This window comes from Suricata suricatta, chromosome 4 (assembly GCF_006229205.1).
Source record: "Suricata suricatta isolate VVHF042 chromosome 4, meerkat_22Aug2017_6uvM2_HiC, whole genome shotgun sequence".
NCBI lineage: Eukaryota > Metazoa > Chordata > Mammalia > Carnivora > Herpestidae > Suricata > Suricata suricatta.
In genome coordinates, this window is record NC_043703.1 from 101,276,078 (window position 1) to 101,384,654 (window position 108,577).

Below are 108,577 nucleotides of genomic sequence, written 5' to 3' on the forward strand. Positions count from 1 at the left end.
CATGGCCCATTTTTGAAATAAAATTATTAATTTTTTTGTTAATGAAATGTAGGAGCTCTTTATATGCTTTTGAGATTAACTCCATATCAGATACATGGTTTGTTAATATTTTCTCCCATTCCATAGGTTATCTTTTCACTGTATTGATTATTTCCTTTGCTGTGCAGAAGCTTGTTAGTTTGATGGAATTAAGCCCACTTGTTTATTTTTGCTTTTGTTGCCTGTTGCCTGAAATAATTGTCAGCACCAATATCATGAAGGTTTTCTTCTGGGAGTTTTACAATTAATTTTTTTTAGTTTACTTATTTATTTTAAGAGAGGGAGAGAGTTATTGGAGGAGGTGTAGAGAGAGAGAGAGGGAGAGACAGAATCCTGGGGAGGCTTTACACTGTCAACATAGAGCCCAATGCAGGGCTCGATCCCACCAACCGTGAGATCATGATCTAAGTTGAAATCAAGAATCAGATGCTCAGCTGAGCTACTCAGCTGCTCTGAGATTTACAATTTTAAGTCTTATGTTTAAGTTGATTTTTAAAAACACCTTTTTTTAAGTTTATTTATTTATTTTGATAGAGAAAGAAACAGAGCTCATGAGTGGAGGAGGGGCAGAGAGGGGGGAGAGAGAGAGAATCCCGAGAAGGCTCTGCACTATCAGTGCACAGCTGATGTGGGGCTTGAACCCATGGACTGTGAGATCATGACCTAAGCCGAAGTCAAGAGCCAGACACCTAACCAACTGAGCCACACAGGTTCCCCAAGTTGATTTTTAAAAAATGTTTATTTATTTTGGAGAGAGAGACAGCAGGCAAGCAGGGGATGGGAAGGGGGATAGGGAAACAGAGGATCTCAAGTGGTCTCTGTGCTGACAGCAGCTAGTTAGCTCGATGTGAGGGTTGAACTCATGAGCTGTGAGATCATGTCTGACAAAGTTGGATGCTCAGCTGACTGAGCCAATAGGTGCCTGATTTTTGTTTATGGTATAAGGGTCCAATTTTATTATTTTTGCATTGGATGTCCAGTTTTCCCAGCACCACTTGCTGAAGAGACTATCCTTTTCACATTGTGTATTCTTGGCACCCTTGTCAAAGATCAATTGTGTGTGAATTTATGTCTGGGCTCTATTCTGTTTCAGTGGTCTATATAGCTGTCTTTACTCTTAGTACCATAGTGTTTTGATTATCATAGCTTCATAGTATATTTGGAGATCAGAAATGTGATGCTTACAGCTTTGTTCTTCTTTCTTGGGATTTATTTGCCTATTTGTGTTTCTGTGGTTCCATATGAATTGTAGAACAGTTTTTTCTATTTCTATATAAAATGTCTTATGGGTTTTGATAGGGATTGCATTCAATATGTAGCTCACTTTGGGTGGTACAGACATTAAACATTTAACAATATTAAGTCTTCTAATCCATGAACACAGAGTGTCTTTCCATTTGTGTCTTGTTTGATTTATTTCATTGATGTTTTGTAGTTTTCAGTATATAAATCTTTCACCTTGTTAGTTAAGTTACTTTGGTGTCTTTACCCACAAAAATGCGGTCAAGACAGGCAAGGGTGAAAGTTATAAGACCAAAAAGTGGGATAAAATCATTTTGGACTTGTTTTTGTATTCTTGGGTGTATCTTATCAGCGTTTAATATGAGGTTCTGTCATCATAGGTATGCTTTGTTTTCATTCTTTTCCAATCACATTTTTACTTTACTTCATTTGAAAAGTGAGTGAAAAACTAACTGCTGGGGTCCATATACTACCTGGAAAGGAAGAACTAACAAGAGGTTGATGTTTCACATTTAGGTCAGTAAATAACCCTTTAATTTATTTCTGCCTGCAAATAATATGGACACTTGTTTGGGACTGCTATTACATATTGCAGTCACTTAATAAATTCTGTTCAACTAATTACCTGATTAAATTATTTTGTGAGTTGGTTGTGAGCTTAATTTTTACTTTATGACAATCATTTATAATTTTACAGGTTAGAGAATTCCAAACAGCTTAAAAATATGAGAAGCCATTGCCTGTCTTGATCATTCAAAAAGAAATTTGGATTCTGTTTCAAAAAGGGCTCACCTGAGGTTATGGTTAATTTCTCATTGGCAGAATGTGAGGTAACTATTGGAGTTTTTCATTTACCCTTAAAAAATAATCCCATTTATAATCTGCATGGGTTGTTCCCAAACCAAGCATAATTTCCACTGATAAGTTATGAGAACAGGAAAAAGTGATGAATGATGACCAAAAGATACAGATGCTAAATGTTTCATTGAGAAAGCAGTCTTCTGGAGTAAAAATTAAAGTTCTTAAAAATATTAAAATAAATGCATAACTGTAGTTCTTAAACTAGATGCAATATTACATTAATTTGTTATAAAAAATCTAGTGAAATGAAATGTGAAAAGGGCATCTTAAGAATTGTGAAGATGTTGAATTCTACTGTTTTAGATCAGCAGTTCCAAGACAAACTAGAAAAAGAAGAAAAATCTAAAATTTTGTATATAGAATGAAACTCTTCTTTTTAAGTTTTGGGAACTCATTTGCAAATTAGTCTCATGCATGTTGTTTATGGTTGTGCATATTAAGCCTGGTCAATATGGCATAATAGCTAATAGGTCTGCCTCTGGGCCTGACAGTTTAGGCTTAGACATTCTTGATTTATCATTTATTAGCTATAGGACCTGTGAATAGTTGGAAAAATTACTTAACCTCTTCCAGCCCTGGCTTCTTCACTTCTAAAATGGGGGTCATAATAGTGCTACCTCACAGGATTATTGTCAGGATAGAAGTGTTAATACATCTAAAAATTCTACCTGTTATTATAATTGTTGTTGTTGTTATTTCTATTATTATTATTATTACTGCTATAGGAGATAATTTTCTGACCTATTAAAAATAGCCTTCTTCTCAATGTAATATGTAGTTGGTGTTTGGAGAATGTTCCTTCCTACCTAAATTATTTTCTATATGTTCTTCATGAAGGCATTCTAGTCAGCTGTGGGCTGTGTGTGTGTGTGTGTGTGTGTGGTCGGTCCCTAAGATTATAAAATGCAGCAGACTATTATAATAGGAATCTAATATTTCAGATATTAAAACAGCAGGAACACACAGAGAATAAAATTAATTATGAGAAGATATTTATAATTATGTGACCTTAGTAAAACACTTTCATGTCTTGGTTTGTTCAAAATTTTTTCAATCACATAAAATGCTGGTATTGGACTAACTTCTTAATTTCCTTCCAAAGCTTCACATCTGTAATGCTCTTCCTCTTGTCTGAAGTGGTGTCCTTACACACCACTTGAATGATGCCATGCATCCTTGTACACCTCTAGGATGGACCAGGGTAGAGTGGATTGTCTGTTTTTAACTCACTCAGGGTTGTCAGTGGAAACCACAGTATAAGGGGTAAAAGCGGGGCACCTGGGTGGTTCAGTTGGCGAAGCCTCTGACTTCGGTTCAGATCATGATCTCATGTTTGTGGGTTCAAGCCCCACATTGGGCTCTGTCCTGGAGCCTGCTTCTGATTCTGTATCTCCCTTTCTCTGCCCCTCCCCCGCTCATGCTCTGTCTCTCTCTGTCTCAAAAATAAATAAAATATTTTTAAAAAAGGGGTAAAAGCATCCAGAAGTTAAGTATGCAATATTGTATGAATATTAATATGGAAGGAGTGCTGATGACAAAATGACAATGAAAATAGGTGGTCACCCAGACTCCTGCAATGCTTAATGTTAATAGGCATTTACTGGCCTCTTATTGAGCTGAAGTTTCTTTAGGTACTGTCCAGATAGAAGCTTCTGGAAATTTTTACCTTTAACTTTTATCTTCAATACTCTGTCTTCTCCCCATTTATAAAAATACAACTGCTTAAATGGCTATTTGTTACCATTGTTGAATGTCACCACCATCAAGGACCCACCATTTTCAAGGTACTCTTCTGGGCATTGAGTCAATATTTGCTAATGATCTAAATGCCAGGGACTCTTGAGAACTTAAGAGGAATGTTGCCTAGGCAGGGGGAGGGAAAGAGCAGATTGATTCTTGGCCATGCAGCTGTGCAATGAATTTTGGAGGTCTGGGCTGAAAGTCTCCCAAAAAATGTACCACTTACTACTGCTTAAACTGTCACTGTGTTAGTGGCTGCGTCTCCCTCAAGCTGCATAGAAATACTCTTTCATGTTAACACTGGAGGAGAGTAAGAGTTCTTCTCTTCTCATTCCAAGAGAATTAAGGGAATCATGGAAATTTGGTGTGTGAGAACATGACAAGGCAAGCAATCGACCTCACAATGAAGGCTCAGCAAGTTGCTTCATGACTTCTATTCATAGATGCCTCTTCTCTGTCAGCAGATTTGAAGCATCCATAAAAAAAATAGGCTCATTAAATATGAAGGGGTAAGTTAAGTTGGCAGTTGTACCTATTCACATAGGCTTTCCTATTTAGATGTTTATACTCTAGAAGAAAGAACAGTCAAAAAATGAACACCTGCTTATCAATGACTTCTCATGGCTTCTCTTTGGAGTGAGTATTGCTCAAAGTCCAGATGTGGGCATTTTGCTCCAGATCTACCTCTAGTCTCATCTATGAAGTTAATATCATAGTGAAAAGGCAGGATGGCCTCATAACCATCATTTCATTCACTAAGTTTGAATAGAAGAGTAAAGACTAACTGTTGCATGTTTCTTTCTAAATAATCAAGCGCATTTCTTCATGACCTTTCCCACATGGGCGTGGGTTTAGTTGTGCCATCTTGCTGACAGGGACAAGCAATAGTTCTGGCCTGTGGACCAGCTCTTCCCATCGATAGATTCTCTTCTTTCATAACATTTTCTCTGCAAATTTGGCTCCCTTTCTGAACCTACAGCATTTTCATGAACTGAGGAGGATGCCAAGATACATAAATGATAGTTTTAATTCTCAAAATCTTACAGTCCATAAATGAGGTAATGTGTGATGATGTTCAGTAAATCACTATGCAAATGTGAGGCAATTTGAGCTGATCCTTGAAAGATGGAAAATGTTATCTATGCCCTTCAGTTGTTGGAATAGTTTGAGCAAAAGGACAAAGATGTTTCTAATCAATAGACACCATTTTTGGTCTTTATTTTATTTATTTGGAGAAATATTTGATGCTGTAGACCACTTGATTCATCTTGAAGGGTTCTCGTGGCTTCTGTGACATCACATTTTACTGGGTTTCCTCCTGCTTTTCTCATAGCTCTTTTCAATCTCACTCCCAGGTTTCTATTACTATATAGGTGCTCATGATGCCTGGTCTGTGCCTCTAACCAGGCTGCTCTCTTAAAGGTTAGACCTATTTATCTGCCGTTCACAGCCATATCTCCAACTCTTACGTAAATACCTTACTTCTAGTATGGCCAAAACTGAACTCACCATCTTTCTCCCCAGTTCTGCATCCCTTAGTCTTTACTATCTTAGAGGATAATGTACATTCAGTTACTCAAATCAGAAACATGGCATAATCTTTGGTTCTTCCCTTCCTTTTACTCTCCATATGATCAACCATCATTTCCTTTATATTGTAGTTTATATTAATATTTCTCGAATCTGTCCAGATCTCTCCATATCCACTGCCCCCTCCTTGGGACAGCTCTCCATCATTTTTGCTTGGGTAACTGTAGTAGCATCTACCTTTGATCTTTCCTCCAGCTAATTCTTTCTTTACTGTGTTGCCAGATGAGCCTTTCTAATGCACAAATATAATCATTATGATTTTTTCCCCTTAAAGTCCTCTAACAGCATCTATTTGCCTAAAGGATAGTGTCTAGGTTCCTAAATAAGGCTACTTGCCTTTCTTGTCCTGGCCTTGCTGATCTCTCTTGCCTCTTCTCTTGTCACCACCATTCAAGGTCCCTGAGCTTCAGCCATTTTGAAATGTACTTGCAGTTCACTGACTCACCAGGTGAATTTTCTTATCTCCAGGACTTTGTGCTCACTGTTTCCTACTTAGCACAGGTTTCCCCCTTGCTCTTTCTGTGGCCTCATCTGGGAAATAACTGTTCCTACTGATTATAATAGCCTGTTTACTTCTCCCTCCTTCTCTCTATCTCTCTATCTCTTTGACAGAGAGATAGTGAGAAGGTGCAAGTGAGTGAGGGGCAGCGAGAGGAGAGAAGGGATCCTAGGAGGGGTAGAGGGAGAGAAAGAGAGAAAGAAAGAGAGGCTCACCTGAAGCAGGGCTCATATTTTACCCGAAGCAGGGCTTGTGCTTACCTGAATTGGGGCATGAGCTCACCGGAAGCCAGGCTTGAGATCATCTGTGAGATCATGACCTGAGCTGAAGTCAGACGCTTAAAGACTGAGACACCCAGGTGCCCTTGCCTATATCTCTTAAGGTCAGTCGATACCTCTTATAGAGTCTGGAACATTTTAGATATTCAGTAGATTTTTTTCTGGATGAATAAGTGGCAACGTATGAAGTATCTTTAAGGAATGAGATGTTACTCAGTTTGACTGGGATGTAGGTTATATGAAGGACAGGAGTAAAAGATATAAAGAAAGATGGTTGGGTGTCTTGGGTTGGGTTCCGCCAACACAGACCCTGAAATAAACATTCCAGTGCAGGAAGTTTATTGGAGAATGCTCAGAGGGTTAACCCTGGTGGGGGAGTTAGCAATGCAGGATAGGACAGAGGGAGAAGTTGAGTTTAAATGAAGTTTCAACAGGTCCCTCAGCTAATCCCACATGACACATAGAAGTTAGCATAACTGTACAAAATTGTCCTGAATTGAGGCAAGGGAGTTGGGCCTTTATATTCCCTCCCACAGTAATCTGTCATTAAATATGGTCTGCCTCTGGGGAGAAAGCAAACCTTGGGCCAAACAGCTTTTTGGTCAATGACAATTTCTGGGGAAGAGTTCAGCTATGATCTGTCAGAAGCCAACACTGCTGTGATACTGAAGGGGGATCTAGGTGGCACACCACATTATCTATGACACTATGCTTACTTCATGCCAGACTGAGGAATTTATACTTTATTTGGTAGGCTTTGAGATGCCACTGAAGGTATTTATAGAGAGTAGTAATGTGATTCAGAGCTGCATGTAGAAAGATTAATCTAGCTGAAGTATTTAGATTGGATTGGAGGTAGAGAAACTGAGATGGAGAAGTCAGTGGGAACTTTTTGAAATAGTCCAGGTGAGGAAATAAAGGTCTGAGTAAGTGTGTTGGTATCAGAAATGGGAAGGGCAAGTGGTTTGTTATAAAAGATATGGCAATGCTAGAATTTGCAGGCCCTGGTGACTGGTTTGATATGGAAAGTATGGAAAAGGAAGAAGACTCAAAGGTGATTAAAAGGTTTTGAGCTTGGCTGAAATGTAAGCGCAATGGTATTGGTAATATTACTTAAAATATAGGCTTGGCAGTAGATTTGTTGAATTTGCAGGATGGCGGCTACTCAAGTAGAAGTGGCTTACAGGTGACTGGAAACTTTTTGGGGAAGGCAAAATACACATAAATGAGAAGTTATATAATGATAGGAGGCTAGTCATGCAGCAATATAAGTATTAAATGGATTTATAAATAGTTAATGCTAAGGGGGTCAAAGAAGAAAGAAATCACTGTGGCCAAGAAGTCATCATGGAGAAGGTGGCATTTGAGTAAGGTCTGGATGGAGATGTGGGATCTCGGAGAGAGGGAGGGAGGAATGATAACATTCTAAGTGAGGGGCAATGGTTTGAGCAGAGGCAGAGAGGTAGGAATATATACCACATGTTCAGGATGCATGAGAAGTTCACTTTGACTAGAAGAAAGGATTCATTGAAAGAAATACTAGTTTAAAAATTATACAATTGATTGTGGAGGGGCTTGAGTTACAGGCTGAATGACAGGGAGTTTAGAAGAATTCAGATTTCTTGTAAAACTTTGGCTCTGTTTCTGAAGTTTGGTACTATCCATTGCTGAATGTGGGTCTCCATAAACCACAGAACTAGAACTTTCCACTTGAGAGATACTCTCTGTGTTTTTTTACACTTAAGTGGTTCTGATGTAGAAGACTACTGGTCATTGGCATTCTTTTTCACAGAGACTATGTGAGGACGCGTTAAAGGCAAGTCCAGCCCGCATGTATTTCTATGGCTTTATATTCACAGTCTTTGCTTAGATTTAATGAAGTGCAAAGAATCTGTGGCCTAATTGGTCAGCTGATATGCTGGCTCACCCTGAAAAGTAAATATTGTGTATCTGCAAGTGGAAAGTCAGTTTGTATAATCTAGCTGCCTAGTCACGCCTGTCCCAAACACTGTTGAAAACTTTGACCAAGGGCTATAAAACAAACTGTCAAGAGCAAAGAGCTGGGGCCCAAGTTTGCTTCCACACTGAATAGCTCCTTACTGAAGCTATTGGGAAGACAATAGGGCATGCAGCATTTGACTTGCTGGGATCCCTTGTTTGTTACAGAAGCATCTGGCAGAGCTAAATAGTTTTGTATTACGTCATTTTTTATTTCTTCTTTTTTATTTATCCTTGATTTCGATTTATTTGACATTGAAACTTGCCCCACCCTCTTCTAAGTACACTCATAGAATAAAAAGGGTGTCTTGATGTCAATGCTGTAACTTCAGAATGGAATCTTCAGATTGACACTGGGACTATTAAAAAATAAAGCAAAACAGAAATTTTTTTGGTGTCTTTGAACAAATGTTTAAAAATTTCACCATCATTGAAGGTGATCATGGATTGCTCTGAGACTTCCCATTATCATTTTGTGACTTTCACAGAATCACTTATTTCCTATTTTCTTTGCATAATTTCATCACAGAGTGTTTGAAACATCTCTTGGGAAAAGGATGAGAATTATTGTTAAAGGCACTTTTTTTTTTTAACAGGAAGTGAATGATATTTACTGAAGCCACATGGTTTCTTTTGGAATGGCCTGCTGGATTTAGAACTGGTAATGGAGGGTATGCAACTGGTGTGTGAAGAGTTCCTAGTCAAGGTAAATTAGCCCACATGTGTCTGTAGCTTTTTGCTCTGCTAATTGTATGAATTTTCACTCAACAGAAGAAAGCATGTCAAATTGACTGATAAAAAAAAAACAACTCCTGGGCATGTTATTAGGTTGCAATTGATATTCATCAGCTCTATATTTATCTCTAAGAAGCAAACAAAAGAATATTTACATTTTTAAATCCATTGTTCAACTTTACATCATAGATTTTAGTCTTCAGTCCACATAAATGTTTATTGCACTATAAAGATTTTTATACTTCTATATTTAACAGCATCCTTTAGACATTTGGTCTAAAAAGGGTATGGTTCAGTGATCCAGGAAGAATCACATAAGAGTTGTGTGTTATGTTTTCGATTTTAATTAGAAATCTTATTTGCTTAATGCCTTACTTATTCCATTTAGATCCTTACTGAATCCAGGCTAATTTTCACCACTGCCTTCGACATCCCTAGTAGGAACTATTCATTTCTTTCCTATTTACCTTGGCTAGAGATGTGGAAGAGTCATCTTGAGACCCCATGGTGTGATGTTAAGGATGTTGAACAGACTTCCTTATTTGCCAAATTTACTCTCATAAATAGTTTTTTAAAATTGAGGTATAAGTGGCGTAGAGCATTATATTAGTTTCAGGTGTATAGCATAATGATTTGATGTTTGTATTTATTACAAAATGATCACAATAAACCTACTTAACATTCATCACCATATGTAGTTACAGATCTTTTTCTTGTGGTGAGAAAATTTAAAATCTATTCTCTTAGAACTTTCAAATATACAATAATTTTTTTATTAGTAATATTCCTTTAATAGGCACCAAAGATCTTGATGCAATTTACTTATCTGTGGTATTTATTAGCCTCACCTCTCGTAGACAGGGTATATTTTTGGTTTACTGACAGGTTTTTTTTTTTTAAAGTACAGAAAATACCAATGGCTACACAAAGTTAGCCACTGATCAATGATGAGGTAGGTGGTCAGGACAACAGGCTTTGGTGTCAAACTGACCTGGGTTATGGATCTTCCTTTATACTTTCTTCTTGTGTGACCTCTATTTCTTATTGCTCTGAGGTTCAGTCTTTTCCTCTTTCAAATGAGATGGAAATGCCCATGTCATAAAATGAGATAATATTTGTAAAGCACATAAAATGTCTAGCACAGCACGAGGCTACACTGTATGACATATAGTAATATAGTAGATACTTACTTAGTAAATGTTAGCTTTCATTATTACTACTGAAATAATCCAGGCATTTAAAAAAATGCCTTCCTTGGAAAAGGCTCACAGATTTGCTGACACTAAGCTATATCTTTCAGCTCTACCTTGATACCTTTTTAAAGGCATACCTTAGATTTTCAGCTGAGTTACTAGCCTAAATCTCATTTGAAGAGTTAGTATAAACTGCCCAACACCTGAATCCTTGCTCCTGAACCTCACTTAAAATATTTGAATCCAAACTGTTCCTGCAGTTTTTGCCTCTTGCATCTACTTATTTGGTACCTGGCACCTCTAACCTCTGCTGTTGTTGTAGCCAAAGTCTGGACTTCCCCCCTGGTTCTTTATTACTGCAAAGTTTGACTTTATTATACCAGCTCCTCTATCCAGGCCTGAATCTCTAGTCTGAGTTCTATTTGTTGGCTTTGCCATACTAGGTCAACATTGTTGGGCCCGTCCCATGGGCTGCATAGAGGACACTAAAATGTTAAAGTTCTCAGTTAATGGGACTGGTGGACTCTATACCAAAGCACTATTGAACAAGCACACATATGGAAGATTCTGGTAACCCACACCCAGACTTTGGATTCAGCCTGTAGCTTTAGTTTAATGCCTGTCTGTGATTATCTACCATATTTCCAAGTCTCCTATGGCTTCCTTATGTTGGCTTTGAATTAGAAAACAACAACTTCTTAATCTGACATGAAGATCCTTGTAAAAAAGAGAAAAGATTGCAGATATAGGAATTTATAGAGAGGAGAATTCAGTGTTATTTCATTTCTATCCTCGAAATAATTATAGTGAACATTTGATATACTTTTTTCTCCTTTTTGGTATATTGTATGTAATTGAGATGGTACCTCTTGCATTTTTTACTTAACACTATATCATAAACACCCCCCACTCCATAACAATCTCCTTTTAAACATTTTAATCACTGAATTATATCCTACTATATAGATGTGCCATAGTTTTAACTTAGCCATTCCCTCATTATTTTGCATTTAAACTCTTTTCATTTGTTTGGTTATTAGAAATAATACTAAACTAATCATATTTGCATAAACATTTTCCTTACCTATTTAATACCCAATTGTAATACCTTTTTCTTAAAGAGTAAAAGAATAGTGCTCTTTTTTTCTGCCATCCTTTAACATGTGAAAGGGGATAACAAAAACAGGCTACAGAAGTACTGGGAGGATAAAATGAGAGACTGTATCCAGGAAGACATATGTTTACACAGAAACCTGTACACAAATGTTTATAGCAGCATTATTCATAATAACAAAAAAGTGGAAACAACCTCCAAGTCCATCAACTGAAGAATGGATAAACAAAATGAGGTGTAGCTATGCCATAGAATATTATTTGTCCCTGAAAAGGAATGGAAAACGGACACACACTGCAACATGGATGAACTGTGAAAAATTATATTAAATGGAAAAAGCCAGTTACAGAATACTGAATAGTATATAATTCCATTCATATTAAACACCCCAAATAGGGACATTTATAGAGATAGAAAGTAGATTACTGATCATTTATTGCTGGGGAGCTGGGGTAGAGGGGAGGACAGGAAGGTGATAGCTAAGGGATAGAAGGTTTCTGTTTGAGGAGATGAAAATGTAAAATTGACTGTGATGAAGGTGGCACATTTCTGTGAATATGTTACAAGCCAGTGAATTGTTCACTTTAGACAGATGAGTTGTATGATATGTGAATTATATCTCAATAAAGCTGTTAAAAGTAAAAAGAAGAGATAAAGAAGAGAGAAGGGATACAGAGGAAAATAAGTAAAGCTCTAAGTGAAACTAAAAATCTGAGAGCTAGAAAATTGTTCTCTGCTCCAGTGGAACACACCATTCCTAGGATAAAAAATATACTTATTTTCTAGCTTCCCCATCAAGGCAGAAACTGCTAGCTAGTGACCAAACCCATTTTCATTTCCTCCTGGACACACAGCTAGACTCTATTTCCCAGCCTTCCAAAGGGGTATGGATATAGCGATGTAAGCCACTTCCAGGCCTGCCCCTTAAAAAGCTTTTACTTTCTATTTGCCGTTGATCCAACTCTTTTTAAAAGTTAACTTATTTATTTTGGGGGGGGGGGTGGAGAGAAGGGAAGGGAAAGAGGGAGGAAGAGAGTATCCTAGTCAGGCTCTGTGCTGTTAGCACAGATCTTGATGCAGGACTTAATCCCACGAAATATGAGATCATGACCTGAGCAGAAATCAAGAGTAGGATGCCTAACTGACTGAGCCATCCAGACACCCTGACCCAACTCTTGATGTGAATAAGCACAGGGATTTTGTAAGCCATTTGAAGATGGTAGAGCCCCCAAATTAAAGAAGTTTAGATTTCTAAATCTCTGCTTAGAAACCATTGCCTGCTTATCAGGTTATAGGAGCCAAAAACCTATATTGGTTCCTTCCTGACATGTCCTTCTCTCTCATTTTCCACATCCAAGCCATCATTTAATTCTTTGTTTTGCCTCCTATGTATATTGAATTTGTTCACTTCTCTTCATGCTTTTCACTAACACTTTGTCCAAGTTAAGATATCTTTTCCTGGGATGCTGGCATAACTTTATAACTTGTAAGCATTCTGGTACTCTTCCAAAACTTGTTTTTCCTTTATCTATTCTGGTGCCAGGTGCTGTGGGACACATTGTATTGTAATAGGACTGTTGGCCTTGAACTTTTGTATATGCTGTCAACACAGAGAGTAGTAGAAATATTTCTAGAAACAATTTCTACACCCTCTAGGAACTGGAGTGTGTATATAGAAGTGACTGTGAATTGTATAGCTATATCTCACTAAACGCAAACTAAATATACTCTCCTAACTCAGCTTCCCCAGGCTGGAGTCCCAATGCTTGTGACCACTCCAGAGCCATCAACATGAGGGGAGATGTGATGTGACAAAGGAGGACGGGCAGGCTGGGGGCGGGAAGCTAAGCTGAAAGAACAGTCTTAATTCAGTTAAAATGTATTACTTTTGCAAATTTTACAAAAATATGACTGATGCAAGGGAAGGGCTTGAAGATTTAGCTTCATTAGCTTCCCTGAAAATTCACCTCTGAAGGGCAACTAGTTTTATACAATAGTTTGTAGTTGGACTTGTGATATGCTCTGGAATTACACAGGCTCATGGTGTTAGCTATATGATGCCACTTTGCCGTCTTGTGTGTCTTTGCATCTAATTTGGAACCATGTGTCTTGGACATGGTTGGTGCCTAATTTGTTATGTGATACCTAGAGGAGAAGAAAACTGGAGTAGAAGAAGAGAAAGACAGAGGAAGAAAGAAAAAAAGATAGAGAACCAACAGGAAAAGTCAAGGAAGAGGTTCGTGTGATTTGAAGCCATTAGGCCAGGTACATGTACTTCAGATGACAGACCCATTACATGTGTGCTGACCTCAGTCAGCAGATTTGCATGCCTCGCCCCCTTATTCCCTTCAGTCACATGGGTTTATTGGGAGCTGCAGTAGAAATTTCTAGCTCATTCCCAGCATCCCACATCAAGCCTTTGTCTCTCTTCTTGTCTGCCTGACAGCTTTCTCCAGTGCTAGGGAGCTCCCTCTCCTGCAGGTTGTTATAAGTTATAACTGGGCATGCTGTTAGTGCCCCTGGGAGCAGCACTCATAAGAGGTTGAAAGTTGGTAGATAAATGGCCCAGCAGAGGAAGCTCCCAGTGGGATGCTTTTGGGGTGAGTTCCATAGGATTTCTCAGAGGATGTGGGAGAAAATGTGTACCAGTTGCCCACAGGAGTTATCTACCCATTAAGTCAGTCATTTACTGGCATCTCTCCTTTCCCGACTCATTTTCCCCACTTCCTTGCCCATTCTTTCTGAGTTAACCTCTCAAACTACCCACACTCAATTCTTGTGTCAGGGTAACACAAACCAAGACACCTGGTTTAAGTCACAAGCAACTAATTTACCACTTAAAGAAATGGAACCTAAATATTAAAATACAAAAACATGGAATTCAGTTTTTAAAGGAAATAAACAATTTGGAGATACCAAAAAACTCAGCAAAATTATTTATTTGTTCTATATGCATCTGTTTAAAAATAATGCTAAGATTCTGCAGAAACTAATTTCATTTCTATGGGAAGATTAAAAAAATTCTTGCATTCAGGTCTTTAAAATTCTCTTGAGTTCGTATTCCAACTCTGGCTTATTAAAGGGGTCTGTGCTCTGTTAATATACACATGCGCTTACAATATAAACAGCTTAACTAGACATCTGTGTTGACTACATATGAGAGGCAGTTAACTTTTTGCCTTGTTTCTGTTCAATGATCTTGATATTTTAGTCTGCTGGCCAGATGAAACAAGATTGGTTTTTTTGGTACCAGATGTGTCACAGTTTGGGTTTGTATTTTGCAGGTGCTCCCCCCAGCTGGGAGGATGGAAACGTGCCATTTCTCTGAGATGATGATTCGGGATAGAAATATAAGTCTGTTAAAAATAATTCAACATATTAATGGAAGGTTTTGTCCCTTGTGGGCTTCTTATGCATACCATATGAGCAGGCCAGCAGCTGTTCTATATTTTAAAAGAAGAGTTAGAAAGTTAGAAGCATACATGGCTATTCAAAACATAAGCAACTCCTTGGAGTCATGGAAACAGGATTCAACAATAAACTTGTATTTGTGAGGCTTCCCCCAAAATAATAATCCCAGTGGGCTGTGTTCAGGTGGTCTTAGGATACTGAACAATCTTTCTATTTCCGTCATTTGGATTCACTAAAACATCTCTGTTGTAGACGTGGGGTTTGGTTTCCAGTTGATTTCTACCCTTCAATATTTATATTATTAAATTACAATAAAAAAGCCCTTACTTGTTTTTGCCATTTTTACTTAAACATATTGTGCAAGAACTAAAAGCCCCACTGAGGACTGAGTTGTTAAAAAAATGAGTCATCTTATCTTATTCTAGGTGATGATGTTCATTATCTGTTCTTTCAAAAATCACCTAATGAATATTACCCAGTGGCAAGGAATGGCAGTAATCTACATTAGCCTCTTATCTTACACTAATCCTGTGGAAGGAAGAACTCTTACAGGGTCTTTTTGGCTCAGCTTCTGAACAAAGAGAGTGTCAGCCTCATTCCCTCCTCACCACTGTTGTTCTCAAAGCTCTCCCATGCAGAGAACTGCGTCTGGATCTGTAGTAATAGACTTTATCTTTTGGGAATTGCTGTCCTTTCCAGTACAGTAAGGTCTACATGATTGGTTCTTGATTCTGAGTTTCTAGAGTTTAGGAGTATTTTGTGTAACATGATTACTTCTGCCTCTCTGGAGTTTTTAAAGAGAACAAGTCAGCTAAAGTTTAAGAGAGTAAATCAGAATCAGGTTGGTATCTGTGTTATTTCAACACAATTGCACATAACAGCAGTGGTGACAACTGGTCATGGCAATCAGCAAAGCTGGTCCATGATTTGGGGTGGATGCTTTGCAAGAAAGAGAGGGATTGCCTGTTGGTGTTGGAATTTGGAGTTTGGCCAGTGAAAAGAGCTCTAATCTATGTCAGAAGACCTGCATTCTAGGCACAGCACTATTGCTCAACAAACTGTGACCTAGAGCTAGTCTTAAAAATGAGATGATTTGACTAGGTGGCATCTAAATTTAGAGTCCTATTATTAGGGTTAAAAAGAAGTGCATGTAATAAGAGATTTTATGTTTGGAGAGGATGGAGATTACAAGTTGTCAATGAGACCAGTTAAGAGAGAAATGTAGCAGCTGAAGGGAACTTATTGTTTTTGGGGGGCAGTCTTAACAACCAAGAGGCCTTTCTAATCACTGTCAGAATGTAACGTGCAGTCGAAGGGCATGGAAGTCTCCAAGCCCAGGTACGGTAACAGAATGGTGAAGGGATGGAAACTAGTTGTGACCTCATTACTGAGACTAAGAACATACTTTTTCCCCCTGGAATCGTTTGGAAGTGTAGAAACTCATGGCTGGACGTTTTCACTGATGAAACAAGACAAAATGACTTTTAATTTAACACGAGTATTTATATTTCAGTATAGGTGAAGAGGAGGAAAAACAGGCATAATTTAACAGATTGAATGGTAAAAAAAGAATTACTTTGAATTTTAATTTAAAAATTTATGGCTAATTTGGTTCTTTGCCTCTATAATGAACCCACATTGGATAGACTTGTTGTGGGGAGGAAACTATTAGTTTTTTCTCCCACTGAGGACAAGTGCTTCCCAATAGCCATTGCATACAAGAATGTTTGGATGCTTTGAAAATTTGGCAAATTGAGCCACTTTATCTCTCTGTGCAGCCACGGGTAGGGGTTAGTTATAATGACTAAAACTGAAGGGATACCTGGGTGGCTTAGTTGGTTGAGCGTCTGACTTCGGCTCAGGTAATGATCTCATGGTTCATGGGTTTGAGACCTGTGTCGGGCTCTGTGCTGACAGCTCGTAGCCTGAAGCCTGCTTCAGATTCTGTATCTCTCCTTCTCTCTGCCCCTTCCCAGATCATGCTCCGTGTGTCTCTCTATCTTTCAAAATAAATAAACATTTTTTAAAAAAGGAAAAAACCTCTTGTTTCAATATCTCAGTTTTGTGGGTAAAGAAACCTAGGGTCCTAAAAGCTAAGTCTCACAGTGGTTAATGTTAGAACAGAGACTAGGAGTCTGCCTGGCTCTTCTATACTACATTACACTCTTAAATGTTGCAAGCGGTTACCATAGAAGTTGCTCAATAAATCTTTGCTGCTGAATAATAATGACTCTGAAGATGAGTTTTTCTTGTAATTCCCATCTAGGGGAGCTGGTTTAAATCAGTGATTCTCACAGAGGAAGGGAGGAGGGAGTCATGTGTAGTTTGAAAACAAAGCAGGTCTTTGTCTTACTGCTTTGGCTTGTTTTTAGTGAAGATGTTTACTTTATTTTGAATTTCAAATTACATTAAAAAGAGAACATGAGATTTTTATATTTACTGAGGATGGTTGTACCTGTAAGAGAGCTCATCTATTAGCTTTCCAAAGTTCTTTCCAGGATTTTGCTCTGTGAGTTGAAAAAAATTTTTTTTCATTTGCTATTTTTTTTAATTAAAAATGAAACTAAGATTGGATGATTTAGGCTGTGAAATGACTGGATGAGTTACCTAGAAATCAGTTTCCTTTTGATAGATAAGAAAAAGGAATGGCAAGTGGAAACAATCTATCAACTGATGTCCATCAAATGATGAATGTGAGTGAGACAGGGAAAATGAAGGATTCCAGAAAAATTTGCTTTTTGCTCCTTTTCCTACTTTTATTCTTGCTGCAACCTGCACCTCCACTTTACACATGTCTCAGAATGTAAATAGTGTATGTCCTCCTTGTAAGGAACAAGGAGTTAAGGATTTCTTTAGAATAGATAACATCTAAAGAAGGACCAAGTGAGAATGATGGGAGGAAGGCATCATATGAATGTTCTAGGTCATGGGAACTTGACTTCTTGATACCAAGACCCCCTGCTTACAAGAATGACAGTGGGCCCTCATCTTTATTTCAACCAGTTCTTGGATGCCTGAGAGGACACATACACCAGACTGCAATCCTTAGTCAAAACCTCCAGACCCCAAGCAAAGACCAGACTCTTTCTTTTCTGGGTCTCCCAGACACTCCATCTGCATCTGTTCTCTCTATATCTTCCATAAACTCTGCTCACACTTCTTGCTGGCTCATGTTTGATTTCCATCCTGTGCAAAGCCAAGGACCCTCTTGGCAGGTTCTACAGGAGCCCTTCTGGGACCTCAGACCTGGCCTGCTAGCCAGTGTGGTAATACAAGGAATACTATTCAGTCATAAAAAAGATGAAGTATGGAAGTACATGCTACAAAATGGCTGAACTTTGAAACATTATGATAAGTGAAAGAAACCAGACACAAAAGGGCACCTACTGCATAATTCTTTTTATATGAAATGTTCAGAATAGGCAAATCCAGAGACAGAAAGTTGACTAGTGGTAACTCTTACCAGTGGTTGTAGGTTCAGGAATGAGGAGTGACTGCTAATGGATATGGGGTTTATAATGGATATGAAACTAGATAGTGTTGATATTTGTGTGACATTGAAATGTATGAGATGGCATTTAATTGTACACTTTAAAATGGTGAATTAGATGTGTATTTTACAATTAAAAAAAGGAATTCTGTAAATGACTCTTCACTATATCAGCCTTTTCCATGTGTTTATGATTTGTGAATAGGGCTAGGCTTTGGGATGAAAGGGAAGCCATCTTTCCTGCAGTTAATGGTTTCTACATGTCCCAAATATACATACACATACACTATTATTTTATTATCATAATAAAAATATATGATATATAAATTATTATATACTATATGTTTTAATTTAATTTTATAATTCTATATTTTCTATAATATATAACATATAATTATATAATAATATATTTAATTATATAAGATATATATCTGTTTAGAGGTGGGGGTAGAGGGTCAGGGCTTGTGTAAAAGTATTTCAGAGAAATTCTGTTTCTTCTATAATTCCCTGTGGTCATAGATAGACCTTGCCTTCTTACATAAGAGCAAAAAATCTGTTGGAAGAAGATCTTCAGCTTTCTTTTTTACTCTCACCATTCCCATTACTGACTTGAGAACTGTGTCTATGTAGAAAAATCAATAGACTGATTAAAACAGAAAAGTTTAGATCAAGTCTCAGTATATCTGGACTGCAAGTAATCATGCAGATGTAGTGAGAGCAATGCACTCGGCAGCCCCGGTGTGCTGTGGCTGGCTGTTTATTCTGCTTTCTCGTATGGCTCCTACTTAGACCTGTTCTCTCATCACTGTTTCTGAGCCCATTCCCTGCTCACACAGAAAGTTTGTTTTGTTTGTTGATTTCTTGGTGAACTTTCCTTTGACAATTACTGCACATTTAGTCAGCTCTTTGAGAAACATTTGTTTCAGTGTGGAGGTTACCTGCAGGTCAGAAGTTTTGCATATGTACTTTGAAACAGGATATAAGAAAGGTTCCTGGGTGGCTCAGGTCATGATCTCTTGGTTTGTGGGTTCAAATCCTGTGTTGGGCTCTGTGTGTTGACAGCTAGCTCAGAGCCTGGAGCTTACTTTAGATTCTGTGTCTCCCTTTCTCTCTGACCCTCCCCTGCTTGTACTGTCTCTGTTTCTCAAAAACAAATTAAAAACATAAAAAAAAATTGAAACAGGATGAAAGAGAAAATGGGCTGCATGCCTTTTTTGGGCATGATTTGGCAGTCTTTTTGTTTCCTTATCTCCTAGATTATCTATTAAAAAATCAAATGGTTGTTCTTGTTTTGGCAGCTATGATTAATTTTTTCCCAGACAAAATTGTATTGGCTATTACTGGTTACATTTAAAAAACCTCCAAAGATAGAGTGATCCTCTAAAAGAATATTTATTTTTATTTAAAATATAATACATCAAAGAGAAGCAGTTACACTTGAAACAAGACATAAAACCTTTTCATTGAATTAGAAGGAGGATAATTTGCTTTAGTTCACTGTCACTCTGGATGCCAAGAATAAGAACAATTTCCATTTTCTTCCTCTGTGAGCATCAGAAGTAAAGATGAGAAACTTTAGTTATAAGTGAAGTCTTAGAATTTTAATTTTACTCAGAAACTAAAACCTCCTCAGTACAATACCTCTTCTTCATTTTGTTCCACATCTTGTGGAAGTCCTGAATTCAGGGATGTTCTTACATTTACTGAGTGTTAAGGATTAAATGTTTGTGTCTTTCCTCAAATTTATATATAAAAATCCAGATCTACTTCCAATGTAGTAGTATTAGGAACTACTATCAGTTAGATAATTGAGAGGTAATAGGTCATGAGGGTGGAGCCCTCATGAATAAGATTAGTGCTCTTAGAAAAGGGACCCCAAAGGAGCTCGCTTCCTGTCTCTCCACCATGGGAGAATATGAGTTTGCAACCCTGAGGACAGCTCTCACCAGAATGTGACCACTCTGGCACTTTGATCTTAGACTTCCAGGTTCTAGGCTGTGAGAAATAAATTTGTGTTATTTATAAGCCACCCAGTCTATAGGATTTTATTATGGCAGCTTGAACTGATGAACATACTGAATTTGCTTCTTCAGGACAACTCCAATATGGTTTAAAAATAATTTATTTTCTCAACTACTCTCTGTAGATTTCTCAATATAATAATTGTTCTATGGCTACCTTATTCATTTTGGAAATTTTGCTTCCTTTTTTGTTTACATCCATAATAAAAAATTCCTGACAGAATTTAAAATATTCAACAGAAACCAGCAAATTATACAATAATTATTTATTACTAAGTAATAAACAACTATGTTTACACTGATAATGAAAATAAAACCAATACAAATATGGCAAATCCTTATTTTCTAAAGAAATATATCTTTATTGACTTTTTCCATTTTCTTACAAAGCAGTTAAAAAATTCATTCCCGAACTTGCATGCTGTTCAATGTTGTGATGGCTGTCTCCTTATGAGACTGTCGGTGAGCTGTAGTAAGTTTCCTTAAGCACCACAGAAAATAATCATTGCTTTGTCCCACTTTTACAGAAAAGAATCCAAGTTTCATTGGATAGAGTATGCTTAGCTCTCTTGAAGAAGACCAGTTTAGTGGATTAATGTATAATTTACATACAGTAATAAAGACAAACTTTGAATCTTTACAGATTAAATGCCCATTTTATACCATGGTGTAATTGTTTGAATTACTGGTGAGTGTACAGCATATAATGTAGATGTACTAGATACGTCTATAAATAAAATAGTGCTTTATGGTAACAATATTCTTTGGCTGATTTAAATGCCTATAGTGGACTCTTTTAAAAGACTAGAAAGAAAATGGCCCCACTATTATTGTCAATCTTAACACTGAGCTTGTGCGGAAGGTTCCTATACTGTTGACTGTTAGCATCTCCAGGTCCACGATATATTCTCTCGGTCCTGACAGCGACTTCACCAGCACAAGCATTGCACTTACAGGACTTGTTTGCTAAAATAAAAGAAAAAAAAGGGAGGGAGAGGAGAATTTTTCTTGAATTGCAGTTTCTGTTATTTGGGAGTATTCTTAGTCCTATAAGAATTAGGGGAAGAATTTTGAGGATACAATAAAAGTCATTCCTTAATTCCTTCTTGGTTTCAACTTTTCTTGGTTCTTTTTCCCTTATCCACACATAGTCATTAGTTCCAAGTTACAGGGACCTGATTTTCTGATAGTTCTGTGTTTTCTATACATCCCTCATTATTAATATTTCTCTTCACTTTTATTGATAGTACCAGTCTTTATAGAGACTGTAGTCCAGGAGAGAATCTGATAATGTTTGAACTGTTAAACAAAATTATCATCTTTCACTTCTTAGCATTATGTGTTTGTTTATATTCTAGTAGGTGAAAAGACATGTTAATAGTTAATTTCAGTAGACTGTGGCAAATGCTAAAATATATGAGGTTATGTAGGATATGTACGAAGATACATTAGGTGAAAAATCAGGGGAAAAGAGGAGGGACCCTAAAGCATTGAGGGAAGACTTCTGAATGTGTGAGGATATTCACCAAAGATAATTGAAAATTTTGTAAAGACGTATGTCCAGGAGAACTGAACGCAGTTTCTTTTGATGAAGGATGTGATGAGGGCTGGAAAGTACAGGGAGATGAGTTTGAAAGGGTAGGTTAGTAGATGTGTGAATCTGAATGCCAGATGAAAGCAGGGATAGAGACAGGGGATTAGGATTTAGCAGTCACTTCAATGGGTGGACATTAAACTAAGGGAGAGAAGGTATATGTGATAAAGTTGGATCTGGGTGAGGCCAATATTTAAGGAGTGGGCAGAAGAGAAGCCATTGAGGGAAGCTGAGAAGAAAATGATTAAGTGGGAAACAGATGAATGGCCAGCGGTGTCCAATAGAGTAGTAAGGCTGAGGGAAATTAGAACTGAAAAATGCCCTCTGGATTTAGCAGTATGGATGCTTCAGGAGGGTAATGGGAACAGAAGATAGAGTGGTGACCAGGAGGTGAGAAAGCAGAGACTGTGTTTACAGACTGTGCTTTAAGAACCTTGGCTGGGAAGGGAGAGGAGAAAGAGGGCAACATCTAGAGGGAGGCAAGTTGAATATGTAGGTGGTAAATGGGAGTATGATGGAGCAAGGTTCTAGAGGAGACAGAAGGAAAACCACAGGTGGTGGATTGACCCTGGTTGACAGAAGTGAAACCTCCTCTTGGAAAAACTCCAGGAAGAAGGTAAAAAGGGGGACACATGAACTTAAATTTGCAGAGGTGAGTGGGAAACTCAGGTAACTCATGTCTGTTGGTCTCAATGGTTTCAGAAAAGTAAGGGAAGGGTCCAAACTGAAAGGAGGTCCAACTGAACTCACCTTCCTCTCTACACTGGCTCCTCCTTTCCTATCTTAATAAATGGCATCACCACCATTTACTGTTTAAGGCAGAAACTTATCTTTGGAGGTTATCTTTGGTGCTTCCTCCTCCACCTCCTCATAGAAAATGACTTATTTAGTTCTTTTTATATCTTCATAAATCTGTTCACTGTTTTTGGACTCACTGCTACCACTACCACCCTACTCCCCCATCTCTTGAAATACTAACTGGTCTTTTCATTTCTATTGTTGTTCTACTCCAATCCAGGCTCTGCAATGTAGCCAGGCATCATTTTTAACATGAAAATCTGATTGCAACTCCTCTAACCTGAATTCTTAATATGATCTGTAAGGCCCTGCTCATCTCTCTAGGCTTCTCTCTAGCCACTCCACTGACAGCACTTGGAGTTTCAGACCAACTGGACTACTTTTATTCCATTTTCTGGTCTTTAATTGCAAGTCTTCAGCTTAAGTCTACTTCTTTCAGGAGGCCTCCAGACCATTCCTGTCTTCTTAGCAGTTGACTTGTTAGGCATCCACGTGCACTTGCAACTCCCTATTGTAACATTCAGCATACTGTGAGCACTTGCTCAGTGTCTTGACTATGAGCTCCATTGGGGCAGGAAGTGACTTGGTTTTATTCACTGTTGTGTCTCTAGGATCCAGCATGGTGCTTGCCCTTGAAGGTAATAGTAATTCCTTGAAGGCTTTGGTTGAATTAATTATTTCATTTAAAAATATTTTTTGAGGGTGCCTGGGTGGCTCAGTCGGTTAAGCCTCTGGCTTCGGCTCAGGTCAGATCTCACGTTTGTGGGTTCAAGCCCCGTGTCAGGCTCTGTGCTGACAGCTAGCTCAGAGCCTGGAGTCTGCTGCCAGTTTTGTGTTTCCTTCTCTCTCTGCCCCTCCCCCTCTCACGCTCTGTCTTTCTCTGTATCAAAAATAAATAAAGCATTAAACAAAATAAAAAAAATATTTTTTGAGCCCCTGCTAGGTGCCAGGTACATTCCTTGTGCTGAGGATAGAAGAGTGAACTGACAGGTGAAGTCTGTTCTCATTACACCCATGCTGTAGTGGGTGACATAGACCAATGAACGCTATGCAAAGTGGTGATTAAGGCCATGAAGGAAATAGGCTCAATAAGGCATAGATACTGGGTGGTATGGGTGGGGAGGATGGTATTCTGCCTCCAAGTTTGTGTACTACTTCTTTCCAATATGTCCCCTTTTCTAGGGAAGAAGGTTTTCTTAGTATTCTCCAACAAGGAATATAAATAAAATCGTATATCTTACAGAAACTTCAAAGACCAGGTCCAGTATCATGACCATCAAAACACATTCTTTGACTATTCCAGTCAATGTTAATTCTTTGATGTCTCAGACCATGGAATTAGACATAAAATTGCTCCCTTTCCCTGCCCAAAGGTGTTACCTTTCACCACACAGCAGTATTTAAAGCTGTTTAAAATAAGTAACTGTGTGTTACATACACATGAAATTAGGCTGAGCACACAGTAGGTGCTTAATTAAGGCCTCCTGATTGATTCTTATGCCTTCTACACAAGTGGGTTTTCAGTGGAGAAATTTTGTAGCATTTAACCCCACTACTTTTTGAATTATGTGATAAGGAATAATCTTAGAATGAATTTTTATTTCAAATAGTTTTTGTTTTAAATAACTTAAAATTTAGTTTGGGATTATAAAAATTGGCAATGTTTTATACCATTTGTGGAAAAAAAAGATTTTACTTGAGAAAAACACTGAGAATTTATATTTGAAAGTATCAAGTCGATAAATGCACTGATATGAGTCATAAAACTTTTAAAGTGCTATGTTTGTTGCAAGGAAAATAACATGCTGGAACTTTGCTTAATTGTCAATTATGCTAGAAATTTTATTTTCTTAAACTATTGCTAAAAGTTCAAAATGGAAAATTATTTTTTAAAAAGATTTTGAGATGAACCTGTTTTATTGCCATGGGTTACAAATAATGTCATTTGTTTGGACCATTAAATTGGTATTATCTTAATGGTATGAAATTAATTTAGAGTAAACTTCTTACAAATATCTAGTATATCTCAAACTGAAAACATCAAATGTTAAAGGAGTTTATTCTTAGCTATTTGAAAAAAAGAATAGTAATAGGTTTGGGGTTGGAATTTTCTCTTCAGAAGTTGGTCATAAGAAATTAATCATTTCTAATTTACTGGCAAAGAAACAGAATCACATAATTCTGGAGTTGGAAGGAAACTTAAAATATCAAAGAACAGGATAAACATGTAAACATTAAAATCTGTAAACTTCACCACAAAGATGGATTTCCCAATTTACTTTTCATGTTCTCAAAATGAAATATTGACTTTAAAATTTGATTAAAAATGAAGAGTGCCCAAAGGAGTTTTGAGAAAATTGTAACTGGATGAATAACATCCTTAGCGTGAAACAGTTACCGTAACCCTGCAAACTGCTTGGTGGGGTGCCATCATTTTCACATGAAGTGGTGAGCCGTATTTGAAATATGTCAGAATTTTAACCTAAAATGAACTTTCTCAGCTTTTGCAGGGGGCCTGGAAGGTTGAGGCATCAGAATCAGGGAGATCTGTTTGGAAGCCTTTGGAAGGATGAGGGGGTGCTATGAGCCAGTTTAAAGAAAGAGAGGCAGGGGATACCACAAAAAAAGAAATGGCAGAATTTAGAGATGGATTTCATCCAGGCAGGGAAGGAGAGGGAAAACACAAAGGTGACTTCACATTGTGTGCCTGGAAGTTTGGTGCAGAGGGTCGGGGTCATTTTTCAGAGACTTCCCACTTTCAGTTTTTGGTGTGAATGGAAATAATTTTGCAGATATGATGAGGAAATTTATGATTTTTGAAAAGTTCTCCAGGAATTATTTTTTCTACAATTAAATAACCATCACTGATTTGTATATCTATTTGTGTGTGTGTAGGCTGTATTTTGCTGGTCACACACAACTCCATTAGAGTCTTTAACTTGGTTCCTGAGTGACTTTAGAGAAGCTCCTAAATCTGAGTCTCACTTTTCTGTAGAGATGGAGGTGAAAAGTTAGTATCTCTCTGACAGTGTTACCAAGGGGATTAAACAAGATAATACACATAGGAAGACTTTCCACAATGCTTACACACAAAAACTCTTTAAATGTTAGCTTTCCTTCCAAGTGAATACCACCAAACAGCAAGAGCAAACTTGCACCTTTCCCAACAGCTATGGCTGCCCTCATGTACTCACTCTTAGGTAGAACTCTCCATTTTCATTTCCAGATTTAATCCGAAAAGTATTTATAGTGTTGGCATAAATGGTTGTGGCCTGTATCTGGAAGATGTCAGATGGCACAGACCTATCAGATCGGATACTCATGTATTTGTAGACTATGGACTGGGGAAGTTCTCGGCACACCGCATTTGAGACTGGGCAAACACATCGGCTGCAGAGAAAAACAGAAATATTTCCCAGTTTAGCCTGGTAAGACCAGAAGCTTCTTACTTTCAAAAGTTTAGATTTTTTTCTTACTTCTCTGATGTTAGAACGTAGGGATCTTGACAAGGATTTCGTGGGTAACAACGGAAGCCACCATGATAATTCCAACACATTTCATCTTCCCGACATTCATTTGTGGTCTCACACTCATTTATATCTGTAGACACATAGGGTCAAAGAATTTACCAATCTAAGTAAATTGTATAAGTGGCAGATTGAGGTTTGCACGGTAAGAGGTATATTGGGGATCTCGGCTAAGTTTAATTTGCTTTTAGGCACAAGACTGAATAGGACCTGAGTTCATTGCATTTAATTCAGGACAGATGTAGCTGAGTCACTCCAGACAGATTAGTATGTGTCATTTCATAATATTTTTTTTTATCAAGTACCTATTGTTTATCTGTTGAATTCAAAGCCAAACATTAGCCATTGACTATGTTTATAAAAAAGTAAAAGACACCAGTTCTTGCCCTCGGGTAGATTGTAATTTAGTTAAGAACATAGGTATGGCAATAGTTAATTATAAAATAAAATGGAATTAAGTAAGAGACAGAAGCAGAATAAATTCTGCCTGGAGAGTTAGAAGACTGTAGGAAGGAAGAGGCATCTCAGTTTGGCCTTGAAGGGTGGTTAGACAGGATTTTCAGGGTTGCGGTGGGGAGAGCCTTCCAGGCTGAGAAAGCAGCAAGCAAAACCTATGGAGAGTGGCTTAGGAGTTTCCAAGAGAAGTAAGGTTTCAGTAAGCACAGCATGCAGGTGGAGACTTGATGCTCTGGGAGTACTGTCCAGAGAAAGCACAGCATAAGAAGTAAAGCTATGACTGTTCTACCTTGGGCAGCATAGCTATTTAGAGACAGTGTGGAAGGAGGGGAAGTAAAGAAGGGGCTCTGGTGAGAGGCCACCCAGGAAAAGGCAGTGCAAAGAAGCCAGAAGGGAAGACAGCCCTAGAGAAAGAGGGCTGTAGAAAGGCCAGGCTGGACAGGGACTGATTTTTAGATTTGGGAATTAGGAGCCGCCAGATGACATCTGAGAGAACACTTTCACTAGAGAGCCATTATATTTACAACAACAACAATGAAAATTATATTAATGTTAACATCCCTGGCTATATCTATTTCCCATTACATTTGAATAATAATTTAGATTTTATCCAGTATAAGCCTTTTCATTCACCCTCATAATCAGAAACTTTCATTTATTAATTTACTCATTCCATAATTAATTTACTGAAACCGTGCTGCAAGCCAGCAATGGGCTAGTCTCTGGGATCTAATCTATTTTTCCTATCAGAATCTCACACCTCATGTTCTTTTTGGGAGACCTCTGTTGCTCTCTGCTTTGCATTATTTGTCTTAACCCTTATATTAGTATATAAACCCCCTGAGGGCAGGGCTATGGTATCCACCTTTATATCCTTTCATCACTTAGCATTAATGTAACTCAGGGACACCTGGCTTTTAAGAAATATTAAATTGAACTAAGTTGTTCTTTACACAAATCATGTAGACATAGGTGAGAAAGATATTATCTCTATTTGACATGGTAGGAAAACAAATAAGGATTTAGTAAGTGGACCAACTTCATACAGTTAGTGACAGGCATCTTCCACTGTAAGGTACTGCATCCTCTAAATGAAAATAATCCCATCCCTTGTCTTGGGAGGAAAAAAAATGTTCTTTTCCCTTCCAAACTGGCCAAAGCTATCTGGAACCCAGGAGAGACTGGAAGTTTCCAAGAGTTTCTAAGAGTCATTTATAAGAAGTGTCTTCTTTTGGAGCAGCTATGGCTAAAGACAGAATTTAGAACCCTTAGAAGAAATTACAATTAACTTGTCTTTTCAATATTCTTCGCTCCTCTGAAAAATAAAGATACTGGTTAGCTACAAGGAAAACTAAGACTGGTTTGTTATGTGGAGACTAAGAAGGGCAAAAGGAAACTTCATGTAATAATTTCATTTATTACTTCCATTAATTTAGAGCCTAGCATAATTAACACCTTAAACATTCTGGAATGTTTTTCAGAAATTACTAATAGTGTTAAAATATTTGATGAATGTGTGTCTGTGTACATGTGTATTCCGTCTGTTTCTCTGTCTTTCTCCTTCTCTGTGGCCTCTCCCACCTCACCCAAACACACACAGTGTTTTCATTTTTGCAAGGCTGTGGAAATGAGATGAGTTATTTCATCCTCAAAATGAACTTTTTATGTAAAGGTAAGAATCTGAACTCTTTTGGTTTTACTTTAGTCTATGGACAAGATTGAGAAGAGGTGATTTTAGTGGAGAAAGCCAATTACTTTGTACCTTAAAAGAATGTTAAGTCTCTTTTATAATAAATGTTTTTGGCTTAACCAAACATTCTGGAGCTGCATATCTTCAAGATATAACACTCATGAATCCCTTATTTGCAATTCTAGTGCATTTTTCACCTTTAATTGTAACAGATACATTTTCATATACATAGAGTAGGCAGGTAAGATTCCACTGTATGTTAATGTGCTTCTGTCTTTTGCTGAGTATCAAATTCATCTGTGATCAAAAACACATAGACATTTTTTTTTGGAGGACTCCAGGGAAATTGGTTAGGATATCCCACTGTTAACATTTTCCTCCATGTAATATTCATGTTAAAAGTCTTAGGCTTTGGAAAACAAAATCATTGGAATGCAACGTTTTCCCACAATTAATATTAAAGTCCCCATCAACCTGAAAAGTGGGATAAAGGTGTTCATTGTGTAATGAATGGCATTCTTATTATGCTCAGATTTAGTGTGGAGTCTAGTTGAATGACCATATGCATACTATAAAATCCCAGGTCATGGATGTTCCTCTGAATTAATATTTTCCTGTAAAATCATGATAAAGACTGAGAATCCCTAGTCTCCTCTTTCCTTGGGCATATCCTTTCTTGAAGGATTTTACTGCCCTTGTATATTCTTTCTCACTTCTGATTAAAGTAGACTTTCTAGAGAATATTTGCTACCAGTCACTTACATGGCTAAGTACATTTTACAAAAATGTCTTAGGGGTGCCTGGGTGGCTCATTCAGATAAGCGTCTGATTCTTGATTTGGGCTCAGGTCATGATTTCACTGTGAGATCATGCCCTGCATTGGGCTCCATGTTATAAATGCAGAACCTGCTTGAGATTCTCTCTCTTCCCCTCTTTCTGCCCCTCTCCTATTCATTCTCTCTCTCTCAAGATAAATAAATAAACTTTAAAAAATTTTGGATTAAAACTTTATAGTTATGTAAGGCTTTATAATTTTTATGTACATTATTTCATTTCATTCTCACAGCTCCCTTTTCCAAATGAGAAAGCTAAGGCTAAGAGACATTTGTTAATTTGTTCAGTATTGCACAGATAGAAAGCTAGGACTCAGATTTTCTGTCTTCAAGTTCAGTCATTTTTTTCACTCATTCACTGGATTTTGTAAATGTAGGGTTTTTTTTTTTTTTGTATTTCTGCTTTACCCAAAGTTTATTTTATAAATTTTTTCAAAAAAATTTCACAATATAAAGGCAATTTCATTTTGTTTCCATTATTTTGTTATTAATATCCATTCTTATAGTATTATTTTTAGAGAACAAAATCTGTATTATTTATTCTTATACTAGCCTTTACTTTGGTTCTACCTCAGCAGACTTTTCCCTGTTAACGAAATTTTAAACTACATGTAGCATTGGAGGTGTATAGGTGTGAAGATCATCTGAATGTTTATTTTAAAACTGGACTCTAGGATATTAGCTATTTTTGGATCAGTAGTTTTTTTTTGGCTAAAGAATTCATGCAAATTTTAATACACATGAGGATGATTTTCTCAGTACCTAAATTACTACCCAATTTATAATCTTGGTGTTTTAGAGAAATGAGACTAGTTTGAGGTTTGCTTAACCCACATATTAAGTTTATTCTCTGGACTCAAACTCATGGTGGAATATTTTAATAATTGAATCTTTTTGGGTGGGTGATTAGAAGACATGTATCATAGACATTCTATAGGCCATATAGAAGAGATATCAGTATTTTATTAAAATTTTTTATATCTTAAGAAAGAAAAATAATTACTTAAAATTTCAAAAAAATCAGTGTTAACTGAATAATACCCTTTTGATGAGATGTGCATGTTGCATGATGAACAAGGGAAAAAAAGAGCTCAAATTATATATGCAAGGTGGAAAAAATGAAAGTCTATTGTATAGAATCCTGTAAGTCTGTCCCTGTTTTTCCTGGTTAAAAATGAACACTTAACAGATATGAAAACAGTAAACTTACCCTGACATGTTCTACTTCTCACCACTTGGTATCCCTGGGGGCACATACACGAGAATTTCCCAGGTTCATTGACACACTGATATTGACACAGATAGCTTGAGGTTCTGCATTCATCAATATCTGTTTAATTAGACAACAGCAAGGACATGGAGTTGAAAATCTTACAGGTCACTACTTTGGTAATATTTTTAAAGATACGGTAAGAGGGTAAACATACTGTAAACTCTAAAACAGAAGTATAATACTTTATAAGAAGTTCAAAGGAAAATTCTACAATATCAGCTCATTTCCCCTAGAATTTTGCCACACATCAGTTTTACTCAATTATTGCTGAGAGTTTGGCAAATCTCAGACCTCACCATACTGACTGAGCAGACTGAATGAATGAATTGGGAATTCAAGTGAAGAATGCTTTTCATTTCTCAATGGTGATGTCCTTATAGTTTGCTCAGAAGGGCAGAAGCAGCTGTCCAGAGCCAGGCTCTTTTGGTTTTGAGTATAGTGGCATGATGTGAGGCCTCTCCAGGTGGGGTATGACCTCCATGGCCCTAAGTAAAGCTGGAAGGAAGTCAAAGACATCAAGTGTCAATAGCATTCCCCTCAGGATGTCTTATGCTTTTTGATTTGCACAGCGGAACACTCACGGGCAATGGACTCTGAAGGTCATCCTTCCAATTAAACAGCCGTTTTTTTTACTCATGTGGAAAGTGAAGCCCAAGGAACTTACTAACTGTGTGCCCAAGTCACACATGGCAGGAATAAGACTACAGGACAAGTCTCTGGGTTTATATTCTAATGTTTCTGACATGTGATCAGCTCTCTTCAAATTTTAGTGTGTGTATTAGTCACCTGGGATTCTCATTAAATCAGTAGCTCTCTGACTCAGGAGGTCTGGTTTGGGGCCCGAGATCTCTAGTGCTTGCAAGTAGAGACAAGCAAGTGTCAATGCTGCTGGCCATCTGATCACCTTGAGAAGCTAGACACTAGAACACTCCTTTTAATTCTTAGACCCAGCCTGCATCCAACATTTCCGTTATTTTGTTCCTCTCCTTTCTACTGATGACATACTAAAAAGCCAATGTTATCACGGAACTTAATTAATTAAAGACTAGAATTTCCATGAATAAAAATTTGTTTTCATAAACAGCTATATAATTGTATTAAGCAACAGCAAGTATAGGGATTGAACTATTACTACAAATTATTTGGAAAATATTTCACCTTCACAGTTGAGCCTGTCACTGCTTAGCTCATATCCTTGATTGCACTGACAGATGAATGAGCCGAGAATGTTGTAGCATTGTTGAGCACATTGATTGCTGGCATCACATTCATTTATATCTGAAAAGAAAAGTTATATACACTCATATATCTACATCTTCAAACGTATCTTAGCTTTTTTGTACCTATGTCTTCTAACAATAAGTGAGTAATTCCCTAGTTTGATTCTTTGCCCTGCAGAAGCTCACTGGAGAACATCCATTCAGGTTTCATATTTGTTGGAATGACTTCAAACGTCTGTCATACACTTCTTTTAGAAATACCAGAATATTTCTTTCTGGGAATGACAGTTAGTTTTGTGTTTGATGAGTCTTTCCAAAAGAATTTAATGATTCTAATAAATATACATTCCAGCATCTATTTTCTTTTATTGTTGTTCAGATGCAAAGTGCCAAGTCTATAAATAATTGATATAAGACATTTGTACTGATACGGTCTCTCAGCATGCTCTGGTGAAGATTTATCTGTGCTATTTATTACTTTTTAAATGGGTTCTGTTAAATTCCATTACAATTATAGCATAAGCCGTTGAGACCCATACAGAGTTTTGCAATGCTCCAAGGCTCTGAAAATATTGTGAAAAGGCATTTTTCCTGCACTAGATTCTTTCCATGTCATGCCAATCTTAAAATTTGTGCCGTGACACTGCATTCTGAAAGGGGAGGAGAAACATGTAAAAATCAGATGCACTTTCAGTGGAAAGTCTATGTACTTGAACTTGCAGTAACCCTTTGGCACCTTCAACGTTTATATCACACACTGTTGACTAATTGGTGTGTGTATATCGGTTGATATATAGTTTTTTATAGTTTTGATACACCCACAGAGGACAGCTAAAAACCAAAGTTAACAAAGTTTCCATTCACATCTTGATGTGTTTTAAGAGACAAATTGGTTATTGTCTTTTCAGCTTTATGCAGGGAAGATGATGGGAACCAGTTCACTCAAGAGCACAGAAAAACTGGAAATAGCACAACATGGCATGACATTTGCTTTTTTTGAAGATAGAAATCAGTCAGTATGGCAGCTCCCCAAAAGCTTACCTACGCAGGTATAGTTGTTTGCGGCCAACTGAAACCCAGGACTGCACTGGCAATAAAATGATCCTGGTGTGTTCACGCATCTTTGGTGGCAATATGGAGGGATGGTGCATTCATCTATGTCTGGGTTATCAGGCACACACAGAAAAAGAACCACATTATTAATTATCCATAGCTGTTAGCTCTTAAGTTCTCAGCAGGACACTATCTAGGAAACCTAGCTGGAGAAAAATCTCCTTTTAAAAGTAATTCTTTCTATCTTTTTAAATTAGGGTAAATGTGCTTTAAATATATACTGCGTTCTGCAGTTGAGTGGGGTTAGAAACAAAGACGTCATAAGCTAGTTGAGTGGGTTAAGATTTAAAGACAAAAGTAATTTTGTCTTTCACATATATATGAAAATGTTAGTTTGGGGATCTAAAAAATTATTTGTAATGACAAAAGTAAAAAACCATGGAAGAATTGAGCAATGTAGCCTAATCTAAGAGATAGGAAGTGCGGTCTGCTGCTCAGCCGGCAACATTGGCAAAGTCACCTAAACATTTGGTATCTTGGTTTTTTCTTTTGTAAAATGTGGATGGTAACACTTGCTATGTGTATCTTATGAAGTTTGTGTGAGAATCAAATGAAAGAACGCCATGGAAGAAATAGGACGCTAAACAAATTACCTCTTAAGAGTGCCCTCTGACACACTGATGAAGTGTTCCAGGCTGTGTTCTTCTCAGATAAATATTTCCAACTCAGTTGAGAACTTGCGGAGTAGGATTAACATCTTAGAAGCGTAATAAAATTTCATTAACTCTACCCTTTGTGGCAATTTTAACATGGAGTGTGTGATTTAAAAGAACAATTATGCACGTACAGTGTAAGACTATGTAGTGACACTAACTTCTGGTAAAAAACAAAAATAAAACTATAATGCTGAACCTTCTAACTAAAACTGTGGAAGGCAGTATGCTTGAGTGGCCTCAGGATAACCTGAGTTGGAATCTTTGTTCTGGCAATTACTAGCATGGTCTTAACCTCTTAAAGCTTTAATTTCATCCTCTGTAAGTGATAATACAATATGGTCGACTTGTTGGGAGGATAACATGAAATTATGTAGGCAAACTTGCTTGCCAAAATGGGTAAAATAAATGGCAGCTATTCCTAATAAACTGCAAAATAGATTTGATTTCACTGGAATATTGAAATTAAAGGTAATGATATTGACATGGCTTTCCACTTCATTTATTGAGGTGTCTGCTCAAATGTCACTTCAGGGAGGCCACCTCTGTCCATCATATAAAATAGCTTCTTCAACGGCACCTAGGTGGCTCAGTTGGTTAAGTGTCCAACTTTGGCTCAGGTCATGTTTTTGCAGTTCATGGGTTTGAGCCCCGCATTGGGCTCTGTGCTGACAGCTTGGAGCCTAGAGCCTGCTTTGGATTCTGTGTCTCCCTCTTACTCGGCTCCTCCCCCACTCACACTCTGTCTCTCTCTCTCTCTCAAGAAATAAAAAACATTAAAAAAAAAATAAAATAGCTTTTTCTGTACCATCTGTTCCCTTTTCCTACTTTATATTTCTTGTAGCCATTGACACTCCTTGGGATTGTGTTATGTGTTTACTTGCTTCTTGTCTATTCTCCCTCACTATGCATGGCAGATCAGACCTGTATCATTTTGAGGTGAAGGTAAAGTATTTTTTGTCTGTTCACTGCTGTGTGCTTAATACCTGGAACAGGGTCTGGCATAGTAGATGCTTGATAAACATTAGTTGAGTGAGTGTAGACTTCATATGAATTAAGAGCAATTTTAGCATAGTTCTTCCTAGTACCCAGTATGATAGCCAGGTGCCAGCATTGACAGCTAATTTGTATAAATGGTACCTTCTAAAAGCTCCATGAGGGCTGTGATTCTGTGCACCATGATGGCCCTGCACTTTTGAACAGTATGTGGCACATAGCCCTCCGTAATACCTGGTGTATGTCTTCTGAACCAGTAAGCATCTATTAAATCACTGTTATTTACAAGTGCTGTGCTTGGTACTGTAGGTTTTAAGGATGATAAATACATGTACATTATACCTGGTCTAGCATGGAAAAAAGGCATGAAAGCATCTTACTGCATGGAATGATAATATCAACAGTAAGAAAGCTATACAAGGGACAGAGAGAGCACCATTTTATTCAAGGTGTGGCCTGCTGACCACTGCTGGTCCATGGACTGTTTGGAACAGTTTGCTACAAATAAGTACAGAAATTCAGAATATGTGTTTAGGAATGGCAATTTGGTGTTGCCACAACATTTTTGTTGTAGCTTACAGTAGTATTGATCCATAACAGACTAGAAATTTACAAAAAAAGATCAATCAAGGAGTGCCTGGGTGGCTCAGTAGTTAAGTCTCCAACTTCGGCTCAGGTCATGATCTCACAGTTTGTGAGTTCGAGCCCTGCTTCAGGGTCTGTGCTGACTGCATGGAACCTGGGGCCCACTTCTACTTCTGTGTCTCCCTTCTCTCTGCCCCTCCCCCACTTGCATTGTCTCTTTCTTTCTCAAAAAATAAGTAAACATTAAAAAAATTTGGAAAAAGATCCATCAAGGTTTGAAAAGTACTGACATAGAGGAGGGGGTAGCTAATCATATCTGGGTAAATCATGGAAGACTTCCTAGAGGAAGTCACCCTGAGATGGGATTTGGAAATTGAACAAGAGTTTGCCAGGGGTACATTTTCCTGGTGCTGAAAGAGCTTATGTAGAGGCACAAAAGTGTGACACTGTGTGATATATGTGGGGAACTATAACTAGCAGACAGACAGGACTGCAGTGTAATATTTTGGGGTGGGGGGAGAAGTGTTGATACAATAGAGCTGGGTAAGGATCTGATGGAATAAGACCTTATATGTTGTGTTGACGAATCTAGAGTTGGTTCTGTGGGTGAGGGGAACACCAGGGAAGCCCCATGATTAGATCTGAATTTGAGAACCTTTATTCCTGCCCTATCATGTAGCGCTATAATGATACATTTTATTATCTTTAATTGTTCCCATAGTAGGTCGAGTTAGTTCTTTTTCTATACCTTTTATATCAATTGTTTATTTTCCTGACTAATCCAGTGGGCAAAACGTTGGTGCCTGTGGAGTTTTCCACACAATCTTTGCCTAAATCAGCTCAGTCCCACAAACCCTGGGCCTTCCTCAGAGGCTGGGCACTAATCCTGGCACTTGGGCATAGCCCCACGGCAGGCAGAACTGGTCCAGGGCCCAGTAGGAGCTCAGTGCTGACATCCTGACGTCAACAGCTAGCATTTTCAGGCAAAAAGTGATGCTAGCTCCCTATCCCCACATCCTTATCCTCCTAAGAGAAAAGAAGGACTCTCCACTGATGTATGGGAAAAGGTGGTATGAAAATCAATGTCAATATCATATGAATGCAACTGACACAGGGAGTCAATTTAGAAAGTTTCATTCCTGGTGCCAGACCTTATGACTGATCCCAGAACACATTTACTTTTTACTGTTTACTTCTTATTTGCCAGGTAGCCTCCTCATACTATGTTCTTCCAGTCATTAAAAAAAAGTACACAGAACATCTATTTGGCAGGCACTCTTCAGGGACTGGGGAGACAGCAGTGACACAAACCAGATCGGGCCCCTGCCTTCAGGTAGCTCAAGTAGAGCTCTCAAGTAGAGGCACATGCTAAACTTGTGTTCCCAGCACTGCAGCCACTTGCAACCTAAAGAATATTTAGTACATGTCTTTTTTTTTTTTTAATGTTTTTTATTTATTTTTGAGAGACAGAGACAGTGTGAGCAGGGGAGAGTCAGAGAGAGGGAGATACAGAATCTGAAGCAGGCTCCAGGCTCTGAGCTAGCTGTCAGCACAGAGCCCGATGTGGGACTTGAACCCACGAACCGTGAGAGCATGACCTGAGCTGAAGCCGGATGCTGAACCGACTGAGCCACCCAGGTGCCCCTAGTACATACAAGTCTCTTAACTCATCACATAATGATAGCAGGCAGCTATTCCACTCAGGACCAGGTGCCGTTCTAAGCTCTCCCACACGTGAGCTCCTGAGGTAGGCGCTAGTATTATCTCCGTAGTACAAAGGAAAAAAAATAACACACAGACTCTGTAAGTCACTTGTCTGGAGTCTCAAAGGGGGTAGAGCTAGGATTTGAACCTCACCATTGCCCTATAAGCTGCTATTTTATGAACCAGTCAATGAGGCTTACATCATTAGTGTTTTAGTTCTATGGCCCCCAAACAACTAATTTAAAATTATCTCCTTGGTTCCTTTGTGGTCCCATTCATATGCCAAATTTCTGCTTTTGTTTAGTCTAACAGGTAACCAACACTTTAATATCCAGAATATGCTCACCCTTTAAGGTTAGCTCTTTCTCGTTAATGTGGAAAATGGACCAAGAGTCAATGAAAGAATAAGCAGTTGTTAGCTACCATTTTCCAAATAAATATGAGTGCTTTGTTTTAAATGACTGAGGTTTAAGCAAGTAAGAGGTTTAGGACAGGATTTTGTTTACTGTTCCGCCGTACTTACCGACACACTGCTCTCCCCGCTTCTGGTACCCTGGGGGGCACTGACAGGCGAAGGAGCCCCGTAAATTGATGCACACTTGGTCGGCTCTACAGTTGTGAGTCCCGGCAGTGCACTCATCTATGTCTGTTAAAGAAGGCAGCACAGAGTTTGAGTTGGTTGGGCAGACGTTGCTGTCTCCCCCATTTTTAAAAAACTGAAGTATGGTTGACACATAAGTTACATGAGTTTCAGGTACACAACACAGTGATTCAACAACCCCACCAGTCATGTTATACTCACCGCAAGAGTAGCTATAATCCGTCACCATACAATGCTATTATAACAGAACTGACTATCTGCCCTGTGCTGAATTGCCATCATACTTTCTTTTAAAGAAATGAAGTTTTTGCCCTATTCTTAAGATAATACTCTGTAATATTATTATATTGGAAATGTTTAAAATGATAAATGATTTCAAGTGTTCAGATAACAATTTTGTAGATGCCAGTGTGGACCACTCAGATTTAACACATGCTAACATTTAGCTGCACTTGCCTTGGTTCACTTTATTTTCAGAAATGAAACATTTGAGATACAGCTAAAGCCTTACTGTATTTTCATCTCTTTACTCACCCACTTGCCACTATCCTGGTAGGTGTGACTCCTTCCCTGAGATGTTTTTATACATTTATTACATAGATGTACATCCATTGGAATATATGGTATTGTTTTCTGTGTTTTAAAGGGTAAATAAATTGTGTAATACTGGCTTTTTCCACACAATATATCGCATTTGAGATAATTTATGTTGACCAATCTCTAAAAATGTGTCCAATATCCAAGTATAAATCAAATTTTAATACTATGCATTTCCTGTTGCCTTTTTTTTTTTTAAAACCTTTCCTTTCAAATTTCAAAAGGCAAAGGATTCAACTTGATCATATTTGTCTAGGGGAGATAGACTGATGTAGTTTAAAATACATATTTTCCCAAAGCATTTCATTTCGGTTAAAAAACAGATATTTCCCAAAGCAGTTGTATAATTTACCAAATGTGCCCTAAGGAGTAGGTATAGTTCTAGAAAGGTAAAAATTGCTCAGTCATAATATAATGAATCTATTATAATGGATTCCTCTGGGAATCCTGATGTGAATTTGTGTGTTGTGTACTCATATTACAGTAATTTATAAGTGAAATTTAATTTTGCCTTTTCAACATTACCTTCGCATCTTTTTTTTTTTTACCTTCACATTTAATTAACTCTCTCACATTATGAAGTTAAATAGAGGAGTTCAGAAGATGAAAGGATGATGTAATTTTGGCATTCCTTAACAACTAAAGAGTCTAAGCTTTGTTAAAAAGTATTGTACAACTTGGGGCATCTGGGTGGTTCAGTCAGGTAAGCATCGGACTCAGGCTCTGGTCATGATCTCATGGTTTGTAAGTTTGAGCCTCATGTTGGGCTTTATGCTGACAGCTCAGAGCCTGGAGCCTGCTTCAGGTTCTGTGTCTCCCTCTCTCTCTGCCTTTCTCTGTTCTCTCTCTCTCTCTCTCTCTCTCTCTCAAAAATAAATAAACATTAAAGAAATCTTTAAAATAAAAAATATATTGTACAACTTGGAATTCCTAGATGACAAATTTTGCATAAAAACTGAGACAGGCTTAGGGACCTTTTGATCATCCCTCTGGCAAACCCAGAGTGGTATTTTGGAACAAACAGTGGGCTAAAATTCAATACAAAAAATGAGCCATCCACGATGAGGATGTATTCCTCAATCCCTGCCTTCCCTTGAAGAAGCTCAGAGAGCGGCGCTTGGTGTGTTGCCTTTCAGCTCTATTTCCAGGGAGAACTGCTGCACTTACGCTGCTAATGAAATAACGTAGGAGGTTCCAGTTAGGAGACTTGTCCTCAGATGTCGGCTTTGAATGATGAAAGAGATTCTTTCCAATAGGAAGAGGGAGGGGAGATGAAAATACTTGAGGGATGTATGTCTGTTTATTGGATAATACCCTATAAAAGCATCTACTTAACGTAATTCTTTGAACCTGATTTTAAACTTTAGTGAACTTCTTTTGTTACTGTTTTTTTATTTTTGTTTTGAAATCCATCATCATCATCATCATCATCATCATCATCACCATCATTTTCAAGTCAGTGATTATAACCCTGTCCTTCTAAGGTCCTATGCAGAGGTGCCACGATCTTTCTTTGGAATTATCTGCTCTTTTTTGTGTCTTCTTTTATTTTCTTTTACGCACTTGATGAAAACATTTCTACTGGGGTTTCTTTCAGAGCTTTATGACTCGCTAATGCAGAAATGACAGCAGAATTCCTATTGTTTTTTGTCAAGAACATTTGCCAGCATCTGCAGTGATAACAGCCCTGAGAGATACAGAAACGTGAGAGTCAGATGTGGCAAGTTCCCTCAGTGCACGCTGGCCGCAGACGGAGGCCCGGGCTCACTGCTGCAGTTCTCAGGGAGGCCTCGCCAGTGAGGGCGGCTCTCCCTCCCAGGCCTCTCTGCAAACCGCCCCACCCCACTGCATTCCCCTGTCCTACGGTTTCCTTCCGACTTTCGTTCAGTTCTAAGGCTTTTTGATAAACAGGCTAATATTTCCAGTGGACTTAACATATCATTAAATAGGTTTTAAACATAAACATTGTGCCACCTGGACCTACTCTGTCTTAAGAGCCAGGTCCACTTACTTTCTGAGAAAGATTATTGAATAAAAATATTAAGTGAGTTAAAATAATTTAATACTAAAAAAATTTCACTGCCACTATAGTCTTTTCCTTTTCTCTATCAAACAAACAGTCAAAACTGCCATAGGAGTCCCTGCACCTAACACTGACTTGTGATATTTTTAACATTATACATCCTTGACTCACTTTAATTTTTAATTCTTTCAGATGGGAAACTTCTTGGAATTCAATAAAACACAATTGCATGAAATGACTTTTACTAAATTATTCCAAAGGAGTTGAGTGCTTGCTTTATCATATACCTAGAGCTGGATCTGCTAGGAGATGAACAACCACATTTTCATTTATGGCTTCTCCACCTCAAGCTTAGAATATTTATCCTGTCCCTTACTCTTAGCAGTTTTCTAATGGTAAAGGACACATGGATAAGAGTTTTTTGAACAATCTTCGATTATACTGTCAATTCATTAGTTTATTAAAATATTTTGTATTAGTTTATTTAAATAACACAATTTTATGATTTTAAAAGTTGTACTTTAAGACCCTTTGTTATTGGGGTGCCTGGGTGGCTCAGTTGGTTGAGCATCTGCCTTCAACTCAGGTCATGATCTCACAGTCTGTGAGTTTGAGCCCCACATGGGGCTCCGTGCTGACAGCTCAGAGCCTGGAGCCTGCTTCAGATTCTGGGTCATCCTCTCTTTCTGCTCCTCTTTTGCTCATGCTCTGTTTCTCCCTGTCTCTCAAAAAATGAATAAAAATGTTTAAAAAAATTAAGACCCTGTTATTACTTATTCACAAAGCATATATTATTTGAAAAAGTCATATAAGAATTGTTATAAATTGTTAAACTCTTTTACTTTTTTTAAAAGATTTGATTTTAAAGTAATCTCTGCACCCAATGTGCAGCTCGAACCCACAATCCCAAGATCAAGAGACGCACACCCCACTGATTGAGCCAGCCAGGTACCCCTACGCTTTTCTTTTCTACTTGTGTGGATTTCTGTATTTCTTAAAATCAGAAAGTTAATGCGATAGTAAAGTCACTAAAACACACATCTATGTCAGAGACTCGGAGCAGAACATGTGTCCTTATGCAGGTATACTAGAAGGCCTGCTTTCCCCAGGCTTTTTGATTATGAAAGGCCTCTGTGGTAAGAATACCTCTAGTGGCAAAAGCACTGCTTTAGTCACACAGGAAATGATTCAGGTCAGCCATGATTTTCCTGGTAATCTACAAAAAAGTACTTGGGGGAGAGGAGATTCTGTTTTGCTTTTCACCTAGCTTACTTGGTTCTTAAGCAGTTAGTTAATACATTCCCTGGGCCCTGGACCCAAGCTCTTTGAGGATGCAGTCTACATCTTACTTCTTTTTTTTGGTATTCCTCTTTAAAAAATGTTTATTAATTTATTTTCAGAGAGAGAGAGAGAGAGAGAGAGAGAGAGAGAGAGAGAGAGAGAGAAAGCGAGCAAGGGAGAGGCAGAGAAAGAGGGAAAGAGAGAATCCCAAGCAGGCTCCTGTCAGTGCAGAGCCCAATGTGGGACTCAGTCTCACAAACTGTGAGATCATGACCTGAGCCAAAACCAAAAGTCAGATGTTTAACTGACTGAGCCACCCTAGTGCCCCCCACCCATATTCCTAGTGCCTAGAAGAGTGCATGAAACACAGTAGGTTTTCAATAAATGTTTGTTCAATAAATGGATGAGTGAATGATAATTGTTTGCTGGAAACTGATGCCTAGAGTTTAAGGAAAGTAGGATCAGTGTTTTATCTCATGGAACTAATCATTTACAAGGCAGGGTAACAGGCAAGATGTGAGAAACAGCAAAACCAGCAAGATGTTAGCAAATGGAAACTGAAGTAAAGCAGCGGTGTTGAGAACTGCTGAAACTTGGAGGAATAAGGCAGCATCAGAGGGGGGCGACTGTGGAAGGTTTGCCAGGCCAAGTGAGTTTTGAGCTGCATTTTGAAGAAGGTGAGGAGGCTATTTCTTGGCAGGGGGCAGGTCACATTAGAAAACACATCGTGAAACAAAGCAGTTTGCATGAGAAGCGTGGCAGCCGCCTGGAGTCAGCATGGCTGGAGGGGCAGTGTGTGAAGAGCCTGGTGCAGTGCCTGCTTGAAGGTGCTCAGAACATGGTGGCTCGAGTCATAAGCAAAAATTCAGGGCCTGAAAGGTGGGATTGGAATTTGAATTGAACACCACAGGGAACTGCGCTGAACTATGTAGACACAGCCTAATGTAAACATAGCCAAAGAACAAAATAATAGAGTGTGCTTCCTAAAATATCACAACACGTAAATCAACTCACATTTCATCATTCTCATGCGTTAAGAATAGCTAATGGCAGTATTTGGTGATTCCCTCATTTTTCAAAAATGTGCCCACACTCTCCATCCTAGTGATTTATACTGTTGTAGGGCCCTTTCTTGCTGACTTTGGCACAATCATTGCTTCAAACAATGCAGTCTGATCTTTGCTCAGCTCTTGCTCCTAGCCTCTTTATCACACTGACCCCCCAGTCTATGGAACCGCATATTTGGTTTCCTCTCAAAAGTTAATGGTGTCCACATCTCTGTGGTGTCCATGAAGTCCCTGCTTAGGCCCTCATTCTCTATGTTTTTGGCTCCTTCCTGTCATTCTGACTCATATTTCCCAAACCCCTGACTCATGCTGCTTTCTCTCTCTTATGCAACATTTTAATCTTTGCAATGTTCTTTTCATAATTTGATAACTTACCACGACATGGACATTCAGTGTGTTCTCACAGGCAAATATTTTCTGTAGTTTAAATGCTTTGGATTACCATTTAGATACTGTTGCTTTAGATTTAAGGAGTAATTCAGAAATACTTTGGAATAAGCCACCACTGACCAGGGATGAGAATACACTGAAATAGGAGGAAGGGGATTGAAATGATTTTGCATCTGTCACTGTCTAGGTGATCCAGGACCATGGCATCAATTTTTTTTCTCTGTTTCTCCATCTGTAAAATAGACTGTCCATCCTTAATGATGCATGAAGATTTTTTTTTTAAAGTTCAGAATCTTCAAAATGTATCTTTTTGTTTACAGAATGTAAACTGAGTAAAATGACCATATCTTTACTAGTTCTGTGGGGAGCACTGTGCATGCTTTGTAAATATTACTTGATGGTGCTGTCCTTTGAACTCCTGTGGTTAAAGAAAAGGCAGTGGTTAAATTCAAGTTGCTGCTATTTCTTCATCTGCATGGATTTAAATCTTATTATATTTTCAACAACCATACTAATTTAATCTCATAAATGAAGTAGATAAAAAAGGTCAAGGATTCATGTTTGCCATCAGAAGAAGTTACTTTACTCTTAGCCTCTGTCTCTTCCTTTCTCCCTTCCTGTCTTCCTTCTCTCTTTTTTTCTTTTTCTTTCTTCCTTCCTTTCTTTCTTTCTTTCTTTCACATTCTTAACAGTTTAGATAGATACCCATCTGCTCAGAATGACTAGTCCTAATCCTTTCTAGTAACAGGACAATAAATTATTTCCCAGAACTGTTTCAATTTACTGTATAAACTTTTTTTAATGTTTATTTATTTATTTTGAGAGGATAGGGGCAGAGAGAGAGGGAGACAGATAATTCCAAGCAGGTTCTGCATCATCAACCCAGAGCCTGATGTGGGGATTGAGCTCATGAACCATGAGATCATGACCTGAGTGGAAATCAAGAGTCGGCAATTTAACCAAGTAAGCCACCCAAGTGCCTCTGAAACTTTTTAAATTAAAGGAAATTATTGTGTAAGGATCTTACTGTAATTTGGGGTCTTCATTTTATTTTTCAGTATAATCCTGGAAAGTAGGAAACATCTGAATCAGTTCTGAGAGCAGTGCTGTTTTACCACTGCCTCACCTATTCATGGCTCTTAATAATTGAGTATTAAATTATTTAGACATTAAATTATGTTGCTTAAATTTTGATTAAGAAGATGGTGTGTGACATGTTATATAACTTCATATACAAACTTGTTAAAATTCTAACATTAATTGGTACAAAATAGATAAATGCTTACCAATATTTAAACATCTATTATTTGATTAGAAAATCAGATCTGCAAGTCTCTGACTTAATTCTGATAACAGCTCTGTGGAATAAGTGGTCACATCATGCACAATTTATGGATGAGGCAGGAGGATGTCACCGAAATAGGAGATTTGTGACATGACCTGCCCAAGAGTAGAGACTGAAATGCCAGATTTTCATTTTAACCATGCAATTTTGCTCTCTATAAAGATTCATTTCCTAAGAGTTTTGGATAGCAGACCTTTAATTGTAGTTTTATATATGTATATATATATTCAATTTTTCTTAGAATTAAAGTTGTTAACCTGTAGTACCTTGATTCCTCCCTTGTGTCTTTCTTCTCCATTAGAATAACATTCATTGCTCTCCAAGTCTTCTGTTTCCCTCCCCAGTCCTTAGCCAATTATCAACAATTTTTGTCAAAGACTTTCTATTTCCCTTGCTGCTTCTTTCATAGTACTGGATTCAGATTTATCTGGGCTAAATGCCCAGTTCTAGTTAGCTTTTCACCCTTCTGAAATTATCAGCTAGAATTCACCCAAGCTAAGCAGTTCTAGTGGAGAAAATAAATACTGATATTAAGTAACAAAAGAGAACTGTCTTCATCTATGGCCAGCAGATTTATAGTTCTAGATTCTTATCTGGTCTGGCAAAACAGATTGTTAATAATTGGTGTGCTTAAAATGATAAACAAAAACATCACCAAAATCAACAAACATCAGCCTCACTGATAGTTCATTTCTTTGTTTTAGAGGGTGGTGAATCTAGTGTCCTGGAAGTCCTTGTCATTGCCCTGTGTCCTATCAGAACCTTGAAATATGATGTTTTCATGTGGAAAAACCATGCTTTATGTATTTGGAGTTGCCTTTCCAGCAGTGATGATTGATTTTCACTGCAAATGGACCCTTTCTCAAGCAGTTTCCTCTGTGGCTAGTGGTGTTCATTTGCAAGATGATCAGATGAAGTTAGACACACAGTTCATAAACATGGTGGAGAAAACCAAGTGGTACACATGACCAGTTCAACTCATGACTCACCTGTACTACACATAGACCAAATGAACCAATCACTCATAGGCCAAAACAGAATAAGCAAACAAGTGGAGTCCTTAATTATTTTTCAGCTCTGTTTGCACACTGGCAAAGAGAAACTTTTTGCCTTCAGAATCTTAAGGAAAAACATTTTTTACAGATAAATGATTGCTAATCATCAAGAGTATTCTCTCACATCTCCATGAATATGACATTTTCCAGACAAACCCCCTTTTTTCTACTTCTTAAACTTAATTATCTGTTAAAAATATGTTTGGGAAAAGATGACCCTGGCATTTGGAATGATATTACAGCCAGCCATTAACCCACAACCTTGTGGAGGTAAAGCTGTCTTTTGAAAGAAGTGGCACCATTAATCTTTGCTTTAGGGTGGCTCAGTACCAGGAATTAAAGATAGTCTGTGTGAAAGTTCCATACAAGCTGGGTACCAGCTTCAAACTGGATGACTTTCAGAAGCATTATGGTCCCATCTTATTATCGGATGCCTTTGAACTGACATTTCAGCTGTGGTTTCCCGGTGCCCTACTGCTTTGCTTCGTTCCTCCCGACCACCTTCCACCCCCAGCTCCAGATCTAACCCCTGGAGAGTGATGAACTGAATGGAAACTGACTACTTTCAGCTGAATCCACCATGGCCTGCCTAAGCACTGTGACTTGATTCCTGGCCCCCTCCTTAAGCCTTGCAGCCAGATTAGTCAGTCTTCCTAGCCCAAAGCACACACATTCTTGGCTTACTCCTTCAGGCCAATCATCGCTTGAGGTCACACAAGCCCCTGGCTACGGCAATGCCAGTTATAACAAGCATGGCTTGGTGACCTTCTAATTGTATGAAACCAATTACATTATACTTGTTGTTCATTCAACAATAAACAGCTTTTGTGCCCACTAAATTGGGGCATACTACTAAATTTGCTGAGTGTAATTTGGCAATACTTCTCCAAAACATTAGCTGCTTAAGGCTTTTTAAATAAAGCACATCTTTGTGCTTCTTGCCTTCAGAGCATGTTACCTTCTTGTGTATATTTTCCTACCCATTTCATTACATCTTACTTATGATGTTTCTGCACAATGTTTCCCCATATGCCTCAGGGCCCTTATGTTTTTCTGAATTCCAAATGAAGCAGAGAGGTAGGATGAAGGAGGGGCAGAACTCACCAAATTTGCACTCAATTCCTTTCTCTTTTTGATTCAAAATTCCAGCACAATGAAAAGCAATGAAAGGATAAATATGTGAGTAAATCTAAATGAATACTGACTGTATTTGTTACAATAATAGGAAGGTCTTTGGGGATTTATAACATATTTGGGATTTATAACATATTTGGGATTTATAAGGTATTTATAATTAAAATACATGAGAATAATAAGTTGGCAGGAATGTACATAGAGTTTAAGTATTTGAAGGTCCTTGCATTGTCGGGGAAAAAGTAAAACTACTAATTTATTTTAGACTTTGATAAATCAAGGATGCATGTCAAAGTAATCCCTAGGGAAAACACTAAAGGAATAGTAAAAGAGCATAAAGCTACAAGTGTAATTCAGGTGAGACATGGCATAATACAAAATGGTCCATTATTTTAGAGAGAAGGCAAGAAAAGAAAGAAAAGGAAACTAAAACGTGCAGGACAAATAGAAGGCAAATAGAAAAATGGTAGTTTAAACCTAATCATAGCAATCATTACATTAATGTAAGTAGATTAAATGCTCATGTTCATTACAAAAAAACCCTCAAAAATGCTGTTTTAAGAGAAAACATTTGTTTTTAATTTGAGAGAGAGGGGGGGAGAGGAGCAAAGGGAGAGAGAGCGAGAGAGAGTGAGAGCAAGAGTGAGAGAGAGAGAGAGAGAGAGGGAGAGAGGGGGAGAGAGAGAGATAGAGAGAGAGAGAGGAGAGCCCACGCAGGCTCAATGCCCTGACATGAAATCAAGAGTTAGATGCTCAACAGACTCAGCCACTCAGATGCCCCAAGAGAAGCAATTTAAATATAAGGACACAAGTTAAAGAAAAAAAGATGAAATATGTACTATGCAAGCACTAATCAAAAGAAAGTTGACAAAGCTGACTTTAAAGGAAAAAAGATTATTAGACAATAAAAAATAATACTATGTAATGAAAAAAGTTTTAGTTTACCAGGAAAATGTAGAAATTCAGGATAGAACTGCATTTAATCATACAACCTCCATATAGATAAAGCAAAAATAGGTAAAACAAAGGGAAAAATGAATACATACAATTATACTAAGATTTTAACATATCTCTCTTAGTAACTAAATAAATATACATTCTCAGGAATGAATAGAAAATATGAATAACACAATTAAAAACTTTGAACTACTTGATATACATAGAACACTACACAGAATACATAACTTATTCAAACAGTGAGAGAATGTTAAAAGAAAATGATCATGTGCTAGCCTTAAGGCAAGTCTAATACGTTTCAAAAATTACAATATACAGATTTTTTTTCCCTCACTACAATGCAAATGTGATAGAAACAACATTGACAACTACAAAACCAGAAAAATCCCCTTATTTTGGAAAAGAAGACACACACTTCCAAAGGTCTCATGGTTTAAGGAAGATAACACTGAAATTTAAGACTACGTCAAACTGAACAAAAATGAAAATATCACATATGAAACTTTGTGGGAAAAAAATGCCAGTTCTTAAGAAGGCCTATAGCTCCTCCTTCTTTCCTTACACATCTCCTTATCTTTTCCCCCACTGAACTCAATTTACAAGAGAAGAAAATACAAATAGAATTTGTAAATGAGATGGTCTGTTATGACAATGAACTTTAGGGTTTTGAAGGGCCACTTCAAGAAAAAGGGAAAACTCTTGACCCTGTCTTTCCAAAGGTAGAACTAGAAATAAATGGGTAAAAATTCAAGGAAGGCAGATTTTTAAAAATGCTTATTTATTTTTGAGAGAGAGAGAGAGAGAGAGAGAGTGAGAGAATCCAAAGCATGCTCCAGGTTCTGAGCTGTCAGCATAGAGCCTGACACGGGGCTCGAACCCATAAACGTAAGATAATAACCTGAACCTAAGTGAGCACATAACTGACTGAGCCACCCCGGGGCCCCACGGAAGGCAGACTTTAGTTCAGGGTAAAAAAAATATATGGTAATTGGACATTTTAATATATTATATGCAAATGGTGTAATGTGGATCTCAATAGTGGGTGGGAATTTGACTGGTCATCTGTGTTTAAAAACGATGTGAAGGCACTGCATGCAAATATGGCAGAATTAACAATTTCTGAATCTGGATGGTAGGTGTTCAATGTTCATAGTATCACATGTTCAACTTTGAGTTTGAAAATGTTAATAAAAAAATCGAAAAACAGTTGCTGCAGATACCATAATGTAGAAAGTTGTGAGGATTCAACAAAATTGAATATCAATGTGTTCTCTCATTTGTCACATGATGGACGTTCATATATCTCTGTAGAGTTGTAGTGTTTACTTCCATACTTTCATAATTTATCCTCTTCCATCTGAAAGCCTTGTTCTATGATAAAGTATAGCAAGGAAAGATCTCATTTTAAGCAGTTATTTTATTCCTCTTCCTTGAGCAATGTAGGAGTTAAAATCTAGACTTAGTATTCTTTGCCCTGTATGAATTATTTTTCAGGAAGAAAGACTCTGCCACCTTCATCATTTTAAGGCATAAGATTATTCAGTGATCAAAATGTTAAATTTGAACAACTATCAGCTTGCACCAAAATCTTTCATATACTGTTAAACCAAGTGAGACTTGACTTTTAGGTTTTGTTCCAAATTGATACTACAGTTGCCATTTTCCCTAAGTCATTCATGAATTATCAAGCATATTTGAATTTAATTTGCTGATAAATTGTGTTTGGCATATGCAGGATGTGGGATATCCCCTCCTGTCTGTTAAAACACTTTCAGTCTTGTGTTATATATTTTACTTATAGCATTCAAGTAAGTTCAAGGAGTACCTAAAGGCAATAGGGAACTAAAGAAAATACTGTTCAGTAAAACTGCTGACCCTCTGAGTGTTTCAATCCTAAAGACTTCTCAAGCTAGCATATAGAATAGTCTTTGGACTTTTAAATGAGTTTGAGGCATTTTACCTTCCATTTCCATCAGAGGCATAATTACATTTGGACTATATATTCTCTGTGCTTGCTTCGGCAGCACATATACTAAAATTGGAACAATGCAGAGGAGATTAGCATGGTGCCTGTGCAAGGATGACACACTAATTCGTGGACTGTATGTTCTCAGAGATCTCTTTCAGTTTTAAAAATCCAAAATTAAAGCTCACGTTACCAAATTCCTGAATGCTGTTGTAAAAATATTCATTTTCCAGCTCTTCTTTCTTTCTTCTGCCCTCTCAAACTTAAAATATTGGGTCAAACTTGAGAGACTACTGAATACTGAAAACGAACTGAGGGTTGAAGGGGGAGCGGGGGAAGAGGTGGTGGTGATGGAGGAGGGCACTTGTGGGGAAGAGCACTGGGTGTTGTATGGAAACTAATTTGACAGTAAACTACTTAAAAAAATATTGGGTCCTGGGACACCTGAAAAACATGCTTTTGCTTTTTGATGGACCATGATCATAGGTTTCTATTTCTTCTTCCCTTCTTTTTCATTTTTCATCAGTGGATTCTGATATGTAGAATAAAAGGAGGGTCTAAAAGCAGACATCTTTCAGGATTAAATGGCTCTGTGAGTAGAGTGGGATGAGTAGAAAGTGCTCTTCGATGTTTAAATGCACTACAGTGTACCTGTAAAGTTACATACTTTCAGGAATTTAGAGTTGCTTAATGCTTGTTTGGCAGCACAAACTCTGAAAAAAATCACACGGGGAAACACGCCCTATACATGGTTTCTATGTCTGTAGAATACAAAGGGAGATGGACCTTTGCCAGTTATACAGTTGATAGGTTAAAGGTAGATGCCAAACTAAGTCAGTCTTTAAGGGAATTTCTTGGCATGAATCAACACAGAAGGAAAAAGAAAGACTGTGTTCTTAAATCTGTTATATATATATGTACATATATATATATATGCTTAAAATGGTTATTTCATGGAGCACATCCGTAGAGTCTATCATATTCCAAGTTTTCATTTTAGAAGAAAATGGAAAAATTGAGCAGTTCATATTGTTAATTTTAAAATTAGCCTGAAATTATTTTTCCCTAGAAATGTAATAATTTGTTTATGGAAACCTTGAAATGAAAAGCTTTGGCTTCAGGTGTGTATGTGGTAAATGTGGATGATTGTGAGGCTGCCAGATAGGTATAAGGACCTATCAGCCAGAGATCTCTTTCAGGGCATTCATAGTTACAACAATCATTCTATTTTCTCACTGCACAAAATTTTAAAATTCTAGGTTATTATATTTGAGATTTTTTTTACTTCCTTGTGCTAGCTTTCTTCTAACTGTATTATACCAAGAATTTATTATACCAAGAATTAGAGTTTATGGGAGGACTTGTTGATTTTTGTGCAAAGTCCGGGAACCACAGAATAAAACTTTTTTCTTATGCAACTCACTGACAGAATGATATGAAATATGGCTGAGACAGAAGAGTGGGTAAGACCACAGGTCTTAGCATCAAGTAGGTCTCAGTTCAAATCCAAGCAACACCATGCTTTAGGTGTGTATTCAGGGAAAGTTATTTAACCTTTCCAAGTATCACTGCCCCATCTGTCAAGTAGGGATACTACTCATTTCAGAATGTTATTGTGAGTACTAATTGAAATGCCCTCCCCCCAATGGTACCTGGTAGACACTAAGTGTGCAATAAATTGTATTTAACATTGTGAGATGATTGTAAGTCAGTGTACATCAGGTTGGTACCTCTGTTGTCTACAGATGGAAGGAAGCAAAAAACTTCAGAAAGTCAGGGCTTTTAATATAATTGTCTACGCACTTGTATACAATTACATATCCTATCCTTGTTTCCTTTCTCAGTGTCCTATTTTGAATGTGGTCTGTCATGACTGAAATCCAATCAGGAGGACAACCACAGTGCTGAATGATGTCCCTTCTGTTGGCATAGTCCAGATGAATGGATATGAGAATAGGCAAAATCAGCTTTTCTTAAAGCCTTTTCTCATTAGGGAAATCACATTTAAACAAAAGAGATATGGCAAAACAAAAAGAAATCTAGCATTATTTTGTAATATGAAAGAACAGTTAATAGCTTCACAGCAATGGAGTGTTAATGTTTATAACATAGCTCTCATTAGAGCTCTAATTAGAACCTATATGTAACTCTGAAAAAAAGAACTTTTGTGTGAACAAGTCCCAACTATGAAAAGCTACAAAAATGTAAATTTCAGCAGCAATTTTTATTATATTGACTATGTCGATGGTATTATGGACATCATCTTTCAAGGTAGTGCTGAAGTTATAAATCAGAACCAAAGAACAGATGGGGAATATTTTCAAGTGTGGTGGAAACAACTGTATGTAAAGTCAAGACAAGTATTTCTGGTTGTTTATTCATAAGGACAAGGCTCAGAGTTAGACAATGAAAACACTGATGCCTGACTTTTCAAATGAGCAGGAGTCTCCACAAAACATTATGGTGATCTACATCATTAGCTGTTGATGAAGCATCCATTCATTCACACCATACAGGAGAGTTTGACTTGGAGCAATTTGTTTTTGTTGTTGTAAACGCTAGTAATATGGTAAAACCATTGCATATTAAAAAATAGTCTTTAGGAAGAGTAATTTTGGTTTTCTTCAAACACTAAATTACCTCTTCCCAATACTTTCATTATAGCCATAAGTAAATGATGTATGTGGATATGATAGAGTCTTGTTTCAATATCAAGGGTTTAACAGAAAATTAACAGGAAAAATGAAAGAATTTCAAGCTTGAAGAAAATTAATATGCATATGGTGACAGTGTGACAAACCAGCAGGGGGCTAGGCTGACTTCTTTGTCATCTTCTTATCCTATCTTTCTCTATCCTGCATCTCTGGCTCCTTCTTGCTCTTTAAACATATAGTCTTTGCCCTTTCTCAATTTCACCCTGATCAGTCACACCATTCTTTTTTCTTTTATGTTTATTTTGAGAGAGAGAGTGAGAGAGAGTGTGCAGAGGAGAGGCAGAGAGAGAGAGAGAGAGAGAGAGAGAGAGAGAGAGAGAGAGAGAATCCCAAGTAGGCTCTGCACAGTCAGCACAGACCTGATGCAGGGCTCAAACCCACAACCATGACACATCGACCTAAGCTGAAATCAAGACCTGGATGCTTAACCGCCTGAGACACCCAGATGCCACAACAGACTATTCTTTAACTTGAGAGCGCTGACTGCTGTCACATCCAAAGTAGTGTTAGAACATTTCCTACTGGTTTGCAGGCCTTGGGCACTTCTGCTTCAGCAATGGTTTGGGAGTGCTGTTATCCCGGTTCAGGGCTGTGACCCTTCAGTACACTACCTGGGAGCTCAGCAGGGTGCCCCTGCCATCTTTGTCTCCTCAGTGAAGGTGGGCTGCTGTCCAGCCCCCCAGAACTCCAGCACCTGCAGCTAGTCTCATCAGTACTCACGTAGATGTTGATAAAATGCAGAAGGTCCTGTATGATTAGCTTGCACCTCACTGCAACAGAACCGGTGGTTTAATATACAAACAAGTCTTTACATTCCAACTTACCATGCATTATTATATGGTCCTCCACATCAGCCAGGCTACATACCACCATGTGTAAGACACATGTTGCCATGTGTCTGACTTTGCCCATGAGCCTCTCCCCAGCCCCTTTACTTTAATAGGATAGATTCCTTTTCAAGTCCAGCTCATGCCCACCTTCTTTATGCTTCTTTTTCCAGGTTCCTTTGGGTCAATGTAAGATCACTACAGAAAGTAGCTTGTCCAGCTGACTTTGGGGAAGCTGTATCCTAGTTAAGAAAGAACAGTAGCAGCAAACTTGTGATCTTTTAGAAATCAACTGCCTTGGAGAGGTCTTGAACAAGCCGCTCTCAACCTCCTCAACTAGAGCCTTCTTAAGGGTAAAGGTGTACCCCTGGCACTTTGTCTAACAAGGTCCTAAACAAGTTGTGCTCTGACTACCGAATGCTGGCATTCTTTACTAGGAAACCAGCTGCTGGATAACCCGAGGTACACATCAGTGGCCCATATAAATTTTATGGCCCCAATTTGTTGAAGGTACCAACTGAGCTTTCCATTGGATTTGATGCATAAATTCTAGCACTGTTATATTACAACATGGCAAAACACAATAAATAACACTCAATGTGTTCATAGAATATATGCAATTGTTACTACATTATTTTTTTTAAATAAGACTAAGTGATGCTGAATCAAATAAGGTGAATGTATAGAACTTCTTGTGGCTTCTGCAAAGCCTGAGTTAAATTTTACTTTCAAATTAGTCTTCCAATAAATTTTAGTACAAGATTTAAGATGAAATAAATCCCAAGCAGTAAAAATCCTTTATGAGTTACAGTTATATTCTGGGTGGATAAAATCATAATGGCCTGGAACAACATGCTAACTACTGAGTGGACTTTTAATGCTGATGTTTTTAGCTGCTTCTTGAGCTATTTTCCCCACTGCATTTCATTTGATTACAAATTTGAGCTGTGCTATTTTTAGAATGAAATCCATACTTAATTTGCCCTTGTAGCACTGTTATAAATGGAGACTAGAACCAGTCCTTACAATGAAATTATCTAACGGGGTCAACAAAGTTAGAATTCAGAAACGTTTTAAAAGTAAATGATGTGTTTCCCTCCACTGTGAACAAAGCAAGCAGACTTTTTTTGGGTTTGCAGGAGTCCCATATTTGTACAGGACATCTTTCACTTGGTACAGAGGAAAACTCACTATGTCACTTTCCACCATCTTAAGGGTGAAATCTAAATTTTTCAATGTGCTGCGCAAGGCTCTTCACGATTTGATCCTTGCCTACCATCACATGCTGCACACTGAATCATATAGAAGAGTTGTTCCCTTCATCTGTCTTTTACTTAGACCTTAGCAAGTGCTATTCCCTCTGCATGGAACATTCTTTCTCCTCCCCGCTTTCTCTTCCTCCAAATTGTTAAAGGCTAATGCCCACAACTTCCTTAGACTGAAGTCTGGTGTCACCTTCTCTGGGAAGTCTTTTAAATGCGACTCAAATTGCCACGGTGTAATTGCTGTCCACTTCCTCACAGATAGTGAGCTTTCAAGGGTGGGCAGGCACTATAAGCTTTTATCTTTGTATTCTCAGCACCTACTGTGCTTTGCACACAATAGTTACTCAGTTCAGGCTTGTTGAATCATCTTACAGTTATAGGATACTGAGTCTGTGGTCTTGTGCCATCTCCCAAACTGCAATTATCAAAGCAAATGTCAAAACTTCCTTTCCCCATCTCATTCCCAAATCCAATATAAAAGAATAAAGTAAATCTAGACAACTAATACATCATCTCCAGAAGACCCACTCTTGAAAAGGAGAAGTACAGACAGGACTATTGCTTATGATGTGTTTTAGAATGGAAACTTAAACAGAACAATAAACAGACAACAGATGTTCTACCTTTGCAAAGTTCTAGCTGTTGGGTAGCTCCTAAACACACACACACACACACACACACACACACACACACACACTATTATGACTTAGTGAAGTGAGATCTAAATCCAGTTAAAATTCCTTTGGATTACTTCATAAGGTAAACTACATAGTCTTATGTTCTTAAGTTCCTGCTTTATTAGCTTAGTCCAGCCTTACTCCCACTCCCAAACAGCCCCTTCTTTTTTGTACTCCATTTAAATTCTAATTTTTAATGAAGATAATTTTTAACTGGGAAATGTTTTTCCCCTACACATACCAGGAGAGCATATAGAGGAGAGTGGGCCTATGGATAATTACCTCTTGCCATAATTTCCTGTAATTGTGAAAACCTTCTTATAATCAGGGCATGACTCTGTTTAGGTTATGTTCATTGCACTTCACAGCATCACAGCCTTAAACATATTAGAAATAAGAGAAACTGCTATTAAAGGTCTATGTTCAGACATAGCTTATGGTTAGAGACTTACTCCGTGTTCCTTCAGCCATATATTATGACTAATGAACATTCTACAGTTTAATGGATGTGAACATGAGGCCGAAAGGCCAATTGTCCATAAGATCATTTAAGGGCTTGTTTAGCCCTTAATTGGTTATTTCATGGGGTGTAGGAGCTGAAATTATGCCAAAATATTATTAATTTATAATTTTATGCTTACCTTTGAAATACCTATGAATAAATACATTGCCAACCAATATTATAATCCATCTACCCTACTTGTTTAGAGTCATCCTTGACTCATCACTTACATGCAAAAATAATGAATGTGTCTGTTAGAAACAGTTTTAAACAAACTACTATGATTCTGAAAATAGTCCTTGTGGACCAAATTCTTTTTATGCTTATTAGCATTGTTATTGTATGTACAGTACTTGAAAATTAATGCAATTCTTTTTTGAGGAATTCACTCATTTTACAAGAAGTCAGATCCACCCCCATCTCCCTTCCATCACAGTCCTAGTAAGATGATTTAACACATTTAAGCATATGTGTATATTTATTTTTCCTCCTCATCCTACAACTGTTTGGAGGCAGCATTTTCAATATGTCATTCTTTGCTCAAAATCTTTTACTAGTTATCAGGTTACTAAATCTGAATGTTTAACCAAGAATTCAGGGTTCACATAAACTGTCCTCCAATGATTCAGTGACTTTTCCTATCTTGTTTCCTGCAGCTCCTGCAATAGCCCCCCTTTCCCTTACCCCAAAGAGTGACATGATATTGTCACCATTATTCTGTATACAGGGCTCCAAAAAGCCCGTTATGGCCCCTATTTGCAGCACCTAATTCCTCCTTTGGACCCTGCCACTGCTTTTACCATTGGCCACCTGGGGAATAAGGCTCTCAACTAAGGTTTTATTGACCTGAATTGTTAAGCTGTATTATTTGTGTCATTTAATTTTTGAAAGATCTGACCTTACCTTACCTCTTCAGTTAGCCTGAAGAGTCCTTGCAAGTAAGGTGGTATGTTTAGGCATCTAGTACAGTTTGAATACATAAAAACTGAACACATCAATGCATGAATTGGTGAATAAATGACTAAAAACTGAACAAATGAATGCATGAATGGTGCAGATTTCAGGGTGTACATGAGAAGACATAGTCTAAATTTACACTAACAATTTGGGGTCTAGCCAGGGAAAGGTGGAGTTCTTTAAAGCCAAGGCTCATGATTTTTAAATTACCCTTTTATGCTTCCAGGGCAAAAAGCAGTGGATCCAGCAAGAATGGTTAGAAACTGTTTTTTTAGTTCCATAATCACTCAGTTGAGAATTTAAGATCATGTATGAGAATTTAAGATCAGCATGAAGTTATGGCGACAACCCGGCCACAGAATGTCTCCCTTTCCTTCTACTCAAGGAGGGGATGTGACCTCATTCTCTGAGAAAGGATTCTCCTCCGAAGCACTCAAGGACTATCTCTGAAAAATTAAATGAAATGCAAAATGGGGGCAGGACAGAATCAATCTTACTCAGAGAGCATGCATGAGTTCTGTGGGGAAAAGTCATTGTTGAGTTTTATAACTTTTTTCTTTTAAATCTTTGAAAAAAGAAATCAACTCTGGTTTCAGTTTAATTTAAAAAAAAAAACCTACAGGACCACTTCTTCAAATTTGTTCCAGATGGATTTAGTCATAGAATGATTGATTATCCACTCAGTGTGAGCTATGTGGTTAAACTCAGAAACCTACAACAAACTGATTTCGAGCTGTGCTTCATGGTAAATGGCAGAAAGGATAATCCTTAAGCTGTCATTTTAGAGTTAGTGATGAGGAAAGAGGAATTTAGTGGGCTACTTATGTCAAGAGAACGTATTAGCAAATGGATGGCTGAATATGAGGAAATCTTATGAGCGTAATACTTTTTTCCCCTTCTCTGGATTTCACAGTAAGGGGAACCACATCTGACTGGGAGCTCCCTTGGAGACTGCCCCAGCTCTCACTGCCTGCTTCACGGACCAGACCCACCTCCCCAAGATGGTTCAGGCCCGAGGCTCTACATGGCTGCCTAGTACCTAAAGTATCCCAATAACTAGGATGATACTCTATCTAGTACCTACTCAACAGGCCTGAAAAGGTTTTTATTATTGGGATCAGAGACACCTGGGCAAATCTAGAAACTAATTCTGGGAAAAGTGAACCAAAGAGAAAAGGTACTGTACTCCACACAGAGCTGCTTCATGCACTTAAAAAGCAATTTAAACAATTTCACAATAAAATATTATGGAAAAAAAAAGCAATTTAACAACATTTTGTTCATTTTCATTTTAAGAAAAAATAAAACCCTTCCTTTGGATTTTAATTACTACTTTTAATAGCTGTGTTAGCTTTTTATCTATCCTTTCCATCTAGTTAATTCACAACTGAGCTACTAGAATGTTCTTTTAGGAGAGTTTGGATGTGGCTGGTGGCTTTCCACCCATGCCACCGTCTCATTTTACAATTTCTCCTGTATGTTGTTGAATTTTATGGTTTCCACCGTCATTGATTTTTCTGTTTTTGCTCATATATCTTTTCTCTTTTTTCTTTCCTTCAGAGTGCACTTCTGTTTCATTATTGTCTTCTTGTTGAAAAACAAGCAACTATCCTGGCTCCTTATCAAGATACCTACTCCTTAGAATCCCAAGAAAGTCTATGTTATATTTTATGGCTTCTGAATTTTTAAGTCTTACATAACCTATTTATTGTAACCTTAGGTTATATTCAGCCCATGTCTCCTAGTACAGTTTTGAGGCAAAAGGTGTAAACATGTTTAAACACGGTTAAACAGAGATTTCTATGAGAGAGATGGAGAACATTTTCCACGATTCCCCAACTAACACAAATATCACAGATGTCTAGGACAAAAGTTAACATGAAGCAAAAATAATGTTGTTAAATTTATTTTATGTAACAAGCATCTAAGCTAATGCTAATCTGCAAGAATAAAGGTAGTTCTTGTGTTTGCTCACAAAGTTTTTGTTTCATGGCTACTGTTTACTTGTAGAGTAGATTAAAGGAGATTTTAATTACAAAGTTTCAAAATCAAAGAGTATGGTCATAATTACTTAGGAGTAGTTTTCGACAGGACTGGTAGGATTTTTGAAGTTACAAGTCCATGAAGGAGAGAAGGGTACATTCATTCAAAAGGAGCTGTCAGAAGAGCGAGGTTCTTCTTACAGATAGTACTTTGCCTATTTCAACCACACCCATCAGATTCTATATCTGAATGAGTCATTCAGTCTCTTGCACTGCTGTGGAGGTGGGTGCATTTGCTTTTTAATTTATATTTTGCTTTTTGAAACTATTCAGAATTCTAGATTTAACTCTAAAGCTTTGGTTGAAATCAATGAGGAGGGAATTTTAATTACACGCTATGGTAGGCAGCTTCTGACATGGCTCCCGTTGATTCCAGATTTCTGGCATTTATGCTGTTGAATGTGGACTGGATCTCGTGACTTACTTCTAATGAACAGAACATGGCAAAAGTGATGGGTTGTCAGTTCCATGATTAAGTTACAAAAGGCTGTAACTTCAGTCTTTGTAGCGTTCTCTCTCTTGCTGGCACTTTCTCTTGCTGCCTCACTTGCTTACTTTGATAAAGAAGGCTGCAACGTTGTAAGTGCTCTATGGAGAGGCATATGTGGCAAAGAGTTGAAGGAGGAAGAACCCATGAGGAACAGAGGCAGGAAATAAATCCTGCCAACAACGACCAGGGAGAGAGCTAGGAAGTGGGTCTTTCCTAGTCAAATCTAGAGATGGCTGTAGTTTTGTGAAAGACCCAAAGCCAGGGGACCCAGCTAAGCCACATCTCGATTCCTGACCCAGGGAAAAAATGTTTGTTGTCTAGCCGTTAAGGTTTAGGGTTATTTGTTATCTGGCAACAGATAATTAGTGCATAGACTTCCTCATGGTTTCTGTGTGATGGAAAATAATACATAAGTTGAGGGAGGACTGGTTACTTGGTTGTAAACCTGGTTTGAGTCTGAGGCTAAAAATAAAATCCCCAAATGTGAAATGAACAGATTTGTAGAACTTAAACAGATTGTTCTTTGCTGAAAGGTACTTAGGAAGGCAGGAAATCTTAGTTGAAGGCAGGAAATCTTAATTCAAAACCAAGAAAATAATACGGAGCCTTTAACATGTAGTGTTGGTACCTTTACATTTTAAAGCAGTTTATATTAATACGTGCAAAAAGTATATTTACTATGCACCATAGTAAAAATAATTCCTTTCTATGCTAGAATTGAAATGGAGTCTGGGGCTGGGCCATGAACCACAATTACCCTTGTCAGTGCCTAGAGAAAAGACCACAGTAAGCTAGCTTTTAAAGCTTCAGTGATTTGGTCCAGACTTTTAACAAACAACCAGTACTAGGTGTGAACTGTTTTGTCAATAAAACTTCACGTCATTAGAACTGTCTGGTTTTTTGTTTCTGAGTCATTAATGCTATTATAGTCACAGAACGCACCTGCATTCTTCCCTGGGCAGATTTTAACTTGCTCTGGTATGTTTTCCTGATAAAAATACCATCTGAAAGGCAAAGAACTTCTATCAATAGAGTCACTTTACATAGAAGGCATGTATCAATCAAGAGCCACAGAGTTGCCACACTTCTAAAGCTTATAACCCAGACAAAGTGCATTCTCAATTCTCTTTTATTTTCTCCCATTTAAAAAAATTATTTTGAATTAAAGCTGGAAAGGACAACTCTTTTAACTTTAACATCTGAGAGAATTGAGGCCCAGAGAGGTTAAACTGGTTTAACATAGTCCGAGTCACTTAAAGGGAAGACCCAGATGGGAACCTTTGTCTCTTGCTGAGTTTCATGGGGTTTCTGTCACTCTTGGCTGCTGAAGACTATTTTCTGGGATCCTTCTGAGCACTGAGGCATAAAAACATCCCACTACAGGAGAAAATTCTATTAATTAGTAAGCAAAGGAAATCTATGTATTACAGCTGTAGCCGTTACAACAGAATTTGCATTGGAGAAACTGAGTATTAGCCAGAGTAGAAAAATACTTTCTGAAAGTTGTTTTTTTTTAAGACAATTCACCACATGCAAGTTATACCATATTTTGCTAAAGGCAGAAAGTAGAGGATGAAGAATCATGAGACATATCAGCTTCCTGGTGGGAAGCACAAATTGTCAACTACTGGAAGATAGGCTGTTATATATTAACAAAATCTGGGGACTTTGCAGAAACGTGAGATCTCGGATCCTATTGAATCCGAATTTATTTTAATAGGCTCCCCAGGTAATTCATATTTCATTACAATTTGAGAAGCACGGGTCCATCACACATAGCATATAGAAGATTCTCAAAAACATCAGACAGCTGAATCCCAAATTTAAAACTTCCCTAGCTAATTTTATTAAAAATGAAAAAACAGTAAAACTAACTTACTCAGGGCCATCATTCCTTTTTTCCTTCATCAGTTTATTATTTGAGGAAAATATGCACTTATATGTATGAACATAGTGGAATATGATGGTAATTGTAATACTATTTTATAAGATACTTCAGTAGAACCTATTTTCGATTAGTATAGTCTACACTTGCTCATTGTCCTTAATGTTCCTATCTTGCTCTCCTTTTCTCTGTTCCAATTCCATTCTACATCTCTCTTTTTTTTTTTTTTCCTGCTCCTCAGTCTTACAGTTGCTCCTGTCTCTCAGGGTAAGAGGAGATTCCCGGAAGAGAAGGATATGACTCAGCTGTTTGCTCTATCTTGCTTTTTTTCTCCACCAATGTGTGACTATGGTTCTGGCCTCTACCTGAACAGGTGTTCACTGCAGTTTTTGCTTTTTCCTAGATGACCGATTTTCATACTGAGTGGTACACAGTGATGGTAGGTGATGTTGGGGGAGAATGTCATTGTTAGTTGAGTCACTCCGCAGAGGAGCCAGAGTAGTCCTATAACTTCAGGTTTCATCATTTCATCCTAATAATATTTGGTGTGTATATATATATATATATATATAATATTTGGTGTGTATAAATATATATACATATATATATATTTAAAATCAATCAAGAAGAAAGCAATACTTCAGTCATGAATTTTCAGCAACTGAGTTACTCAGTTGCGAACTTTGTGGATAAGAGGTTCCCCTAACTGCAAAAGAGAAGAGAAACTATTTCTTCTCCTTGAAGGGAAAGTGGTGTTTTTTTCCTGCTGGTAGTAGAATTTACATAACAGTGATGCGTCATCTATGAGAATAATTTGTAAATGTAGCTCTCCCAATCAAGTGCAAAGATGGGGTCTGAACTTGAATCTGCAGGGATTCTTCTTTTCCTGACTTAATATCTACACTGAGTAGTAGGCAGTCTCCTTGCTAGCAGGTAGTTTTATCCACTTAACGGGACCTTTATTTGATTTTTTAAGCTCTTGAGAAAATTCAAAACACGACTCATACTTAGACAAATAATTCATACACTCTTCCTTTTTGAGGTCTTCTTTATTTTCTCTTGTCACTATAAACTGTTCCCTTAATATGAGACCAGAAAGTGTATTTTTCAAAGAAAAATAAGGTAAGAGCAATTTGTAATAGATTTATAACACTTTTGGTAATGTGTAGTTCTGCCTTCTCCTAACTTTGATATTATAACCAGATTTCCCAACAATTCTTTAAGACTTTCTATTAGAACCCTTATACTGTTTGTGGCCAGGTTTTTACAATGACGACTAAATAGCTCAAGATCTTCTAATAGAGATCTTCTAATTCTGATGGTCTATTTGGGATATTAACCATCTGTGACAGCTTGGTTTATTGGAAACTATGGGTCTGGCATGCTTACACAATCCATTTTTCCACTTAAATTGAAAAATCAATGAGAAGGTTTTTTTAGTTTACTTAGAGTTGAACTCTAATTTACAATGGTTTTGTTATTTAACTTTTTTTTGTTGTTGAATGATGTATTCACCAAATAATCTTTCCTGCTATTTCAGAACTATCATTAGCTGCTTAAATTGCACCATGATTAAGTTTCCTTCTTTTATTTAGCTTCTTTTTTTTTTATCATTAACTTATTTATTTATTTTTCAATCACTAAAGAAGGAAGGTCATGCAATTGAAGTTCAGAACAAAGCCCTGCATCTTTACCAACTTGTGTGTGGGTGTATTTTTTTTCCCTCTGGCTACCTCCCTGGATTAGGGTTCTTCTGATACACCAGGTCATGAACTATTTTTACAAAAGGGGCCCATAGCTTTTACTGGGAAGTTTAATTAATCATGAATGACTGGAATTTTCTGGTTTGCTTATTGAGTGGATTTTATTCCAGGCTACCTCCTGACCATATAATTTGCCAAACTCTGAAGAATAAAAGGGCTTGGGGATTCAGTGTCAGGTCCAGATAAGTGAGTTTTTAATCCATTCTATGATGGTCTACCTAACAAGTTTATTTTGTTAAAAATTCAGTTGCTCATTGTAGCATGCAAAGGTGGGTCAGGATGGGATACCAGCAAATCTGTGAGAAAGATTAGTAAAGAAATGACCAGGAAGCTGCAGAAGTGTATGAGAGCAAGGCCTTTGAGGCTACACTGTAGCACTTTCACTTCTATTTTATTGACCTTGACTACTCCAATTAACAAAATTACTTGTTGATTAAATAATTCAGTAGCTGTCCAAGGTGCCCTATTCTCCTGTGGTGGGTAAACACATGAATTTAGAAAGCAGTTTCCAGGGTTGATTTTACAGAAATAACGAGCAAGTAAATGAATCATTTTAGAAGCTTTACCAACTTTGATCAGCTTAATTTTGATATGTGTTACTTTCCTACCAAAACTGATGATACATCATATATGTCTGTGCATGTGCAAGTATATGGCTGTTAACTTGGTGTGTGTGCGTGTGTGTGTGCACACATATATGTGTGCGAGTTGGAATAAACGCAATCTAGGCAAGAAAGGGGACAATGGGCCTGCATAGGCAGATTCTAGGGTGTCTTTTAAGAACTTCTTCTAAAATGTCCTTTTTTTTAAATATGAGGTATCTTCTGATATCACAAATTGCTCAGGAAAGAAGATGGATAAGTAGAGAAAACCGTCTTATACAAAAATCTCTCTTCAGGCCTCAAATAATAAAAAGCAGTGATTAGAAAAAAATTCAATGGTGGGTTTAGTAAAGTTAAATGATGCCAGATACCTAAATTGCTCCTATATTTTAGGAGGATAATTAGAGTTGAACTAATCCTCTAAGAAGACTCTTCAACAACAGTTTGAAGGTTCAACAGTAAACTCTGAGAAACGGACATACTGTTCTTCATAATTTTGGTGAATTAAAAAATACTGAAATATTTATGTTTTTTACTGAATAGTAAAAATTCAACCACAATTTAATGGCATACTCATTTGTGAATGTATGTATGACAGGAGAGCTTTGTTGTAAAATATTTCACAAGTGAAATTAACTAATCAGCACTGAATAAAAAAATCTCCAAATCCAGATTGGAGATCTGGTCTCCAGCAAGGACACAGAATAGAGCCCCTTGAGTTGTTTCTCATTCTCAATCATGTTCCACATCTCCACTCAAGGGAGTAGGATTAGATTCCTTACAGCACACCTAGCTGTTCAGGGTGTAGGACTTATTTCATTACAGTCTCTAGAACTTTCTGAGATTTAACTATATGCACAAAAGCTGTTCTGATTCCCATCACAATTCTTATTTTAGCTGGAAATACATAGTAGCCACACACTCTGCTTTTCATACACTCTGCTTTTATGCATGTTTCTGGTTCACACTCTTATTTCATCTACGGTTCAAGTATAAGCTAGTTAGTTCACAAGGGGCCCTCGGTAAGCTGGGTTCTTTCTTCCTGGGTCTTTGGGATCCATGGCTCTACTTCTCACCTCTCAAGCAATTTAGCTCTTCCTATCTTGGGGCCAGCTCAGAACTACACTTCTTTAAGTCACCTAACACCCAATTAAGTGACTTTCTTGGATTCTACTTTTCAGCATTTGAACAAAGTTGATGTAAAAAAGATAATTTCTGAGGTGCCTCAATGGTTCAGTTGGTTAAGTATCTGACTTCAGCTCAGGTCATGATCTTGCAGTTAGTGGGGGCAAGCCCCCGCATCGGGCTCTATACTGACAGCTCAGAGCCTTGAGCCTGCTTCAGACTCTGTGTCTCCCTCTCTCTCTCCTCCTCTCTACCACCCGTGCTCTGACTCTCTCTCTCTCTCTCTCTCTCAAAATAAATAAAAAACATTAAAAAAGACTTTATTGCTGGCAGTTGAGAAAAATTACCAAGATGGATTGTTCTTATCCCTTTATCCTTTCTTACCCTTATTTTAGAGAGCTTTATCAAGTGCCTTGTGTTTGTTTACAATATCAGAGAGTTTATATATTTTCTAGCCTTATTGTTATTTCACTTCAAATGTTATAAACAACATTTCCCCCAAGCAACTGTATTTTCATTATTCATCATTAGATTTCTGAGGAATTACATATTTGATACAAAGATGCATTCACTAGTTAAATGACTTGTCATAAAGTAAAAAAAAATTCTAGTATATCCAATTACTAGTCTTGCTCTAGGAATAATAGAGACCTGTTTATTCACCAATGTTTATTGAAAACCTGACAATCCAGGATATAATGAGTTGACTTTATAGCTTCTTTCAAGTGGGTTAAGCTTAAATGGGAACAAGATATCTAAGCCCTCTATTACTAATGAGAAATTTGATAAAATACATAGTTGGGAAATATACTTCATATACATATTGTACTTAGTAGCTCATTTACAAGGATGGTTTTAGAACTCAGAGTAAACTATAAGCCTGAGCTCCCTGATGGTTAGAAACCATTCATTTATTCAATTACACACACACACACACACACACACACACGCACAGCATTTGCTTAATGTCTATTCAATAATAAGTAAAACAGGACACAGTTCAGGATGATATTTAGGCAGAGCTGCAGGAACTTACTAGTATTTTGTTGGGGAGAGTTGCTGAGGATGGAAGCAGTCACAGATATTTGCTGTGCAGTGGCTCACTATCATGTGTACTTTCTGCTTAGGTTTTCCTCCTCCCCCACTTTCCTCATTAGCGTTCCCGTCTGCAGCACTGTGCTTCCCAGGACTCTGCTGGGAAACCATGCTAAGGTAGAAGGAACATGGATACGATGCTGATTCTCTTGGTTTCTACACGATGGTTACTTCCTCTACTGTTTGGATTGTAATTTCCACTTTATACCTCTCAACTTCCCCTCACTGTTCTCTTCTAAATGATCCATTTGAGGAAGGAACCAGATTTTTGTTCTTGATCACATTTCTGGGGACATGTTTTCTTTTTCTGTCCAAATATGGATTTTAGTAAATTGGAAGGAAGCCCGTATCACACACTAGTTTTACTTCTGTTTGTGGCAGTTCGTTATGCAGTTCTTGTGATGTCCCATGTGTTACTTTGCTGGGCTGTTGTTGGTTTCTTTTATTGTTTTTTTAATTCTAATTTCTTAAAATTTTTTAATGTTTATTTTATTTTTGAGAGAGACACAGAATGTGAGCAGTGGAAGGGCAGAGAGAGAGAGAGAGAGAGAGAGAGAGAGAGAGAGAGAGAGAGGAAGACACAGAATCAAAGCAGGCTCCAGGCTCTGAGCTGTCAGCACAGAGCCAGATGCAGGGCTCGAACTCATGAACCATGAGATAATGAACTGAGTTGATGTTGGATGCTTAACTGACTGAGACACCCAGGTGCCTCTCTTTCACTGCTTTTTGATAACTGAGGGATTCATGATGCCAAGTTCCCTAAAGACAATGACTACTCCTTCCATCCACTCTGATTCTATCAAGGTGCCTCAAAACAGAAAGTGGTTCTCAAACTTGATTGAATATACTGAACATGAACTGAATGGGTTTGTGTTCTGTTTGATTAATTTCACTGTGGTATTGCCTGGTTACTCTTGACTAGTACAGATGCACAATTATTTGAAAAGTAGTTCAAGTTTTAGAAATTGACTTTGCCCAAATCTCAAGTTTTTCAGTCTATTTAGTATACATTTATATAACACTCATTCACGGTCTCTCCTTCCTTTGAATCTGTGGTCATATGAAATGACAGCAATAAGCTATCCATGTTGCTGCCTGTATCTTGCTACTCAGCCTTCTGTTCATGTCATTTCTTCACTTCATCTTTATTAAATGTTTACAAATCAGTTAGGTTCAAACTACAAGCCTGAAATTGTGGCTAGATGCTTGCAATGACAGCTGTAGTTTTCTGCCAGTGTTTGAATGCAGTTTTCTTGATCAGTTTTGTTTTTGAGTGTGCAACTTGCAGTTACCTCCTGGGAAAAGAAGCCTGCTAATGGATTTCAGATGTGGCATGAATTACTTATTTGTACATTCGTGCAAAATCAAACACATTTGGGACAAATTTTGTTTACTCATTGGTTTCAAAGGTTTCAAATTGTGCCAGTAATTCAGCAAGTGCAAAGGCAATTCTCACAAATGGGGCAACTTGTTGATTTCAGAGAATACAGTTTGAGACTTTCTTCTGGAGAAAGAAAGAATGAGCCAGTACCAGTGCACATTCCTGAAGTTACCCAGGCTTGCAGTTCTACTCTAATCTGCTTCTTTTTGCTGCTATGGCATGAGGGAAACTCATTCCACAGATTAAGTGTTAACTAGTTTTAACAGGAATCTCAACTTTGATGAGAAGTAAATCTTTTATCAAGTTTGAATTGAACAGAGACACTATGTGAATATTCTTCTATTATCTGGTGATAGTCGCAGAATCTATCTGGTCTTGGAAGGTTCTCCTATCACTACGGTAAAATGAAAGATGCTTTTAAGGCCAAAGTCAGAGTCAACCTCCTCTTTTGTGACTCTGCATGAACTGAACTTCCAAAAAGCATTACCTCATCTTGCCAGTTTGTGTCACTAGCATAAGGGTTATGGCTGTAGGAGGTGTGAGTATCTCTAAGCACCAATTATTACCACAGCCAAAGCAGAACTTAGAGTTTCACCTACTGACAATTTAAGGACCGTTAAGAGTATTTCACATTTGCAGGTTTTACAGAGAGATGCAAGGTTTCTTGTTTTCTTCTTTAGATGCCTCCTTTCCCTTTCTCATGCCCTACTAATAAGATTCACGACCTCTCATGTTTAGGAATCAGAGTACTGGTGATGACAGTAAGAAAGGTAAAAGAAGTAAAAGAGAAATATTATTCTACCCTAGAAACAGAATATATATGTCCGATGGTTTCTCTTTCCTACTGCACATTTTCCATGTAAAGAATTACGATGCTGCCCTCTGATTTTTATATAGCTGAATGCAATTTCTTGACATTAAGATTAAGGGCCATTGGTTCTCAAACTTGAACATATATCAAAATTGTAAGATTGTTGAAACACAGATTGGGAGCCCCCTCCCCACAGTCTCTGATTCAGTAGGTCTGACGGGGCCTAGGAATTAGCATTTCTAATAAATTATTGGATGATGCTAAGGCTTCTGGTCTAGGGACCACATTTGGAAATGGCAGAGTTAAGTAGTTATATAGCACAGTCATTTGCTGCAGAAGTGTGGTCATACTGACCTCTTTCATCCCTTTATCTAATAGCTGCCATACAACTTTTATGAATGAATTTTAAGGACACTTTGAGTGTACATGAATCAGATAAATATATATACTGTGAACAAAAGTGTATTAGTAGTAAGTCTTTTTTTAATGTTTATTATTTTGAGAGAGAGAGCTGAGGCGGGGCAGAGAGTGTGAGCAAGAGAGAGAGAATCTCAAGCAGGCTCCATGCTGTGAGCACAGAGCTTGATGTGGGTCTCGATCCCACAAACTGTGAGATCATGACCTGAGCTGAGATCAAGACTTGGATGCTTAACCAACTGAGCCACCCAGGCACCCCTAGAAATAAGTCTTAAATGAACTGGACATTCAGTGGTTATCGTGTTTGGAGAAGTAAAATTATGGAACTATATTAGATTTTTCAGGAGAAAATCAATTACTTCTATCACACAGCATCAGCATATTTAGTAATTAAGGTATCCCCCTAAACTCAACTCCTATCCATTTATATGGCTTTAGAGAATTTTTAGATACTCAAAGGTAATTAACAACCAAAAACAATGAAAAGCAGTAAGCAGACTAAATACCCATTTTATTTTCGGCTTGAAGTACTCGTTTCTGTTAATATCATAATTTACTCAATTATAGTCTTCCTTTAGCAAAATATCTATTTTCTGAGATCAAAGTCATTCACTGGGGTATATAATTACATGTAACAAAAATTAGACATTTCCTCACAAAACTAACCAAAGCGATGAGAAACCCTAATGACATTAGTGAGGATCAAAAACAAACAAACAAAAAAGGTAATGTTTGAAAGCTGTTTGGTAATGACAATGTCAGGTATGCTAAGCCAGTTGATTACACTATAATTTCTAACTCCTCTTTTGGATATGCGATCATTTAAATTTCGAATGAAAGAAGTCAAAGAAAGACATTCCTAGCATCTGAGAATCTGTACATGTTAGTTCAAGTTTCTCTCTCTCTTTTTTTTTAAAGTAGATGTATAGATAATAACTTCTTTCTTTTTCAAGATAGTATTTTAGTTATCCTTATGCTTATGAAGAAATGTGCAAAAGATAATAGGCGATCCCCAAGAGCATAGAGCTTCTTAAACCCTGAGCCTATATTTTTTTGTTCTTTTAGGCCTTAAAAAATGCAATTTTTTCTTTTTAATGTTTTAGTAGTGATAAAAATCAAATTGGATCATTTAAGAAACAGCTAAAAATAAAAAAAAATATTTAGACAAACAAAACTTTCTAGTTGACCCATGGTATTTAATTTGGCTGTGTCGTGCATTTTCCCCCAGCAGAAATGTGAAAAGATAAGCTACCCAAGGTATGTAGATGGTAATGTCTAGGTAGTCTGCACATGCAAAGTCCAGAACAATGTGGAAAACAGCTCTCTGACAAACCGGCAACTGAGATCCTACCAACTTCAGAGTAAGACTCTGTCCAGACACTTAAAAATCAGTGAAGTTTGGTTTTTGAAAGTTCAAAGCAAACTGAAAAAACAATTTCACTGGACAAACAATGCCTTAACCTGAAAAAATGGCTTTAACATTAGGATTTCCTCTCTCTCGGCGGTGAGGGATTTGGTTGTTGAGGGTATGCTAGAGTGATCAACCATCCCATTTGCTCAGGACTGAGGCATTTTCTGGGTTGTGGGGCTCTCAATAGTCAAACCGAGACAGTCTTGGGTAAACAGGGACAGTTGGAGACCCGAGGTTGTGTTTTCAGTTATACCTTACATAATACAAGCCAGGTACTGCTTTCTGGATTTGGCTCCATATTCAGCTTGTATCCAATTCATTTTCTGATGTTTCCGTTTCTTTAGCAAGTTAGTAATGATATCTGTAAATCCTGACTGATTTTTAGTAATGGCATAATTACCAGCTGTACCAGGGTACAAAATACCCTATGTTTAATTTTTTGAAAGTTCAACTGAGTACACAAATTCCTTCAAATTGGGCAATTGATGCTTTCTCTTACTTGCCAGTTCCCAAAAGAATTTTTTTTCCTACAAGAATGAGACTTTTAGAAAGTTATATATGATTTTAAAAAGCCTTCTCTTGGGGAGCCTGGGTGGCTTAGTCGGTTGAGTGTCCGACTTCCGCTCAGGTCATGATCTCATGGTTCATGGATTTGAGCTCCTTGTTGGGCTCTCTGCTTATAGTTCAGAGCCTGGAGCCTACTTCAGATTATGTGTCTCCCTCTCTCTGTCCTTCCCCCACTCATGCTCTGTTTCTGAAAAATAAATAAATGTTAAAAAAATTTTTTAAAGCCTTTTTTAACTCAAATTAATGATTTCTTTTTTAAAAAATTTTTTTAAATGTTTTATTTATTTTTGATACAGAGAGAGACAGAGCATGAGAGGGGGAGGGGCAGAGAGAGAGGGAGACACAGAATCTAAAGCAGGCTCCAGGCTCTGAGCTAGCTGTCTGCACAGAGCCTGACGTGGGGCTCGAACCCACAAACGTGATGAGATCTGACCTGAGCCGAAGCTGGCTGCTCAGCCGACTGAGCCACCCAGGCGCCCCTCAAATTAGTGATTTCTAAAGCCATTGCCTTTGAGGAAGATTAGACAGAGATTATGCAATAAAGTTGTAGAAAAGTAAAGTGACACACAGATGGATAATAATATATTACCCACTCATTTAACTTCCTTTTGGTGTAGATGAGTATCTGTTGTCTTATAGGTAGGTGATAGCTCATAAAGAAACAATTTCTAAAATTTATTTATATATGACTCCAGATATGTGCCAATGAAATAGTATTCATGTAATTTTATGGCTGCCAAGGATGGTGCTGTTCATTTGAAATTCTCAGTGCAAAGGACTCCCCCAGCATCACCCATGGTTGGCAAAAATTGTTTGAAAAAACTTAGTGTGAATTGATATTTGCATGTTATGCTGCTCTTTTAACCCCCTGGCTTTTGCACTAAATTGAAAAGTTCTGGACAAATACATGAAAAGGAGAAAAAAATCATGTTTTCACTAACTGTTAAAACACAGACAGCTGTTTAAAAATATAGGGGCGCCTGGGTGGCTCAGTCAGTTGAGCGTCCTACTTCAACTCAGGTCATGATCTCACAGTGAGATCAAACCCACTAAAGATGGGTTTGAGACCTGCATCGGGCTTTGTGCTGACAGCTCAGAGCCTGGAGCCTGCTTTAGATTCTGTGTCTTCTTCTCTCTCTGCCCTTCCCCCACTCATTTTTTCTCTCTCTCTCTCTCTCAAAAATAAATAAAACATTAAAAAATAAAAGTAAAGGGGCACCTGGGTGGCTCAGTCGGTTAAGCGTCTTAAGCGTCTGTCTTCAGTTCAGGTGGTGATCTCATGGTTTGTGAGTTTGAGCCCCGCATCGGGCTATTTGCTAACAGCTCAAAGCCTGGAGCCTGCTTCAGATTCTGTATCCTCCTCTCTCCCTGCCCCTCCTCTACTCATACTTTGTCTCTCTCTCTCAACAAAAAGCATTAAAAAAAGAAATTTAAAAATATATTTACAAAACAGAATACACTTAGAAATATCTACTGGTATTTAAATTATTGGGTGCCATCTGTGGCTGGTAATAGTATGTTCAAAGTTTATTGAGTTTAACACCAAAGTACAGTACAGATTTCAGCCATTAAATAAAAAATGTCCTCAGATTTAGGTTATGTAATGATAAACTGTACCTGTTGAAAAATATATTTGGAAAAAATAATTTTAATACAAATATGACTCATCTGCAGGCATTCATTTATTCCAATCCAGCAACCATGGTAAATGTGTTTGGATTACTGGGCACAGTACAAAACATTTAAAAGGGAGTAGAGGTCTTTATTAAAACAGAAGGCTCTTCAAACTCCACAATGATGTCAGAAATATAGGTCCTTGGAGCACATTACTGTTTTAAGCGGAGGTCCCCACACTTTCACATTGGTTATAAAACATTATTTTGTGCTGCTGGCCTGGACTGGGAATGTCATACATCTGCAGGCAATTAGAAGAAGCTGGACTGCATGTTTGATTAGCTCAATAATAAACGGGCACAAGTGTGACTCGACTTATGTTAGTCAGATTCCCCAGACAGATTATCCTGTTGTTATCGTATGAAATAACCCCCTTTTATCAACAATTAAGTAAATCCACATTTATGGGCACTTTGCAAAATTGTGAGGTGGGAAGAAATCCAACTTAAGCCTTAAGTCATCCAAAAAACTTTTAACCCTGCTTTCAATGATGCAGACCCCAATCCCAAGTTTTAGAAATTGGTTGAATTATGCAGAACAGTTGGGCTGGAAATACTCTGTGTGCACACAGTCAATAAGTGTATGTTTTTAGCATCTATCATAAGCAAGGCACTTAATTGTTTTAGCTTATACCTAAAGAAAAAATATTCTGATAGAAGAATTACAAATGTTGTAATATGTGAAAAGTAACTTTGTAAGGTAGTCTAAATCTTTTTCAGAAAAATTAAATAGGATTTAGTTTTTATTCTTCATGTTTTATTATACAGTTTCTACTATAACAAATACACATTCTAAGTCTTGAATATGCTTTATCATAGAACTTCTTCATTTGGCTCTAGACATTGTTCTTGAATTCAACCATAGTCCTCAATGATAGACTATAAGCTACTTTGGGAAATGACCCATTCATTTATGTTTGCTTTTTCTCCTAAGCACCATTTAAAATATAATCTGAAGCATGAAAAATAATTCAGTATATAAAAGCCAATACTTTAAAAATTTCAGCATAACTTTTCAGTTTCAGGAAAAATTCCACCAAGCCTTCCAATTCAACTATATATTTAAATAACAATTAAAAAGTTGTTATCTTCAATAAACTCAAGATACTTTTTATCAATATTTAGTTAAATACATATACATAAAGTAACCTCCTGAGGTTATCTCCTTGACATAATCCTTAAATTAAATATTGGAATATCAAGCAGATGCTGAAGCATTCATCATCAATATTGGAATTCTGACTCATGACAGTAACACGAAACAGATGCTAATATGATGCGCCCTCTGAAAAGTGACACCACCATACAGTGGGTTAGCTCTTGATGTGGGGTACTTAAAAATTTGAACACAAAATATGATAATAAAAGTTGGAGTGTCACAGGTGGCCTTATTTGATTTATAAGCCACTTGAAATATATCTCATACAGAAGATAAAACTCAACACTAGTGAAGGAAAGGGAGCACCTCAGGGAACCAGAAGATGCTTCTTTCACTTAATGCACCAGCTGGGTGATCCTGATTGAACCTCTTAGTGCTGAGGGAGGAAGGTGTTCTCTTCCTCACTCAGAGCAGGTAGAAGGTAAGAACTCCTGGGCCCTTTCCATTGGCCAGTGTGTGCCAGGCACCAGGGATGTAATATAAGGTCTATTCTGTCACCCCTGGCAGTGAAAAAGGAGTCTTGAGCTGCTATGGCCCATCTCAGTAACTATCTCCACACCAGGCAGATTTGAAAGGGTTTGCTAAGGAGGAAAAGGGGAACAAAATCTCTTAGCACAGTCCAGTTAGCTAATACACTACATATCTTCAAAGCCCAAGATTCTTATCATTTTGCTAGCATGAGTCTACAGCTGTTTCTAGAATAATACACAGTGATGTGTACTCTTTGTGAAAATAAACAGAAAAACCCAAGCAGATGGTGCCATGGTGCAAGTGATATAAGCAAAATGTACTCACATGACAACTTAAAAAGACATAATGTGAGTGGGGGAGATTTCCTCAAAGGTAACAAGAAACAGAAGTCCCATCTCTTTATCCCTCAGTGAGGAAAATAAATTAGTGGCAAGTTCCATAAAAAGAAAGCTTGAGAACCCAAAGGACATGATGGAGTAGCTTGACAGGCACGATTTCAAATTCCAAATGAATAACCTGACTGCTCCCGCTGACAGCTGTGACTCTAGCCCCACCGCCGGGGTTTGAAGGCTAGCTCTGCTCTCTCCACCTGTGTGACCCCTGGTTCTCAAACTTGGCTACATGCTGGAACCACATGGGCAGCTTTAAAAAAATACTGATGCCTGGAACCCACCCCCCAGAGACTGCTATTTAATTGTGCTGGGGTGTGGCTTGGACATAGAGAAGTTCTAAAAGCTCCTTAGTGACTCTAAATATGTGTAGCTGAGGTTTAGAAGCGCTGATGATCTCTCTCAGCCACAGTTTCCTCATTTGTAAAATGATGACATACAGGCAGCAACCACCTTTTAGGATTATTGCAATGATTAATTATTATTAACTATTATTAATTATTAGCAAGGATTCATTATTGCAGTGATTATTGGCTTGTGGGAATTTCTCAACAAACGTGAGCTGTTACCATGCTCACCACGAGGTGCACTTGGACCAGAACTTTCTTGTTAGCATAATCAGTCAGGCTTACCTTGACACACATTATGCTCACTCTGCTCATAGCCTGTCGCGCACTGGATCCGGTGAGAAGGGTTGGCAGGGATGCGCTGAGGGTCAGCTGGGTTCCGTCGGATGACAAAGTTATTTCGGCCAGTCTGCACTTCAGGGCCTGCAACCGCAGCAGCACTGGCGATGAAGCCACCCCCAGGCATCACTCCACTGGCTGCCATGCCACTGGCTGCCATGCCCCCAGCGCCTCCACCTGACGTGGCGGCAGCATTTGCAGCGGCACTCACACCTTCTGATGCTGGTGTTTCTTGCTGAGGTTGTTCATTATTGACAATAATCTGGGCTGTTTTAGGAAGGCAGAGGTATCCTCCGTAGTGGTTGACACATTTCATTCCACCTTTGCAAGCGTCTGGGACAATGTCACATTCATCAATATCTGTGGTCAGCAATAAAAGAAATCAGGACTCTTCTCAGAGGGAAATCTGAATGTGTAAACATATGCTCATGCCTTTTTGGTATGATAAAAACAGGACAGGGAGAGTGACATGAGATGGAGACAGAAAGTCTTTGAAGTTGGCTCACCTTTGCACTGCTGTCTTACAGGATCCCACTCATATCCATCTGTGCATTGCTGTGAAGAAACATCAAAGATGGGGCCAGGAGACAGTTAATTTGTGTATCCAACTTCCTAAGACGTCATTCTAAAAGCTTCATTCTTATGGCAACAATCCTTGCTCTAGAATCCTAGATAGATGATGTGATGGGTAGTTTAACATTCTCTAGATTTTTTTCTTTCTTTCTTTTTTTCTTTAAGACAAATCTGTGTATTGGATTACTTCAGGGGTCCCTTCTCAATCACCAGCTGCCTCATCTTTTCTGTTGTATTTGGTGCAGTTGCCCATCACCGTCTTGGAATTTTTTTCTCTGTCATGATACTCATCTTCTCTAATCTGTCTGAATGCTCTTTTTTGCTTTATTTGCCCTCCTTCCACATAAATTTTACCAAAATAAAGGAAAGAAAGAAAAAAAGGAAAATTCACCAAGTTCTTTTTTTCATCACTTGACTCTTCCCCTCCTCTTTCAGTTCTCTTAGAGCAACCCAGTGTGTGGCTTTCCTTATTCCTGTTCAGTGGAGTCCCAAGCCCCCCACTCACACCCTGGCCTGCCTCCTAGCTTCAATTCCTCTACTTCACTCACTGAACAAATCTTCTACTGAGTATTTTCTCCTACCAGCCACCCTTCTAATCCTTCAGGATGCAGAGGTCATGAAGACCTGACAGATCAGAAGAGAGACAAGTAGACAAGTTGAGGCAGGAAGTCAGGTGCTGTGACACAAGCATGTATGTGGAAGGAGTGACGAACTCTATCCAGGGCATGACAGAGTGGAGGAGAAGTTTTACAGGGGAGGCCACAGGCGAATTGGGCCTTATATGCTTTTCCCAGGGAAGAAGAAGGAATTCTAGGATTAGGGACCATGTGAGTAAAGGTGTGACATTTTGAAGAGGGAAGGAGCTGTGAGTAGTCTGGGTGGGGGATAAGGTTAGAGGGGCAGGCAGGAACTGAATTCTATCTTAAATGTCAATGAAACTCAAGCTTTATGACCAAGCTTAAGAGTCACCCAGGGTGCTTGTTAAAACGCAGACTCAGAGGATCTGATTCTGTACGTCTGGGTAGGGGCTTGGAATCTGAGTTCCTAACAAGCATCCCAGGTGATACCGTCACAGATTGCCTATAGGCCACTTCCTGAGAAACACTGCTGTAAGTGATAAGAGGCCTCTGAAGAATTTCTTTAATTATTTTTTTCCCTCAAGAATTTTTAAGCTCAGGAAAACATTTGACCAGATGCAGATTTGAGGGAGATGCTTCAGGAAAGATTGAGCAAAAGTACAGCGAATAAACAAATAAAGTTGAATTCTTTTAATAAAGCTGAGAGTTGCTCATGCACACAACAGAGGCTTGGCAAGTTAAATTGCTGAACGGAGACACAGAGCTCAGTTTAAATATTTTAATGATATCTGAAACTTCACAGGGTGAAAGCTAAACTCATTTTATCTCCTAAGCTAATTCTTTTTAGTTTCCCCAACCTGTCCAAGGTGCTGCCACCTTTCTTAGGACCCAGGATTACAACCTTAATATCCATACTGACTTTTCCAGTTATTCTCCTTCAAGCTCTGCAGACTTTGTGTCCATTTCTAGATCTATCATGTTGGTGAAAGCCTTCTTGGCTCCATGAGGAGGCAACGCTCTTGGCTGGTCTCCGTATCTCTGTGTACCACACACAGCCTCCATGATAGCCATTCTTGCTGTCTTGGTTATGTTACTCCTACATTTAAGAGCTTACACTGGCTTGCAGACCTCTCAACTCTAACTACTGCTGTCTTAAGTTTCCTTCCTCTATCCAGCTCCAGCTCATCTAACCTTGTCATCTCCTCAACTTGTCTTGGTTGTTTTTACCTCTAGACTTTAATTAGGTCACTTTCTCTGATTCAGGGGCCACTTCAGCCTCTCTAGATTAATCTAAAGTCATTACTTTCGTCAAGGTTCAGCACAAGGCTCAACCTTTTCCAATATGCCAGTACTGACATTAGTTGCTTCCTTGATTTTCTATTTCTTTAGCAACTTATATAGTCTATATAATGATAATATTTGTACTTGCTTAGTAACTTTGTAGTTTTCAACAGTATTTTTCCAGTGTAAATTCTCTGAGATGAAGGTCTGAATTTTCTTAGTAAACAAACTTAAATTCTTTTGCTAGTGGTAAAAATTGCTTAAGGACATAGCAGTTTCTTGGTGAGTAAATGGGTGAATGGACTTAAAATGGAAGGGGGATATGAGGCTGGCTTGTGGGTATGAGCTCAATCTTCTACCTTTCAAGTCAGGCACAATGACAGTTCACTTGAATGATCTATATGCTAACTAGAGAAGACACGCAGATTGTTTTAGGTATTTAGTTCCAGTACATTTAATATGGATCTACTATTAAACAAGCCTGGACTGAGTTTAGCTTCACCATTTGCTGGCTGTGTAGGCTTCAGCAAGTTAGATACTTTGTCTGATCTGCAGTTCTCCTATTGGTGAAAGGAAGATGATACCTCTTCTCTCATACTTCACCATGAAAATGAAAGGAGATGCTGTCTCCACAATGGGGAACTCAAAGAATAATTCCATCTTATTCTTTAACCATGAATCATTAGGCATACACAGTTCAAGAGAGAACAGACCCAATATTAGAACAAAAAGGATGTTGTATCTGGAAAATCTGCTATAATAATAATAAACCCTAGTTAGTGATCTAAAACTATAGTGTTTAATCCACAGGAAACTTTTCCTGCTAAAGATGAATCTGATTTAGCTGATTAACCAAAGAGAAGCGGGTATAAGATAAGCAATTGTAGCAATAAAATACTTTATTGGATGAATATAAAAAATGGGTAGTCAATTTCACTCTAGCTTCCTAAGAAGGTAGTAAGTTTAGCCTAAATAATAAAACATTCTCATTTGAAGATAAACAACACATGTATTCATTTCTTGTGCTTTATTTATCTTCAGCAGAAGAAGCAACTACATTTATCATTAAGTTAACAAAATATTTATGTGAAACCCTATTTGATTTATAGTTGATCTGAACAACAAGAAGGAACATTTTCCAGATAAATACTAACATTCTAGGGATAATAGGATACCAAAAAGTGAGATAATGTTTACTATCAGTAACTGACATTAGCTCACTTTTAGGAGTTTTATTTTCAAAAAATTTTCACATTCCTTTGAGTAGGGTCACTTAATTTTAAATTGGGAGCAAGTAGAAAAATATGTTTTTTCATATTATCATCCAGGACAAATGCTACTTGTCTCACAACACAGGTTAAAGAGTAGAAAACACAAAACAAAAGCAAACAAAAAAGAAAACACAAAACAGAGGTGCACACAAGCTCACCAGAAGTGAGGTTAAGTGTTGCCCTCTGTTCTCACTACATTCAATCCTAATGGTGGTATGGGTCCGATGATGTTTTCAATATTTTATTAAACATTGGTTATACCCATGCAATTAATTAATCAAATACTAGTTGGAAATAATCAGATGTAATTAATTAGAAAATGCAAAACCAAATTTTGCACAATGCATTTTAAGATCACTTTGGCCAATACTGCATCCTGGTAGCACATAAAGTTTACCTGAAAGGCATTTATATGAATTATCATTTATACTATAAATGAATATATAACCTTTATAAATTCAATACAGACCCTTTACATGAGAACATAACTCACACACACAAATGAGGCACATGCTTTCTTTTGGGATGTTTGTTTTTATCTGCCTGTAATAGGAATCCAGGTTTTCCAATTTCTTACCCCCATTAATTTACTGGATGTGTGGGAAACATGTAGCTTACTTAGGTTTTTGTTTTTAAAAGGGTCTCCTTTTTTGGTCTTGCAGAATCATTACATTTTGTTCTCTATCTCCATTGGTGATCTAAACGAACTTTTGAAGGAACCAGGGGAGATATAAATAAATCTTAAATGTGAACTATACTAAAGCGTTGTTTAATTTATTACCCTCCACAGCCTACAGCCCACATATACCGGCAGGAGTGGATAAAGTCTCCCTTGTGTCACTGAATCCCGCTGAACCGCACTTATCTCAAATTCCATCACCCCTTACCGTGTACGTGATGGTTTCTTCGGTGTCCTGTGACTTGACCAGAGCCAGAGTCAGCATACTTAGGAAAAGGGCTTTCAACATCGTGAATCTCAAAGAAAACACAGGACAAATCGGTGCTTAGTATCTGCTGCGGGGTGTAGGGGGTGGGTGGAAATAACAAAAGTTTAGCTGTGAAGTAACAAGTAAGGAAGGTCAGGAGGGAGAGGTTTAGGTTCCATCACACTCAATTTCCAACCTACTTTCTCATTCCCCTTCCCCCTCCTCAACCTTCCCGTGGCCAAACGAGGCACCGAAGACTGTAAAACGGCTGCAGAATTACATTTCACTTTACTCCATCCAGCTGCGCTTAACATATACAAAGGCTATTCAGCGAGCACTTTATACTGTACCTACACGACAGGTTCCAGAAAGCGGGTGGAAGGGAAAGAAGAGAGGGTAATTAATTTCAAAGGAGATGGTGTGTGTGTGTGTGTGTGTGTGTGTGTGTGTGTGTGTGTGTGAGAGAGAGAGGGGGGGGAGGAAGGAGGTGGGGCAGCAAATCTCGGATTCCTTGAACGTTAAGGCTTTGCCTATGTGCTCACCTCCAGCTAGTGAAGGAAGTTCCTTGCACGGCTCAGCAGAAATACCTGTGAATCAATATGAATTACCTTGGCTTCAAACTTTCTTTTTTAAAACAAAACACCCAAACAAAACTCGAAGAGCAATCTCCTTCCCTAGTAGAATACCTGCCCTCAGAGTTCCTTCGCATATCCCCCAGCACAAACTCTCTAAGTGGCATTTTCACGCCAGTTCTCTGCGCGCAGCTTTGTGTAAAAGCCCCAGGTTGTGTGGAGGAGCACCCCAAAGCTTCTGATTCACTGCGCATTATCAGTCCCTTGGTACCCAACACGCTACCTTCAGAATCCGGCTGCCTAGGGCCAGAACCGGGGGACCACACCGCAGCCCGTCGGCCTGCCCCCAGTGAGGAGAGGTCCCCTCTCTTAACAGAGAGTTAACAGGCGGCAGTCCCTGGGAGCTGCTCAGCGCTCCAGCTTCTAACTAGCTCCTATGGAATCCAGGTGTGGCTTAAATCTCGTACATTAGCCCCCGAAACTTTCAGAACCTCGTTTATGGGCAAAGCCCAGGCGGCTGGCTGATTGTCGGCGCGCACACACTTGCCCATCCAAACAGATGTCATCGGGTACTCGCACATGCTGACAGATCGCATTCCGAGACCGCACACCTCCACCTTCCTCTCTGCTTGAGAGATCCTGCTGTGTGTGGGACAGTTCTCGGGTACCCTTGCACCCCCGAGGTCACCCTACTTATTTCCCTGCGCGCTGCCCGGCGGGCACCGGGTGCGTCGGGGCTCCTACCTGTGCGGCCGCGCTGCGCTCCGGGCCTGGGCTGCTGGGGGAGAGCGCAGGGGAGGGCAGCCCGGTGGGTCTGAACCGGCGAGGTCTGGCAGCGGCCGCGGCTGCAGGAGGAGGAGGAGGAGAGAGGGAGGGAAGAGGGAAAGAGGGAGGGCGAAGGGGGGCGGAGGAGAGAGCGGAGGGAGGCGCAAGAGCTGAGCCCAGCACTGCAGGCCCGGCGGGAGAGCGCGCTTCGCTTCTAGGTCCGCGCCCCCTCGTCTTAGGGCCCTCTCGGCCTCCGCGCCTGCCCTCCCCTGCCAGCCCCACCCCACTTCCCAGACACCCCGGAACCCCAGGCCGAAGGTGGCACGTTAGGCGTAGGAGGTCTTGGGTTTGAATCAGCCTTGGTGATGCTCCAGCTTTCCGGACTGTATTTCGTGCCCCTTAGAGGGGAAACTTCTCTCCCAGAGAGCTGCTGAGGGTCCTGAGGAATTGCTTTTTTTTTTTTTTTTTCCAATAAGTGACTCCTAGGACAGTAAAATAACCCATTTATTGAACTAGTTCTTTTGCCTTTTTTCTTTCAAATGCTTTTTTTTTTTTTTTTTTTTTTTTGCGTGGGGGAGAGTCTGCTTACTCAAAGGTAGAAAAAAGAGAATCCATTTATTCCACAGGTACTGTTGACCTACTATGTGCCAGAGTTGGCAATGGGCCAGATGTAACACACCCTAACAAAATTGTGTGGCCAGGTTTGTTTTTGTCTCACAAACCTTCTCTTTTTATGGGTCCTTTTTCTTATCCACCGCTTCTCTTCTCTGTACTGGTTCACGGAAAGGAGTCCCCAGGACTCGTAGTTCAAAGTTGGGCATTTCACTTTCACCTTTCATACTAACGGTGGAATTTCGGGAATCTAGAGAGCAAAAAAAAATTTTTTTCTGGCTTCTTCAAATCATACCGCACAGATTGCTGTTATCTCTGAAGGCTACAACCTTACAGTCAGATTAATAGTTTGCTTCCAAGGCAGTCAGGACTTCTAAGAGCAAACGCCAAATACAACCTCATGAATGAGACAATATGCAAACTGAAGATACTCAGGACTTTGAGGCTGAGCAGGAGAGAGAGTGTGGGAGAGAGAGGATCTGCTCCCTTTTTTGCTGGCCACAGCCGAGAAGGTGGTATATGGTGCCAGAGCTAGAGGCTGTTGGGCAGAGGCCTCTCTCCTTATCTCTGGGATACGCAGTGGGTTGTCCAGACCTTGCCAGATTGGTCGCAAGCCACACAACATTGGGCAAGATCAAAGGAGTTTCGTGGCCCTGAACCTTACATAAGTATGTGGGGTTTTGCTAATAGTACTGAAGATTTTTAGTATCAAATTCAAATAAGTTTGTTTTCTTAGTCATTAATGACCTCCAAACTTAAAAAAATTTTGCCTTTGTTTAGTAAAAAAGATCTGTCCAGACATTTTCTTCTGTTATTATTATTATTTTTAAAAATTCTATCTATCCTCAGCCCTCTCCCCAGAAAGAGTGAGTTGAACCTCCCAAATTTCTATCTGCAGTCTGGAACTCTTTGTGCCTGAATATCCGACTGCTGACATTGTTATTCATTTCACCTAATGGGCATTTCAAGCTTAGCAGGCCTTCTGGGTCTCACCCTCTCTCCCAGCCTGCTCTATCCACCTGCTTTACCATCTCAATTAATACCAATTTCATCTTTCCAGTTTTCTCAGGCCCGAGATCATTGGTCATCCTTTTTCTTTTTTTCTCACATACCTTGCATTCAATTCTTCAGAAAATTCTCCTGGCTCTGTCTTCAAAATATATCCAGAATCAGACCACTTTTCATCACTTCTTTTGTTAACATCCTGGTCTTAGCATACATCATCTTTCACCTGGATTATTATGACAGTCTCCTAATTGGTCTCTAATTGTACTCTTTTGTGTCTGGCTTCCTTCAATTAGCATGCTTTTAAGATGCATCCATAACTTCATTCCTTTTTATTACTGCATCGTATTCTAATGGGAGGCTATACCCTGACTTGTTTATCTGTTCACTTGTTGATAGATTTTGGATTGTTTATGAATAAAGCTGTAATGGACAGTCATGCAGAAATTTTTGTGTGGATATATGTTTTCCTTTCCTTTAGGGTAAGTATTTAGGAGAGGAAGTACTGCGCTATATGCTAAAGGTATGTTTAAAAGCAAGTGCCAAACAAACTTGTCCCACTTCAAATTAATGGAACTGGAAGGAAGTGTTTCTTTTCCATAGTTAGGGGAGAGACCTTTGAAGTTCACAGTAGAGAGGGACAATGGAGCCCTTTGCCTCAGTTTCCAGTGGCAGCCATGTTACCTCCTGGAGGTAAGCCAGCCTGTCCATGAAGGTGCTACACGATGTGGGTGGCCGACCATGAACAGAACCTAGATCCTTGATGGATTCTTCAGAGAGCTGACTGATCCTAGGACCCACGATACTTTTAGAGATTCTTCACAATGTTTTATTTTCTTATGAAGTCAGAGGAAAATATAAATATCATCCAGCCTGGATTAAATTTGTCTTCATTCTATTACAGTCATGAAATAGAAGTTTTTATTTTTTTAATGGGGGAAGGGTCCCATAAAGGCAAAAGCGCCCCAGGACCATGAAAGTCATAATGTGGCCCTGATTGTTGCGCTTCCAAGTCAACCAAATGTGGACTCTGCACCACCTCTGCACTCCAGTTTTGTGAGGTAATATATTTTCTTATGATTCAAGCCAGTCTGAGTCAGGTGTTCAGTTACTTGCAGCAGAAAATGTAGTCACTTGCCGTGTGACGAAGCCTCCTACCCTGGGAGCTCGGGCCCTTGTGATGTGCTCTGCTCCTGTCCTGCACTCCAGAGTGACAGGCTACGAGTGTTTCCTGGGAGAGGCTGTTGGGAGAGATCCCCAGCCTTTCTGTCCTTGGGCAAGCTGAGTGTTCCAGCCACTTCTGCTTGGATTAGCTTCTGAGTTCCTCTCCACCACCCACTGGCATTTTTGTGCGTGTGTATGATTTTTAAAGATTTAAGATTTGAATTCTCCCTTTAATTCAAGAAGGCAACTCTGGCTTCTCTTCATGTGATTTGAAAAGTAACTAGTGACTAACTATTATAAGGGAGCCTTCTGCTTCCTAGTTTACCAACTATTACACTATATGTATTGCAAAGAAAAATTTATATTGTGTTTTCTTTAATATTTCCCTTTTAAAAAATTCCCTGAAGATAATTGGAAATCTCAAGGTCCCACAGGCTTTTTCGTTAATTGAGTCAGGCAGTCAACCAATCCTGTGGTTGAAACCTGATTAAGAACATTCACTGGTGCCTCAGTCCGTTAAGCATCTGACTCTTGGTTTCGGCTCAGATCATGGTCTCATAGTTTGTGAGTTCAAATCCCTCACTGGGCTCTGTGCTACCAGTGAAACCCTGCTTGGGATTCTTTCTCTCTCCCTCTCGCTCTGCTCCTTCTCTGCTCATTCTGTCTGTCTGTCTGTCTCTCTCTCTCTCGCAAAATAAATATATAAACTTAAAAAATATTCACTGATGTGTGGGCAATTGGAGAGTGAAATCTATTAAAAATAATGAATTCAGGAGGAAGGCAGTAAAGATGAAACAATTACATAGAAATTAATAGCAGGGTGATCACTTCACCCCAGTTTGTCCAGGGCTTATCCACTTTTTGCACTGCAAGTTCTGTGTCTTGGGACAGCCTCCAGTTCTAGACAAATTTAGGTTTGTGTAGTGGAAAGAAAGTAGGACAAGTAGCCAGGACTTCCTGCCTGAACTCTGCTATGCTCTAGCTGGGTTACCATGGCATCACTTTGAATCAGTTCTACACAAATGTTGACCAGGGTAACAACATTTATAACTGCAGTGAGTATATTATACTTTACCTGTATCTGTCACCTTGTTTTTTGTCTGTTTCTTTTCTTCTGGTAATAATATCTTGATTTTTCTTGGATACCAGCTCTTACAGCGATAGACCATAATCAGGCCTTCCCATAGAATGCCACTAAGTATACATAAAAGGAAAACTCGTAGGCCCTAAAAATAAGGAGAAATGGCCCAGTGCCAGTACAACAAGAATGTGAAGGCCCAGAATGTGGTTATTAGGCCTGGTGATGTGGCAGAATTATTGTCTTCTTAAGTTATTTCCTAGATTGAAAATTCAAAGCACACAGGGCCATAATTCCATGCTCCCCTGCCTGGAAAAAGCCCATTCTACAAAGACTGTCAAGGCTCGTAGGTTTTAGGCCGGCTCTGTGAGCTACAAGGCAGGCAGGGCACTGGGGCATCCCCCAGGAGCCCTTATTTTATTACTTCCTTTGCTGGCTGAATTTTGTATCCTTGAATCTAGACACCATGATCTGGTCTAGAACATTTCCAATCCATGTGATTTGCATGGAGCTTGTGTGACCCAGGTTCTGCCATTCGTAACATTAAGTCTCCAATATCCACAGTGATTGGCTCAGAAATGATAGATACACCTTAAGACAACCCCCACTGAAGAGTCAGTGTGGCATAAGACAGGATTCCAGAGAGTCTGGGTTCAAGTCCTGACCGTGCCATTCACTGGTTGCATGAACCTGTGAAAGTTCCTTAAGTTCTCTGGGTCTCAGTTTTCTCATACGGAAAATGGGGATAATGATGATTCCCGTCTTATAGAATTTTTATGAGTATTAAATAAGAGAATGGATATAAAGCCCTTTGTAAGTTCCTTACACATAGCTATTGTCGCTATTGTTGTTATTAATCATAGGGACCTATCACTCATGGGTCTGTGCTGTGAGCTTAGTAAATCAGATTCACCATACAATAGGATAAAACAAGTTACTAAGGTTGAAAATTGTCTTCATATTTTCATTTGGAACTATTCATAGTTTAGGATATATTCAGAAGAAGCAGGACCTGGCCACTTAGTCCACTGCAGGTTTCTGACTGGGTCATGGAAATGTGTAGCCCCAGACTGAGAAACCTTGTGAGATTTTTGGAATAAATTCTTCTGAGATACCTAATATTCTGAATTTTAAATGGCTTATAAAATTATAGTTCCTTACTGGTAATAAATAGTAGTAGCTAGCACTTCGGTGTTACACTGTGTCAGGACTATAGTAAGCAGTTCATGTGTGTTAACTCAATAGTACTATGATTATGCCTATTTTATTAAAAAGGAAATTGAGGCACAGAGTAATTTAGTGGGTGCCCTTATTGTACAGCTAGTGAACAGCAGAGTGAGGGTTCAAAAGCAGGCTCTCCAGTGCCAAAACCCCTGCTCTAAATGCTCCTTTATGTCACTTCCTCCCCACCATCAACTGAATTTAGGGTTGTAGGGACAGAACAGGGGGCATGGATGATTTTTTCAATGTAATGCGACACCGATGATTCAAACTGGATGCGTAGATTGAGCAGACTGCACTTGGAGATTTCAATGAATTCACTTTGCTCAATTGCTATGAGCTCAAGGGAACATGAGATTTCAGATTTGAACATCTTATTGGTGGGGGGGATATCACAATTTCAGAGTCGATTCACAGATGTTGATGACCATGCATTGTACTTTGTCTACATGCTTTATAATGTGTATCTGAATCAAAGATGTCCTCACAGTGTGGCTTAGTTCTAAGAGTAGCTGACTGAAGAGCCCAGGCTAACTGTGCCCAGAAAGAAGCCACAGTGAGTATCCCTGACCTTCTAGAGACCAAGACATGAATTGTATAATTAGCCTACAATTTCTGGCCATGTTGCCAAACCAGACAATAGTTGGGTCCAGTTTGTAAAAGTATATTCCCTTATGAAGCTGTTGAAGGAGAAGCCAACACTGGAGCCAGAATTGGCTGTAAAAGCCTCCGCCTTTCATAGAAAGAGTTCATTTGTTAAATACTAGGGTTCTTAGTGACCTGATAAAAATTGATCACTGACTAATGATAGCCCTGTAACATGCTCTTTCAAGAATAATATTGATTAAATTATATATTTTCTTGGGCTGCTTTCATATTGATACTTAAAAGTTCAATATTTTTGGATAGCTAAGTTTACCATTATTATCCATGAAAATATTCTCATGGTGAATACACATATGGATTTCTGATATACTTGCCATTATTGAAACAAGGCCTTGGAAGAGATAGCTTCCAATACTTTTTTAGTACTAAAATTCTTTGATTTTAGCATGTCTTTTGGAGTCAGCACCAGGTCAAGAGAAAAGATAAATTTAAGTGGGCTTTCAGAAGATGTGAAGTCTTTTCTGATACGCCTCCCTCCAACACACACACACACACACACATACACCAGCCATTGTATACAGAAGATGATGTGTATTTATTAAATTGATTGCTAAAATAACCCCAACCATTAAGCCATGTGACTGGTGGCTTGCGCTTTAGAAGAGAACTCATTGAAATACATAAAGGTTGGATTGCAGCTCTGGCCTCAAAGAATATTGGCAAATTTGTATTTATGTGACATTAATTTGCCTCAAGTATGTCATTGGTGAGTTTTTTATTTTAGTGAATGCCAGATGTATTCTTCAGAATGTATTTGGTGAAACTCTCTTCCTGAATGCCAAACTGACACGAGAAAACTTTCAGTCATCTGGAGCTTGTAAATTGTTCTGAAATTTTTGGAATTTTATTGAAGGCTTGATTTCATCACAGGGCAGAGAATACCTTGGATGAATAAAAAGCAAATCAATCAGAAATGATTGGAACCAGTAATTAAAATTTCCTTGGAGAGATAAAATGTATGATGTAAATCCACTGCCTTGCAAAAAAAGATTGCTTTCTAACAAGTTATCAGATCTTACAGAGCAACTTCAGATGCTGACACAGATGTGAAACTTTATTTTGTTTTTAGCTACAAGTTCCTCCCTCTCTTTTCAAACTTAGCTTTCCCAGAAACTTCATTTGGCCCTAATCAAGTCTGATGGGGTTTCAAGATGATTGCATTGTGGGGCATGGAATTAGAAATAGTACCCCCTGAAAATTAGTAATTTGATTTCAGTATGTAATTTAAAGTAATGGGTCATCACTCTCCCACTTTTGCCAGTTTGGAATCCTTACATAATATTTTGTTGACTCTTAGAATTTTTATGTTCTACTTTCCAAATTGATTTTACCTAATGTGAATTATTTTTCCCCTCACTCTGTGAGTTTTTATTAAAATAGAAAACCCTCCTTATGTGTCCTTTTGTGAACACTTAATCTATCTTGAAACTGACTGCAGATAACAACATGGGTTTTAAAATCTCCTTGAAAATATTTAAATTAACTTTTAAGAAAACAATGGTTCAAACAATATTCAAACATTTTTGTTGAAATCTAGAACTTAAAAAATGTAATGGTATTTTAAATAATATTAATAATACTGACTTATGATTTTCCCCCTTAGTATGTCATAACCTATACAAATCAAACTGCTGAGACCAGAGCCTACATTGGGATGGGTATTATTATTTTCTTTTTGCTCTCTGAGGAATCTTAAAACATAAATTATTTTGGTTAACTAACATTAACTTCTTTCTCACTGTAGAATGTGAAAGGGCTGAAAAAAAAACCAAACAAAAACCTTTTGTACTTGGAATTTATAGTATGCTGCTAATGCAAAAAATATAAGGAATGACATATCTGACTTTTATTGTTGATTAAATAAGGCAAATGTGGAAACTCTATCTAAGGTAAGAGGTTGAAAGTTTACATATCCACAAGGGAGATATCACAAGGATATTGCTTAGATTGAAGTGTGTGTGTGTGTGTGTGTGTGTGTGTGTGTGTGTGTGTGTAAAAACTCTGTTCAAGTAGATGCTTCAAGATGTAGTTGATTTTTAAAAGGACCAAGAGTTCTAAAGCACTCAAATTTGTTCAACTCAGTAGGAAGAATGGCAAAATCAGAAAAGACTTTACAATCTGATTTATGATAGATGAATTCCTTTTATGGTAAAAAGGAAATAGAGAAAAAAAGGGGTCTTTGCAGCCATCTGCTCCAACTCCCTCATGAAACTTGGAGCCTAAATGACTTGTCCAAGTTCACCATAGTTAGTGGCAGAGCCAAGAACTAGAACCAAGTGTCTGGATTCCCCAACTTGGGAGCATTCCACCTCTCTGCCCTGTATCTTTATCTACAGCCTCCTTTGGGGTGTCTGGGTGGCTCAGAGGGTTAAGCCTCCAACTAGGCTTAGGCCATGATCTCATGGTTTTTGAGTTCAAGCCCTGTGTTGGGCTCTGTGCTGACAACTCAGAGCCTAGAGCTTCCTTTAAATTCTGTATCTCCCTCTCTCTCTGCCTCTCTCCAGCTTGAACTCTGTCTCTGTCTCTCTCAAAAATAAATAAATGTTAAAAAAAATTCAGCCTTTCTGGTCTGTTTGACATAATCTGCATTTTCATCATCCATCCATACAACACAAATTGAGTATCTGACTGAGTTACCTTTCTAGGCGTAGGGAACTGTTGGGTGGAACTGACACACAGAGAATGAAATGCGTGTTATCTTTCTTTTCTGCCAGGCTATGATCTTGAAGGCAGGGATTATGTTTGTCCATCTCTTTCCCAGTTCACATTACAGATATATGCTGTGTGCAGAATGCACTCTGCCTCAGGAAATTTCACCTGTCCCTATCCTATGAATCCTCTTGTATGTTTTGATTTCTGTCCCATTGTCTCCTACTAGGAGTCCTCCTCTCTGGGCTAATAATTCACTTGGTCAGCCTGACATTGATTTTGGTATCTCTCTTAGAGATTACCTTTTATATTCTTTCTGCTTCACACTATGCTCTACAGACCTTGGCCAACTGACACACATCTCTGTCCTTATTGCAAACTCCTGGGACATCAACCCCAGCCCAACCTACTGCCCAGGCCCCACTTGTCTGGGACCTGTGATTATCTTATCTTTGGGAACTCAGATTGCCTTATCTTTGTATTGCTGAGGAAATGAGGATAGCCCAGCACATGGTAGATACTCAATAGATGTTTGTGGAATGAACAGTAAAGACACTTCACAGTATCATCTTTGTCCTAATCCTTTCCATCTTTCTTTGAACATTTAGGCTGGAGAGATGATGGTAAGCACTGTGTGTGGTGTGAAATGGCTCATGGTTCAACTGATTTCACTCAGATATATAAATAAAACCTACTCTTAGTCTTGAACCTCCAGATGTTTGGTTTCAAATACTTGGAGAATTCTATAAATAACTGGTTATTTTCTCCCTCTCCGTGTATTGTGAAGACTTGGTTTGAAGTTTGTGCTATATTAAGGGATTATTTTCTCTTCTGTGTCTAATCAGTGAAGATTTTGCTATAAAACACATGCTGAGTGTCTATCACTTAGACTTCTTTTAAACACTTTCAGAAATTCTAGGTTGGAGTTAACTAATAATTAGCAGTTTAAAAATAATGTGTGAATCAAGGGCACCTGGATGTCTCAGTTGGTTGGGCAACAGGCTCTGACTTTGACTAAGGTCATAATCTCATAGTTTGTGGGGCCAAGCCCCGTGTAAGGCTCCACTGACAGCCTGAAGTCTGCTTGGGATTCTCCCTCTCTTTCTCTGTCTCTGCCCCTTCTCCACTTCCCCACTTGCACAAGTGTACAAAATAAATAAAATAAGTCAACATTAAAAAAATAAAAAGAAATAAAATATAAATAATGTGTGAATCAGCTATATCTTAGAAAAAATAAACATATTTTTTCTGCAGAAGTATATGAAAGGAGATAACAATGAATTTAGTAATGATAATCTTGATTACAAGCTTCTTTTTCAGTGATTTGCTAACATTTAAAAATGAATTTATTATGTTTCTAAACATTTTATAGTTTCTTTTTCCTAATGACTGTTTTAAATAATAGTATTTTTTGTTATAAAAGTAATATATGTTCAATGTACACATTTCACAAAATATAGGAAAATATGAAGTTGTAAAGTCATCCATAATGAAACGACTTAAATATTATCTAAAAGAGGGGCTCCTGGGTGGCTCAGTTAGTTAAGCATCTGATTTCTGTTCAGGTCATGATCTCATTGTTTGTGGGTTTGAGCCCCACATTGGGCTCTGTACTGACAGCTCAGAGCCTGGACTCTGCTTCAAATTCTGTGTCTCCCTCTTTCTACCCCTGCCCCACTCATGCTGTGTTTCCCTCTCTCTCAAAAATAAAAAATTTTAAATAATTAAAAAAAATTATCTAAAAGAGAACCAGTTAACATTTTATTGTATTTCTTTCCAGATTTGTTTATATGTATACTTACTCAGTCTTCCTTGATTTCTCTCTCCTTCCACATTTATTATTAAGTATATGTGCAAATATAGACAATGGTGTTATTTTGGAGCATTATATACCATACATGTGTACAAATGTTGTTTATTCTTTATCAACAGTATATTTAATTTTTTTTAAAGTTGCTTTAAATTTTTTTATTTTTGAAAGAGAGAGAGAGAGAAACAGAATGTGAGTAGAGGAGAGGCAGAGGGAGAGGGAGACACAGAATCTAAAGCAGGCTTCAGCCTCTGAGCTGTCAGCAGAGCCCAATGAGGGGCTTGAATTCACCAACGATGAGATCATGACCTGAGCCGAAGTTGGATGCTTAACAGACTGAGCCACCCAGGTGCTCCTCAACATTATATTTTGAACATTTCTTCATATTGTATAATGTTCTGTAGCTTATCTTTTATCTTCTCTATGAGCAATCTCTAGCCCTAGGTTCTGATAATTACTGAATTTTACAACCATGATTTCCTGAATAATAAGCATGCTCCACTTTCATAGATTGAAAATCTAGCTTTCATGGGAAAATTATCCCTTCCATTTTGTGACACTTACAGAGTGGGTTAAATACTTACTTGTCTACACTACAACAGCACCATGTGTATTTCCCTTTTCATTACACTGACCTACAGTCTGTGATTGCCATGTACATATATGTCTGTGTGTCTGTGTCCCCTGGGGGAACAAAATATCCTTGAAGGGTCAGGAAGTTTTGATATTCTCAGCACTCAGCAAGTGGCTCTAGTTGGTGCTCCATATATGTTTATTGAAAAAAATGAAGAAATGGAGGCCCGGGGACATTAAAGGGTCCCAGTGAGCAGGATTAGTCTAGGCCTCTTTGCTAGAGGGCAGGGCTGCTCTCCTTAGTTTCTTTGTTACTGAAGTTGTTGCAAACCACAGTGGCCTGAATTCAGATTAATAAGTAGTTTTCTGGGGGCGCCTGGGTGGCTCAGTCGGTTAAGCCTCCGACTTTGGCTCAGGTCAGATCTCACGTTCGTGGGTTGGAGCCTGGCGTCGGGCTCTGTGCTGACAGCTAGCTCAGAGCCTGGAACCTGCTTCCGGTTCTGTGTCTCCTTCTCTCTCTGCCCCTCCCCCTCTCATGCTCTGTCTCTCTCTGTATCAAAAATAAATAAAACATTAAAAAATTTAAAAAAAAGTAGTTTTCTGGCCTTTGTATCTGTTTGTTACTGCAGGACCTTCAGTTATAAAGTCTTTCCTTCTGGGCAGTTCAGGCCTGGAGGTGGTGGTCCCACATGGGCTCATGAATGTTGTCCTTCTCACTCCTGCTGAGAGCTGAGGGCTCCTGAGCCTACAAAATGGAGAAACTCTCCTGGGGATATAGTCTAAGGCATTCTACTGGGTGCTGAAGCTCTCATGGTTGAATTGGAGCCTTTAAGGTCTTCAAAGTGAACTGTTTTCTAGAGCCTCCAATGCTCTGACGCTGCCCTGAACCCATAGTTGGTAAGGGAAACCTCTTACTTCCTCCAGAGCTACATGTCATCACATGGGTACCAAAGCGACATTGCATTAGATGTCAATATTTACACAGTCAATAGCGGAAACAGTTTCTTGAGTCTAGTAATCAACGTGTGAGGCTTCGGCCAATGGGACAAATCTTAGTAATGACATGATACTCTAGACACACTGCTATTCTCCTCTCTCTGCCTCCCCAGCAACTCTGTCTTTGCTATTGAGTCAAACTGGGTTTTCTTCAGGAAGTTCCTCAGTCTCCCAGTGCAAATCACCTTCCAGCAGGCCCACCCCAGCAGTTCACCAGGCAAACTCATATGTCTGGGTTTCAGTGGAGAACATGATGTATATACCTCTATATCAAATTACACTTTAGTCTGCAAAGGTGATCTGTAGGTTGATAGGAGATAATGAAGATAATAAAAAGGATTTTGAACATCCAGCACAGAGTGAAGAATCTTTGAACATTTAATACTTCTAGAATTCCTTTTGGATTTTCCTTGAAAAATTTTGCTATTCTTGCTACATGTTGGCTCTTACTGGTATGCCTATTTACTATTACCTTTCTTCTCTTTTGCAGAGTATCTGCTGTGTGTCTTTCTTCCCCAGCACCTTTTTAGCCCTTCATTTATTTTTCTATTAACTGCTGAAGGAAGCAAGATTTCTTAAACCAACATCATTGTGTTGACATGAAATAGGTAATAACTGAGTCACAGAAAATAAGGGTATCCTTGTCCCTATCACTCATACTCCTTTTCCTATAAATAGCTTTGGAACTGGAGTTGAGCAAGTTAAGAATTAGTTTAAATAAAATAAAACATTTCAGAGTCATATAAAAGGATCTGTCTTCTAAATTTCAGCCTGAGAATCATTTCTTCAGATGCTTCTTGTTTCCATATTTTCATATTTATCAAAATTCTGCAACATTAAATAGGAACTAGATCTTTAATTCTTTGACCTCCCATGCCATTCTTGTTGCTTTATGATTATACTTCAGAGCTAGAGGTTAAATCCTATTCTGTTAATACAGATGAAGAAATTTAAAAATACACACACACTCACACACATACACATTTAATAGCAGAGCTGGGTTTGGGATTTCTGTTTTCTTTATTCTTATTCTATATAATATTCATCCCTTCATTCATTCTTGAGGACTGTTTGAATGCTTGCTATATTGCAGGCCCTGGGCTTGGTGTCAGGGATACAAAAAAGAAAGTCCAGACCGTGGCCCATTCTAATTTGGATGAAGAGACAGATAATGCTTAATTCTTTCTGGAGGAATCAAAGATATTTTTTTTGAGACACATAATACACATTTATAAGGTAGTTACCCAGGTGTGAGAAATAGTTTATAATAACAGAATAAGATTGTAAATGCATTGAGGGTAAGAGTTAAGGGAGTCAGATTTTTTTTCCAGTAATAAGCTGCTGTCAAACATACAGCACAACTGAATCTAAGTGCTATGGGGTGGAGGCTGTTTCTTTCTGTCCGACTCTGTGTCAATGCTTGCCATGGAATAGGCTCTCAACGAAAATGTGTTGGATGAATTATTGAATGAATAGTTAGTTTTTCCCTGGAACCTGTAGCTAAATTGAAGAATCTCACAGATCATCATGAGGATATTATCAAGAAAATGGCTTCCTTTTTTCTATTTCCTGCTAAAGAGTGGTTTCAACACTCTTCATTTGGCTTCAACAAATGTTTATCAGCTTCCTTTTGCAACTCTGCTTTGCTACTATTTTTTTTAAATATTGAAAAACCTGAAGAGACTGCTTGTTTGACAGGAATATAGTAGAGTTAATCTAAGTATGTCTTAGTCCTTCCAGCTAGTTTTCTTAAAGTGCAAATTTGTAGAAATGAAGGTTTGTGTCTTTTTTTTTTTTAAGTACCTACTTTGGAGAATGGTGAGATTTTATTTAAAAAGATTTTTTTAATGTTTTATTTATTTTTGAGAGTGAGAGACAGCGTGAGCAGGGGAAGGTCAGAGAATGGGAGAGACACAGAATCTGAAGACAGGCTCCAGACTCTGAGCTAGCTGTTAGCACAGAGCCCAATACGGGGCTCAAACCCACAAACCATGAGATCATGACCTGAGCCGAAGTCGGATGCTTAACCGACTGAGACACCCAGGTGCCCCGAATGGTGAGATTTTAAAGCATTCAAAATCAAAACTCATTTCCAAATGAAAATGAATGTGTATTTCCATTATTTATAAATGGTAATGCATTCAGTTTGACTAGCTTCCAATCTGTGGAAATAATGTTTATGTGAGGAAGCAGCTAGTCATGTATTTTAACCTGATTAACAGACTATGTACAAAATACCCAATACTATGTCTCAAGCATTGGAGTGTCAAACACCTTGGCTGGCAATTATAACACAATATGATGGGGGCAGCACAGAGAGGCCAAGGAAGAGGCAACTGATCCCACCTTGGGAGCCCATGGAAGGCTTTTCTTTGGAAGGAGAGACATCTAAGGGGAGTTTTGGGGAATAAATTGGGTTAGCCAGGGCAAGGGAGGGACTAGCCTTTGACAAAGACTCAGAGAGCCTCCAGAAGAGCAGTAAGCAGTTAATTATAACTGGGGTAGAGAGAACAAAGAGGGGAGTTGAAGCTGGAGATACAAATTAGGGTTGGATTATGAGGCCTTTGTTTGCCAGACTAGGCAATCTGGACTACATGACACTGTAAGTGGGTTTCAAGTATATTTGCCTTGAATTGGTAAATTTAACTGTATTTAGAAACAGAGGTTATATTTGACTTTGAAGAGAGCAGTTAATGGGAGGGGTGGGAGTGGAAAGCAGAACGCCGCAGGTTGAAGAATGGATAAAAAATGATGCTATGGAGATGGTGGTTGCTGTCAAGAAATTAATTCAATTTATGAAGCAGTTAAACTTTGTCATTAAATGTAAGGAATTAGTATGGAACTTTAGGTTGGCTACAATGAGAAAGGATAGGATTACTATTATCAATTTCTCTTGATATATGTTAATTTTATTTTCTAAGAGTACCATGAAGAAATAATGTTAGGTGAAAAAAATGTTTCCTCCAAGATCAAGGTTAATGTCTTCTACTTAAGAATTATGGTGCATATGAAATCTGAGAAGTTTCTACAAAGTTTCATCTCATTGTGACTAATGAAGAGAACTTAAAATATTATGTTGCATATGAAACCTAATTAAAAAATCTGAGCTCATGGAAACAGAAAACAGATTGGTGGTTTTCAGAGACGGGGTGAGAGGTGGGTACAATGAGTAAAGATAGTCAAAAGGTTCAAACCTGCAGAGAAATAAATAAGACATGAGGATATAATAGACTGCGTGGTGATTGTAGTTAATAGTACTATATTCCGTATTTTAAAGTTGCTAAGGGAGTAGATCTTAAAGGTTCTCATTACAAGAAAAAAATTTGAAACTAAAATTTTTGTAAGTCTAAAAATGGTGATGGACAAACTTATCATGGTTATCCTTTAGCAATACATACAAATATTGAGCCATTATGTCGTATATCTAAAACTAATATAATCTCAGAAAATTTTAAAGTACTTACTGCTATAAATAAAGCAGTTAAACAAGAATTTAATTTTTGAAAATAAATTATTCATTTCATACAAGAATTTTTGATATTACAAAAACACTGGTTGTAGAATTTCCTTGGCTGTTTTCTTCATGTAAAATTATTTGATTTGTAAAAATACTCCATTCAAAATATCATACAAAGACGTCCACCTGTCCTGTTAAGTACCATACTGCCTACCTTTCAATAAAAATTTTTCAGGCTATTAGCATTAAAAATTAAGCCAATAGATGATACTTCTGTTGTTAAAACTACTATCAGGAGTGGATTTACTATGAATTTATTGAAATTTCAAAGCCCGTTCACTTGCACAGTCTTCTACCTAATTTTGTATTTCTAATTTTGTACTCATTTTTAATAAAGACCCTAGATTATATAAGTTGCAAACCAACAAAAATCTGAGTCGTCCTTGAATTCTCTGTAATAGATAACATCTAGAAAAAGAAACCCAATGTAAGGTTTTAAAGCTTCTAGACTGAACTTTATCAAGAAATTGGGAGAATAGGCTACTAAAGGGAGAAACACTCACATTTAAATTTTAAACAAGCATCAATGAGTAGAGACTATTCTTGGAAACTAGCAAAGCAAAACATTACTACAACTGAGTAATTTTATATTATCTTTGAGTGGCTTTGTTATCCAGTAAGAGGCCACAATTTTAGGGCTCACTGTGAACTAGGTTGAAATGAATCTACACAGCGTGACTGGGAAGTAGGACCAATTTCTGTTTGCATTGCACAAAGATAAGTAAACCGAGTCCTACATAGCTGAAACTGATCTGGATCAACCCATTAAGAAAGTGAAAAACTTAGCCATACATTGTTCAAATGGTCAATACACACTGTTCAAATGGTCAGGTTTTTCCTGTGTCATACCTGAACAAAGTTAACTCTTCCAAAGAATTATATATGAAGGCAAATGCCCTTGGTCATAAGGGAACTATTCCAGGCAATGGCTGGCTCTGAGCACATCCAAGACCATACAGGAAAAGGGAATCCAAGCATCTATCTCTTCAAGAGTGAATCTGTCTATGGCATTGTTAGCATTTATGAATGATGGCTTATTGCTTTGGCATATTTTAGATAATTGTTCCACTTAAGGTGTTTTATTAATTTTTCCACCCCAGGAGAGCACTAAAGCACTCAAAAATCACTGGTTGTTCATAATCAGAATCTTGTTTGAGTATTTGAATTGCTATCATGAAACTTACTTTTTAAGAAAGGAGGGGTAAAGCTATAGTCATCTTATAAAATAAAGTGAAAGAGATGGGCCTAAATTAGCTATGGCCATGGGAAAAAGAAATATTCAATAAAAATATCATGAAAGTTTCTTATATGACCCAGATACGTGTTGTTGTACAAACAGTTAAGATTTATTTTGTCACTAAAATACTCAGTGTGCATGGGGCCTGTGGTAGACACAGCCAGAGTCAGGAATCTCGTCTATGCTAAAGCTTTCCATGAGTAGCTAAAGAACAGTTCATCCCATTTTTGTACCCAGCTGTCAAAGCATTTATATCACCAAAATGGAGTTGTGTTATTCCATAGAACCCAGTGCATGTTTAATTGAATCCTCCTGTGGTAATTGTGTTTTCAGGTTGATCCCTGGTCTTCAGAATTTTTTCTAGTGGCTTGCAAAGGGTTTCATTGTTTATGACAGGCATTTCCAGACTATTAGGCCTTCCTTACTTCCCCCCACACTGCAGCAATATTTTATTTTTAAAGAACACCTAGTGCTCTGAGCATGGTTTATTTTTATGTTTCAAATCTGAAATCTGGTTTTTAGTAGAAAAAAAAAGCTGCTGAGATCAGGCAGAATCTACTAGTTTTAGTAACATTTTTAGGGTCTCTATATTTGGTAAATTACAAAAAAAGAATCTCCTGTTAGAATTTACCAAATCATTTTATAGCTGAAAGAGCTGCTTCTGAATGTTATGTTTAACCTGCACAGCTGACAGATTCATCCTTTCAATAACTTCCCACTCCTTCCCTTCTAACCCCTTACCTACTAATTTTCTATTATTTAGTCATGAATAAATAACATTTATGATTACAGTATGTGATAGCCCTTGGGAACTGTGAAATGCTCTCAGCTGGAATTTAAATTTCTACGAGCAATAATCCAATTTGTCAGATTTTGGGATCTTAGCCATGTATACTAAGAATTATTCAATCACCAGAGTCATATCTTTAGAAAAGAACAGGTCTCACCACATACATTTAGTCTCTGAATGAAAATCAGCATGAGTTAAACAGACACAACTAATTGGGACTTCACTGTAAAGAACCATAAAGAATATTTGTTAGTAAGTTGTGACATAATTGTTCATTATTTGATAGAAAATTCTTCATTGGAAAGATGTTTTGCTATGAAAATATATAATATATGAATTGAGAGTACTTTTGAGGAGGTAAATCATGCTTTAAATGTAACAGAAATCTTGGAAATTTGATGCTAGGGAAGCAAATATGAAATGAAATTTAAGATAGTTTTGGACTGATCAAGTTTGTCTTCTAATTATAGCCTGGTTTAGTTAGTGTAACAAAGCATTACCAACACTTGTGTGAAAGTTAGAACTGGATGATTTTAAGTGGAACTTAAGCCACTGTTTTCCTGAAATTTTCACCCTCTCATGACCTCTTTTAAACATACACAGTAATTTAGAGAATGGGTAAAAATCAGGATTGATCTTTAATTTCTACAGCATATGCAAGAGTCCTAGTAGACTTAGTAGGTAGCTTTTTGAATTGAATACATTTTCTCCAGGCAAGGGGGACCTTGTAACCACTGGGAATGAAGTGTAGGTTGTAATTCTTAGTTATTTGTTGATGTAGGCCAAATTCCAAACAATGAACTAGAGGTGAAAGTCCCTAGGTCCAATTAGGAATCCCCCTGGCCTCTTAGGTTCCTTTTGTTTTTCTTCTCATTACATTAATAACTAGAATGTCAGGGGAAACATCAAATTTCCATAATGGAAGCACAAAGTATAAACAATTTATAACTTAGAAAATTTTTTATTTTAGATGTAGGGCTCTCATATTTAATGTATGCCATTATTGAACTCTAGATAACTTTCTCTTTGTTAAATTTCTGCAGATTTTTTCATCCCCGCCCCCGATGTTGGATTTAATTTTTATGATTTCTTTTCTTCCCTTTATATTAAATTTGTGGCCACATCAAATATGGCATTTGAAAATAATTTCACCTGTGACTTCCATTATATTCTGTAGTTGAATAATCTTGTATTGGATTCCCCTGTACTTCTTAAAAAAATTTTTTTTTAATGTTTATTTTTGAGAGAGAGAGAAAGAGAATGAGTGGGGGAGGGGCAGAGAGAGAAGGAGACACAGAATCTGAAGCAGGCTCCAGGCTCTGAGCTGTCCCATGTGGAGCTCGAACTCACCAACTGTGAGATCATGACCTGAGCTGAGTTTGGACACTTAACCGACTGAGCCACCCAGACACCCCATGGATTCCCTTGCATTTCTTGAGCTTCAGCATGTTCCCTTTGGAAAGCATCAGATTCACCATAAAGAAAAAGGTGAAGTTTTAAGAAGTGACAGTGACATTATCTCTGGGGCTGTTTACATATCGTATTATTTTTCTAGATACTACATTTAAGTTTTTTTCTTTTGAAGCTATTCATCATACATGATCATTGTACAAAATAAGAAAATAATGACAGGCAAAGAGGTATAAATGAAAATCCCCTCAAATCCTACTACTGAGAGATAACAAGTGTTAATATTTTCACTTTGATGTGCTTTATATTCTTTCATATCTTTTCATTTATCATCACATACATGTACTAAGTATAATGGGGTCATACTATGCCTACTTACAGCACAACTACTTTTTCCTATCTAATATTATAGTAAACGCATTTTCCTGTCCATGACTAGTTATTTATGCTATCATCTAATAGTTGTTTAATGTGTTGTTGTAGACTGCTGTAGTTTATTTAGCTAATCCCTAATAATTGGATATTTAAATTGTTTCCAACTTTATACTGTCATAAAGTTTTCCAAAATTAAAAGATACATGTATAAAATTAAAATTATGCATGTATAAAATTAAAAGATACATGTATAAGAGTGTCCTTATACATGTATCCTATGCATTTGACTGATTATTTTCCTAGGATGAATTTTTATTTCTTTTATTATTTTTTAATGTTTATTTTTGAGAAAGAGAGAGAGAAAGAGAGAGAGAGGGAGAGAGAGAGAGAAAGAGAGCAAGTGGGATAGGGGTTGAGAGAGGGTGATAGAGGATCCAAAGCAGTCTCTGTGAGGACAGCAGTGAGCCTCATGTGGGGCTTGAACTCACAAACTGTGAGATCATGACCTGAGCTGAAGTCGGATGCTCAACTGAGCCATCCAGGTGCCTCAGGATGAATTTTTAGAAGCATCATTTCTGGGTCAAAGGGTAAGCACACGTTGATATCTTTGCCAAATTGTTCCTCAGAAATATTACATCAATGTATAGTTCCTCCTGTTGAATATAAGTGATATTTTATCCCATACTAACCCTTTCTTTTTAATCTTTGGCTTTCTTACTATTGAAAGTGACATCACACAATTTCTATTTCTGATTTCTATTTCAGTGAGGCTCAATACCTTTCTATATATTTAGTTGTACATCTATGATTTCTTAAAATAGATTGTCTGTTTCAGTGTTTGACCTATTTTTTTATTAAGTCTATTTATAGGATTTAAAAAATGTAATAACTCTTTGTCTATTAGGTATAAGATTCAAAAAATTTGTCATTTGGCTTTAAATGCGGTATTTTTGATATGCAGTTTAAACCTTTAAGTTTTATTTTAAAAATTAAATATTTGGACAAAAGAACATGTAATGTGTATATATATATATATATATATATATATATATATATATATATATATATATATATATATATATAGTGTTTGAAACACTAATTACAATAAATCAAGTAACTCTGTACTGACATCTCAGGTTAAGGAAAGTACATTTCCAAAACCCCTATCATCTCACATTTTCCTTTCTTTCAGAGGCAACAAACGTCTTCAATATATACAACCAGAATCACACTTTATAATTTCTTTTGTGACAGCATTTATTGTTTTTTAAGTTTATTTATTTATTTTGAGAGAGTCAGAGACAGTACAAGTTGGGGAGGGACAGAGAGAAAGGGAGACAGAGAATCCCAAGCAGGCTCCATGATGCCGGTGCAGAGCCAGACACAGGGCTCCATCCCATGAAGTGTGAGATCATGACCGGAGCTGAAACCAAGAGTCGGATGCTTAACTGACTGAGCCACCCAGGAGCTCCAACAGTTTTTTTTTTTTTTTTAATTAAACATAACCCATTGACACTCACTCACATGAAGGCATCCTTTCTAATGCATGTAAAGGTGTTCCATTACATGGCCGGGTCACAATTTATTGATTCATTCTGTTATTTTTAGGTTTTTTTTTTTGGTTATTGCAAAATAAAAATGCTACCTTGAAGACTGCTGGTGCTAGTACAAAATGGTGCAAACTCTTTGGAAGACAGTGTGACTTTTTTTTAAAGCAGAAACTATGATTACCCTACAAACCAACAATTCAATACTGAGAATACAGATTTTGCACATAAGTACAAGGAGATATGTACAAAAGGTTTACTTTTGTAATTATTACCAATAAGTGAGCATCTTTGTCATATGTTTATTAGTCATTTGTGGACACTCTTCTAAGGAATGTTTTTTTTGTCTTTGACCATTTTTCTGTTGAGTTGTCTGTTTTTGCTTCCTTTTCTTTCTTCCTTCCTCTTTCCTTCTTTCTTTCCTGCTTGCTTGCTTTTTCTTTCTTTCTTTCTTTCTTTCTTTCTTTCTTTCTTTCTTTCTTTCTTTCTTTCTTTCTTTCTTTCTTTCTTTCATTTTGAGGTGTTCTTTATATATTTTAGATAGTAATCTTAAGTCAGCTTTATTTGTGAAAATACCTTCTTTCAGTTTGTGACTTATTCTTTCAACTTATTTTTATGGTATCTTTCAGTGTCATCATAATTTGTAAACTTTGCTTTCATGACTGTGCTTTGGTGATTTCTTGCATAAACTTTTTTCTACTCTGAAGACATAAAGACATTCATCTATTTTTTTTCTGAAAAATAAACAAATTTGTTTTTCATATTTATGTTCCTTTACATGTTTGAAATTGATTTTTTTTTAAATAACACTTGGTAATAGTTAATAGTCACTAAATGATAAGCACTGTGGTCTGCCCTTCACCGCCTCCACTGATCAGAAGTATCATTCTTTTTTTAAAATGTGTTTTTATTTATTTGAGAGAGTGATAGAGCATGGAGGGGAGGGGCAGAGAAAGAGAGACCCCAAGCTGAGACCCCACAAACTGTGAGATCATGACCCAAGCTGAAATCAGGAGTTCCAAGCTTAACTGACTGAGCCACCAGGTACCCCTGAAATTGATTTTTGTGAATGGTTTCACATGCTATCGTAGGTTATTTTACTGGTCCCAGTTCTTCACCCCTCCTATCCTCTTTGGTATGTGACTTTAAGTTCCTCCCACAAAGTTAAATGTTAGTTCCCTAGCTCTTGTTTTGGGATTGGTCCCTGGCTTGTTTTGGCCAGCAGAATGAGCGGAAGAGACATCAGCTTTAAGCCTGGGCCTTAAGAGGCCTGGTGTGTTTCTTCTTCTTCCATTGCTACGAGAAAAACATGTCTAGGCTTGTCCACCAGTCCCAAGAGGAAGAGGGCTATTCCAAGCAAGCAACCAGAGCTGAGTCCAGTGGATTTCAATAGAATTCCAAATAACTGAGACTTGTCACTGATAATAAACCATCACTGTTTTAAGTCACTGGGTTTAAAGTAGTTAGTTCTGTAACACTAGTCAACTGATACAGGTGCTGATTCAATTTCTTTCCTTTTTTTTTTTTTGAATGGAAACTGTCTCTCTTTTCATTATATATAGTGAAGTCTCTAGCCTTTGGTTTTCTTCTGGTTAGTATTTGCTTATTATGATTTTTTTTCCATCTTTTTGCTTTCAACCTATTTTATAGTACTTATGGGTAAACTGTATCTTTTTAAAAATTCTAACAATGTTGTTCTTTGAAGTAGAAAGCATAGTCATGTTTATTTATAGTGATTATTATGACTTTAAATTCATCTCTACCATCTTAACTTTTATTTTCTGTCTTACATTTTCTATGTTCTTTTTTTCTTCCTTTTGCCTTCTTTAGAACTAGTTTGTTATGTTGTTTTTTTTCATTCTTCTTTTTCTTCTAGTTTTTAATTAAATATACCCTTTCTACTAATTTTATGATTATCTTAAAATTTTAGCATGCATATTTAACTTTAAAATGTTCAATGATAATCACTGTCTTCATCCTCTTGAATATTGTGTGAACTTTAGAACTCCTTAAACATATTCTTGATAACCGTATTCTGTACTATTGTCTTTTTACTTTTGTTGTTTTTGTTATTTTTAAAAGTTTTTTTTATTAAATTTTTTTTAATGTTTATTTGTTTTTAAGAGAGAGTGAGAGAGATCATGAGCAGGGGAGGGACAAAAAGAGAAGGAGACAGAAAATCCGAAGCAGGCTCCAGGCTCTGAACTGTTAGCACAGAGCCCAATGCAGGGCTCAAACCCGTGAACCATGAGATCATGACCTGAGCCAAAGTCAGACACTCAACTGGCTGTACCACCCAGGTACCCCTAAAGTGTATTTATTTTGAGAAAGAGAGTGTGCACACATGTGAGGAGGGAAGGGGCAGAAAGAGAGAGAGAGAGAGAGAGAGAGAGAGAGAGAGCGAATCCCAAGCAGGCTCTGTGCTGTCAGCATGGAGCCCAGTGAAAGGCTTGACCCCATGAACCATGAGATCATGACCTGAGGCAAAATCAAGAGTTGGACACTTAACTGACTGAGCCATATAGGTGCCCCCTGTTTTATCTTTTTAAAATGCAAAAAGTTAGACATTGTTATCATTGCATTCTATGTTTATTTAATTTGCCAACATATTTACTATATTTTCTCTCAGTATTTCCTCCTGCATCTCAGATCTTTCTTTGGGGGCTTTGTCTTAGAGTCCTTCCTTTACAAGTCCCTTTAGTAAGAATCTGCCAGTGATAAACTTTCTCCATTTTTGTCTGAAAATGTCATTATGCTTATCTTGAAAGATTGCTATACAATTCTAGACTGAGAGTTATTGTCATTCAACATGTTGATGGTATTATTTCCTTAATCTTCTGGCTTCTATGATTACTCTCAAGATAGTAGCAGTCATTTTAATTGGCCATTTGTACATAATCTTTCTTTACTGTCTAACTTCATTTAAGACCTCTTTAATTCAGATGTGCTGCAGTTTCTCATGACGTGTCTAAATAGGATTTATTTCCACTGGCATTGTTGTAATTCTTGAATCTGACGATATAAGTCTTTCTACAGTTCTAGCAATTCTCTGGCATCTCCTCATTCTCTTTATTATCTTCTTTTGGCTGTCCTTTTAAACATATGTCTATCTTCTTTCTCTGCCAAGTCTCTTGACCTCTCTTTTTTAAGGCCAATCTCTGATTCTCTTTGCTGCATATGGATACTCAGATTTATCTTCTGGTTTACTGGTTCTTTCTTCAGTTTTGTCTAATCTGATGATTAATTTGACAATTAAATTTCTAACCTTAATTATTATAGTTTTCATTACTAGAAGTAACATTTCACTTAAAAATATTTATTTATTTTGAGTGAGAGAGAGAGAACATGACCAGGGAAGGGGCAGAGAGAGAGGAAGAAAGAGAGAATCCTGAGCAGATGCCGTGCTGTTAGTGCAGAGCCCTACTTGGGGCTCAATCTCACAAGCCATGAGATCATGACTTGAGCTGAAATCAAGAGTTGGAAGTGTTACTGATTGAGCCATACAGGTGCCCCAACATTTCATTTTTTAAATGCCTGTCCATTTTTTATCATTTCTTATTTCTTCATAAATTTCAGTACTTTTAAAAGCACATTAAACTCATAATTTTTTATTGAATATACTATAATTCCAATATTGGCAGTTTTCATAGTCTGATTGAATGAATCAACTTTTCTGCAGACTCTTATTTATGGTGACTTGGTTTCTTCGGTATTTTGTGATTTTTATTTGTAAACTCAAAATTATTGAAACTCTGTCCATGGGAAGTCTATAAGGCCTAGGTTGAAAGTGTCTTCTGTTAGAGTCAATTTTCATTTGCTTCTGTAAGCCGATTAGTGGCGCTACAAAATCAAGAGTTATTTTGGTCTACTTCAACTTTTTTTTCTTTAGTCCACATAGTGTGAAGTCTGTTACCAAATCAAAAGGAAAGTTGATTTGAAACTATTAATTTTCAGGCATTCTCTTCTTCTTTTTCAGAATCCAGAATCCAGAGCCCTTCCTCTGTGTGGCAGAGGATAAGGTTTTTTTGTTTTGTCTTATTTTGTTTGTTTGTTTTTTTCAGCTTTTTTCACTGAGAATGTTTCCTTTCATGATTTCAACCTTGTAAAAGTATCTTAATCTTAATTTCTGCCTTAAATTGACTGTTTCCTGTTTCTTAAATTGAAATCTTCAAACTCCCAGAAATCAGCAAGTATCAGTAAGTGGCCTCAGAAAACTGTATCCTTTTGTGCTTGCCTCTCTTTTTGCATTCCAGCTATTAAGTAATTTTTCCTTTGAAGAATTCCTTTATTTTCTTCCATTGAAGCTATGCTTCTAAAGGGTTTTAAAAATGTTTTATTCTGAAATTTTTTGGTACCCTGTACAGAAGCATTCCTTGGGGGGTACTCCCAATTGCTGGAATTATAAATCTAGAAATGTAAATACTTGATGTAGTCAAATCCATCAACATTTTTTAAAATGGGTTTTAGTTTTGGTTTTAAACTTATAAAGTCCTGATCCATTTCAAGAATATTCAAATATGCACATATGTTTTCTTTTTGAATTTGATGTTTTCATGTTTTAAGTGTTTAAATATTTAATTCATTTAGATTTATCTTGATGAAACACGAGGAGTAGAAATCTAATTTTATTTTTTTCTTAGGCAGTTAACTTGTTGTCCCCAAATTTAGGTAATTGTCAAAACATAAGAATATGAAATAATAAAAGCTGAAGTAATTATCACCAATGAGAAGGGTTGTGTTGAATAGAAGTTATAAGCATACTTATTAGCTTCATAATATGGAAAATCAATTATGAAAATGAATGGTTTTGTATTTTTTTTAGAGTATCTTAATTTCCTTTGTACTCTTGGAAAGAGAATGGATTTTACCTCTTTGGTTTTATTTGCCAGTGCCTACTGTGGAAGAGAATCTTTTTTTCCTTAAAAATACCCAGGATACTGTGAAAGGAGGTATTAAAATAAGGAACCCAGGGGAATTGAAGATTTTTGCTGACCTCATGTATAGATTCTGTTTTTTGAAATCTGAATCTTGCATATATTGAATTTCATGAATTGAATTATATTGTGACATGATTATTGGTGGCCTACTACAGAATTAGAAACAGCCACACAATAATTTAGAAGGGAAAATTGGAACTTGAGAGGGGTGCATGGATAACCTCTGTGTAAGAATATTAGGCTCCTTTTCATAGATTAAATTGTGCTTTCTAGTCAAGTTTCCCTGTATCTATAGAATCATTTCCATGCAAACTAGAAATTCACTGTTCTGTGAAGACTTGCATTATGGACATACTCTCAATCATTCAGCAATTATTTGTTGACCCTTTGAAATCTCATGTTGGGTTTTGTGTAAGATACAAAGAAACTTCATCCCTCATTTATAATGTAGGAGAAGAGCCTGTTTTTATTAATAGAACATATGAATTATTAGTCGCATTTTCCCCCCAGAAAGTCAAATAATAGGAGTATGTTTGAAACTATAAGTCAACAGAAGAGACTTAGACTCTGGTGCTTCCAGATGTTATAGTGTTTTCCACTTAGCATGAGAGCACTGGCTGCCATTGGCCTGTGGTTAGAGATGAACAAGGCAGTTTGGAATTGAATCAGGATTCTTTTTGATGTGTTAGTAGTTACTTTGTGGCCTACATTACTTTTTGATGTGTTAGAAGCTGCTTGTTTACTTGTTATTTTTTCCCGCCTAAATAGGAAGTTATGCAATTCTCAGCAACATTTGTGATATACACCACAGCATCCAAAGCAGTGTTAGGAACATAATAAGCATTCAGCAAACACCTGTAAATTAACTGACAAGGGAGAACATTACCCTGTTTATTTTAACATTTTGGTTGATTGCATTCTAGATAAATGGCAGTTTATTATGGAGAGAAAAACAGGACCTGATAGAATCTAGGTAAGATGTGGAAAAGGAAGGTTGTCCAGCAGGTCAGGAAATCTGAATCCATTGTCAAGAGTTCTGAATGCTTTTCCTGTAGAATGTTATGAGGTGCTTACCCATCATTAATTTTAGTTTGTTTTTATGTGAGCTTAACTTTGAGTGATTTCTTGACTAGTGTTTTTTTATTTAACATCAGGGTTTTTTTTTTTTTTTTAATGATTTGCATTTTGTTTCACAACAGTTGCCCAAAATATACTTGAAAAAGGAGGACTGTGTTCACCTTTAATACTTAAAAATCACTTGGAGTCAGTTCAATTGAACATGAGTATGTGTTTGCAAGAAAGTAAAACATGACCAGAATGAGGAACCTCTGCTCTCTGAGGCTTACTGCATATCATTTATGCTTGAAAAAACAGAGTGAATTTATTTGTTTTAATGTCCAAAAACTTTGACCCAGGAGTTAAAAAGAGCTAGCTGACCAATACAGTAAAAATAGCTGCAAATTTACTTTTTAACTGGGGTGATATTTAACCTCACATCTCTTTATCACAGAACATGTTGAAAACAGTTTGAAATAATTTTCTAGTGTGAGAAGCACATTTAGAATATCTACCATGGTAATATAAAGTGTAGGTTAGCCAAATTATCTGGATAACCCAGGTCGCCAAAACCACCCTGGAGATAAAGGAGAGTTTTTTTTTTTTTAGTTTAAATTATCCAAATAGCTTATCATTATAATCCCATGACACTCAGTAATTGCTCAATCTTTATCGGATCCCTGCTGCCTTGTGGACACAGTTTTATTAATAAAATAAAAGGAGTTAAGGAAATAGTATATCAGAATCAGCAGTGAAAGGCTCATTTTACTTTAAATATGTTGTTTTAAATTAGAAATGATACATAATAATTTAGTTAAAACTGAAGAAATCCTGATTAATCTCTTCATATATCTATATTTGGTTGATTAATCCTGGGAGAGTTTACCCTGTTGTTTTCTATTTTCTCTCAAGGAGTGGGTGGATCTTATGTTGATTTGATGTTCCCTTCGAGGCCATTAATAAAGGAAGTCATCTTTTCCAAACGATTTTTTTTTATTATTATCTCCCTAGGAAAAAAAATGCTGATGACAATACATTTTTTATTACCTTTTATACTGAACCTCTTCATTCTTCCTCAAATGACTATAAGTCAATAATTTAATATTTAATGAAAATTTTGGGGTCACCTAGGTGGCTAAGTCAGTTAAGTGTCCACCTTTGGCTCAAGTTATGATCTCATGGTTCCTGAGTTCGAGCCCTATGCTGGGCTTTGTGCTGACAGCTCGGAGCCTGGAGCCTCTTCTGGACTCTGTGTCTCCCTCTCTCGCTCCTCCCACACCCTGCCTCTCTTGCGCTCTGTTCTCCTCTCTCTCTTAAAAATAAATAAACATTAAAATAATTAAAAATTTTTTTGGATCAGACAAGGGCTTTTCCCCTCCTGCTAGTCATTTTACAGCTGTTAAGTGTACCCTAGAAGGCATAACAGAGAATATGAAAATCACATATTTAATTATCTTTTAGACTCTGAGTTTGATTATAGAGGAAGTGATGGTGAAAAGGTGAACATTCAGTAATTAAACACTTTTTTTCCTTGGTATGGTGCCTTATACATTGTGGGGTATAAAAGCTTAAGATGTGGTTGCTGTCAATAACTTATATTCTGGATGAGGTGATCATATTTACATCTGAGCATTCGGCAATTAAATAGCAGCATAAGACAGCATATGACTAACTGTGAAAATAAGCAGTGCAAAGAGCATGTACTGTAAGTGCTTCTAATGGAGGTCAAGCATCAGTAGAGGATAAATGACTTAGCCCATGGAGTCACATCTTACTTAGGGGAGATGTGCCAAAGTCAATACACAATATAAAAACTATGTGAAGTCCATATTTTTGAAAGTTTCTTAAATCGCCCATAAATTTATATATATATATATGTGTGTATATATACACACACATATATATATATATATATATATATATATATATATATATATATAGTCATAAGTATGTACTACACTGGATACCAACACATACTCTCTCTTAGCAC

At 37.7% G+C, this 108,577-nt stretch overlaps 1 protein-coding gene and 1 non-coding gene across 4 annotated transcripts; one reads left to right on the forward strand and one right to left on the reverse strand.

The window, feature by feature from the left end:
- Positions 1–19,566: 19,566 nt before the first annotated feature.
- EFEMP1 (EGF containing fibulin extracellular matrix protein 1) lies at positions 19,567–80,150 on the reverse strand. Of its 3 annotated transcripts, XM_029937395.1 has the most exons (12): positions 79,924–80,150; positions 79,150–79,194; positions 78,569–78,656; positions 74,485–74,533; positions 73,925–74,338; positions 37,177–37,299; positions 32,644–32,763; positions 31,541–31,660; positions 30,320–30,439; positions 26,080–26,203; positions 25,798–25,993; positions 19,567–21,177 (listed from the first exon to the last, which is right to left on the reverse strand). In XM_029937395.1, exons 3-12 carry the CDS (start codon positions 78,647–78,649, stop codon positions 21,016–21,018), a joined length of 1,509 nt encoding a protein of 502 aa, XP_029793255.1. In that variant the 5' UTR covers positions 78,650–78,656; positions 79,150–79,194; positions 79,924–80,150; the 3' UTR covers positions 19,567–21,015. The 3 variants fall into 3 exon arrangements, with proteins under 3 accessions (XP_029793255.1, XP_029793256.1, XP_029793257.1); XM_029937396.1 differs by lacking the exon at positions 79,150–79,194; XM_029937397.1 differs by lacking the exons at positions 79,150–79,194; positions 79,924–80,150 and adding an exon at positions 78,958–78,975.
- On the forward strand, positions 49,112–49,215 carry LOC115290924. The gene has a single exon (XR_003908305.1). It is a non-coding gene; the product is annotated as a U6 spliceosomal RNA (small nuclear RNA).
- Positions 80,151–108,577: the final 28,427 nt, after the last annotated feature.

Bases quoted from the DNA above. Each gene is read 5' to 3' on its own strand.
- EFEMP1 (XM_029937396.1), bottom strand. From the start codon at position 78,649: ATGTTGAAAGCCCTTTTCCTAAGTATGCTGACTCTGGCTCTGGTCAAG. The intron at 30,440-31,540 runs GTGAAATATTTT...CTAATTAAACAG, and splicing joins TGACAGGCTCAACTGTGAAG to ATATTGATGAATGCAGAACC. The intron at 26,204-30,319 runs GTAAGTTTACTG...ATGTGTCTACAG, and splicing joins GAGAAGTAGAACATGTCAGG to ATATAAATGAGTGTGAGACC.